This window comes from Mauremys mutica, chromosome 5, assembly GCF_020497125.1.
Source record: "Mauremys mutica isolate MM-2020 ecotype Southern chromosome 5, ASM2049712v1, whole genome shotgun sequence".
NCBI lineage: Eukaryota > Metazoa > Chordata > Testudines > Geoemydidae > Mauremys > Mauremys mutica.
The window spans coordinates 106,782,507-106,926,685 of record NC_059076.1 but is presented as its reverse complement, the minus strand read 5'-3'; the positions used below and the strand labels follow the sequence as shown (position 1 = coordinate 106,926,685).

The following is a 144,179-nucleotide window of genomic DNA, read 5'->3' as shown; positions in this document are numbered from 1 at the left end:
CCCAATCCCAGTTCCATCCCCTAAGTGTCTACTTAAGTAATAAAAATACTTTGCTGTTAATTACTGTTTCCGTCATGTTTTTTCAAAGAAGACTGTGTTTGAATGGGGGGCGTGGGGAAGGGGGTTGTTAATTGCGTAGGACAGTCACCTTTCCCAGGGTATAGACACGGGGGCAGGATCAGCAGCGGGTCACACACACAGTGCAGTCAGTAGGCACCATGGTCGGTATGGGAGGTGGTTTCCAGGTTCTGTGTGGGCGGGGGGGATGTGACTTTGTAGCGGGGGAGGGCGGTTACAGATCTTATACAGCGGTCCTTGTCCTGGACCGCTGAGTCACGCAGCAGAGGAATCTGTATCCGTACTCCTCCGCCACAAGGTCACATATCCCCCCGCACACAGAATTCGAAAAAGAGGGACGGCAGGCTCCGTTGAAAGAAGCATTCCGGCACTGCGGACCGCTCTAGGAGCAGGAGCCTGTCATTCCTTGAGTTTAGAGGCGGTCTTTACATCACCGCACACCCTACCCAGCACAGTCTGCCTCCCAGTTTCAACCCTTTCACGAAAAGTCATGAATAAAGAAACCTTTGTTAAGTAATAATGGGACATGTATTTTATTTTTACACGTGTGCTGGAAGTGGGGGTAACGGGGTGAACGGGGTATGTAACCGAAGAGGAGAGTCAACAGTCAGTGGGTAAAGAAACAGGGGCAGGTTCAGCTTCTCTGTAAAGAAACTGAACAGTCACAGGTCACGCTGCTCGCTGCTCGCTGGTATTTGAAGAGTTCCTTGTCGCTGTCCCAGGCGCCTGTATAGGGCTTCATGAGCAAGTGCATTAGCGGGCAGGCTGGATCCCCGAGGATGACTTTAGGAATCTGCTCATCCACAACAGTTATTTCGTGGTCCGGGAAGAAACTACCTTCCTGCAGGCGTCTGAGCAGCCCACAGTTCCTGAAAACACACGCATCATGAACCTTGCCCGGCCACCCGACGTTGATGTTTGCAAAACGTCCCCTATGGTCCCCCAGTGCTTGCAGCACCATTGAAAAGTAGCCCAATTTCTCATCAGCTGACTGTGGAAGAGGTGGACAATAAAGTGCGAGGAGGAGAAAACGGCGATGATCGCAGCGGGCTCCATGCTTGCAGTGCTGTGGCGTCCGCGCTGTCACTGACCAGAAAAGTGCACGAACAGATTGCCCGCAGGCGCTTTCAAGGAGGGAGGGAGAGAGGTTGTGATTGACGGTTCAATGACGACACTTACCCAAAACCACCCTCGACACATTTCTCCCCCCAGCAGGCATTGGGGGCTCTACCCAGCATTCCAATGGGCAGCGGGGACTGCGGGAACTGTGGGATAGCTTCCCACAGTGCACCGCTTCCAAAGTCGACGCTGGCCCCGTGAATGTGGACTCAGAAATTCGAATTAGTGTATTTAGTATGGATACACAAATTCGACTTCATAAGGTCGAATCCACAAATTCAAACTAAGTTGATTCGAAATAGTCTTGTAGTGTAGACAAGGCCTCACTAAAGGCTTTTACCATGAACCTTATGCACTTCTCTTTTGTAATTTTGTGAGATACTTCAGGGAATCAAGAAAATTCGTACTTGACTTGTCTACCCAAAAGCCCAATCTCTTTATAAACTTCTTTGAAAAAAATTCTGGATGGATCTGGGATCAAGCACAAGAATCTGAAGGTGTAAAGGATTTATTGATTATATGCTTTCTGTATCACCATTTCATCAGATACCAGCAGCTATGGTATGTGTTGCTACAATTAAATAGGGAACCCTGAAGCATATTACTCCAGATGAATTGCATGATGTCAACATCAGCTACACCAAAATAGAAAAAAAAAATCCTGGTGAATGTACTGGCATGCAAGAAATTCACAAGATACTTTCAGGATCCCAATAATTTTAAGTAAGTGACAGCTTAAAAGCAGTAGGTTTGCTAAAGATGAAGAGAAGGTTCTCCTTATATACACTAAGTTGCCTATACACCTGGGATTTTTGTAAGATGAACTCAGTCTTGCTTTGATTTTCAGATTTGAATCCAAAAACCAAAAGTGAAACTGAACCAAAGGCACAGCATGTTTCCTAGGTTTAGTAGAAACCATTCCAACCATCTGACTTTCCTGTGGTTACTACTCAAAATCATTAAGTACCTGAGTTTCATTCTGTGGCAAAATTGCTTGAAAACTCAGCTTCATTGAAACCTGAGCCCAGGCCTGCTGAAAGGATTGTAAAGCTCATTAAACTTTCAGCAAACTTGTTTGACTTATCTCCCTCACTGTACTTGCACAGTATCAGAGGGGTAGCCGTGTTAGTCTGGTTCTGTAGAAGCAGCAAAGAATCCTGTGGCACCTTATAGACTAACAGACATTTTGCAGCATAAGCTTTCGTGGGTGAATACCCACTTCTTCGGATGCAAGTGGTGGAAATTTCCTGGGGCAGGTATATATAAGCAAGCAAGAAGCAAGCTAGAGATAACGAGGTTAGATCAATCAGGGTGGATGAGGCCCTGTTCTAGCAGTTGAGGTGTGAAAACCAAGGGAGGAGAAACTGGTTCTGTAATTGGCAAGCCATTCACAGTCTTTGTTTAGTCCTGAGCTGATGGTGTCTAATTTGCAGATGAACTGGAGCTCAGCAGTTTCTCTTTGAAGTCTGGTCCTAAAGTTTTTTTGCTGCAGGATGGCCACCTTAAGATCTGCTATTTTCTGGCCAGGGAGGTTGAAGTGTTCTCCTACAGGTTTTTGTATATTGCCATTCCTAATGTCTGATTTGTGTCCATTTATCCTTTTCCTTAGAGACTGTCCAGTTTGGCCGATGTACATAGCAGAGGGGCATTGCTGGCATATGATGGCATATATTACATTGGTGGAAGTGCAGGTGAATGAACCGGTGATGTTGTGGCTGATCTGGTTTGGTCCTGTGATGGTGTTGCTGGTGTAGATATGTGGGCAGAGTTGGCATCGAGGTTTGTTGCATGGATTGGTTCCTGAGCTAGAGTTACTATGGTGCGGTGTGCAGTTGCTGGTGAGAATATGCTTCAGGTTGGCAGGTTGTCTGTGGGCGAGAACTGGTCTGCCACCCAAGGCCTGTGAAAGTGTGGGATCATTGTCCAGGATGGGTTGTAGATCCCTGATGATGCGTTGTAGGGGTTTTAGCTGGGGACTGTATGTGATGGCCAGTGGAGTCCTGTTGGTTTCTTTCTTGGGTTTGTCTTCCAGTAGGCTTGCCAATTACAGAACCAGTTTCTCCTCCCTTGGTTTTCACACCTCAACTGCTAGAACAGGGCCTCATCCACCCTGATTGATCTAACCTCGTTATCTCTAGCTTGCTTCTTGCTTGCTTATATATACCTGCCCCAGGAAATTTCCACCACTTGCATCCGAAGAAGTGGGTATTCACCCACGAAAGCTCATGCTGCAAAACGTCTGTTAGTCTATAAGGTGCCACAGGATTCTTTGCTGCTTGTACTTGCACAGTTACCTCATGTCTTGTCCATCTACATAAGGAGGTAAGGTGGCAAGCTTATAAGGTAGTTAACTTACTCTACAATTTGTCACCTCTCTCGTCATTCAATTCCATGACCATTTATCAGATAGCTCATGCTGAATGAAATCACTGACCAAACTGCCCCCTGTCCCTGCTTCTCTATCATTATGGACAGTTCCATTGTTCACCCACAGATCAGAAATTTGGCATCATGTCTTTTTCCTGCCACAGTCAGGTTGTTGCTAAATCTGGCCATTCCTTCCATTGTAATATCTCCATGTTGTCCCTCCCTCTCTACTGCCCTGTCTTATTCAGCTCTAACTTTGACAACTGCAACCTCCTTCTCTCTGTCCTTCCCTACATCCCGATTCTCATGTTACACACGTCAAGTCTATCTGATGTGCTGCAGCTGAAATAATTTTCCTAGCTCGTCACTCTGCCCTCACAATCCTTGACTTCAAGAAATGGTTACCAACCCCTTGAATCAACTTTAAACATTGTGTGCATCCCATCAACACTTCACATACCACTCTCTATGCCTCCACTTTAATCTTCTCCCACTCCACACTTAGCACCCCTTGATTCGTGTGCCTTTCAACTCCCTAGATCCCTACTACCACTAACAACTCTGTCACTTTTCTGTCCCTTGTGTCTAGAATAATCTTCTTTTTGCTCTATGGTTGTTATTGAAATATGTTGTAAGTTTGGGAGTTACCCACTGCTAGTTCCCTAATGACAATAAAGAGGTGACCCACACCCAGGCGGGTGCTAAATGACCAATAATCAGCAGGGGAGTTGTAAACAAGGGATTTACAATTCTGTAAGGGACAGTGGCATCATGTGATTTCCTCTCTCCTCCCCCACCTATGCTGAAAGCAACAAGAATGCTGGGAAGACAAAGATGAACTGAGGAGACTGGTCCCAAGCTGTCTGTGTATTAAGGTTTCAGAGTAGCAGCCGTGTTAGTCTGTATCCGCAAAAAAACCAGGAGTACTTGTGGCACCTTAAAGACTAACAAATTTATTTTAGCATGAGCTTTCGTGAGCTAAAGCTCACTTCTTCGGATGCATAGAATGGAACACACAGACAGGAGATATTTATACATACAGAGAACATGAAAAGGTGGAAGTATGCATACCAACAGGCAGAGTCTAATCAATTGAGATGAGCTATCATTAGCAGGAGGAAAAAAAACTTTTTGAAGTGATAATTAAGATGGCCCATAGAAGGTGTGAGGAGAACTTAACATAGGGAAATAGATTCAATTAGTGTAATGACCCAACCATTCCCAGTCTTTGTTTAGACCACAGTTAATAGTATCTAGTTTGCATATTAATTCAAGTTCAGCAGTTTCTCTTTGGAGTCTGTTTTTGAAGTTTTTTTGTTGCAAAATTGCCACCTTCAAGTCTGTCACTGAGTGGTTAGAGAGGTTGAAGTGTTCTCCCACTGGTTTTTGAATGTTATGATTCCTGATGTCAGATTTGTGTCCATTTATTCTTTTGGGTAGAGACTGTCCGGTTTGGCCAATGTACATGGCAGAGGGGCATTGCTGGCACATGATGGCATATATCACGTTGGTAGATGTGCAGGTGTACGAGCCCCTGATGGTGTGTCTGATGTGATTAGGTCCTGTGATAGTGTCACTTGAATGGATATGTGGACAGAGCTGGCATCGGGCTTTATTGCAAGGATAGGTTCCTGGGTTAGTGTTTATGTTGTATGGTGTGCGGTTGCTGGTGAGTATTTGCTTCAGGTTGGGAGGCTGTCTATAAGCGAGGACTGGCCTGTCTCCCAAGATCTGTGAGAGTGAGGACTCCAAAGAGAAACTGCTGAACTTGAATTAATATGCAAACTAGATACTATTAACTGTGGTCTAAACAAAGACTGGGAATGGTTGGGTCATTACACCAATTGAATCTATTTCCCTATGTTAAGTTCTCCTCACACCTTCTATGGGCCATCTTAATTATCACTTCAAAAAGTTTTTTTTCCTCCTGCTAACGATAGCTCATCTCAATTGATTAGACTCTGCCTGTTGGTATGCATACTTCCACCTTTTCATGTTCTCTGTATGTATAAATATCTCCTGTCTGTGTGTTCCATTCTATGCATCCGAAGAAGTGAGCTTTAGCTCACGAAAGCTCATGCTAAAATAAATTTGTTAGTCTTTAAGGTGCCACTCCTGGTTTTTTTGTGTATTAAGGATGTAACCTGCCTGCAACATCCAGTGGGGTGAGAAAAACTCCTTGAACTAAATACTGCTTAGTCTAATAAGATTTAGGATTTAGACTACATGCTTACCTTTTATTTTCTTTGGTAACTATCTCTGACCTTTATGCCTACCACTTATAGTAATCACTTAAAATTGATTTTTCTGTAGTTAAAAATAAAATAAATATAAGGAGATACATCTATCTCATAGAACTGGAAGGGACCTTGAAAGGTCAATTGAGTCCAGTTCCCTGATTTCAGAGCAGGACCAAGTATGGTCCCTGACAGATTTTTGCCCCAGACCCCTAAATTGCCTCCTCAAGGATTGAGCTCATAACTCTGGGTTTAGCAAGCCAACACTCAGACCACTGAGCTATTCCTCCTCCATTGAGCTAGTCCTTATTTTAAAATTTTATCCTTATCAGTGAGCAGGGGCGGCTCTAGGCATTTTGCCACCCCAAGCATGGGAGGCAGGCTGCCTTTGGCGGCTTGCCTGCAGAGGGTCCGCTGGTCCCGTGGGACCAGCGGACCCTCCGCTGGCAAGCCGGCGGGAGGTCCGCTGAAGCCGCAGGACCAGCGGACCCTCTGCAGGCAAGCCGCTGAAGGCAGCCTGCCTGCTGCCCTTGTGGCAACCGGTAGAGTGCCCCCAGTGGCTTGCCGCTCCAAGCACGCGCTTGGCATGCTGATGCCTGGAGCTGCCCCTGCCAGTGAGTTTTTCTTGGGAAATCTGTTCACGTTACAAAGGCTAGTGTATGTCCACTTTCCTTTAAAGAAGTGGTGAACTAATTAATATGTTTGCACTGTTCAAGAGAAGGTCTTGATTAGTATATTTCTGGGGTGCAAGGCTGGTGGTTTGGAAGATTTGCTGGTGTTTCTCTATGTATGGTTCATGAGTGGCTTGGGGTGCCTTCATGCTACTTAGGTGGGTGTGACTCTGCCTGCTGGAGACTGAGTGGTTTGCTGCTTGTCACTAGCAAAGAGCCAGCCCAGGCTGGAGAGTTAACCAGACACAGTGATCCCACGGTTCCACATTGTACCTGAAGGGTCCCGTCACACTTACCCACTGGAAATCTACAGTAGAGCTAGGAACTGAAGCCAAGTCTCCTGAGCCCCACTGTAGTGACTAGACAAAAAGACCATGCTTCCCCTCCCTTCTAACTTCTTCTGTGGGGTGTATTGCAGGGTGTATAGCTCTGGTTACTTCTATGCTCCTCGACCCAAAGACTGGTAACCTGGATACAAGGGGGTTCTTATTTCCTTGTGTGGTCATGTAGTCAGGGTTGCAATCTAGCCTCTTGCATTTACTGTTATCCCCTCTTGTGTTATGAAATAGACTGAAATATCTCCTTGGGTGGGACTCTAACTTTTTATTAGTTCTCGAAGGCACAAGGGAAATCTGGTTCATCATCATGAAGTGCTGTGTACTTTTACAGTGAACTTTATACTATGCATATCGTATTTTGGAGTTCCTTACTAAAGGTTTCTGAGCTCTAATTACCATTCCAGTCACAAAATAGGAGAAAATAAATGAGATAGTTTCATTTGGGAATATAAAACAGACACAGAAATACAATATAGATTATGTGCTGGAAATATAAAACACATACTCTTTCTGTGTGTAGATCTGTTCTGTAAGTGGATTACTATTTGACTAACTAATCATTTTTTAAAAGATCAGATCACTTTTCTAATAGAATAAATCACAGTTTAAGGCACCATGTTTCACACTGTGCTGTAAAGTGTTGCCAACGAAGCATGATTCACCACATTCCTTGAATAATCCCATTACTTCATGCTATGTGATTGACAGGATTTAGATTCTTTTTGCATCCTCCTAATTTCAAATGCATGGATGTACTACAGTCATTAAACTCCTTTCAGATATTTTTGTATGCTTCCCACTGTGCCACATGAGCTTCAAACACCATTACTCAAGTAAAGGCTTCCATAAAAATCTTATTATATGTTGTCCTCAGTTACTGAGGTGGAACGCTGGAACCCCTGCATAACTATTTGGACCTTTAGGAAACACAATTGCATTCACAGCTGTGTTTTTTTAGTAGATGATTATTTATGAAAGTACATGGAGAACAAATGATCCCCAGTGTCAAAATTTATTGTGAATCTACAGCACATATATTAAATAGCAGGAGTACTATAGTCTCAATAAGATGTTTGTTATCTAGAATGAAATATATCCTAAGAAGAATGTGATGGAAGAGAATTAGCCAAAGAAAGGAATGTGGCCCAGAGTCTAAACCATAGGCATAAGGCAGCCCTAAAGCTGGCAAAGCCTGCCACAGAGGGACGGTCATACTGCAGGAAGATTTTCTGGTAGTGTAAAGTCAATGTTGCAGGCACATCTCCACACAGATGCTGTCACAGAAGGCAATGATGGAAGAAAGAGAGCATGGCCAGGACTAACTGCCATATGGAGTGCTTGGATCTGATAGCAGCTGTTGTAACAAAGAGGAAGACCAGACTAGAATGCAACTAGTAAACACAAAGGCAATCTTTTCACCTTAACTGTCCTGACTTTCTCTCAGCCATAGCTGAGAATCTGGGCCTATACAAATCAAGAATTCCCAGCTTAAAAAAAGCATTATCCAAACAGCATAAATGTTTCAGAGGAATAACTTAGCTTTCCACTACCCCAATTCAAGTATAATGATCAATTAATCTGCAAGACCATAATTATGTTTTTATAAAGCAAGTACTATATAATTGAAGGAAACTGATGGCATGGGACAAATGTGGCGCCTTCAAAATTAAGCAATGCAAAAAGGGATTTGCATTAATCTCTTAAAGTACAAATTTATTCTTTCTAGCATCTTCAATAAAAATTATACATTGCATACAGCATGCTTTCCTTAGCTAAATTATGGAACTGCAAAGCAAACGATAGCAGCAGGAGAGAGGAATGCAGAGACATGGGCCTGGGAAGACATACACATTTACAGCTGAGACTTAAAATGAATTGAGAATGGTGAGATAGAGGTAGATTATTCAGATTCTAATAGCTGCAAAGGAGAAGGCTTTTGCACCAGATTGTGTATAGCAGGGGTCGGCAACCTCTGGCACGTGGCTCGCCAGGGTAAGTGCTCTGTTGGGCCGGGCCAGTTTGTTTACCTGCTGTGTCGGCAGGTTTGGCAGACCGCGGCTCCCACTGGCCACAGTTCACTGTCCCAGGCCAATGGGGGCAGCAGGAAGTGGCACAGGCGAGGGATGTGCTGGCCGTGGCTTCCCACCGCCCCCATTGGCCTGGGACGGTGAACCACGGCCAGTGGGAGCTGCGATAGGCCGAACCTGCCGATGTGGCAGGTAAACAAACTGGACTGGCCCGACAGAGTGCTTACCCTGGTGAGCCGCGTGCCAGAGGTTGCCGACTCCTGGTGTAGAGGGACAGAGGAGGCCAAATTTGGATGGGGGGAGGGAGAAAGAGGAAAGCTGATAGAAATTAAATATTAGAGAATATGTAGCTGTCAATAAGTGATTTGGCACAGTTTTCTCAAACTTTACTGCCCTAAAAAATATTTCAAAGACTTTATCAAATAGAAACTGTTTTAAAACATTGGTGAACATTAAAAACAAACAAAAAGAGGTTATGTTTAAAAAACATACAGTGGCATGACATTTTTGGAGTTTTTCTTTCACATTAAAAAGGCTCAATGATCCTCTTTGGAGTTTAAAAAAAACAAAATGTGGAAGGAGAAAGAAGTTTCAAAAAGTACTCCTGGACAGAAAGTCAGAAAGCATACTCTTATCCACTCAAACCATAGCATATTCTGATATTAGCAGCAATCAATGGGTGAAAGGGGATATTCCATGTAAGCAGCACAATGTGTATTCCACAGCTTTGTAATTTGTAGCAAAATTCACCTCTTGCCCACTCCTTTGTGCAGAATTGTGATCCAGAATCTAAAATTGACTTAAAATTGTTTCTAGCCCACAGTTTTAAAGATAACCTTGAAAACATAAACCAAATGTAATTTGATGAAGTGCCATCTTCTGAGTCTGCAGACTATATGTGAGGTGTGAAATGCTTCTTTCATCTTCTCCTACTTCATCTCTTCATGTTAACTCCAAAACTTAGAAGTTGACAACCAAAGGCCCTAATTTTGCAAAGACATATGCACCTGATAACTTGAACAACTTTATTTTTTTTTAAACCACACACTGCTCTTGGAGGGAAGCATATTGAGTAAGGGATTTGGTTCTGTCTAGACCTCTTTTTTGGAAGGTTATGCCCATTTTTTCTAAGTTACGGCCAAAAGTGAATGAATCACTATGCCCTCCCTTGCTTCCTGGGATCAAAATAAAGTAAAACTTCATTTACTAAAGCTTTTGATACTGTCTCACATGACCTTCTCATAAACTAACTAAGGAATGTAACCTAGATGGAGCTACTACAATGTGGATGCATAACTGGTTGTAAAACTGTTCCCAGAGAGTAGTTATCAGTGGTTCACAGTCATGCTGGAAGGGCATAAAGAGTGGGATCCTGCTGGGATCAGTTCTGAGTCCAGTTCTGTTCAATGTCTTAATCAGTTATTTAGATAATGGCATAGAGAGTACACTTATAAAGTTTGTGGGTGATACCATGTTGCAAGTGCTTTGGAGGATAGGATTATAATTAAAAATGATCTGAAAAAAATGGAGAAAATAGTCTGAAGTAAATAGATGAAATTCAATAAGGACAAATGCAAAGTACTCCACTGAGGAAGGAACAATCAGTTGCAAACATCCAAAATGGGAAATGACTGCCTAGGAAGGAGTACTGTGGAAAGGGATCTGGGGGTCATAATGGATCACAAGCTAAATATGAGTCAACAGTGTAACAATATTGCAAAAATAGCAAGCATTATTCTGGGATGTATCAGCAGGAATGTTGTAAGCAAGACATAAGAAGTAATTCTTCTGCACTATTCTGCACTGATTAGGCCTCAACTGGAGTATTGTGTCCAGTTCTGGGCATCACATTTCAGGAAGGATGTGGACAAATTGGAGAGAATCCAGAGAAGAGCGACAAAAATGAATAAAGGTCTAGAAAACATGATCTATGAGGAAAGATTGAAAAAATTGGGTTTGTTTAGTCTGGAGAAGAGACAACCGAGAGGGGACATGATAACAGTTTTCAAGTACATAAAAGGTTGTTACAAGGAGGAGGGAGAAAAATTGTTGTTCTTATTATCTGAGGATAGGACAAGAAGCAATGGGCTTAAATTGCAGCAAGGGAGGTTTAGGTTGGACATTAGAAAAAACTCCCTAACTGTCAGGATGATTAAGCACTGGAATAAATTGCCTATGGAAGTTGTGGAATCTCCATTGTTGGAGATTTTTAAGAGTAGGTTGGACAAACACCTGTCAGGTCTAGATAATACTTACTCCTGCCATGAGTCCAGGGGACTTCCAATTCTATGATTCTATCTTTCTTGGTACAGATAATATTCTTTTGAGATGGTTAAGTGTAACTCTCAATTGCACACATAGGAACAGACTGGCTTTAGGAATTCCTGCATTCCAGGCCTTTGCACAAACCTTTCATTTGCAGCAATCTAGAGTCAACACTACTAAATACTGAACTTTGGTTCAGGGATCTTTACTTCCATGTTATTTTTGTCTTTTTTCCTTCTGCTCTTGTCTTGTTCAGCCACTGAATCTTTTTTACATCCCTCTTCTCTCTTTTCCCATTAAGCCTCACTAGTAAGATTAGCTGGATTCTGTTTGTGGTTCTGCACTATTTCACCATACATTTCAGTTGGCCTGATCTTTGTGCTCTGAGCCAAGAGAAAGGGGATACCAGGGGTGTGCACAGGGATGTAAATTTAACTGCCTCTGCCCTGGGGCCAGAGGAGTTCTGTGCCCCCGCCAATGTTGCAGCTATCATTATACCAATGAGCTAGAAGTGGTATAACATTGTAAAGAGGCAAGCAGGAGCTACTAATAATTTATTATTTTATGTGCAGTGCTCATCCCCATTCCAATGCCAATTCAACAGGAAAGAAGAGACTTCATGGAACTGTACTGTGCCAACCCCTTTCATCTAAACAACTGCCTGTCATGACTTCTCACCAGGTTCCACATCTGTGCCTTCTACCTACTACTTTAAATCTGATTGCCAAAGGGCAGTGTCTATCATTTGCCTATAGAGTACCATGCATATTTATAAGTATAATAAGTACTATTTATAATAGTAATAATATCGATTCAAATCCCTATCACTGGCTGAGCTGTCCTTTACTTTAGAATGGGGTGGGAAGTGTAGGGGACTTTATGCTACCTTCATATCCTCCGATTCTGGAGCCAACTGGGGTCTCCAGCTTATACCCAGTGACTCTAATTTTTCACCTAGCAGCTTATGCCCTACCCTTTGGGCCAGGGACTGGAAAGAAAGTGGCATAGAATGGCATAAAGATTTCCCAGTGCACAGGAAATTGGGCTGTGGGGGGGACTACAGGGTTCAGGGCATCTTTGGACAAAGACGTGTATGAACTAAAATATTTTGCAATATCCTAATACATGCACAGGATCTATATAGTAAAAAGTACCGGTAATCGTGCATCAGTTTGTAGTGTGTAAAAATGAATTCTGACATCTAGGCCACGATCTTTCATTGGATATTCACTTTCAGATTTGTTTTGAATTTCCCTAGCTACTGTGCAACTGAGATCTCCATGTTAGCTTTTATTTGTAGTGTTTTTCATTATGGGCCAGATTCAGATACTGTTACCTTAGAGGACCACTGGTGGAATATGGTTCTATTCAACATGAATAAGAGAATTAGGGTCTAGCACCATATAAAAGAGTTGTCCATTGCCTTTATAAATACTTATCAAAATTTCTCACTGATGCAAAGACTACAAACTTCACCCTGAATCACTCCAAATTGAATCAATATAACTAAGGGTATGTCTACACTACAAAATTAGGTTGAATTTATAGAAGTTGATTTTTAGGAAGCAATTTTATACAGTCGATTGTGTGTGTCCCTACTAAATGCATTAAGTTGGCAGAGTGCGTCCACAGTACTGTGGCTAGCATTGACTTTCAGAGCATTGCACTGTGGGTAGCTATCCCACAGTTCCCGCAGTCTCCATTGCCCTTTGGAATTCTGGGTTGAGCTCCCAGTGCCTGATGGGGCAAAAACATTGTCACGGGTGGTTTTGGGTACATGTCATTAGTCACCCCTCCCTCAGTGAAAGCAACGGCAGACAATCGTTTCATGTCTTTTTTCCATGTAGATGCCATACCATGGCAAGCATGCAGCCCGCTCAGCTCAGCTCAGCTCACCGACACCACAACTTTTGAGTCCTGGATGCTGCTGTCAGCAGATGGTGCAGTAGGATTGCTAACCATCGTCATACACTGCTTCCGCTGCAACTCTGCTCTGCTGCTCTTGTCTCAATAGCGAATTTCTCCGTGTTGTCTGTCACGGGATCTCGGGTACGTGTGCTAACTGTCATCCTCCACTGCTTCTGCTGCAACTCTGCTTTGCTGCTCTCCTTGTGCCATTAATCCACCTCGCAGGTCTTCTCATTATTCTGTATAAATATCTATTCTTGTGGCATCCGTCGTCATCCACCGCTTCTGCTGCAACTCTGCTCTTCTGCTCTCCTGCAGATGCCATACCACAGGAAATGTGGAGCCTGTTCAGCTCACCATTGCTTTTGTGAGCATTGTAAACACTTAGCGCATTATCCTGCAGTATGTGCAGAACCTGCACAAGCAGGCAAGGAGGCGATGGCAGCGCAATCATGATAGTGATGAGGACATGGACACAGACTTCTCTCAAAGCACGGGCCCTGGCAATTTGGACATCATGGTGGTAATGGAGCAGGTTCCTGCCATGGAATGCCGATTCTGGGCCCGGGAAACAAGCACAGACTGGAGGGACCGCATAGTGTTGCAGGTCTGGAATGATTCCCAGTGGCTGCGAAACTTTTGCATGCGTAAGTGCACTTTCATGGAACTTTGTGATTTGCTTTCCCCTGCCCTGAAGTGCAAGACTACCAAGATGAGAGCAGCCCTCACAGTTGAGAAGTGAGTGGCGATAGCCCTCTGGAAGCTTGCAACGAGAGACAGCTACCGGTCAGTTGGGAATCAATTTGGAATGGGCAAATCTACTGTGGGAACTGCTGTGATCCAAGTAGCCAACACAATCACTGAGCTGCTGCTATCAAGGGTAGAGACTCTGGGAAATGTGCAGGTCATAGTGGATGGCTTTGCTGCAATGGGGTTCCCTAACTGTGGTGGGGTGATAGACGGAACACAGGTCCCTATCTTGGGAAAGGACCACCTTGGCAGCCAGTATGTAAACCACAAGGGGTACTTTTCAATGGTGCTGCAAGCACTGGTGGATCACAAGGGACGTTTCACCAACATCAACGTGGGATGGCCGGGAAAGGTGCATGACACTTGCATCTTCAGGATGTTTGAACAGCTGTAGGAAGGAACTTACTTCCCAGACCAGAAAATTACTGTTGGGGATGTTGAAATGCCTATAGTTATCCTCGGGGACCCAGCTTACCCCTTAATGCCATGGCTCATGAAGCCGTACACAGGCACCCTGGACAGTAGAAAGGAACAGTTCAACTATAGGCTGAGCAAGAGCAGAATGGTGGTAGAATGTCCATTTGGACATTTAAAAGCTTGCTGGCGCAGTTTACTGACTAGGTTAGACCTCAGCGAAACCAATATTCCCACTGTTATTGCTGCTTGCTCTGTGCTCCACAATATCTGTGAGAGTAAGGGGGAGACATTTATGGCGGGGTGGGAGGTTGAGGCAAATCTCCTGGAGGCCAATTACGCACAGCCAGATACCAGGAGAGCACAGCTGGGCACCCTGTGCATCAGAGAAGCTTTGAAAACCAGTTTCATGACTGGCCAGGCTACGGTGTGACAGTTCTCTTTTTTCTCCTTGATGAAAACCCACCCCCTTGGTTGAATCTACTTCCCTGTAAGCCACCCGACCTCCCCGCTTTGATCACAACTTTCAGAGGCAGTAAAGTCATTTTTGTTTCAAAATCATGCATTCTTTATTAATTCATCACACAAATACAGGGAAACTCACAAGGTAGCCCGGGAGGGGTGGATGAGTTGGGAAGCACCAGATGAGGGGATGAAGGAAGAACAAGGCCACACTACAGTTCAAAACTTATTGAAAGCCAGCCTTCTGTTGCTTGGACAATCCTCTGAGGTGGAGTGGCTGGGTACCTGTAACCTCCCCTCCACTTGCGTTTTGGGTGTCTGGGTGAGGAGGATATGTAACGTGGGGAGGAGGGCAGGCGGTTATACAGGGACTGTAGCAGCAGTCTGTGCTTCTGCTGCCTTTCCTGCAGCTCCACCAGATGCCTGAGCATGTCAGTTTGCTCCTCCATTAGCCTCAGCATTGCATCCTGCCTCCTCTCAGTGTGCTCCTCCCTCCTCTCATCGTGTTCATTTAACACTTTCCTGGACTCTGCCATTGTTTGCCACCACACATTCTGCTGAGTTCTTTCAGTATGGGAGGACTGCATGAGCTCTGAGAACATCTCATTGCGAATGCGTTTTTTTCGCCTTCTAATCTGTGCAAGCCTCTGGAACAGAGATGATAGGGAGAGCATAGAAACATTTGCAGCTGCGGGAGGAAAAAGAGGGAGAGTAGTATTTAAAAAAATACATTTTAGAGAACAAGGGAAGATGATTTCACACTGAATCAAGCAATTCACATTACATAGCACATGTGCTTTTGGTACAAGGTTGCATTTTGCCTCTTATATTGAGTGCCTGCCGGTTTGGTGTGAGACATCATACATGCTTGGCTGAGCAACAGAATTCTGCTTGCAGGCAGCCATGGTAAGGCAAAGAGTTTTGGCTTCTTCAACCTTCATAACATATGGAACGGTTTCAAGCAGCAGCGCCGTCTTTTCCCATACCATGCAAAGCCCGTTGGCTTGGCCATTTAAAAGGAGGGGCTGCCGTTTTAGGGTAAATTTACAGCACAATCCAACCCTCCCCAATTCTCTGGGATGATCATTTCACCCCTCCCCCACCACCACCGCATGGCTAGTATCAGGGAAGATCCCTGTCAGCCAAAAGCAAACAACTCAGCATGAATGGGCACCTCTGAAAGTCCCCTTAAACAAATTTCCCGTATTTCAACCAGGTGACCATGAATGATATCACTCTCCTGAGGCTAACACAGAGAGCTAAAGAAAGAATGTTGCTTGAATTCAAATCCTGGACCCATTCACTGCAATGTTTTGTTCTGCAATACGACAGGTTTCAGAGTAGCAGCCGTGTTAATCTGTATCTGCAAAAAGAACAGGAGTACTTGTGGCACCTTAGAGTCTAACAAATTAGTTTATTTGAGCATAAACTTTTGTGGGATACAGCCACTTCATCGGATGCATGTAGTGGAAAATACAGTAGGAAGATATATATATATATACACAGAGAACATGAAACAATGGGTTAAAAAAACCAGTTGGAAAACACTTCAATCTCCCTGGCCACTCGATTACAGACCTAAAAGTTGCAATATTACAACAAAAGAACTTCAAAAACAGACTCCAACGAGAGACTGCTGAATTAGATTTAATTTGCAAATTGGACACCATCAAACTAGGCTTGAATAAAGACTGGGAGTGGATGGGCCATTACACAAAGTAAAACTATTTCCCCATGCTTATTGCTTTAGTGCAATTGACAAGGAGATGTAAGGAATTGTGTGTGTTGTGGGGGGAGGGGATAAGCAACACCGGCTACAACAGTGCCATGTGAATGCCTGTTCTCACTTTCAGGTGACATTGTAATTAAGAAGTGGGCAGAATTATCTCCTGTAAATGTAAACAAACTTATTTCTCTTAGCGATTGGCTGAACAAGAAGTAGGACTGAGTGGACTTGTAGGCTCTAAAGTTTTACATTATTTTTGTTTTTGAATGCAGTTATGTAACAAAAAACCCTACATTTTTAAATTGCACTTTCATGAGAAAAAGATTGCACTGCAGTACCTGGTGAATTGAAAAATATTATTTCTTTTGTTTATCATTTTTATAGGGCAAATATTTGTAATAAAAATCATATAAAGTGAGTGCTGTACACTTTGTATTCTGTGTCATAATTGAAATAGATATATGTGAAAATATAGAAAAAACATTCAAAATATTTAATACATTTCAGTTGGTATTCTATTGTTTAACAGTGCGATTAATCGCGATCAATATTTTTTATTTAATCACGTGAGTTAACTGTGATTAATTAACAGCCCTAATTTTATTCATATTAATTGTTTTTTTCTAGTCCTGAAACTTGTTCAGCAACAGAAATATTTTTTCCTCTAATTGATTCTGAAGAAGAACTCTTTTACATTCAGGGTTGTTTTTTAAGCGGATAAATTGAAAGACGTGATGTTAGGATTTTGGACTAAAGAACAGCTTGCACTTGTGAGTGAATATTAGCCAGGCTTTGTTGTTTGTGTGAGAAAAACAAAACAGGCACTCGAGGCTTTTGTGAGACTTTCTTTGATAATACCAACTTAATCCTTTTCCCACTTATAACATTGATAATAATACATCCTTTTGCCATTTTGACCTTGAATTATTGGGCCAAATCCTCTTCCTAGTTACAGTGGGTAAATCCAGAGTGCAGATAGATGAACAAGTCATAATGAACAATTCAGTAGGCAACTTAATCCTTTTTATTGTGTTTTCAGAGTATCCAAGAAAAGCATCATATTTGTCTATGAATGAGGACTCCAGATTTAAAATAATCAGTGTGCTATCCTGACTGACCAAGAGTGAGGAATATATAGGCCATAATTGTTTGTTGTCTAACAGAATATGCATTTAATTTTCTCTTTTTTTGAGATTTACAGCAAATAAGGTGTGTGGGTGCACACACGCGTACACATGCATGCATGGTCAGAATTGCTAAAGTTGCAACAAAATCCTTACTTAATTGATTGAACTGTCTCTCTGTGCCAGGGTCTTGCGCCAGAGTAATTGTGGAAAGTATTGTGCATTACCTCATCTAATACACAACACACTAATCTGCCAAACATGAGCATGGATTATTAAATCCTTTTAGGTAAGATTGTGGTTGCACTGAAGTCAACAGGAGTTTTGCCATTGACTTCAGTGGAGTCAGGATTTCATCTCTGGTCTCCATTTTATTTCACAATCTCACTGTCAAAATACTTACAGTATATGTATTCAGTGCTATTTGTGAAGAGTGTAGATGACTTCCTTGTGTTTCATATACATGCGTCTGACGAAGTGGGTATTCACCCACAAAAGCTCATGCTCCAATACATCTGTTAGTCTATAAGGTGCCACAGGACTCTTTGTTATTTTTACAGATCCAGACTCACACGGCTACCCCTCCGATACTTAGTACTAGGGCTCTGGTATTGGTGAACTGCTTCATATTCCCTCATCCCACGTCCAGCACACTGTAAACTGTTGGGCTTGCTCCCCAGCCTGGAGGATTAACCAGCCCCACTCAAATCAAATGTTAGCTCTTGCCTCAGGGCTCCAACACAAATGGGCTCAAACACAAATGAAGAAAACATGGAGTCACAACATAAAGCAATCACCTGCTTCCCACTGTAGGCTGTGGGCCACATGGCCTCTGGCAGTCTAATAGTAAGAGTGCTCATCCAACCTACAGATGGCTGCAGTGCCTTCTGCCCCTTGCAGTCTTCCACTACACTGCCTGCAACTTGAGGTATGTCTAACATTGGAGCTGGAGGTGTAATTTTCAGCTTGAGTAGGCATACCTATGCTAGCTCTGATTGAGCTAGCACAGTACAAATAGAAGTGTAGCTATGGTGGCATGAGCAGTGGGAGGGGCCCGCTGAGTAAGTACCTAGGGTTTCTGATGGGCTCATGCGGCATAGCTAGCAGCTCACAACGCTGTGCTTATGTTTCTATTTTTGGTATGCTAGCTCAATCAAAGCTAGTGCGGGTATGTCTATTCAAGCGGAAAATTACACCTTTCAGTAGGCATACCCTTGGACAGGTAGTCACAGGAGAGCATTCTCCTAGCCCTCTCCCTGTTCCACTCTCTTCTATATCCTCTAGCTGGTAATCAATCATCTGATGCTCCCGAGCTCAGTCTGAAGATTCCCAACACCCCTCTGCTCTGTCTCTTGTTGAAGCCATTTCACTTTGTATTAAATATCAATTGGGCCAAAGAGAGAATGAGACTGACTCCATAGTCTACTGGTTAGGGCAATCACCTAAATCTCTCTTATTGTCAGGCACATAGGCAAATTGAACCAGGGTCTCTCACTTCCCAGGTGAGTACCCTATCACTGGGCTAATGGTTACAAGGGAGGCGCTCCTCTATCTCTAAGCCATTTCTCCAAGAAACAGCTTGACACCTAAAGTGCCTGACTCAGATACGGAGTACCCAGTTGTGGATCCCAAACAGTGATTGACACTTCCCTACAGCACAGACTTGGGGGCTGAACTCCTTGAGAGAGGTGGGGCTTAGGATGCACCTCCCATTATCTCATAGTGGCTGGCTTAGGCTAGAGTTCTGACTTTTGTGGATTCCATTCTCAGATTCCTATCGCTCCCCATTCATTATATAAGAAATGTAGGCTGCTAACTCAGGCTTTGTGGAATCCAGTGATTTTCAAGGTACTAAAAGTTGCAAGACTCAGTGTCACAATGCCTAAGTCCCTTTGTGGATCTGGGCCTTAGCACCTCTCAGTACTGGCCTATTGCAAAACAACACAGTCAGTCCATGTTTCATGATTACAGGACCCAATCCAGCAACTCTTGTTTATGTGAACAATCTTTCACTGGAACTTCTCCCAAGAGTAATGATTGCTAAAATGAGTAAGGGATGCCTCCATAGAGAATTTCAATTAAATCCAAACTATTGACTATAGAAACTCCAATAATATGGAAATGAAACCTGATCACTGATCATTCATAAGAATTGAGCTATCATAATTACTGAGAGAGATTTTCATTATCTGTTGTGACTTTTGGAAAAAGAAATCCCAATACATGACAGTAAGTTTTCCATATAAGATTTCTGAATTTAGCATACTTTTGACAGACGTAACGTTCATGGTTTCAAAAGTAACCATAAACTTAATCCAAGCGCACGATTTAGGGGGGGTGGGGAAACTGCACCATTCTAATTAAGTGGTGTCCCCCACCCCAATTTCTGTTCAAGAGAATTTCTACCTTGGAATTTGAATAATTTCTATCTATAGATAATAGGATCTCAGTATATAAATTATGCGTTCTGGCAGCAGGCTTCTTTTCTTTCCAGATTATGTTTATTATTTTACATCTTTGGGACACTCTTAGGTACTATAAAAATATTAGGCTTGAGAGAAATATTTTTGCAGTAATAATGCAATATTAAGAATTGAGACCAAGACTGGAATTACAGTGTTCCCTCCTCCATTCATTAGGGTCTGTCTGGGAAGGAAGTGGGGGTTAATTATTATTAAACGTAAACATTACTTTTTCAGTCTTTAGTAGCTGGTGATTGGAATCTGTCATTTCTGAGCCTGATGAAGTTCTAAACAAGAGCCAGAAAAAAACAAAAACAACAAAAAAACCCCAATAATTCAAGAAGCTTATAAAATAATGAGGTCCATTTGTTCAGTTTAGGCTGAGAAAATATTTTTCTAAATGGGAGTCTTCAGACTCAAATTCTGGCATCTGAAAGCGAAGCTAGATTCTTTCTAGTTTGTACATTATCACCACTAATAAAGTTTCTGTTGTCTAGATTCTTTTGCCACTTACATCTGTGCAATACCATTCTTGTGGGGGTTCACAAATGTAGCTAACAACAGAATTTGGACACACATACAGATTCCCATACCCTGAATTATTTCCATGTAGTAGAGTTGAAAATGTGCAAGTTTCTACTCATGGAGTTTAGCTGGAAATCTGTTTGGAAAGACATTTCCCTCCCTTCTTCAGGGGAAGACAGGTATTGGCTCCTTTCAGATGTCAGTCCCTGAGATTCACACATATTACAGTAGATCTACCAAGCTGCTAGCCAGCTAATAGCTCCGGATTCCATGACTGTCTGCTGTCCCAGAAACCTTCTTAGAGAAAGTTCCAAAGCATGGAGGGGAAGCCAGGACTGTAATAACTTGCATTGCTTTTCCTTGTTTCATTTTTTAAGAAATTTGGTATAAGATGGCTATGCATCTCGCCTGCCTGCCATTTCCACCCCATCCTTCCCAACCAATGGAACCGGAACACAGCAGGAGCAAAAGGGAAGAGCAAGCTGGCTGTGAAAACAGCACTCAGTGGTTTCATATTTCCCCTGCAGGTTTAGCAAGCAGAGGGAAGCCTTCAAAGGAGGGAAAGATTTTGTTCCACATTAACTATTTTCTAGATAATGCACAAAGCAGAATAGAAACCAGCTCACTCACCCATAGCTGTGTCAGGGTGCAAGAGTAAATGTTTACCTTTGGCAATATGGTAAGCAGATGGAACTCTAAATTCACATAAGGATCAGACCTCCTGAGTAAGATGGGGTAATTTTTGCAGTCATCTTTTGCCATACTCATTAAATAAGGTAATGGTCACAGATAAAGATGAGCCAGTTTCTTTACTGAAGGACATTTTTATGGCTCTAATTGATTTTCGACGTATGTATCCAAGGCCAGTTGCATTCTCCATTCAAGGACAGATAAGAATACCTTAAATCATGGGGGTGAGGGATATTATAGACAAATATATTTTTAGCTTTGTGTCCAAAGGGTGTTTTGTAGCAATATACTGAATCATAAGTACAGTCTTAGGAAATCAATTCTATTAGCACAGATTCCTTTCAGACTTTGTCCCTAACGTGGATAATAATAACTATGAAACAAGAGAATCACTGTTAAAAATTGAGGAAATTCATAAGTGTAGATATTAAAGTTTCTGTTCTACTAAGTAGAATGAGAAAGTTACATAATAAACTTGTATCTCATTTAAATGCAATCATCAAATTGGAAGGACACAAGCTGAAAGTCTGTGCTAGTTGGAAAGTGAGTAAAAAACCTGCATTTGCTTTTATGAATAAAGGTTGAAAGTGGGTGTTGTCTGTGTAATTCCAGAAAGAACATTTACCTACATAATTATTTGGTAGTTCTCTTGTTTTATATTAGTTATAACTTATATAATATTACATCAGATCTAAGTTTCCCACAGCCTGCATTTAAAAAAATTCTATATTTTACCCATCTGATACTGTTACAAGAGGGGGTCCCTTACTATAAAACTTTACATAAATCTAATGCTTTTTCTATAAGGAGAAATGGTTACTAATTTATCAAGTGAATAATAATAACTCATATCATGTGGATACTAGTTAATGCAAAATGTGAAAGGGTTTGTAAGGGACTTCATGACAGGTAGTACAAAAATACATTTTAACCATTGCTGTCAGTGAAGGAGAGCTGTAACTGAATTTTATCTTAAAGGGAAAGTAAATGCTCAAGAACTAAACAGAGTTTCTCAGGAGGCTACAAAAATGTATAATCAGAGTTTCCAAAACTATTTAGCACTTCATGTCATTGAGTTATACTAGCTGCAGCAGATGTACATCAGTGTCCTTTGTAAAACGGCTATTTTTTTCTGTAAAGTGAAATTTTACTCTTAGACTAAGGTGCTGACAGCTTGATTGGTAGGGTAATTTTCTCATACTTAGAGTCAATTTTTCTAAACGTTGGCTACTAAGATATAATTCTTTCTGGATAAGATTGACTGTCTCATATCTTAGAGGTCTACATAACTCACTGTTGATAATTATGAGCTTAAGCCTGTGAGCCTTTATAAACTAGTAACTTTGAAATACATTGGACTTTTTACTAGAGTAAAAATTATTCACATAAGCTTCTCACAGAAAGCCATCTTCTAGTCACATCAAGAGAAACAAACATTCCCACAACAACAAAAAATCACTTTCACTCTCCTACACTCAAAGCCCTGATCCTGAAATGAGTTGTATGCATTTTGCCTATCAAACTGCAAGAATATTTTAATTGACTTCACAGTGCATAGAGTTAAGCACTTGTATAAGTCTTTGAATGATAGGTGCCTAAATACACATACGCAAGAAAGAAGGGGAGCTCTCACTAAATCCTCTAATTTACTTAAGTAACCTCTTCAAAGGATTTTTTTCCTTTTTTTCTCCTCTCCCTTTACTCCTCCCTCCCATAATGGCATGCTTGAGGAAATTGGGACTGGAAACTGGGGACGAAAAAAGAGGCTGGGGCTGGTAGGGTGGAGAGGGAAACAGGGTGGGAGGGACAGGAGCCAGTTGGCTCAGGAAGGGAAAAACAAAACTGGACAAGGGGCTGGGAATATTGGGACTGGCTAGATAAGAAGACTGAGACTAAAAACCAGTGGGGAGGGAATGGGGGCAGAGACATTTGAGATGGAACTGGGGTGGGGTGAGAACTGGGACAGATTGAGCAAAGACACTGGGACTGTGAGCCAGTTTAGATGAGGAGAGACAATGGAGCAAATCTTGTTGTTAAAGACTCATAAAGCATATGTACTAGGGGTGGGGAGAATTAAGATTGCACCCACATTTGACAATGCTCTAAAACAACACACTTTTATCACAATCCCTGAGAGAGTGACATATGCCACGTAGCATTTAGCGATGACAGGAAGGGAGTTGGTCATTTACATGAGCATGCCTTCTCTCCTTCTTCCCCCATGACTTGTTTCTTTCACAGTGCAAATTGTAAGAGATAGGGGAGCAAAGAAAAGAAGGTGATACTGATGTGACCTTGGTTGGAGTTGTCAGCAGAAGCTGAGAACATCTGGAATTAGATATTAATGCCTCTTTTCTAAAGATCTCTGAGCTCCATACAGTATGTGTGAGGACCACCCTTAGAGTGGAGTATGCACACAACTGGTCTGATCATAATCTTAGACCCTAAATAAATGACTATGTGCTAAATCAGGGACCTGAAGCAAAGCCATTTGAACTCATTTGAAGACTTTTCATTGACTTAATTGAGTTTAGGAGTAGATCTTTATTATAAAACAAAAATTTGTGAGTGTTTTTAAAGCATCTTGTATTGTGCTAATCTCTAAAGGCAACGTTTCCTACCTGAGTATCAAAACTAGGCTTCCAAATCCACGAAGAAATTCTCCAAAGAGCATGCCATGCAATTGTTGCTAAACAGCATTTTGATAATCAGATTGTGCATGTGTCATGAGACTGATGTTTATTTGCATATTATGTTTACGGCTTCAGCAAGAGAATAAAGATGGAAATTCCAGATGCACACTATAGCTTATTAAAGCAAACAAACCAACCAACCACTTTACTCTGTCACTGAAAATCCCAGCCTTTTCAAAATATTATGCTGTGAAAGTGTTTGAAGCAAAAATTAGCTTGTTTTTTTGTTATATTTTGCATATCTTAAGCCAATCTGGGTGGAAGTGACCTGTCCCATTTGTATATTATTTGTTATGTTAATTTAGCTCTCTTCCTGGGTGGCAATCTTGTTCATATTGAACCCAATGATAGTTTTGCCAAGAGCTGCAGGTCTGAATCCAAAATTTATTGTGATATTGTTTTTAAAAGCAAATAAACATTTCTTCTAAACACTATAAAAAGTTGGAATTATGAGGCAAACATAAATAAATAAACCACCTTCACAATTAACTATCAATAACATCTCTGATTTCTACAATCTTAAATAAACGGTTTCTCATTGGGCCTAACAGAATGCAGTCTCATTAGAGAAAAAGCACAGGTTTTTAAATGGCTATAATAATGCTAAATGATGAGCTCCATTATTGACAATAGGCTCCCAATTATCAAAAGATCAATTTGCAGCATCTTTATTAGCAAAACCTGATTTTGATTTTTTATGAGACAAATAACAGACCTGATTACAGACATTGTTCTTTGTAAGCTATTTGACTCTTCCCTCTTGAGCAGCATTAGAAGAGGTATTTCACAGGCTTTCAGCATTAGCACCTGTCGATGCAAAGTCACACCAATTTATTTAATCATCTTCTGAGTGCAAGCAGTAGTTTAGCGCATGAAGGGTGTCTAACATACAGTACTTAAACAGAGTGTCCTAAATCGATCAGAGTGGTTGTAACTCTCTCTATTCAGTTTCTTTAACTCCCCTCAGGAAACAGTTTCAGTGTGCAGTGTGATTGAAGCATGCTGTGTGAGGCAAAATGCTCTGGCATTTTTTCTCCTCTTCTTATTGCTCTATCTGATCACCTTAGATGGAAGACTATAATTGTTAAAATCATAGGCAGCAAATGGGAAGTGAAATATCCCATTGAACACTATTGCTCAGAAAGATGACTGACACAGTTCACACTTTATCTAATTTCCAAAGACAATTTAAAAAAAAAAAATCTAGCCCGATAGTCACACTGGGATCAGATTGCTGGTTGTTCTGAACGGATGTCAATTGAATTGGTTGTTTCCTTTAAATATTTAAGAAAAAGTGCTACATCTTAGTTCTGATACAAAAGACCAAGTTTGATTACTGTCAGTTTTGAAGATGTGCTACTCCAGAGAATTTTGGATTAAGGGACAAGTGAATAATTATTCTTCCATTAAGCAGTTGGGGATATGCTATACAGTGAAAGTATCACTAAAACTGAACAAAAAATACTGCTTGAGTACATCATTGTTGTAGCAGTGCCATGTAACATTGCTATATTTGAGGCTGTCAGTATTTTGAGAAAATTGCCTTTTTTAAATGACAAAAATATATTGATATTTTTTGCCTTTTTTGTGACTAGAGAAGAGTTAAAATTCTTTGATTTCTGTTTGGTGTCAGGGCAGCAACAAATGTATGTGGCATTGGGTGCAGGCTTCTGAAAGGTTCATACAACTATCAATGCAGGCATATTTGCACATTACGTTTTGGGGCACATTCAGGTGTTCATGCCACAGCGGTATAAAAAGGACCCCTTTGGGGAACCAGCATAGGGATCAAATCAAGTGTCACCTACAGGTTGGCAAGAGCACTATTTCCAGTTCAGATGGAGATGTTAAGGTTCTATATTTGGCAGTGCCTTTATAATGCAGATGGGGGAACATTTCTGTGGGTTTCAGAGTGTGTTGATGGGGACTATAAATAATACACAGTCACACAAAACCACAACGAGTCATGGGGGTGCATGGGATATGTAGTGTGTGATTAAGTACAACATGTTAAAAGACACGGGTCTGGTTGGGGCTATGTGGTTGGGGTTGTGTTTAAAAAAAAAAACAAGACAAAAAAAACTAAACAAAAAACACCCCCCCAAAACCAAAAACCCATGGGATTCCACAGGAATCAGTTGAAGATGGGGTAGCAGGGCCATCACACAAAAGACTGCAGAAAACTTGCAGGTTTATCTTCTGGGGCTTGGCCATCAAATAGGCTCCAGGATAATATCCATTACTTTATTACCTTTCCTGGGTTTATACTAGCATAGCAGTTGCTTTGCCTCACTTTTGCATAACAGGTTTTGAAGCTGGCACCAGGAGCCAGCCAACAACCTGAGTAAATTCCAGTAGCTACATGGAACTTGGAGGTAGGATGGTTGCCCTTATACCATGGAGATCCACTGCTGCCTTTCCAATGGCAGTGCTATGGGAAAAGTCTTAACAAATTCATGTAATTACAGGAGTGGAAAGGCTGGTCACTGAATGGCCCATTACACAGCAACAGGTGCTGCAGAACATGGGGTCATGGGCAACTGTCAACTGGCGTCCTCAACAATCTTGAGATTGCCTCCCGGCTGTTACATTGGTCAGTGGGACTAATGGGTTATCTATATCCACACAGCAGTCTTCATTTAAGGGTTGCTCGGTCATTCGTAATCAGGGGCCACAACAACTGTGGTACAGCGGGGTACAGGGGCACAGGCAATTCTGACAATTGGGCATTAGCATTTGGAAGCATACAATATGGTGTGCAACCTCGGGTGGTCAGTCACCATTAATGTGTTGTCATTCCATTCCAGATGTGGGCAAACCTAGTTGTGTGAAATATATGTCTTATCTCTAATGCTCCTTAACTCTACTGTTTTTTAAAGAGAGTTATTTTTTCTATGTGTCTCTTGTTGGTATGTTATCAGAGGGTACTATTGATTAAGTTTGGACCTCATTAGATGGGATAAGGAAGGTGTATGGCTATCAACCCCCAGTGTCCAGGGTATATCATTTAAGTAGAAGGAAATGAATTTGAATTCCAGCAAAACATCTTGGGTATATAATACATTTTTTATTGTATTTTAAGGGCATGTGTTGAATGGACACAGAATGGATGCATTTGGGAGAGAGGCTTATGACAGGATGTATTGTCTCATAACAGGCACTAGTCAGATTTCCTTTGAGTTATTTTCTCATCACAAATATATTAAAAATTTATAGCCAAATATGGAGATCTTAGAATTGAAAGAAATTGCCGGAGCCCTTTCAATGTGTGACAGTTAATGCTTGTCCCCACTCTATATATTACCTTTCACACATCACATACTGTGCAGTCCTGTCTCTACTGTGTTGAAACTATGGTTTGGTCCCCACCAGGTTGCTAATGCAAAAAAAACATGCTTAGGTGAGAATGCTATGAATTATTTTCTATTTCTAGAGGGAAGAGGAGCGATGGACAATTGTAATAAAAAGTAGTTTTATTATTTCTTCTGAATTTGATCGGCACTTCCATTAATCAAAGTGTTTCCAGCCTCTGCCACTTCTCTTTGTGCTGTATGATAGCCACACTTGTGCCTCTGTCCGTGATGTTAAACACACAAACAGCAGAGTAGATCAGCAGCATTTTGAAGTTGTTCAGGGAAAAATATTGATAACATGGTCTCAGTAATTTTATTTGAAATGGTAGAAAAGACTGTGACATTCCCAAATAGATATATAAATCCTGGCTACACAGGCAGACAGAACTCCTGGCAACTGTAAATGGGGAAATGCTTCATTTGCCCATACTGCTGCTCCTCTATGCTTTGTCATATATACATCTAGTGAAGAGAACTATATAGATTAATAGATTCTAGGCCCAGAAGGGACCACTGCGATCATCTAGTCTGACTATGCCCAAGTATCATTATGATGGTAAGACCAGGGCCGGCTCCAGGCACCAACTAAGGAAGCAGGTGTTTGAGGCAGCCAATACAAAGGGGCGGCACTCCATCCGCTACTGGGGCGGCACATCCAGGTCTTCGGTGGGAATTCGGCGGCGGGCCCTTCAGTCCCTTTCTTCCTCTTTGAGCTGCCGCTGATCGGCCTTTTTTTTTTTTTTTGGCCACTTGGGCCGCAGAAACCCTAGAGCCAGCCCTGGGTAAGGCTCCAGATGAGGCCTGCTAAGCTAATGAAAGCTATTTGTGTCAGTAATGCTCCCAGTATTTATGTGGGGAGATTGGTACCCATCATGAGCCAATCCCATCAATTCAAGGTAGCTGGGATGATCCATTTCTTAACCACTGAAGGGTTGAAAGACTGCACCTATCAGTAGAAGATATGTGGATCTATTCTTCCTCGATTACATGAGTACTCTAAGTAGCCTAAACAATGGGATCCTGTTACAGAAATAATCTATGCTACTCGATAGGTGGAACTTACTTTGGAAAACGGAAACTGACAATGCAAATGCCTAGGAATCACCTCAAATATACAATTTGCCACACCTGTGCTTATGTTAGGGAGGGTGGGAATATTATTTCTGGTCACATAAGGGAAGGAGAGGCATTGTCTTTCACATGGCTGGTTCAGTCTGATCATCTGGCAGACCTCTGGAGACATACGGCCTTATACAGTATTGTCTTTCTGTACTAAAGGATGAGAATCATTTGTCGGCCAGATTGTAGGAGGGGCAAGCCATTTTTGGTGGCCTCCGTGGGATGCTCTGAACAGAGGAGTGAGGCAAACTCTAAAAGTAAGGGGATGGTGTTTTTTGCTTATTTAGCTGTAATCAGAATATTGTAATTCTTTTTATGTGACAGAATGAGAGCATGCAGTACAAGGTGGGCTCCCCTTCTGAGAGCAGAAATATTCACAATGGTATAAGTGATTGGAATTTTATGGTAATAGGAGTAGGTGTGGGTTCCTTTACTGTGATCATAAAACAAAGAAGAATAAATTCCAATTTTTGTTTTATCTTTCTGCACCTCTCAGGAGTGGGAAAAGGTACAGGGAAATGGCTTTCCACTTTTTCCTTCATATCTTTCCTTCTGATACAGAGAGACTGATATTTAATGTGACTCAAGTTGAAGATGACCTACTTATGGGCTTGATTCTGCAGTCCCTACATGAGCAAAGAGCCGACTGATGTCACTGGGAGATTTGCATGAGAGAGGATAATAATACTGGACTCATTGTCCAAGCCACACAAGAAACATATAAATGCAGACTAAAATACTGAAGGAGGATCACAATAGCGAGTGAGGGAGGAGACAGTTCCAATTCCCACCACTAACATCTTCCTTTCCCTTCTCTCAACTGTAGGATGGAAAGGTGACCCAAGAGGATGCATGCCCATATCAGTGATGTCACCATCCTATGGTGATATGCATCTAATACCTTGAACCCAAAAATATTTACACACATGCTTAATTTTAACCATGGTCTCAAGGGGACCACCTGAGTGGTTGCAGGATCAGGGTCTTAAAGACTCATTTGTTTTATTTAAGTTATTGCTTATTTAGAAGATAAATAATTAGTTGGATAACTTGAGCAAAATTGTGGGGTTTTTGTTTGTTTGTTTTTGTGAAGATCAAGACTCTAACAGGATTCAAAAAAGAAATAGATACATTTGTGGAGGATAGGTCCATCAATGCCTATTAGCTAAGATGGACAGGGATGGTGTCCCTAGCCTCCGTTTGCCAGAAGCTGGGAATGGGCAACAGGGAATGGAGCACTTGATGATTACCTGTTCTGTTCAATTCCCTCAATCCCACTTGGCACTGGCCACAGTCAGAAGACAGGATACTGTGTTAGATGGGCCTTTGGTCTGACTCAGCATAGCCATTCTTATGTTTTCTTAGTTAAATGATTACTTCGTTTATGGCAACCTGATGCACAAGTCAGATAAACAAAACAAATCAAGGATTTAAAAAAGAACAGACTTTTAAATTTCTTAATTATAAACATTTAATCTACAATTGTAATGGTGAAATTTTACCTGTACTGGCATTGTATAATATAGACTGAATGAGTAGGGTTGTGTTTACATCATGTATGTGGTGGTGATCTTCACAGGAAATACTGGGGAATCTTATGATAGATTATATGTCTTGCACCTTTGACTACCTCACTCACTGTCTACCCGCTTTTCTGAATATCTCAAACCACTGACCAGCTTCAGACATCCACTTTTCATATTAAAACCAACCTATCGGGGGAAATATTTCACCCTTCTTCTCTCTTCCCCCTCTATCCCTCCCCACTCCCCCACCCCCAGATAACCCTTTTGGGCCACAAACAAGGTAAGATTCAAGCCTGGACCAGTGACATGTTTTCTCTATATAAAAATGGAAAGCTCATTACTATGGTACCTTGCACAGCTAGATACAGGAGCTTTATACGTGGCTGTCAGAAGGTATCTCTACACTGCAGTTGGAAACCCTTTGTCTGGCCCAAGCCTCCTGACTTGGGTTAAGGGACTCAGGCTAAGGGGATGTTTAATTGCAGTGTAGATATTCGGGCTCAGGCTGGAACCTGGGCTCTTGTACCTGGCAAGTGGGAAGGTCCCAGAGTTCAGGCTGCAGCCCAAGCCAAACTTCTACGCTACAGTTAAAAAGCCCCTTGCCCTGAGCCTCCTGAGCCTGAGTCAGTTGGCACGGGTCAGCTGCGGGTGTCTAATTACAGTGTAGATGTATGCAGCGTGCGTGTCATAGAAAGCTAAGCCAGGAGGAGAGCTTCAATATTTTGAAGGCAAAGATAAACTTTGGGACATAAGGAACTGCTAAAAGACTTTGGGGATATTCATCTCCTGAGAGAACAAAGAAACCAGCACTTTGACTCTGTGAGGGTGGATCCTGCCTGGGAAAGCCAATCATGCTAGAGAATGCTAACAATTATGTGTGAGTAAGAAACTATTAGCAAGCTATAACTTTGCCTACAATTGAGTTTTAGATACTAGAAAGGATATTATGAAAGGATTAAAACAAAAATATTTCACTCACTCTCCTTGAAATCACTTAAATCTATGTTTTGTTAATAAACTTATTCTAAGTTTTACTACCAGCCATCACAGTGCTATTATAGTGGAGTAAGTGTGTCTTCAGCAGACCTAACAGGCTGGTGTGTACATGGTCTCTTTGGAGGCAGCAAACAACTTCTGAGAGTGTCCATGAGAGAGACTGCAGGAGAGATGGTTTGGGGGAGACTTTTTGTGGAGGTCAACCTCCCAGGAGTAACTGGGCTAGTGGAAGCCAGGGTGAGACCATTATGTTGTGAGCACACTGCTGGTGTCAGCACTCTGAGCCAAAGCTGCACAGAACAGAGGCACCCAAGATTACAGGGCAGGTGGTGAGAAAACCTGGGTGAACTTCCTCAGTGTCAGAACCACATCATGAAGTCTCTCTCTCTGTCTCCATACATATGAACAAGTTATATATCTTATGTATCAAATCATGGCCTTTTTCAAACTTCATGAAAGATATTCTGTAGGCGCATAACTATCAAATTTCATTTCTATCTTTAAAAAGGTGGGCGACTTGGGTACATGTGAAAGCAAGAGTTATGAGCATTTCCTAAGAACAGCTCTCATTAAACATATGGCCCAAATTTTCAAACCTGGGCTGGCATGCAGCAATTTGGATACTGAGGCAACCAAGTTTGACAACTCTGGCCTACGTGTGGCCGACAACAAGCTGCCCAATGCTTCTCTGCCAATGCTCTTCAGGCATGACTTGCAACGCCTCTGCTCTTCTGGTCCTGGCTTTCTGGTGAAAAGAGGCTGCTAATTATGCCAGATTGTAACAAATTATGTAATATAGACAAATGCCCAACAATGAGTAGAATCAGAACACTCATTTACTTGTGTCTCAAAGTGAATTTGAATACTTGTCTCCAAAGGAAGCGAGCTACTACATTAACCCATTGTGTCATCGAGTCCTTTTGAGACTAGCATTTCAGGCTATTCAGTAAAACATGCCAAGTATGTATCAAGCTTTTTTTTTAATTTTATTTTTTATCCCATAGAATATAACATCATAGCCTTCTATCAATTAATCCATTGTTTGACTGACTTATCTGATATCTAAGGTCTAAAACAGGTCAATTTATGATAATCTTCTAAGCCAATGTTCTCTCCCTAAGTGCTTGAGCTAGTTTATAATTTTTAAAGTTGATTCAACAGACATTTCAAAAATCATTCACCAGCCAAAAGCCTAATTCCTCTGCTCTCAACAGCTTGTTTGATCAATAAACTGATGCGAATTACTCCTAACAAATGATTCTTATGAGCTCTATTCTGCCTTATATCAAAGAGTTTGTTTCTTGTTTTTCATTTATGCTGCTGTGATCCATTTCCTCAAACTCAAAAGTGAGATTGTAAGTGAGACTGACTTTTACTAATTCACTATTTTTTGTCAATTGATTCCTGTATACTACATAAAACAATCTGCTTCTAGTAACCTATAACCTTTCCAGTCTTACAACAAGGCTGGATTTTTAAAATATTGATTTTATACAGATTTGTTCCTTCCAAAAAGTCTAATGCAGCTAGAATCTGTACTTTCTCACATTTTAAGCTCTTTGGGGGCAATGTCTTCATCTGGACTTATTTGCAAAGTACCCTACCCTGTGGGATTCTGCCTAACTGGGCCTCTGGATACTACTGTAATATAATATTGATTAAAAATAAAGTGATAATTTTAAATCAGCTAGGTCATCACACTTTAAGGATGCTGACATTTTGTAAATTGATACCTTTTGTTAAACTCACTTACCGTTTTAATAAGAACTCATTTTTTTTTCAGCTTTAAGAAGCAATTTGTGAAAAAGGGAACTAGTAGTTACAGAAAAGAGATATGATTATTATAATCTGCTGAACATTTTGGCAAATTGGACCTTTAAATGGGGATTTTCTCAAGAGCAGCATTGCTTAAAATGAGATTTTCTAGGTACCCAATCAAATTGTTATAATGGTGTAGTTTTATGAAAAACAGGCATGTTTTATTTTCATCCTATTTTTTATTATTGCCGTGTTCTTTTAATTACTCCTTGAATTCTTGCCTTCAGGCAGAGGTGTTTTTTTCCAAAAGATGGTGTGAAAGGCAGGTATCTGACACCTTTTAAAATAACTAGACAGCTTGGGACAGCTGGGGGTCTCCAATCCAGGAAAGCACCCTATCTAGGAGAAGGAAAACACTAACTTAAAACCCCTACCCCTAGGTTAAATGAAGTCTTGTGGTAGGCAGAAGCAACACCAATACCAGCTATTGGTAGTCCACCAGCACTACATCAACAATGTGAAAAGAGGGTGGACATTTATACAGTTCATCTGGTAAAAGGCCCTCCCATTGTGGTGTACGTCAGAGACACTGACCAATACACTGCAGTCTGTAGCAGAAGATGTCTATGTTGTAATAGATGCTTGCATGACAACCTAATCCCTGATGTTGTGATGAAGTGAAGAAGAATATCCTTAAACAGCACATAAAATATCGATGTCAACAGAAGAATATATCCTCAGGCTACTGCTTCTGCCTCTTATCTTCACTGAATTAAAAAACCCACTTGCAATAGCTTGGACAAAAGGCTACATTTGCAGTTCACAGTTATTGATGCCACCATGCTAAGCACAGAAAGTCACTTCACCAAGCAAACTGTATTGTGAATTTTCTTTGTTCTCCCCAACTGTGTGTTTTGTCATTGGCAGGATACATTACACGTATTGAATATATAACATTGTTATATTTTGGGGTTTCCCCTCTAGAACTGTTTTTCAAAGATGTTTGTCATTGTTTTGGGTTAAATTATTTAAAAAAAACAATAAACTCTCTAATAGTCTATTAGGTAAATATAAATTCCTTAAATGAGATATCAAAGAGACTTTTAAAGTCTTTCCCCTTGATTTATGTAGAGCTGACTTTCTCTGCAGTATGATGATGTTCAGTAACTGCTTTGGTTGGCTCCAGTTAACTAAATTGTCTGCAGTCTAGAGTAGAGCTGAATCCTGGAAGAGGCTATTTTATTTGACTTGAGCCTAATGAAGGTTTACCTGCCTTTCTCTCCACCACCAATTCTGAATGTTTTAAAGCTTGACCAGTGGTATTAACACCCCCCCAGCCTTTGTTCATTTCTCAATTATTCTAGACTGTGATTTTCTCCCATCCTCTGAACAAATTGTCTCCTTTTCATTAACTGTAAACGGACAGAGTAAATGTTCTATATCCCTTGTAAATCTAGCTATTTACTGATAGATTCAAATAGTATGTCAAGGACTCATTTATACAGATGAAATAAGACTTGTCAAACAGTGCCATGATTCCAGTTATACAAAACAACTTTTAAAACTAAATGTAATACTGATGACCTGGTATCAACAGGAAGGCTTGACTGAGAAATGGCCTTTGATAGAGTTACCTGGGAACATTACTTTATCCTCAGTGCCCCATATCCAGGGCCGCCCAGAGGATTCAGGGAGCCTGGGGTCTTCGGCGGCGGGGGACCCCGCTTTGGCGGTAATTTGGCGGCGGGAGGTCCTTCCGCTCCGGGACCCGCCGCCAAAGTGCCCCGAAAACCCGAGGCGGCCTCCCCGCTCTGCTGAATTACCACCGAAGACCCGGAGCGGAAGAAGCTCCGGGGGCCCCGGCCCCGCGAGAGTTTTCCGGGGCCCCCAGTGCGAGTGAAGGACCCCGCTCCAGGGGGCCCGAAAAACTCTCGTGGGGGGCCCCTGTGGAGCCCGGGGCCTGGGGCAAATTGCCCCATTTGCCCCCCCCTCCTCTCTGAGCGGCCCTGCCCATATCTGATAGGACTCAAATCAGTAAGGCACTTAAGCATGTGCTTAACTTTTGTGAGTTCTTAAGTACATGCTAAATACTTTGCTGAACAGAGGTGGAATTAAACACATTCATAAATGTACTTTGAAATTGGGGCCATAGTGAATTCAGGAAGTTGCTTAATTTAAAATTAATTAGAAGTCCTCGGTGATGTTTATGGCTTCTTCGCATCAGACAGTGGTTTTAAGCAGATATCTACAGTGACTAACAAATAACAAATTTATCCACATTTTAAAATTGGCTTCCCAACCAAAATACATATTTCAAAGATTCAATCACTAATTGGTGTGCCTCCCTCATGGCTGGGCATAGCACAGCAGACCCTTTGTCAGCCACAGCTCGAGCCACTTGCTTATCTGTTCCTTAGTGCAACTCAGCACCTTGGTCAGGTTGCTTGAAGCCTCACCTCTTCCAAATAACAGGAAAGTCCAAACAAAACCCTGAAGTCCAGTGACTCTATACCAGTCTCAGTCTGAGTAGAATAATCTTTGCCCCTTTACTCCCAAGCTTGCATCTTGTCTCCTTCAGGGGATGGTGGTGAACCCAGGCCCATTCTCACCTTTGGCCCTTCCAGCCTCACGATAAGCAGCTAGGGGTGTTTCTTAAAATCCTTAGCTGGTTCTGTAGGGCTGCTTTCTTCCTACCTTTACCTGTTTGCAGGCATCTGCCATACAGCTGCATTCTCCAGTCATCTCTCTGGAGTTTCACCTCCCTCTGCTACTTTCTCAGGATGGCCCTCGCCCCTGGTGGGTACATCTACACTGCAGTTAGACATCCACTGCTGGTCCGTGCTAGCTGACTCAGGCTCATGGGCCTTGGGCTGAGGGACTTTTTAACTGTTGAGTAGAAGTTTGGGTTTGGGCTGTAGCGAGAATTCTAGGACCCACCTCATAGGGTACTAGAGCCCAGGATCCAGCCCAAGCACAAACATCTACACCTCAATTAAACAGCCCCACAGCCAGAGTATCTTAGCTCAGGTCAGAAGGCATGGGTCAGCTGTGGGTTTTGCAGTATAGACATACCTTTTCAGACCACCACTGTCTTCGGCATGAGTTGTTGCCTTTTATCCCAGTTGTGGTTAATCAGTCAGTTATGTTGCACCCAGAGAGGTAGCTGACCCTTCTGTTAATCCCTTCCTGGCTGCCACATCATGGGGTCTATATACCTCATCACAACATGTTAGTGTGGCACATTCTAATTTAGATGTATGATTAGTAACAATGAATGCATACTTAGGCTTTCAGTTTCTGTGTCAGAGCATTTGTATTACTGTACAACATATCTGTTGGCTGTTATTGAATTAAAGTCATCCTAGTTTTGCAGTTTTCTTAAGACTATTAATACAGTCAATGTGTTCACAGTTGCCTTGATTGGGATGTACAGACCCATTTAAAGTGCAAGTGTAATGCCAACAGACCCTGGTCGTCAGCGGGCAGGATCGAACTGGGGACCTCTGGAGCTTAGTGCATGAGTGCCTCTACAGCAGGGATTGGCAATCTTTGGCACGCAGCCTGCCAGGGTGCTTACCCTGGCGGGCCGGGCAGGTTTGTTTATCTGCTGCATCCGCAGGTTTGGCCAATCGCAGCTCCCACTGGTGGCAGTTCGCCGCTCTAGGCCAATGGGGGCAGCGGGAAGCAGTGGCCAGCACATCCCTCATCCCACGCCGCTTCCTGCAGCCCTTATTGGCCTGGAGCGGCGAACCGTTGCCAGTGGGACCCATGATCGGCCGAACCTGCGGACGCAGCAGGTAAACAAACTGGCCCGACCCGCCAGTGTGCCAGAGGTTGCCGATCCCTGCTCTACAGCATGAGCTAAAAGCCAACTGGCTCTTAGCTAAGCCTGTAGAGCAGACTCATTTTCTCTCTCTCTCTCTAAGTGGTTTCAGTGCCACAAAAAGATACATAATACTGGACCTAACTATTCCTTGGGAGTGGGGGGTTGTGTTCACTCTTTCTTTCAAATCTAAACTCTCCTGAACTTTGAGTACGATCTACATCTGGATTTTGTGGTTCATTGCATGAGCTTAACTGCATACCTCAAACTTTGAAAGGGGCTGTGAAATCTGCATCCAAATTTGTTTTTCAGGCACATTTCTAGGCCCCGTCTCTCAGGTTTGTCTGAGCTTCAGTAGGCACGGGACCAAATAGGCAAGGCAGGGCAAAGGTGGCATAAAGCCACCTCTGTGACTTGCTGATTCTAAGGCCAGTTCTTCCCTGACATAAGTCCGATACAACTTCAAGGCTCCTGTAATGTACATCAGCTGCCCATGATGCCAATGGACTCCTCTGGCAGCCAGAAATAGCAGGAGCACAGAGGCAATCTGGTTACAGTTCCTATACTGGTGGAGAGCAGTTCTGTACAGTCATGTGCTTGATTCCGACTATGCAAGGGGAATTTCCTGCTGGCTGCATCTTCTGGGTTTACTTCCCATTTGTGCCACTAAAGCAGTACACAGGAGCTTTACTGTTACAGATAACTGGCCTTCAAACATTTCTGATGTAAAAAGAGAAAACATTCTGAAAGCCCATAAAAAGAACCTGCAAAGAGGTATGGGGGGAAGGTGGGATCTAGCCAATTCAAGACTGCTGAAGTTTCATTACAACAATGCTGAATCTGAAGTAATAGCTGCAGAATGCCTAACGCCCAGATCTACAAAGGAACTTAATCTTTGTGAAGCTGAGTGTTGTAATGCCTAATTATTAGGTGTCGAGGAAATAATAACAATACTGTGATCCACAAGGCCTGAGTTAGATGTCTAGGCTCCTATACAGTGAATGGAGAAAGATAGGTACCTAAAAATGCCATCCACAAAAACCAGCATGTTAGGCAGGAGCTACCTAAGCTAGCCAACCGGAGATGCTGATGTGTTTTATAAACGCTACCCTTTGCATACTGTTAGATACCTAAGTCTGGTCTTGAGGGAGGACCCTATCGCTGTGGTCCACAACTGAGAAGCCCTCTCCTGGAGTCAGGTGGCTTAGGTGTCAAAGTCTTTTCTTCAGAAATTAGGTTAGGTGCCTGCCTCACTCCACACAAAATTATCAAAGGAAGAGGTGATGCCCATGGTATAACTTTTAGTGCAGTAGGTTAGAGCACTCACCCGAGCTGTGGGATACCCAGGTTTGTTTTCCCCTTCTGCTTAATGGAGAGAAAGGATCTAAACACAAGTCTCTCACCTCTCAAGACAGTGCTCTAGTCACTGACTTATGGGATATTCTGACGTAGGGAGACTCCTTCAATCTCTTTTGTTGAAGCTGTTCCATTTTGGATTAAATCAAGAGTCATTGGGCCAGAGAGAGACAGAGCAAGAGAAAGGCACCTTGTTTCCTGGAGGCTAGGGCACTCACCTGGCAGGTGGTAGACCCACAGTCCAGTCCCTCTGCTCCAAAAGCTCTTTAATTATTTGTCCACACTGGAACAGCTACAACAGGAGAGGTTGAGGAAGACTGTCTTGGGAGAAACAGTGGCAATAAAGCAAAATTTAACATCAGGAGATCAAAGGACTGTCCATACCCACAGCTGGGACTGAGTACTTTTTCATTGTCGCTGTATTTAACATTCTTATTGACGCCAATTCATCAGAATACTTAAGCATGTGCCTAACTTTGACCATGTGGACAGTCCTCTTGACTTATGTTGTATAGAAGACATAAACACTAATTATTTAAGAAAAGAACTGCTGACAGCAGCTTTAAAAAACAAACCAAAAACCCTCACTAAGGCATCCCATTGCCTTATAGCATTACTATGGATTGATACTTAAACTTCATTAAAACAGGAAGTTATTTGATAGAGAACTCATGTAATTTCTATAGCATTCCACCTGTTGATGATGTAAATTCCAAGAAGAATTTGATACAGAACTATTCAGCATTGAAAAGTCAGCTACCTGAAGCATTAAGCAAATTGAAGTTCTGCCCAGTGTAAATTACGATTTATATTTATATAGGAATGATTTCACATGGCTATTTTCTGCTGATATTTTAACTTTGGAATATTTTAATGTTGGCATGACATTATTGATATTATTGACATGTTGGCATGACATTATTGATCCATACGTTGTTTTTGAAAGGTGGCATTGTTGTAGTTTATGTAACTAGTGGCTATATTTTCCTGAAGCTTTCAAAGAATGTTTGCCACACTAAATTAACAATGATCTTCCACAATTAAAAAGCAAAATGGAAGAGAATCCATAGCCTTTCATTTGATCAATAAGCTCTTTTAATTATATGGACAATACAAGCTTTGTGCAAAGAGTCTGACCCGGGGTTGCGGTGGGGAAGCAGGAATTCTACCTCCAGACCATGGGGTGGCAGTGCAGAGCTCATCCTGATAATCCATGACTCTGGATCCCAACTGCAGGGGCTTGGGAAACAGTCAGTGGATCTGTATATTTATAGATCTGCTGGTATTCTTATTTCTCACATGGACTGTCTATCACAACTCTGGAATTCCATGCTTTTTGGAGCTGCAGGTTCAGACCCATTTGCAAACAGGTAGAAACATCACCCTGTCCACTAGTTATGCTGCAGTCAAAGGTTTATGTTGCATGAGTGTGGGGGAGGGAGTCAGATTTGCCGCTAAATAAATAAAGTGCCATCTGTCTTATGTATTTATGTAATCCATACATTAAACTATATGAGAGGAACAGGGGATGTTCTACTGAAATCAATGCCAGAAACTCCATTGACTCTACTAGGTCAAGGATTTCACCCATTATATTTGCAAAGTAAATCACTCAGAAGTAAGGAATTGCCAAAGTTAAAATTGTCTGTGAAACTTTAGCTTTCCCCTCTTGTGTTTATGCTTTATGATGCAGTCTTTAATAACAGGATCACATATTATTTTCCCTACAAGTTGATATTGTTGCAGTAAATGAGGCAGGGTTTTTTCTTATCCACATTGTTCAGGGTATTCCATATATAGGTCCCTGCCTCTTTCTCTACACGCTTTCCTACTTGCACACCAAATCAGATAAGAGTCCTCTGAACCACTGCCTGAGTCACTACTCACCCTGCTACTTTCATTGTCTAACCTATACACTGAATAAGGCAAAAGTTCTGAGGAAAAAGTAGTATGTGATCATGGATCAAAGACTGTTGTAATGGCTTCCTGCGCCCAGTGGACCAAGCAGAGTCCTATCCTGTAAGAGGCATGTGCCACCCCCACACATCCTCTTGTAGCCAGGTGTAGCACTGCAGGTGCACCCTGACTTAATTTCTCCAATTGGGTCATCAATAATTTCATGTAATGGCTCTGGACCGGGGAAGCCAAATCAAGCTAACAAAGTAAGTATGTCCAGTTTAATAAGATTTCAGGGGCAGAAAAAGGTCATGAATACAGCTGACACAGATGAAGAAAACAGGTATTCCCACAGCTGTGTATTTTATATGGTCTAGGGCACTGCTTAGAATATGTGCTGAAGAATAAAGCTTCACAGGCATTCATTTGGGTGTGAGGGGAAGGTTGCACTATGAAAGTTATGCAGTCCTTCCCAAATGAGTGCTGATAAATGCACATCATTGTGTATTCTAGATATGCCACATTTTACAGAAAAAAACGCCACATTTTATAAATGTTTTAGTGTCAAACTGTATTGGGATTAATTCAAATATCTTTTTTTCTCGAAAGCCATGTAAATGCCTTTAGTTTCCATGAATCCAACTGCCAAGAGCTCACAAGGGGAAAATGTTAAAACACTACATTTTAAAAATCTGTCTGTTTCTATACATAAAAATGACACAATTTTAAAGTCTGATATCTTGGGACTTTTCAGAGCTAGGAGTAAGTGCTGTGCATTCCAAAACCTAGGAACAATTCCTTTCCAATGGCATACGCTTCCCATTTCCAGTTCTGCAAGGCAGTCAGACATTAAGCCTGTAGGACAGAATAACGCCTGTTACAGGCCTCAGGCTAGTCTGATTTTGTTAGGAATATGCAATATTATGTGAAAGAGCAGATCATTTTTGTAGCAGGCTGGATTTTTTTGTTTTGTTTTGTTTTTATTAAAATGGTGGCTGGTTAAAGCTTCTCAGAGGTTTGGAATGTTAGAAGCAGTCCCAATAGAGATAGATTCAGGGGACAGAGGTCAGGTGAGGAGTTCAAAGGTATATAACAAATGCAATTTATCATATGGCTCCACAGTTTATCACAGGGAAATTGCCAGCACATGGAAGATGAGTATGTGAATTTTATGGTGACAAAACTCAAATGTGAACTTACATAAAATGAAAAGCAGTTTGAGATTTTAATTAATATACCTAATCTCACATGCAAAAGGAAAGTGTTTGCTGCTTTGAAAATGTCACAACAATAAGGGAAAAAAGAAGAAAATCTGAGCTGTGAGGTACAACAAAATGAACAAGCAAACAAACTTTTGAAAAAGTAGACTTTCAAGTGTTATTGGTTTCTTCCTTTGAATTATAATGGACAGAAATAAATGTAGCCCAATATTAGAAGACGTTTGAAAAGTTTTTAAAAAGTAACTTTTTTTTTAAAAAAAAGAAGGCTTACATGTGAAAAAGGCTTCATTACTGGTAAAGTTTTAAAATAAAATACTGTCCTTCCTGCTTTGGCTGCATCTGTTCCTACAGGCTGGAGTGTCCTGCAGGCTGCTCTCTGTAGTTTTTCCTCCAAAGCTGCATGGCAGGAGGAAAGGAATGCACCACCTGGATTTCAGGGCCCCCCAAACGGATCTCCCCTACACAGTTGTGGGTCCTGACGGATGCTGGGAGGACAGGACGAAGAGGCCCCAACTGAGCCACATTTTAACCCCTGTCCCCAGTGCAGCAGTCCCTGAGTCCAAGATCCAATGGCTGGAAGATGAAGCTAAACAAGTTCAGCGTGGAAATATGGTTGCCATCTTTGACATGCAGAGAAACCAGCTAGTGGCCATCCCCAGTCCCACTAACAAAAACTGGCCACTGGCCTTGCCCCACCCCCACGAAAAGGGATCCTACTACTGACTAGATCTAATTAGTACTAAACTGTTTTAGTAATGTTTACAAACAACTAATCGATCAAACAACAATGCAACAAGCCAAACACCACCACAATGTGTATTTTTAGGTTTTTTTTGTTTTGTTTTGTTTTTTCATTTTTCTTATCTGAATCTAACATGGCACCACAGTCTGTACTATGGGGTGTGAATTCTAGAGCCTTCTAGCATGTCCCAAAGGAAAAAAAAATAACTCCACACATTAAATCTTTTAACTGCCAAGGCAGTACAAAAATTGGCCAGCCTCGTTAAAAACCAGCTAAGTGACACCCTAACTGGAAATAAGGTGCACATTTTTAACAGTGAGGGTAATTAACTATTGGCACAACTTCCCATGGGTTGTGGTGGACACACAGTCTATCTGTATATGGAAGTGAGGCTGCCCTTAATAAAGTTGACTGCCACATCCTGTTGTTTTCAATGAGATTCATGCCCATGGACAAAATGGATGCCATTCTATGGTTCAGGGAGCTAGACAGGAATCAGGGATGGTGAGGACCAGCAGAGACAATGTGGACAGTTGATGAGGAGATTGACGGGCATGAGGAGGCAGATTTAGGTATTGTGTGAGAATGGAGGGCAGGATGGGAGGGTGTGGAGCAGTGGGAGGCAGGGCAGGGATGGAAAGGGGTCCAAAGCAGCAGGAGGTAGGGGAGAAATGTGGAGGGAATGCGGCCCAGTCTTGGGTATGGAGGGAATGGGGACATCAGGGAAGTGTTGCTTCTTGCAAAACATAATCCCATATTGTTTTGACTGTGAATTAACACTTACATGAATGATTGATATACATCTAAAGTTCATTAATATTTATATCTGTAAGTCTTCACTCATAAAAAGTAATATGTGAAAGTGTGAATCATGATATATTAGTTCTCAAACTATGTGCTATCTACTCCTTTTATTAAAGGAAATAATCTAGGAGGGGGAAAGAGTCAAACAGTGAAGAAAACAGATGGCAGTTCTCCTGTTTTAGGGGTGAGGTGAGGGCAAGTGAAGTCTCCATCTGAGCAGCCAGGAAGAGGCATGCATTGTGTGTGCATTAAAAATTAACTTTTCAAGATGTAATTATCACACACTGGCAGAGGAGTCGAGGGGAGTTCAAAAAATCAAAAGACAAGTTAAAAACATGATTTGAAGTATTTTTAAATCTCATGTAATTATGGAGGCCTGACATGATTTTTGATCTCTTGATTTTTGCAATACTGCAAACTGAATGGCTGGTTTTCCTTTGAATCATGTCTGTCATGGCCATAATTATTTATATTAATTTATTTCTTCAATGTATACCATTCAGAGAGAATCTTACAATACAATAAACACATAAGCAAAAAGTATGTACATTGTCATAAAGTCAACAATGCTGAAATATATCCCCTGAACCTGTACCTCTCAAAAAATAAAGGAGCTGATCCCACCAGGCAAAGCTAGCTAAGTTATCCAAATACTGCTTTAGTATTTGTGGAATGATATCTTCCATTATCAGTATACTCCAAAGAATAAAGAGTTTGTAACAAAAGAAAGACTTTACGTAAAGGCCCATAATAAGTAGATTTATCAGTTTCCTTTTTTCAACCCCAAGGACTTTACTACAAGACTATTTCTCATTCATTCTCATTTGTGGAGCCCTGGTTTCTTTCTACATTCTCAGGATGCAATGTTATTTTGTCATTTCATGCTGAGATGAAATGACTGTATCAGTAAGGATACTGTAGAGAAAGAATCACAAGAATTAAATACACATCTAATTGTCCAACACCTTCACCGAGGATTTGCTGAGTTTGTGACTTTACATCATCTGCCCCTAATAAATTATATCATGCAGTATTGGTTCCTGCAAAGTGTGGGATGTGGAAAGATACGATGTCTGTGTAAAATGTTTCACCTAGAAAGTGAACTTGGGAATTTTATTTTTATTGACAAAAATAAAGAATCCCAAACTTGTTATCAGTGAAGTTGTGCATGTATTTGCAAAGAATTTCTGCATGCATTTGAAAGGCATTATTGACAGTAAGAGGAGAACTCTTCATACAATTTACCTTAATTAAAATTATTGTGAAGCTAAAGCAAGGCTTGCAAAATTTATTGATCTTGTGTGAAATCTATAATATTTTGCAATATATTTCAGTGTTTCCTGGACAAGGTCAGACCCTTTCTTCTACTCAATTTTCAAAACTTCTTACCACTGCTATTAGAGTATCCCTACAAATCTTCTTACAGTGCGTCTAGCCCCACACAATAACTGTTGAAAGTGGTCCATCTGTCTCTCTAGGCTTTTATAGTGCCCACCACTAAAGTATCTGAGCACCTCTCAACGGATAAAGCAGAAATATGATAGACCAATGGACAAAGACTAGTTTTCCTCCCCATTTACCCCAAGGCTGTTAGGTTTTTCTTTCTGTAAAATGATGTCAGTTTAATGCTATTCTTTCCTCTATGCTGTAGAACATAGGTAAAATGTAAGTGCACACTGATTTCATCATCTCTTATCTCAATACATTTTCATTATTTCTATAGTACCTGACTTGTCTATTTGGACTTAAATAAAATTGTTTATCAGCCTATTTACATATTGGCTTGTTAATAGTCTGGCTATAGTATTAATAGAGTCATTCTGGATATACACTGGTGTAACAGAGATCAGATTCTCCTCATACACTAGAGATCAGAAACAGCCCTTACCCATTCTGAATGACTCCAAGAAATAGTTCATAACTTTGATGGACAATGTTATAAAAGAAACTGAAAATAAAATCGGACACGTATAAACATTAAAATAACTGTTCTTTTGATGGTTAGGACTTAAAAGATTGCTAGGTTTGAGATAGACATTAATTCACAAGACTTTTCTAGATAGTATTTTATGTCAAACTACTTATAAAAACTGCATATGATGTCATATTATCTCCAGACTGTATGGTGTCCTGCAATATCCTCATTTGTTCATTCAGCACATTTTTGGGCTAGGTAGTGACTTTGATCCCACTTTGAGCAAGGAGTGGTATATCAGTTGCACCAACCAAAGCAGCACTGAGATTCAAAGACTCAATTGCCTCTTACTTGTTTCAGGAGATAATAATTTACTGCTGACATTCAAGTAATAGCTTGGATTCTCAGGCCAATAAATTCAGTTCACCCCTCATCAGTCCCTCTATTCTAATGGGGACAGGGGAGTATACAGGCATCTAACACCTTATTTAATCATATGAGTCTGAATGGGTAGCCTGCTAAGGAGTTCCTATTCACCTTTGCTCTAGTTCAGATACAATTCAATTGAGTTAAAAATTGTCATTCAACTAAAATAAATTTCTAATGGTTTTGTTTGAATTTGATTAACTCCTTTTATCCACTGTGATAGACCCAGGCCAGTTGGGTACAACAAAGTAGTCCTGTTGGTATCCAGGAAGTGCAAAAGGCCCTCCCCCCAGCCTAAGGGGAGGATCCACAGGTCTGTGATACCAAATAAATACGGGGGACAACTAATGAAAAAAACAGGATCGGGAGTGAGGTCATAGGGCTAAACGAAGGGAACCTGATGGGGACACCGAGCAGAGAACCCCGGACAACGACCACTGCTCCTCAAAGGCTTCAAGGGAGCCAGCGGACGCCGTCGCCCAGAGGAACTCTGCCCGGATGTGTGAACGGACGGAGGAACGGAAATAGGCCCCACAGTCACAGGAAATCCCGTCAGCCAACCTCCTCTCCCTGGTTTTGTAGATGGCTAGTTTGGCCAGGGCTAAGAGGAGGTTGATAAGGAGATCCCGCGACTTTGTGGAGCCACGGATGGGGAGTGCATTACAACAAAGTAGTAGAAGGCAGATATACTGGCCACTGGATTAGCAGTTTTCTGTTCCCTGACTGACCAGAGCAGGGGCTGCTCCAGGCTAATGAGAACACCTGACTCCAATTAACCCGCAAAGAGTCAGGTGAGGCCATTAATGTAATGTGAACACCTGACTCTAATTAAGGCCTTTGTTGATACTATAAAAGGGCTCACTCCAGTCAGGCTGAGGAGAGCCAGGGGAGAGGAAGTGCAGCTGAAGGGCTGGTTAATGAAGACACCCTCAAGCTATTAGTAAGGGAGCCCTAAGGTAAGGGAGAAGCAGGAGAGCTGTGGGGAAGTGGCCCAGGGAAATGTAGCAACTCTGGCAGTGAAAGGTCAGCTGCCAACAGCTGCTACCATTGGGGTCCCTGGGCCGGAACCTGGAGTATAGGGTGGGCCCGGGTTCCCCCCAATCTGTCACTACAGAAACACCTCCAGGGAGGGGAAGATAGGCCCCTGTCAGGACAGGAGGCTAAACTGTCCTGAAATAAGCCCCTAGGGACAACAGAGACTGTGGGAGTTCTCTCACCAACCTTGTCATAAACAGATAGTTAAGGGTTAATGCCTCTTTTACCTGTAAAGGGTTAAGAAGTTCACCTGACCAGAGGAACCAATGGGAGAACAAGATGTTTCAAAACGAAGGAGGGAAGTTTCCTTTGTTTAGAGTCAATTTCAGTTTCAACCAGAGTGGAAAAGATCAAGGAACCAGCCTCTTATCAGAGTAGTAAGTTTTAGAAAAGAATAAATAGGTTTATGTTTATTTTCTTTTTGTAACTTGTCTTGGCATTACGGGAATAATCAAAATTGGGTATTCTTGTGTTTACTAAGGTTTTTGCCCAGGGAACATCCTGTGTTTTAAATCTGTTGTCTGTGAGATCAGCTTGTATGCTGTCTCCCAGAGGTTTTTTCTTTTACTTTTCTTTTCTTTAATTAAAAGCCTTCTTTTTAAGAACCTGATTAATTTTTCCCTGTTTTTAAGATCCAAGGGGATTGGATCTGGACTCACCAGGAATTGGTGGGGGAAAGGAGGGGGGATGGTTAAATTCTCCTTGTAATAAGATCCAAGGGGTTGGATTGGTGTTCACCAGGAAATTGGTGAAAGAGTCTCTCAAGACCACCCAGGGAAGGGAGTTAGTTCTTGAGAGTGGTGGCAGCCTATTGATCTAAGCTGGTAATTAAGCTTAGGAGGTTCACATGCAGGTCCCCACATCTATATTCTAAGGTTCAGAGTGGGGGTAAACCCTATGACAAACCTCCTTGCTGGCTTACGATGAAAAGGGCTCAGTAGACTGTATCCCTGGCCCTAGAGAGAGAAGGGCTACGTGGAGGCTTGCAGTGAGCCTCTGAAGCTAGCATAAACCACCTGGAAGCACGGGACCCACGGGAACAAGGTTGGAGCTCTGCCACACCACCTTTTATCTTGAAGGGGGTTGAGATGGATGGAGTCAGTAACATCACTTGGAAGTCCATTGGCTTTCACAAACCACATTTTATTTCTGGAAATTTCCCTGCCTAGAGAAGAGATACCTGATTGTAACCCTGTAAGCAACATTCATATACCTGTTGGCAAAATACTAACATAGTAATTAAACTAGATTTTTCTGAATAAAATTTGATCTCAAAGTTGTTTTAAATTACTTGTGTTCTGTAACTGTCAACTTAATTCAGTGTATTGTCCGATTTACTTCCTATAGAATTTTGATATTTGGTTCAGAAATAACTAGTGGTTTGCCCAATATTCAATATTTTAAAACTCCATAACAGCCATTCTTCTCAAGTTATATGTCAAAGTTCTTTTTTTAAAAAGTCAGCTTTAAGTATTTTCTTGTGACCTGTACATTTATAATAATAGGGCAGACTCCTTAAATTAAGTTGGGGAAGAGGGCTATCTAATTTAATATTTGTATTATTGTAAAGCCTGGGAGTGCTAGTCATCGACCAGAACAACATTCTACTAAGGGCTGAACAAAAAATTATCCCTGTTCCATATAGTTTACAATCTAAGTATTTAATGTAATTGGGTTTAATACATCTACGGTAAAATGTAGGTCACCATTTCCAGTTTATTTTGTTTTAATTGATGTACACTTTACCAATACTTAATGTATTTTTTCTTATCAAAGCCATAGTATTTATATGCAGGGTAATATAAATAAACACCATCTACCTGTATTTTTGGTAAATATTTTATCGATATGCATGCACATATATAAAATTTCAGTTGAATGTTATATACACTCTTAGAAAATTAAGAGAATGTTAGACTTCTAGAATCAGGAAAACCAACTATTTGCTTTTCAGTAAAAGTTAAAATTAAAGTGGCTTCACATACTATACCTGCTCCTGAATTTTGAAGTAAGATTGTGTTTGCACATATTTTCATCTTTTTAAAGTGTGTTTTTTCTCCCCTCCTTCTGTGTAAACAGCCACACATAACTGGGGAAAGACAAACTACAGAAAAGGATGTAGACAAATTTTAAAAAGAAATAATTGATCTTCAGATCTCTTTTCTAGTAATCGTGTTACTTGTAATAATATTAAGTAAGAGAAATTAAAAGTGGTGTTATTAAGTTGATTTCCTCTTTAAAATATTCTGCTAAACCTCAACTCTGTTTCCTTGTATGAATGCATTAGCCTATGGTCTTTAGTTAAAGATTACACACAATTTTGTGTAAAACCCCTTTCTCATCCATTGCTCAGGCTCAGGGGTGGCTCTAGCCATTTCGCCGCCCCAAGTACGGCGGCACGCTGCGGGGGGTGCTCTGCCAGTCGGCGGTCCCACGGCTCCAGTGGACCTCCTGCAGGCGTGCCTGCGGATGCTCCACCGAAGCCGGGGGACCAGCGGACCCTCTGCAGGGACGCCTGCGGATGCTCCACCGAAGCCGCGGGACCAGTGGACCCTCCGCAGGGATGCCTGCGGATGCTCCACCGAAGCCGCGGGACCAGTGGACCCTCCACAGGGACGCCTGCGGGAGGTCCACCGGAGCCGCCTGCTGCCCTCCCGGCGACCGGCAGAGTGCCCCCCGCAGCATGCTGCCCCAAGCACGCGCTTGGCGTGCTGGGGCCTGGAGCCGCCCCTGCTCAGGCTGGATGGTGCACAGCAAATGAGGCAGCTCTTCAGAAAAAAATTTTTTTTACCTCTCACTGTTTAATGAGTGAACCTCTACTTCACCCATTGCAAATGGTTCAAACAGCATCAATATGGTTCAGGTCAATAGTGTGCATGGTTGTTATGGAGATAAGAACTTGGAAGAACATACCTTATCCTTTTAGAAACTCATTTGCCTTTTTTACACTGAGAAAATAGCATTAGTATCAGAAACTCAGGCCATTTGTAAGAAGAGATTTAAAGGGGGAAAAAAAGTGGGAACACATTTCCTGAAGATTTTCAGGGCTTCCACCCATAAGGGCCTCCCCCAAAGCATTTCTTTTAGCCTGAAGATCTCCCATTACTCCTCATGACCCAGAGAGGCACCACCCAGGCAACATATAACCTGCATGGTGCTGCTAGATCCAGCATCCCAGAAGCAGATTACTGAACCATTTTATAAAAAGAGAAATATTTTTCAATCTATCATCTGATTACTTAAGTGACTGAGTGCAATTAGACCTGCACTCTATCAAATAGTTCCTAGGAGAAATTCAGGGATATCTGAAAAAGTCATGGGAGGTATCATCACGCTATTTGAGCTGAAGTGAAACTGACAGCAACTTTATCTTTGTAATACCATTGGAACTTTTCAGTTTCTGGTCACAGACATTTTTGGAATCTGTCAATCATTTGTGTCCTCCAGAATGCTACATCAGATAACTCCATCCATTGTCAGGAGAACATAATACATTCACTTACATTCCATACTTCCACAGCTGCAAAAGAGAATTTTTATATTCTTTGTTGCTGGAATCCCTAATGTTAGTTTAAGTGGATTGAATGTGTATAGTTATTGAAAACCCTGAGTTTCCATAACCAATCCTTTACAAATGGCACGAGATTTAGAATCCTCCAACAGTCACATGGTTGTGTTACTAGTCTCTGGGATAATTATCTTCATGCTTATCACAATGCATATATACAGCAGCAAGACAAAGCAATTCAGAACTAAACATGTAAAATATTTTGTTCAGAAACATTTAGGGATGAGATTGCCTTTTCTGTCTGCACTTTTAGAAATATATATCGTTGGTAATTATTAAATGCCTTACATACAGTGTATAAGAGTATATCGTCCACCTTTGGCAGAGGAAAAATTCTTCTTGGTACATACATCACATATGAAGAAAAATATGTAAGTTAGTGAACATGCATTTTACTTCCATTGACAAATATGAAGCCTATTTGCAAAATTGAACCAGTGCAATGGGATTAACAGTTGTTTGACATAAAGGAGCATGACTTTTAAATGCTGGTGCTTTTCTAGGACAAGCCACATTCTCATTTGGATAAGTAACTGAGTGCTTGAATCTTAATTAGCCTTATATGATGCTTTGACTCACTTCTCAAAAGTCCTTTACAAAGCAAGCAAGCATGGTTATCCCTATTCTACAGAAGATAAACTGACACAAACATGTGAAACAAGTTGCCTAATGTCACACAGTGAGTCAGTAATAGAACCCCAGTCACCTGTCTCCTATTCCCATGTTCAATCTACAAAACCTACCTCACAAATACTCATTTTGCACTTGACGATGTGCATGTCCATTAACGTGGCCACATGTGAAAACTAGATTTGATGGGCCTGATTCACTGTACTGAATAGTGGTGCCAACTCTCATTATTTTATCACAAGCCTTGTGATATTTGGTGTTATTCTCAAAGCTCCAGCCTATTCAAGTGAGGTTATTACCTGACAATTTTAGCTTTTATTTACCAAAAGAGTAGGTTTCCAGTCCTCGTGATTGTGAAGAAAAGTTTGAAAATGTACCACTCCTCCAGCAAGAGTCAAATAAAATGAACCTTTTCCCCCATCTTGTGATTTTGCACTTGACGATGTGCATGTCCATTAACGTGGCCACATGTGAAAACTAGATTTGATGGGCCTGATTCACTGTACTGAATAGTGGTGCCAACTCTCATTATTTTATCACAAGCCTTGTGATATTTGGTGTCAAGAATCCTGTGGCACCTTATAGACTAACAGAAGTTTTGCAGCATGAGCTTTCGTGGGTGAATACCCACTTCTTCGGATGCAAGCAGTGGAAATTTCCAGGGACAGGTGTGTATATATAAGCAAGCAAGAAGCAAGCTAGAGATAACGAGGTTAGATCAATCAGGGAGGATGGGGCCCTGTTCCAGCAGCTGAGGTGTGAAAACCAAGGGAGGAGAAACTGGTTCTGTAATTGGCAAGCCATTCACAGTCTTTGTTTAGTCCTAAGCTGATGGTGTTAAATTTGCAGATGAACTGGAGCTCAGCAGTTTCTCTTTGAAGTCTGGTCCTAAAGTTTTTTTGTTGTAGGATGGCCACCTTAAAATCTGCTATTGTGTGGCCAGGGAGGTTGAAGTGTTCTCCTACAGGTTTTTGTATATTGCCATTCCTAATGTCTGATTTGTGTCCATTTATCCTTTTCCTTAGAGACTGTCCAGTTTGGCCGATGTACATAGCAGAGGGGCATTGCTGGCATATGATGGCATATATTACATTGGTGGACGTGCAGGTGAATGAACCGGTGATGGTGTGGCTGATCTGGTTAGGTCCTGTGATGGTGTTGCTGGTGTAGATATGTGGGCAGTTATTCTCAAAGCTCCAGCCTATTCAAGTGAGGTTATTACCTGACAATTTTAGCTTTTATTTACCAAAAGAGTAGGTTTCCAGTCCTCGTGATTGTGAAGAAAAGCTTGGAAATGTACCACTCCTCCAGCAAGAGTCAAATAAAATGAACCTTTTCCCCCATCTTGTGATTTTTAAGTCCGTCTCATATTTAGGGGGCCTTCCTCATAATTTTGAATTATTCAGGTTTACATATTGTCAACACCCACAATTCACATTCACTTCACATGGAGTCATAAGTGCTCAGCAGCTCCTCTGAAAATTGGGCCCCGTTTTCTTGTACAGCATAGCGTTTAGAAAAGAACTGACAGAAGATGACTTTAAAAAATACATTTATAGTCACGCTGTACAGCAGGGAGAGTGAGCTTTGGGGAAGCACCTCCACATCAGGAGCAGCACAGTGAAGAAAGGACAAACCTCCAGGACTGTAAGGGGAGTGATTTCTCTGCTGCACTTTTTCAATATAGCATGTGCCTACTTGCTTACCCAACTCCATTGACTTGTGCAGAACAGGCCAGAGCTACAGCCTACTCTGAGGAGCGTAGTCACTGCCAACTCTGTACTCATTAAATCATTACACTTCTTGAGTGCAATTAGTGGAATTGTGCCCTGGTCTGGAGTGCCAGGGAGGGGATAGCTTCCTTGTGCACTCTCCATCTCCCCTACCTTCTGCACCCATACAGAGCTGTAAACAAGTGAGCATTAATAGTTGACTATGATGATAATAGAACACATTGATAAATATGTCACTATTATTTATTTTCGGTAACCTGGTGGGGTGAACTGGGGCTATGTCTGTACAATTTATGACTTCTGATTGATATTGTGAAATTATATTATGAAGAATTGCTGTATTATGAGTGCCTATATGCATGTGGATCCACCATTGCTTACAGGGCCTGTAGCATACACTCTCCAGACAGATACAAAGGGAAATACTTAAGGTTAGCAATGGTAGTTAGATTTCACAAACGTTATGAAAAGAAATAAAAAAGGAGAAGCTGCATCCTTGGAGGGGGGACATTGAGCTGATTCCTCTGGAGGGAAAGAGACAAATAGAATCAGCAGAAACTTAGTAGGAGTAGAACAAAAGAGAGCCAGGGGCCAGGAGGAGTTTAAATGAAGAAATGTACGGGAACCGTGGTAGACAGGAAGAGGAAGCTTGGGACAGAAGACAGCAATGTCACAGAAACTGAGTGAGGGGCTCCAGGAGGAAGAAGTCACCCAGCATGTGGGTAGCCTCATGGATCAGGGGGTGTTGTCCACTTTCCTGAGCTCAGACAACCCCAAGCACTCTGTACAACCCAAGGATTTGGATCCCAGTCCAAAGAATGCCCTCGAGTAGTAAGGAAACCACATTTAGCATGATCTGTACTCTCCTGTGCTTGACACTATTACATATAAAAGAGCATAAAAGTGTTAAACCCTGTAAAAAGTGTGTGTGTGTGTGTTGACTGCTTCAAAACTGCTGTGTGCTCCTGAGAGAGTTGGACTGTAAACCAGAAGCTTCATACCTGTTGTTTGGAGTATTGGGAGAAAGGAGTATTTAAGTAACTGGGGTATCTAGGAGGTCAGCACCAGTTGTGGAGGCCTAGGGCAGGCAGGTTGATGAGGTCCATTTCTGTGAAGGGTGAGCAGATGGAGAGTCAGTGCCCAGGAACTGTGCCCTTGAGGCCAAGGGAAGAAACAGTGCTGCAGCTTGCTGAGGCCCTAGGAGCTTACCACACCCCAGGGGATCCAAAGTAGCCTTGGATTCCCTTCACAACAGTCCTTGGGAATGGCCAGTGGAGCGCTCGCTAGCATCTGTGATTCCTGGATCCCATTTTTGGCTGAACATCTAAGTATGCTGCATGTATGGTAATATGTACAATCTGCTCTTATTTTAGCTGCTTTAGGTGCATTGTGCAAGTATACTGGAAAAATTATTCTTTACATGACACTTAAATACTAGTGTAGGCTAAAATTGCATAAGGCAAGGTTTCTGATTTTTTTTCACATGCTGAATATAATAAAGGTATTTCACGAGTCTATTGAACAGAAAAAAACCCACATGCTAGTTTTAAATAGAAACTTTCCCACTTTTACTTTAAATCTGCAAATGCAAGTCATTTTAAAAGCTGAAGCTGTCTAAATAATACTTCATATAAAGTAACATTAAAAGCAAATTGATTTCATGTACAGTTAGAATCAGATAGGGCTTATACTGTGTGTGAGGCAAGATTTTTTTTTCTTTTCTTTTCATTTTATCATATCTTGCAGCGCTCTTTAACAACAACCCTTTGGGATAATATGTAGCACAGTATTTAAATAGCGTTAACAGCATGCCTGGTTGTCAAAAAGAAAGAAATGAAAGCCTCTTCTCTAGAAGAGCCAGCAGAATTACTCATGTTAGTACTACTAATAAGTAGGTAGGTACTGCATGTGTAAGATACGGCTTTAGATACCTCTTTTGGCTAAAGGTTATGTGTAACTAATATGCACCAGAAGGAGCCATTATGGACTAGCGCATATTTTGTGATGAGTTATACATTTGGAAATGTTTATTAATTTTTCAGTGAGTCATGTGAGTAAATACATATTTATGGCCCTTTCCAAAATGGTATTTTTGACTGAGCAGACACTATTGTCTTCTGTGGATTTAACCATGTAAATCTTTCCTAGTTAAAGGATCAGTGAATAGATGAGAGAGTTTTAAGGCCTGAAATTACCTAAAAATTACACTGCAACTGTCTTGGAAATCTGCAGTCCATGAGAGATTGCTTGCTCACAAAACTGATTCCTATCATCCATCTATCATTGGTTTCAGTCTTCCAATGGAGTGGGCTAATTTATCACTGCTATCTATCTTTACCTACTGATTCTTCTGGGGCTGTTATCCTAGCTGCAGGACATTCCAATTCTCAAAAGGCCTAGAAACTCTCTCTCTCTCAGATGGGGTTCATACTAATTAGTGCTGCTTTGGTGACATAAGAAGTTAACCTTGCAAGTGTTAGTATGTACTTGGTAACAGTGACATATTGATGTTTGTCTTCCATGGCCTGCTCCAGGGCCGAGTGAAAGGATCCCCTTAACATCACTAACCTTTGGCTCTTGGAAGATGAATTGGACTGTCATGTTCCGTGTTTATACAGGACCTAGCCAGTGAAGTAGTGCTAAATTTTATAGTGCTGGAGCTTTTCAGAAGTGCACCATGCATGCACTTTTTCTGCCGCTCTCTTTACTTCCACCTTTTGCAATATTGCCTCGTTCATCCTGTAGGGCAAAGCGACTGCCATGTATTCTGTCTCGACACCCATTTGGAGTGTCATGCACCTGAATGCTCTATCCTTCCACTCAGAAGTACCACTCTGGGGTAATGAGATGGGACAAAGCTGCCATAACGTTATTACTGGAAGTGGCCATTGCAAAGTCCTCCATGAGCTGTGGGGAGTGGCCAGGATTTCTCATCAGTCCCATCTCCTCACTTAACTTTGAATCTATTCCAGTGCCAGCCCAGTTCTCTGGCTACTGCTCCCCACTAGAGGCCAGAGCTACCCTGGAGAGGTGAGAGTCAGTCATGGGGTGGGGGGGAGGGGACAGAAGAACAGAGGTGGTGGGGAAACTGCAGGGGGAGCAGCAGGGTATGGACTGGGGGAGCAATGGAGGGGTAATGATACGGGGATGTGACTGATGGAACAGAGGGCTGAATCTTAAATCCTAAATCTTTAATGCTGACTTTGAAGAACAGTTGGGTAAAACTAATCCTGCTCTTAGGAACTGTAGCATCTGGATCCACCATTGGCCCTTTGAGTCCCAGCGAGGGAAGAGAGACTCTTACTAGCTCAGCTCAACTAGCATATTAAAAATAGTAATGTGGCTGTTGCAGCAGGTACAGCCACTTTGACTAGCCACCCATTTTGAAGCTTGCTAAGCCTCCTGTGTTTGAGCTTAAGTGACTAGCCCAAGCCCCCACCCATGCTGTAACATCCACACTACTATTGTTTGCAGGTTGGCTCAAGCTGAAATAACACAAGCCTTTCTACCTGCACTGGGAATCACACCAGCAACAGACATATCCTGATGGTCAGAAAATGACTAAGGAGAGATACCGGTGCTTAGCTTTCTGAAGTGCCTGGATTTCAGAGGCCTGAGTGATGCTCCAGGCCATTCCAGCAGTGCTACACCCTTGTACTAAGCACAATAGCGTCCTAACGTGGTTGGCCTCCAGGTACTATCACAATACTAATGTTAAAGTTTAGATCAAGCCCTTAAAGAATTATCAGGCCTCATAGTAGCAACTGCATAGTTTTTGTTTGTTTGTTTGTTTTTAATAATGGGCTTAAAGTGGTACATCGATTCTTGTTTTACTCTACCAGTAGATGACCAATTAGTGTCAGATTAGGGTTTGTTTTAATGCCCGTGGAATTTTCAAAGTTTCTGTTGGGTTTCTCTTCATATTTTTTTTTAGTACAAATTTGAAATCCAGTTTTTTTCCTTCACAGTTCTGCTTTTCATTGTTCATCTTTTATCTCTGAAAAGAACATTGTCTATCTCCACAGAACTTGGTGGAGGGGCAGGTTCTCACTAGATAACTGGAGATTTATGCACTGTACACAAAATCTCATTGATGGGGCTGGATGCTCACAGACCTGATTGATGGGCACTGGGCATCTATAAGCATGACAGATTAATTGGGGTGTGGAAAAAAATATATGATTGATGGGAGGGGTGAATATACGTAAACATTTCTCTGTCAGGAGCTACACTTTTCTGATAGATTTTATTCTACAACCAAAAAATGTTCATGCACAGCTGGCAATATCAAGGTTCATGTACAGCTGCTCACAAATAAAATTCTGTTAACAGCTTCACTTCACCCTCTCATAGGTTCATGTCCCCCACCCCCGCCATTTCAATCCACTGCAGTTTCACACTAAATACATTTCATAAGCAATTAGGGTTCACACACATGCACGTTGTAATGTTGTACTCCATGTGATTTTATGAAAATATGCTAATTGTGAATATAATGCAACTGGAATATGCTTCATGCAAAAGTTCTCTTGTAAGGTATCATTACAAACCTTATAATCTACTGAGCACGGTCATGCAATTTGTATAAATTTATCATTCTTGTATCTGAAACTAGAAATATGAAATCTAACTGAGGTCCTATTGTAGTTATGCAAAGTGTGGGCCATTAATGGTGGTTTGGAATCTCAATGGCTCCCATCAACTAGGACAATTGGTTGTAAATGGCTCTGTTTACTTGCAAGCCTTCCTGTGAGTCAGGCCAGAAAAAATGAAGGCTTGGAGTCTCCCAAGATATGTGACCATATCACCTGGTACTGGAATCAGTCTTAAATCTGATGCTTTTCCATTTAGAAGGAGGGGTGGGGACCCAGAGAGACAAACAATTCCCACCTTGTGCCAAATCTATGTAAGAGGGTGGAAGAGAACAAAGGTGCTGCAGTCATGAGAAATCCCCCAGCTGCCACCTGAGCTGGAACAAGGAATGTACCAGGGGAAAGGATTTGGCCCAGACTAGAAAGAAGTCTAGTCTGTGAAAGAAGTTTATTGGAACATCTGAGGGTGAGATTTATCTGTAATCAGTTTCTTAATAGGCTTAGACTTGTGTGTTTGTGTTTTACTTTGCTTGGTAACTTACTTTGTTCTGTCTGTTATTACCTGGAACCATTTATATTTTTATATTTAATAAAATCACTTTTGCTTATTAACCAACCCAGGTGACAATATTAATAGCTGGGGGGAGCAAACAGCTGTGATTATCCCACTATCAGTGTTACATAGGGCAGACAATTCATGAGTTTACCCTGTATAAACTTTATACAGAGTAAAATGGATTTGGTATTTGGACCCCTTTGGGAAGTGGGTATCTGGGTGCTGGAGGCAGGAGCACTTCTTAAGCTGTTTTCAGTTAAGTCTGCAGCTTTGGGGGATGTGGTTCAGACCTGGGTCTGTGTTTTCAATGGGCTAGCATGTCTGGAACAACAAGACAGGATACTGAAGTCCAAATCTAGCAGTGAAAACGTGCTCAGAGGTAGTCTCAGCACATCAGGTGGCTGTTCCAAGGGGGTCTCTGTGACCTATCCTGTCACACACATGCCCTGAAAAGACACTTTGTAGCAAATACCCTCTCCTTCACCCAAGAGCACACACCTTACTATTACCACAACTACAGTACCCCATATACTGCAGCCTTAACTCTGCCCCCACAAGGGTGCCAGCCTTCCATTACCACCATTAACTGCCCTTTTCCAAACTACCCTTTCCCAACACACCATCTGCTACATCAAGCTTCCACAGGCACTAACCTGAGAAGTTGTAAAGGGTGTGCAGAGAAGATTGAAAGGGGCAGATTAAGATAGTGCCCCTATCAGTTGTAATGCTAAAGGTGTATGGGTAGCTCTATGTATGTAGCAACCCTAACTGTCACAATAATGTATTTTGTTATCATATACATGATTAGTGGTCAGAACATCCTCCTACTGTATTTCAATAATATTTTAGTATGTGGTCCCTATTTTGGTTTGAAAATGAATTACTGATTCACATTTTGCTTACTTTCTGAATTGTATTATTCACAGTGTACAATGCTGGCACAAATTCAGCTTTTAAATCTAGGTTTAAGTTCAATCCAATATGTGAATCTTAGTTTTATATAGCATCATTCATTATTGCGTTAATTTTATTTTTAGGTAAAGTCTCCTAGGATACATTACACTAAAACAAGGGTAATAGGAAGTGAATTGATTTAATGGTATCTCTTTAAACTTTATAGTTTTAACAGGAATGTGACAGCTAGTGTTCACCAGAATTATAAGATGCCTGGATATGGGAATCAGCCAGGCAATCAAATATTTAGGTGTTTTAAATATTTGTTTAATAGTGGATACCAGTTCTTCACAAAACAATACAGTTAGGAATGGCCCAAGAGAACTAGCTCTCCCATCTACATAAGGAGGTTGAATGTTACCTGCTAACCAATTCAGATTATCACTGCCACTAGCTTAGATTTCTTTTGCCAGGACATAAAATGGAAAAATAATGAATCCATACATGTACTTGAAAAGTGGTACACTAAAATGGAGTCTAATATATACTGCTGAGTTTACTTACTTGCAAACACAAGGAAGCCAATGTTTTCATGCAGACATCTAAAAGGATGCCGCATATCAATAGTCAGATAACCCAAACCCATGGAGAAATCCACAGGAAAGAGGTCTTAAAACTTCTGCAAAGTTCCCTTTTTCTACACAGTATTAATGATTGTTCCTAGAACTAGGCTAAATATTAATGAAAACACATCAGAACATACCCATGTAGCAGACAAATCCTCCTTGCCTTGGAAGGAAAACTGCCTGCTGACAAACCAAAACCAAAGGAAAAAACAGTGATAGTGTTTTCCAGTAAAATTTATAATTGTTCCAAAACTTTTATGATTTTCCGTGGAATCCTTAATATCAGCCTTCAGTATTCTCCCGTGGATTATTTAATTGTATAATACATACACACACTTTCTCAAGTTACATCTTGAGTTCTCTTTTTTCTTATTATTGTATCTTACAATATCCTGGTCCTTTAAAATGTCTCCTGTCTGGCCAGAAAGGATTTTCTTTTTCATAGGAACTCACTGTTATTCAATGGACTTTTCTGAAGGGCAGGAATCTTCCTGCAAAATAGGAGGAATTTTAAAGGACAATAATTTATATAATGCTATACTGAATGGTATCTTCTAGCACTAAGCTAGATAACATTTTTTCAACACCCCTTCTCCCCCCCAAAAAAGCAATATTGGAAGGAAATAAAAGTAATATTCTCCCTGAAAATGTGATCCAAAATACATATGTTCGATGGGAGAGAGATCTGTGGAAATTTATAAATCTGGAACTGTGCTAGAACTGGAAAGGGAATTGGATATCAGTCTGCAATATGATGTGGTGGCAACCCCAATATGATATCAGTGCAAAGGCCTCATCATGCAGAAGGGAGGAGGTCCCTTTGTGGGCACAAGTGAGCCTGCACCTAGAAGACTGCGCTCAATTCTGGGCACCTCTGGATCAAGAGAGGGAAAACTCAAAGAAGATTTGGAAAAAAAATGATTAAGTGGCTGGAAGTGAAGAGATGGAAATGTGAAATAAGAATGGAACAACAAAAGTGTGAATAAGTATCCTGATTGTGAATATTTTATTTTAGATTAACATTCTTCATTAGCTTGAAATGGAAAATGTATAGCAGTTAAATATTCAGATTTTTAATGCTATGAAGTTGGGAATAGTGTTTAATATTTAATTCTGTTTGTATTCACTCAGTTTCACTTATGAATTACTAGAGGACTCATGGATAAAATAAGTAATTTTTGCAATGCTTACTCTGGGTACAGCTGCCGTCAAAATGATACTTTGACATTACCAGTTTTATATTTTAAGGTGAACTTGTGCTTATGAAAAGAGAATGATTGATAGAGCAGAAAACTGATGTATTCTGTTTATTCCAGGGTCAGCTCTCGTGCAGGCAGTTACTAACCAGACTCACATGACTTTGCCATTGGCAGCAATCCTGGAAGAAATCTGTCTTCCCTTCCTTCCCTCCCCCTGACTTCCATGAGATAAATGATTAGATCTTCATGCTTGCTGGTCCAAATTCTACTCCAAGTTATACCTGTGTATGGCTACAGAAACTCCCTTTAAGTCACCAGTGTAAATGACAGTTCCTGTCTGGGACACAGGCAATGCCATACCTGTTATACACAGCAGTTATCTGATGTGGAATTCTGTCCACAACCCATTGGTTTCAAGCAGAAACCTCCACCTTTATTTTATTGCTAATCAAAGACTAAACTTTCTTGCCTCTGTAGCAATTTTAACTACTACTTTATTGAGAACATTATGGACTGAATGAAAGAGGATTTCAGGGACAGAAGGGTGACTATGTACTGTTCTGCACTTGTATTGTCTAATCTCATCTTTTCCCATGAAGTCATAGATTTGTTTCCGCGTATGTAAACGGAAAATACTTTGTGGTAATTATGGTATTATCCTTATTCTGTTAGTTGTTTGCTTTTGACAGAAAAAGACAGAATAAGGAGGATTACAGCACAGAATTTGCTTTTGAAGTAGTTCCTTGAAAAATATTTCAATAATATTGATCTTTTCTCAAGTCAGTTGCTGAGACACTGGAGGAGGCTTATGCACTCATAAATCCATGTTAAAAGGATGTATTAGGCTGAAAATACAAACTTTGTGAACTTGATTACTCTTTAGAACATGGAACGTAATCCAAAAGTTGGAAATTCTACATCACTTTCAGAGTTTTATGTATTAATTACCTTTGAATTTTTTAATTCTTTAGGGGGGTTATATTAGTTGCATGAACCCTACATAGTAGCTGCAATATATCTGCCATGCAGAGTAAGTGATTTGTATTTTTGTTTATAATGTTTTTATGCCAGAGATCTGTAATAGTATCTGCCTTAATTGCCCTAAATTACTGATTGAAATAAGTTCTTAATTTTCTTAATGATATTAGAACTCATTTGTGTAATTACCTGCACCTTGGATAGTTACCTGCATCAGTAATTGTCTCTTTGAAAATACAGGATTAGACTAGATTCGATTCATTCAGCAGAAGCCATCTCTGTCAGTCAATCTGAATACATAATATAAACAACTGTATGCCCAAAAGACTAAGCTGTAAGTAACATTCCCATCAAACTTCCACATTTGCAATAAAGGGGTCCATATTCAGACAAGTTAATATCTAAATGTATCCAAACATTTATACTTACCTTGTGTTCTTAACCTCCTTGCCAGCTAATAGAAGGGGAAAGGGAACAAACACATTCAGTCCATGCATAGCATTGGTCCACTAGCCTCATATCCCCCACCATTAGAAGCAATGATCTATCTGCTATTCTTCCACATCTTATAGAAGCAGCTGCAACTGAAATTTTGTCTTGAGTTGAAGATTTAGGCTCAGATCCAAAGATATTTATGCACCTAACCCTCATATTTAGATCCTAAATCCCAGTTTAAGGCATCATAAAGATCCACAAAACCTATGCTTGGCTTCTGCCTAGCCCTGTAAGCACCTAAAATTACTCAACATATACATTGTTATTGTTAAAGTTCTCTGGGAGCCTATATTTCTGCCTCTGGGTATGTGCATTGCTGCCTCACTCTGTCTCTGGACACCCATCTCCTGCTTAAGCCCAAGTGTGATCCACAAACCAAGGAAGATAGGCATTTGTCCACGTACCTTGCCTTTGGGGCCAGATCCTTGGAAGTGCTCAGATGTCACCTACTGGATCAGACACCATTCACAATCTGTCCAGAGGAGAAGGATTAGTGGGATTGCTAACCTTATATTTAGCACAGTGGTTACAGCACTCACAGGGGATGTGGCAGATCTAGCTTTGATTTCCCTCTTTGCCTGATGGGTATTGAGAATATTATTTGGGGTCTCACTTTTAGGAGAGTTCCTGAATGAGAGGGATAGGGGAATATTCTAATGAAGGGCTCCCTCAGAATCTCCTGTTGAAGCTGTTCCACTTTGGAATAAATATTAAAAAGAGAGTCACTGGGTCACAGACAGAGAGAGAGAGAGAGAGAATGACTTGACAGCCTGGCAGTTAGGGCACCCACATAGGAAGTAGGAGACCCAGGGTCTTGTCTGATCCCTCTGTTCTAATGACTCCTTAATTATTAAGAGTCACTGGAGCAGGGGACAAGACACTGGGTCTCTGGTCTCCCAGATGAGTGCGCTAATCACTAGGGTCATGCAGTCTCCCTCTCTGGCTCCATGACTACTTAATCTAAAGTGGAACAACTTCAATACAAAAGATGGAGGGAGTCCTCCCTCAGAAAAATCTCATAGCTCAGTGATTGAATAATTCTCCTTTAAGACATGGGAGATGCCCTCTTCAAATCTTTTCTTACCATCAGGCAGAGTCTCTGACATCCTGGGTTAGTGCTCTAACCACAGGGCTAAGAGTTTTAAGATGGGCACCTCTTCTATCAGCTGTTTTGTATGGAGTGAGACTGGTACTTCATCCACTCACACAAGAAGTGACTTAGCTGCCTAAGCTATCTGCCTCCAGGAAAGGGTTCCTGGTTATGCATCATAAGTAGAGATAGACATCCCACTGTACCCCAGAGTTAGGTGCCCAACAAAAGGGGGTGGATCTTGGAACACACTCTTCATTGGAATCTCCCATGGGTTGGCTTAGGCAGCTCCTCGTCTAGCATGCTGCTTTTTGTGGATGCCATTTTTAGGCACCTATCCCTCCCTATGCATTAAAAAGGGAGCCTAGGCAACTAATTCAGGCCTTGTGGATCCCAGTGTTGTTCCAGTGATTTTCTAGGTGCCCAAAAGTATTTTTGTATCCAGTCCTTAGTTCTCAAGCTCAGATGCTTTTAAGCACATTTTTGTTTGCACACAACTCATTTGGGATCTAATCCTGCACCCATTGAAATGAATAGCACAGGAACAAGCCTTTACTCAGATTATATGCTCTTTTACAGGAATTTATCTTAAGGGCTGAATCCTGCAAACATGTTAACAGTCCCACTGACTTTAATTGGATGAGTCAAGGTCCTGAACGAAGCCCATGGAAATACTTTCATTATCTTCAGTGTACTTCAACAGGCAAGGGATCAGACCCCAAGGATATAAAAATACTCACATGTTTAACTATTGCAGCACTGAGGTATAAGCATGTAAAATGCATAGACTGAAAAGTCAGTAAAAGTACAGTAGGTGTACATGTCCTACATTCGTCTACTAGATACATATATTTTGTCTAATTTGGAGTACTCATTTTTTCTTACATCCTTCCATGTGACACAGCAACAGTGGCTGACTTAAGGAAATGAGTTGACATTTTCAAACATTTAAACAGTTTAATACAAAATACCATAATAGTCAGGAACTCTATTTCCCTCAGTATTGTTAAGCTGCTTGTAAAGAGACTAGATTCTTGTTTCTTTGATTTAGTCTCATTTAGACATTTTAAATCAATTGTTTTAATACATGCTACATAGTTCTTGAATCCAAATCTTTAATTAGTTTTAATTCTACAAGCTTTACAGACACTTACATTTTTCATTATGCCATTATTGCCCTCTAATACAAGGGAATCTCATTTTATGTCACATTATAATTTAAAATTAATTCTTCTTTTAACCAAGGACAATGTTCTTACAACTTTTAAAATAATTAAAGATTCAAAGTATGCACAGATTCTGGGATTTAGATGTGGGATTATGTGGAAATTCTGATGTCCTACTTGTATCATACATTTAAAGGAAAAGAATAAGTCAAACATAATAAAAATGTATTTTAACTAGCAGCACAAGTAACAAGTATGAATAGATCAAGACAATATGTTTATCTTCAGTTTGCGGCTGAGTATTGCCATGAAGCAATTTTCTAATGAATAAATCAAAAATTAATAAGGCATAGGAAAAAGCATACATCAAGACAAAAATGACCTTCTGTCCCCACACACTAAACTGCTCAACCTTAAGTTTTCATCTGAATATGGGGTTAATTGTTCAATTAAACTTGAATTACTTGAGTAGAAATAACACGTTTTTCCAAGGGTAATTCTGCTTCTAATTACCAGTGCAGATTACCAAAGCTAATACTCTGCTTGAATCATTTAGTGAATGCTATACTTTCCCTCTGCATTTCAACTACAGATATTCCCATGCTGGTTTTATTTCTTTGTTGTAGCTTTCAGTAACATGTAGGGTTATTTCATATTTTTTCAGTGACCTGTGTTAATACATCTCAGCAGATTGAGCGTCTTACTTCCTCAATTTATGTTATATGCTTTGACAGATAGTAATCTGTCATGATGCATCACCAAGAAAAAAAGTCATTTTTTTCTTCAATTGAGTACAATAGATACCTGCTTTATTTTCAGATCAACCAAAAAAGTGCAAGAGTTTTAAAAGAGCTGGCTGGGGATCTTGTTGACTATTAATATTGATTTTCAATAAGTTTGGAATACTTAAAGTTCCAGAAGACTAGGAACAAAAGCTAATATTATGCAATTATTTAAAAAAAAGTTACATGGGACGACTTGGGCAATTATAGAGCCGTTAGTCTGACATCGACCCCAGGCAAGATAATGAAGCCACTGATACAAGACTTGAGTAATAAAAATTAAAGGAGGGTGATATACTTTATGCCAATCATCATGGGTTTATGGAAAATAATTCCTGACAAACTAACTTGATACTTTTATTGATCAAATTACAAGTTGAGTTGATAAAGATAGTGTTGATTAATATAGTTCAGACTTTGTGTAAGGTGCTGCACAACATTTTGATTAAAAAACCTATAATACAAAATTAACAGGGCACACATTAAAGGGATCAAAAACTAGCTATCTGATGCATCTAAAAATGTAATTGTAAAAGAGGAATCAAGTGGGTTCCTGAAAAGATCAATGTTCTGGAAAAAGAACATAAAATTATCACTGATTAGGTTTGCAAAGGACAAAAATTGGGGAGTGATAAATAAGGACAGGTCACTAATGCAAAGCAATCTGGATCAGTTGGTAAACTGGACACAAATAAATTTTATTATGGCTGTATGTAAACTGCAGCTGAACTGCTGTGTCAAGTTCTGGTGTCCATAATCCAAGAAAGATGTTGATAATTGGAAACAATTCAGAGAAGACCATAAGAACAATTAAAGGTTAGAAATAAAAATTATACACTCAAGGAGCTCAATCTATTTACTTTAACAAAAAGGTGGCTTAGGAGTAACTTGATCAGAGTTTATAAGTACCTATCCAGACGCTCCCTGACTTATGCAAGCGTCACACTCTCAGCCTGTCCCCTCAGTAAAAGATGCAGTGTGTAGCTCTGTACCTAAAGTCCAAAAATCCATTGTCTTTACTTGTAAACAGGATTCCCTTCTGCTGGTTTATTTTATCCTGTAAATTCCCTTTCTGGAAGATTTCACAATTCCTTTATTAGCACTGTCACAGGGTCCACTCAGGGTCTACTGTGGTACCTCCTCCTGGTCACTCTGGGGATTAGCTCTTTCAGGTGTTGCACTATCCCCTGGTGGTCTCTCCAGCCATCTTCTCTCACCCTGCATCACCTCTCACTCTATCTTCCTCTTCATGGCTTCAGCCGGGTCACTATCCATGTTTCCCACTTCCGGGGCATCAAAATCTATCTTGACCAGCGGTTCTCAACCCACAGCCCATGGGCTGCTTGTAGCCTAATCAGCACACAGCTGCAGCCATGTGATATCCTCAGGGCCATATAGGTAGTATATATATTGCATGGATGCAGCTCACAATAGTAAATAGGTTGAGAAACATTGCTCTTGACAAATGGTCTCAGGCAGTCTTCCTACTCACTGCCCAGCCAGTGCCACTTCTTCAGCAGCTGGTAGGGGAACACAGGCTCACCTTCTACTCTGGGTTCCAGCTCAGGAGCCCTCTAATTAACAGCCAGAGTCTGTACTCCTGTTCCTTACTGCTTTCCCCTGAGCCTTTCCTACCTTTCTAGTTCTCCTGCCTCTCTGCATTTGCCTTCCCAAGCTCCCTCTTCTCAGGGAGTAACTGTAGGTTACTCTTGAAACACCTCCCTTCTCCCAAAGAGTGACTGTAGACTACTCCTCCTGCAGCCCCCAGCTGCTTTCATCTCCTGGGATTTATACAGGCCCTTCCTGTTTTCCAGCCATCTGAGCCTCATTTAATCAATCAGTTCTCCTTGGTTCCTCCACCAGGTGCAGCCTGGGGAGTTAATTAATTCAGCTAGCAACCTTAAGCCCTCCAGGCCATGTATGGGGTGGACACCCCATCACAAACATTCAGCTCAGACTGTGGGAGTCATACAACCATACAGTGCTAATTTACTAGACAGATAAGTGTCTCTTACCTGAAAGAAACCTGTTTTTCACCTTTTGGTGATCAGCTCCAAGTCAGACTTTAAGAACATAATTTTCAGACAGTATACATAACTCCTTACATATTATCTATTCAGACATTGTTCAGTGATTATGAGGACCACTGTGATATAGGCTTTCAGCAGAGACCTTACTCTCTGAACTAGAATGTAAATGACACACACACACGGGATTTCCAGCAACCCTAATGCACCCCTTGCCCTCAAGAAGACTGAGTTACATTACCTGAGGATTTTGAAGCAGGTTAGTGATTTTTTTTTAAACACACCAAACTTAACTTTACATAGAAAGTCAGTGTGTATTTTGTGTTGCCATTATTTTCCTTCTGCAGACATGAAGCCCAGTCACTTGTTCTGGTGTCTGTGCTTAATCAACATTTTATTTTTTATTTTTATAAGGGAGGATTGTCCATATAAACTAGAGGTTTGGAGAACACTAGGTCACCATCCACTGGCCATTTTGTGTAGATTCTAGAGAATTTTAGTATATGCATATAATTTTACAGCATTTGCTAATAAATAATCACAACCTTTTAAACCACCATTAGGTAGATATGTAGTATTATAGGTGGCTGCCCCTCACTGGTGTATAGTAGGGGTTAAAGCAACCCGTGGGAGGCAGCCAATAAGGAAAAGGCTTCTAGTGCCAGCCAATTAGGGGAAGGTTTGTGGGAGGAGCCAATCAGGGCCAGGATGGCCCATATAAGAAGGGGCTGCTGAGCAAAGCAGAGGGTAGTCACTTCCTGGAGTTTGAGGGAAGAGGACTATAGACAGAGCAGTGCTGGGTAGGGTCAGTGGAGTATGAGAAAGCTCTAGGCTGATGGCTGCTAAACTGAGGCCCTATACAAAGGCAGGTGCTGGGGCTGGGTGGAAGTGGCCTAGGGAAGGAGACAGCAGAGTAGAAGGAAGGGTAGTATGTGGCTGCCAGCTATAGTATCCCTGGGTCAGGGCCTGGAGTAGTGGACGGGTCTGGGCTCCACCACTGGCTACTGAAGGAAGTGGCTAGTACATGAAATGCAGTCTGCCAGTGAGATGAGTGGCTAGAACTTGGACTGCAGATTTCCAGTCAGTAGCAGGACTATAGTGCAGAAGCTCCTTGTTCTTAGCTCTCTACTAGATAAGGTTGCACTTACTCTACCGAATTGCTTCTCTTTTTGGTCTGATATGCAATTAATTACTCTGGATGGAGGTGCATCAGTTGTAGGCAGCTTGCAAACCAGAAGGAAGTTTGCTGTATTCTGGATGCAGAAGTTAACTGACTTATTACCCAGCACAACCATAACCTGATCGAGAAACCTTTCAAAATTGAGAGACCTGTGGCTGTAGTCTTCATAGATCCTAGGTTGCCAAAGTACAAACCCACCTGAAACTAATGGATATTTACTTTGCACAGCTAAGCTGTGCCACTATGGCTGCTACCCATGTTACCATGGCTACACTATCTATTCTTGCAGTAGCTCTCATTGAGATACCGTGAGCATGTTGTGTGCACTGGGGGAATCACACCCCTAGCTTGTAGTGTAGACATAGCATTAGAAAACATCAAATCTTTTTTTTTTAAAAGCTAGGGATGGAGAATGCACCACAAAACTTGATTAAATTATTCAAATGGTTAATTACCTTGTAAAAACTTGTCTTATTTCCACTTTGTATTTGTCTAGCTTCAAAATGCCAGCCATTGGATCATATTATACTTTTTTTGGCTAGGCTGAATAGTCCACTATGAAGTATCTGTTCCGTATACAGATGCTCCCTGGGCTATGCAAACCTGATTTACGCAAATCTGCACTTACGGAAAAAGTTCAGTAAGTTCCATAAGCTAGAAAGTTATTTATTTATTGTTTTGTTTTGTGTAATGGTTGGGTCTACGTTCCTGACTTAAGCAAAATTTGAGTTATGCAAGGCGTTCCAGAATGGAATGTGTGACTTGTTTCATGGAAAAAGGAATCCTAGCCTACCTGACTGAAACATACTGGTGAACAATACTAGGTTCTAGAATGCCTGTTGTGCTTTTATTTTATATGTAACTCTGTTTCCAATACTTCCATGTACTTACTATTAATTGAAACTGTTCTTTATTTTAAAAAGTATTGTTTTTACTATAAATATAGCTACGTTCTATGCATTGAACAGAGTGGTGATCCTGAGTTGAAACTGGTAAGCTGGGGTGTACTGGGGACTGTTCATAAGACTGGGAGGTTGGCGTGTACCTCTCATTAAAATGTAAAGAGAGACTGGAGCCTGTAGAGACCTGCAGGGCAGGATTTATGTTGCCAGAAGCTGGTGGAGTTGAGGAACTGACCCACAGCAAACACAGGCCAGGTTTCCTCATGCTCCAGGCGGGTGGTAGCAAGGTGCCTTGCAAGCTTGGGTCCCCCCAGGAAACGTCATAGGTGATCATATGTTTAACATTTTCCTGGTGTGAATACACAGGTTTATTAATTGAAAAATTGCTATTCAGTAATGTAGCTTATCAAAACACATGAGCTTTTCAAATATTTTGGAAAATATAATGGTGGATTTCTTTTCAGAAATGGAAAATGTTTTGGGTTTTGTTTTTGAGAAGACTGAAAAAAGTTCACTGAAAAGACAGAAAATGTTCACCTCAGAATAACTCTCAAAAGAGTCGTCATTAATATGTTATGCAACTCAATATTGAGAACAGATCAGGTAATTCAGCCATTACAGCACATTTCTGCTCTTCAGCTAATAGCCAGTTGCTCAAACAAGAACCCTTTGCCCTTACTCTCCTCTGAATTATCATCTTTGATAAATCTGTTGAACTCAGAAGGGTAGTAACTTTTGCTTTTCCTAAGTGAACAAATGAACCACAGCACTCAGAGCTGCTTCGAGTAACATCCATATGTTCTTTAGTTTGTTGTATTTCAGTGGCATGCATGCCCTGATCTTTTGCTTTGCTCTTTTATAAAGTAGAAATTCTGTGATCTCAGAGCAAAGGTTCTCTTCTTTGAGATAATGTTTGTTCAATCTGGGCATTTACTAGTTATATTGTCAGCTCTCTCTCTCTCCTTTGGAATTTTTTTTTAGGAAAGGGGCATTCATTGCAATGCAGAATACAGAAATTATTTTGCCCCAGTAGTGATTATACTGGTATTGTTCTTTCACAGTGCTAGTACACAGTTCTCAGTAGGCAATTTGGTTGCTGGGAAGTCAAAGGGATTTTCCCCTAATTTTCTTACTCTAGTTCCATATTTGTTCAGTATTTTTTTTATTGGTGAAAGCACCGTTGTTAAGTCATACTAAACTAAGCTAATTCAAATATAAGTTATAGCAGAGATTTTTTTCAAAAGTGGCTAAAAATTTTGAGTGCCTCTGTTTTCATGAAGCCAGATTAATACCTAAAAGGGTCCCTATTTTCAGTAGATGCATGCTTAGCGCTTTTCCTTCTAAGAAATTTCAACTACAACAGTAATATCAGGTAGAGAGAGAAGAATTTTGTATTTTTGTTCAGCTAAGATTTTGTTACTTGTTTGGTTAAACCCCGCTGAAACTCCAGAGTGTAAGAAATTAGTCCCCTTTATGGAACTAGATAGCCAAAACAATAGGAGCCTCCGCTGAATACACAAGCACCTGTCACCACCCAACACAAAAGCACATGCAAGGCCCATCAGAAACTGAGCTATGTGGGCAGTGGAGGTTTCACTGGGTATTGCTTGGTGTGGGTATGTGTGTATGTGAAAGAAGCAATGGACAGACCAGAGAAGCAGCAAGAAAGCCAAGGAAATGGACAGAAAAGCTACTGGGAGCCTGGCCCTGACAAAAAGCTAAGTGCTGACTAGAAAGGGGCTTAGAACTGTGGGCAAAGAAACTGGCACTCATTTGATTCATACTGTGTTCAGGAAAACAGAACTTTATACATTAACAGGATTGCATCTGACTACCACCTTTTTTATGGGAACAACCCACAGGACGCTTAATGCTGGCTAATCACTCAGGTCAAAAAGGGTAATATTATTTTAAAAAATTGTAAGACCTAAGGACACCTAAAATTAGCTTTATCCCCAGTAGAAAATGTAAGGAAGTTACAAGATAATCACATGTAGTAAGAACAAAACTGCATTGTATTTGCTTTTTCCATACAGATTGTCAGGGCACTATTCATAATGTAAGGCCTGATTGAGAAAAAGAAATGAAGCAACCAATTTTGTCCAGAAAATTGGAAAGATATAATGCTAGCTACTATCAGCTATACAAGTTTCTTTTCACGGAAAGAAAATCATGATTAGATATTCGCAAACGCCAGTCTTACAAAGTAGACAAAATTCACATAAAAATGCTGAAGGAAATAACAAGTTATAGGCAATCATTTTCATACTTTTTCTGGGTTTATCCCAAATTGAAAGCTTGTGGTGTGATATTTCAAAGTATATTTTCCTAATTAAAAGAGAAGATGGATACTTATTCTGAATTCTTATCACAACCCAAAACTGGATTTCACCACAATGAGAAAACAATACCAGCTAGAGAAGACAGACCAGAATAAAAATTAAAAATGGAATGAGTGGCTGATCTACATTTTATGTCTCCATTTGTCTGTTTTATTAATTGGCTACATTAGTTTATAAAGACTTGTTTTTGGTATGTTATCCTGACCCACATCATTTAGTTTGGACCAGGAAATAAAGATTAGTTTCCCACTAATCCTCTACTTTTTATTGTAGAGTTTGTATGGGAAAATTCTCTCCAGGGATTCCCTTCTCTCTACATGTGTTTCGCAGCAGGAGGGTCATGACTCATGGGGTGTGTGTATTATGAAAGGCAATCAGGAGACTGTGAGACTAAGATTTTTATTGCAACTACAAGCAGAGAAAATCTTACTCCCCCAAAGTAGTGATCAGTGTCACACACTCTGGAGTGACTCACAACTGTGAGTACCTATTTCAGGGCACACTGTCACAAAACAAGACAGACTGTGTCTTATAATTAGATTTCACCAAGCCAGTAACAAATGTGAACTCCTGGTTTGCTATACCAGTCCTACCATGGAGTCAGAGAGTCCTCTTGCACCTCCAGTCTATCTTGCCACTTTGTGATAAAAGGTGACAGACCAAAAATCCACACCATATCACGTTTCTCCCAGTCCCAAGAGACCTGTCACTTACTTCAGATCTTACACTAAAGCAGGGCAGGCTCCAGGTTTTTTGCTGTTCCAAGCAAAAAAACAACAACAAAAAAGCGGGGTTGCAGGAGTGCTGCCCCTTGTAAAGGGCCACCCCAAGCACATGCTTGGAACACTGGTGCCTAGAGCTGGCCCAGAACTAAAGACAATGCTGGTAGCCAATTCTATAGTAAACTAACTAAAGATTTATTAGCTAAGAAAAGGAAGTGAGTTACTAAGACTAAAACAGATAAAATATATGCATAAGTGAATCAGAATTTGTAATTCCAAATGGTGGCAATGATGTAATAAACTGCCAGTTTCCCAAAAGTGTTTCTGGGGATCCTGAAAGAATCTGGGTATCTCTGCTTTGCATCTGGTACACTTCCCTGGAAGAGTCCAAACAGGCCAGAGAGAAGGGATCTTTCTTTGAATCCATGATCTTCTGACAGAAAGCAACCTGATAGTGTCTTGGCCCAGGTGACCTTTTTCCTTTGAGGATGAGTGATTAATACGCTTTGAGTCTGATCTCTGGTCATCACACTCAATAGCCACATGCTTTGGAATTAGCACTTTTTCTGATAAAGTCCTCCATTAGCATTGCACAGGGCTTCTTAGATGACTCAGTTATTTAGTTACAATATTATTTACAATGCAAATGTCTGCTGCTGCATAACAGAAAACAATACACATAACATTCCATTAGTTTTATGACGTTTAAACACTCAATACACTTATACATTTAACAATCACTTTGATCTATCTACACTCATGCACAAGTAAATTGGCCTGAATACACTGACATAACCTGGTTTACAAGCATCACAATCAACATAGTAACAAACATGAAATCCTAGGTGACCATCAATTTGTTACAAGATCTGCCTAATGCAGGAGTCGGCAACCTCTGGCATGCAGCTTTCCAGGGTAAGCACCCTGGCGGGCTGGGCCAGTTTGTTTATCTACCGCATCGGCAGGTTTGGCAGACCGCAGCTCCCACTGGACGCGGTTTGCCGTTCTAGGCCAATGGGGGTGGGAGGAAGCGGTGCGGGCTGAGGGATGTGCTGGCCATGGCTTCCTGCTGCCCCCATTGGCCTGGGACAATGAACTGCGGCCAATGGGAGCCCCGATCAGCCGAACCTGCCGACGCGGCAGATAAACAAACTGGTCCAGCCCGCCAGGGTGCTTACCCTGGCAAGCCATGTGCCAGAGGTTGCTGACCCTTGGTCTAATGTCTTGGTAGAGGGTGACCCCTGAAAATGGATCCATAATCCCTGTCCTCTTTTACATTCAGGGAGCAGTATCCTTTGTTAAAATATGACCACATGGGGCTATTCTTTCATCATCATTCAACTCCTTAATTCCCCCATCATTATCAACTTGTCTCCTCCTACAGATGGGAGAAAAAATTGCTGCTTAAACCAGGGGAAGGAAAAGGTGGATCCCTGACATGGAATGATGAGGAGCAGTGAGGACCTGTAACAGGATGCTGGCCTAAGAGGCACTGAACCAGCCCCTGTTAGCTCAGAACCTGCTAGCGCAGCTCCCATCAAGGGGAACTGATTGGAGCTGGCAGGGTGTGGCTCATTAAAGGAGCCTAAGAGTAATCACCTCTGAGCCTGCTGGGGAGAAGGCCTATAAAGCTCGCAGGGAGGAAGTGGAAAGGGGAGGAACAGGAGGAGTAAGGAACTACTGCTCCTAGCTAGCATCAGTAACTAGCTCTTGAATTGTACAGGGTTGTATATAGATGGTGGTGGTGGGAAGGAACACAGGGAAATAAAAGAACACTGGGTTTTGCAAAGTAAGAGGTCTCTGGCTGATTTGTACCATGAGCGATGTAGCGCTCATCTACAGGAACCCTCTATAGAGAGGAGGGAAGGGTTGTTACTGTGGCTTTGTCAGGGATCCACCTTTTCCTTCCCCTGGTGTTCTCTAGGATGTCAAATGTAATGGTCCTGACGTAAGTCATGGACTTGTCTTTAGGCATTTTAACTTCAGACGGTCAAATAAAAAAGGAGGGACTGTCTGTCAGTGTTTGTGACTACTGTTCACTAATCAATATAAATCCTCTAGAAACTGCTTAATTAAGATGTCTTGGTTACACAAAATTTAACATTTGTTAACATTATAACCAGATGTCTCTAACTCATTCCATTCAACTTAAGCATTTGTGACTTTAAAGCATCATAGTAAGACCCTAACTGTAATAGACAAGGTAATTTCTTGGTTGCCCTTGTGAGAGACAGATGGAACACTAGCCATGAACCTTTAACTGCCATATTAACTCTTCTAAATGCTACTGGCAGTACAATTAGGTGGAAAAATCATCTCAGAAAAGCAATTTGTGCAATTATCATTGTCCCACTACTTCAAAGAAAAACTCATTCAGTTTAATAGGTAATACCTGATTCTTTCAAGTTTGTCAGTTAATATTGGCTTTCCTGATAATCCGTATCCCATTTATATGGCTTTGATTACAGTGCCATATTCCCAAAGTTTAATATCCATTCTGAACTGTGAAATCAACATGTTCACAGTAATCTCTTTGCAAAAGTGTGTGTGTGTGTGTGTGTGTGTGTGTGAGAGAGAGAGAGAGAGAGAGAGAGAGAGGTTTTTGGTTTCTCTCTCTCACACACAGCCATCTAAGGTTAACAAAGCTGAACTGACATCAGCATGTATGCTAATTACATGGTACCAGAGCATCCATTAATCAGAACTAAATAATGAAACTAGAAAAAATAGATATTTCTAGGGAAGAGACAGAATATTTTAAACTTCATTTAAGTTCAGATCCAGTAAATAAATCGAGACCCTAATTACATCCCCTGGTGCTCAGCCTGCGTAACTAGGTTGGGTACTGGAAGAAGCATAGAAAATCTACCCCACAGCAGAGCAAGCTGCTGCAGAGTGCCTCCTAAAGTGTTACAGTAATCCTAGGGCTGCAGTAGCTCCCAGGGTTTTGATATGTCCATACAACCTATGGCATTCTCCCTGCCTGTCTCCTGTCCTGGAGCTTCACTGTCCTCTGAACTAGCAATAAAAATCTCCTGCATATTCTTCCCAAATCTTCCTTGTGCAAAAGAATGACTCCGGAAGAGGACCCTCCACTTCCGGAAAGGACAGGGTATAATTTGTCTGTATGGGTCATATCCTGCAGTCCTTACTCAGGCAAACCACTATTGACTTGTAAGGACCTCAGGATCTGACCAAGTGTGAAAAACAAATGAAGTTTGTTTGGTGTTTTTTTAATCAAATGTTTACCTAGCCTCATTAAAAATTGATCCTACAGTATATGGTATGGCTTAGACTTTATGGTTCTCTCTCACCATAGACAATATTTGAACTTCTCTATCAAAAGACTTTTGAAGAAGGTAGCATTTTAATATAAATTCACTTCTTGATTGACAACTTGACAAGGAATATCAGTATTTTGAAAATTTCAGAAAACTGTCATATAGGCTAGCCAATTCTAGACAAACAATAGTGATATTATAAAGAAGGTCACTTACTGTGATTTTTGGAATTAAAACTTATCCAACAGTGTACCCATTTCACCATGTATGGTGAAAGCAATTTACTGCTGCTTTCCAGTATTGGAAAAGAAAAAGTTCATGCTGTCATTGATTGACCTTTAAAAAGAAAAATGTTGCTGGCTTATGGGTAATAAGAAAGCAATGATTTTTTTTTCTCTCTCCTCACTAGTAGACTTTCGCCATTAGGGTTCACTGCTTAGTTTCACAACACTTTTTTAAAGTGTGCCAACATAAATCAATCATGAAGTTGTCACACAAGCACAAAGATATGACTGTATAAACAGTTGATTAACAGTAATACTTCATGATTTCCATTAATTTTCTGATGAAGCAGTCATTAAAAGTATATGTGATACTACTGACTATTTGCATTTTGGCTCTATTCTAGATAAGTCTGTGGAAGATTAATATATCCACATTTAAAAAAGCAAAGTAAAACTCATCACTTTGTCCACACACAGTTGTCACTAAATTCCTGATCTTTCACTTTACTAGGAAGCATGAATATAAGATAAAGATTGATTATCAGGATTGATTATTTACCTGATAAATGATCACTGCCAATAATTGGTCTTTCAGCTCTACTAGTGCATGATTGCCTATTGAAATTTGACACAGGCTTTTACTATTTGATCTTCCCATCTGGAAATAGCACCTCCATTGTACTTCATACTGTCTTGAATCAACTATGGTACTTTATCTTTATTTTAAAATTCAACAAAACAATATACTGCAGTTCAGGCATAGCAGTCTCTCTTTCAGTCCTAGCGCAATATAAATCAATCTGTTCTGCAGGCAGGAAGTGTCTTTTTTTTTTTTTTTTTTTGGTTACTGGAATTTAGTGTTAGTCAGTAGAATCCACTCTTCAGGCAGAAAATCTTCTGCAGGACAGGTGGACATTTTAAAGTGCTTTGACGGTATGCATGACATTATATTCAGAGCTGGTGCCTGATCACAGTAAATCAATTAAAACAAAAATGATAAAGAAAATATAATCACCTCCCCACAGTGTTTTTGAGGGAAGAGAATCTTTGTCCTATAGCTGCATATATATTATTGCTTCGTACCAAACATACAGATCAATCCTATAAAAACAAGTTGCTGAACAGCCTTGTTACAGGAAGGAAATTGTTGAATGCACTCTTTTGTGCTCACACAAAATTTGTGCTCCATTTCAAAATGTGTACTTGCACCAATTTTGGGGCAAAATTGCCGAACTAGCTTGTGCAAATATAGTTTAAACAAACCCAACTTGAACACACATCTCCTCAATGATATGAAAATATTTTAATTGTGTGCATTAACTGGCACAAAATTGAATAGGCACATTTTGTACATACACCTCATGGACTCTATTTGTGCAAGGCCTCCCTTTGCCAAAAACACAATAAGGCAGAAAGGTATAAAGTAGGATTGTCAGGCAATTAAAAAAATATGTATCTCAATTAATTGTGCAATTAAAATTAATTGCTATTCATTGTGCTGTTAATAATAAAATCTCATTTATTTAAATATGTTTTAGTGTTTTCTACAATTTCAAATATATTTATTTCAATTACAAAACAGAATACATAGTGTACAGTGCTCACTTTGTTTATTTTTTATTACAAATATTTGAACTAAAAAAACAAAAGAAATTGTATTTTTCAATTCACCTAATACAAGTACTGTAGTGCAATCTCTTTATCGTGAAAGTTTAACATACAAATGTAGAATTATGTAAAAAAAGTATTAAAAATAAAACAATGTAAAACTTAAGAGTCTACAATTCCACTCAGTTCTACTTCAGCCAATCACTCAGCCAAACAAGTTTGGTTACAATTTACAGGAGATAATGCTTCTTGCTTCTTGTTTAAAATGTCACCTGAAAGTGAAAACAGGTATTCGCATGGCACTGTTGTAGCTGGCATCATAAGATATTTATGTGCCAAATGTGCTAAAGATTCATAAGAACAGCCATACTAGGTCAGACCAAAGGTCTATCTAGCCCAGGATCCTGTCTTCTGACAGTGGCCAATGCCAAGTGCCCCAGAGGGAATGAACAGAACAGGTAATCACCAAGTGATCCATTCTCTGTCACACATTCCCAGCTTCTGGCAAACAGAGGCTAGTGACACCAACCCTGTCTATCCTGGCTAATAGTCATTGATGGACTTATATAGTTATTTTTTTAAAACCCTGTTATAGACTTGGCCTTCACAACATCCTCTGGCAAGGAGTTCCAAAAGTTGACTGTGAGTTATGTGAAAAAAATACTTCCTTTTGTTTGTTTTAAACCTGCTGCCTATTAATTTTATTTGGTGATCCCTAATTCTTGGGTTATGACAAGGAGTAAATAACACTTCCTTATTTACTTTCTTGACACCAGGCATGATTTTATAGACCTCTATGATATCTTCCCTTAGTCGTCTCTTTTCCAAGCTGAAAAGTCCCAGTTTTATTAATCTCTCCTCATATGGCAGCTGTTCCATACCCTTAATCATTTTTGTTCCCTTTTCTGAACCTTTTCCAATTCCAATATATCTTTTTCTGAGATGGAGCGACCACATTTGCACACAGTACTCAAGGTGTGGGCATACCATGGATTTACATAGAATATATATGATATTTTCTGTCTTATTATCTATCCCTTTCTTAATGATTCCCAACTTTCTGTTTGCTTTTTGTGACTTTCTCTGCACATTGAGTGGATGTTTTCAGAGAACTATCCATAAGAAAGAGATCTGGGAGTCATTGAGTGGTAAAAGCCAATTTAGACCCCATCATTTTGTACATTTAGTTGGGATTATATTTTCCAATGTGCATAATTTTGCATACTTTGCATATGTCCCTTCATGCTTCAACCACCATTCCAAAGAACATGCGTCCATCCTGATTATGGGTTCTGCTAGATAGCAATCCAAAGTAGAGCGGACTGACGCATTTTCATTTTCATCATCTTAGTCATATGCCAGCAGCAGAAAGTTGATTTTCTGTTTTGATGGTTTGGGTTCTACAGTTTCCACATCTGAGTGTTGCTCTTTTAGGACTTCTGAAAGCATGCTCCACACCTCATCCCTCTCAGATTTTGAATGGCACTTCAGATTCTTAAACCTAGGTTCCAGTGCTGTAGCTATTTTTAGAAATCTCATATTGGTACCTTATTTGCATTTTGTCAAATCTGCTGTGAAAGTGTTCTTAAAATTAACATGTGCTGGGTCATCATCCGAGACTGCTATACCATGAAATATATGGTAGAATGTGGGTAAAACAAAACAGACATACAATTCTTCCCCAAGGAGTTCAGTCACAAATTTAATTAATGCATTTTTTTAAAGAGCATCATCAGCATGACGCATGTCCTCTGGAATGGTGGCTGAAGCATGAAGGGGCATACAAATGTTTAGCATATCTGGCACCTAAATACCTTGCAATGCTGGCTACAAAAGTGCCAAGGACATGCTTGTTCTCACTTTCAGGTGACTGTAAATAAGAAGCAGGCAGCAGTATCTCCCGTAAATGTAATCTTGTTTGTCTTAGCAATTGGCTGAACAAGAAATAGGACTGAGTGGACTTGTAGGACCTAAAGTTTTACGTTGTTATGTAAAAAGAAAAATCTACATTTGTAAGTTACACTTTCACAATAAAGAGCGTGCACTACAGTACTTGTATGAGGCAAACTGAAAAATACTATTTCTTTTTCTATCATTTTTTCAGTGTAAATATTCGTAATCAAAAGTAATATAAAGTAAGCACTGTGCGCTTTGTATTCTGTGTTGAAAAAGAAATCAATATATTTGAAAATGTGGGAAAACATCAAAAATATTTAATACATTTCAATTGGTGTTCTATTGTTTGACAATGTGATTAATCGTGATTAATTTTTTTAATTGGTTAATTTGAGTTAATTGCATGAGTTAACTGTGATTAATTGACAGCCCTAGTATAAATAATTTAGTTTAAACTATTATTAATGATAATGAACTGCATTTCTAGTGAGATAGGGAGTTACATTTACGATTGAGAGGTTTTCCAATGGGAAAAGTCCTCTCCCTATAATTTTATATTGATTTCTTTTGTGTATAGAAGAAGAACTGAAGGTATTAAAAGGATTGCACTTCTAGAAGGGAAACTGTTTTGATTTCTTCTAATGCTCTTGCTTTATGTCTATTAAGCAGTTTTGGGACAAAACCTGATTGCACTGAAGTCAACAGCAAAAGTCCCATTGACTACATTAGGACCGGACTTGATCTTTAAACCACTATTACAAAGCACCATATACAAGTTTAGGGGCAAGCATTAGACAGATAATTTGGAATAGGTACACAAGACCCCCAGTAGCACATCCATTGTCATGAAACAGATTTTCCCCTATTAGTTTCATTAAATGCATTGTATTTGTTTTGCTAGCCCAGCCAACTCAACCTAGGATCTAACATGAATTTGTAGAAGCAGCAAATAGACTAACCTGCTGTGGCACCTTATAGACTAACAGACGTTTTGCAGCATGAGCTTTCGTGGGTGAATACCCACTTCTTCGGATGCATGTGGTGGAAATTTCCTGGGGCAGGTATATATAAGCAAGCAAGAAGCAAGCTTGTGTTTTCCTTTTTGTGCATAGTTACCAGTAATAAAGTTTCTCTGCTTCAAATTCTGCCCTATTTTCTACCTGTGATACCACATATTGTATTTATCACATCTTCCTGGTACTTAATGAGAAATAGTTAGTTTTGAACATTGATGCTTCTATAGATGTCTATGGTATACTATTAAGATTCCAGTAATTCATGTAAATCGGTAAACTGATGTGTGAAATTGCCTTGGGAAAAGAAAAAAAATAGTGAATACATTGAGTTTTTTTTAAACAGGAAATTAAGTTCAAATGTGTGTGTAAATCTTCATATATGTCAACATAGTTGTCAACTGGCTTGTCATCTGGAATATCACATATGGGAAGAAAATAGACTAGCATTATTTAATTATGAAGACAATAGAGTTCAAAACTCATTTAACTGAAATGAAAAGGGAATTGAATACATACAGTGAAAGAGGCTTGGAGCCAAAATGCTGCTGGATGTCTGGCTCTCTTGTCTGTCTTGAGAGATGGTTAATTAAAACTTGAGTTCTTCTATTAGAATTTTGTTAGTTTGGTTTTTATTTTTTTAAACTGTGGTTTATTTTATCCTTTGCAACATGAATTTAGTCACTTGTTTATTTTTATTGATTGATTGAAGTGGTTGCCTCTTCACTTCAGAGTAATTACTTAGCACTTTTAATTACTTTTATTTTAGAATAGTCTGTTAGAAACCAAGATAAATCCAACTATCTAAGTGTTTTACACTGTTGCCCATCACTGAATATTTGAACCACCTTCCACTTGAAATTGATAGCAATCGCCATGTCTCTCATGGATTTAATGGAGACTGGTGTGTCTCCCTTTTTAGGGTTAAAACGTTTTGTTTCTTGATTGGTGGCAGTTTAGGGAAACAAGGGGGTGTCAGTGCTTTCAGTGCCATTCTTAATGTGGAAAGAATTATTAAAAAGGAAGGTTTTGCAGTGCTTCTTAAATTCTGTTTCAGTTATTGTGCTTATTGTGTAAAAAGCAAAAACAAAACAAAAACCACTTTTGTTGGTTGCCAGACCAGGTCTTCACTTGGACAAGCATTTGAACATGCAAGTGGTATCAAGCTGGCACAAAACTGCTCATGTTTCCATATTATACACGAGGATCAACATTTAAGTCAAATCCCAAGTAATCATGCAGTTTTCAAATACAGAGAACCCCCCAAAAGAGAGAGAAACCACAGATTATTATTTACAGGTTAGGATCTGAAAGAATTAATATACTGCTGTGTGCTAAAAATGCTTGACAGGTTACAGGCTGTGGAGTTATTTTCATGAAAGACATTGAGTTTGTAAATGTTCTTCACATTGTGATAAAAGTGCTTCTGCAGACAGTGTAGGATGTATATTTACAAAGACAACCAGACAGTCCTAATTCAATGAGACACTTCTGTTCATTTAAAAAAAGCAAAACAGACTACTATGGTCTATCCTCAGTTTCCCCTTGATAATAAATTTATGCTTTTTCCCCCCTTCTGTCAGGCTTTCACAATCTTTAGCATACTTTCATTTCTAGCTGAGAAATTTGAAACTTCTTATTCTGACATAAAATCCATTCTAGAAAGGAGAAATTAAATAAATTTTGTAATTGCAAGGACTTTTGAATTTAGAAAATATTATCCTACGAAAATTACAAAACTATATGAAGGAAATGCGGTTTCTTAAAACAAAAACATTACTCATACATTTTCTGCTATATCCTACTGCATTCTCATTGTCATATTGGTAACTTAGTCTTGCAAACCCTCACAAATGATCCTACTGACCTGCTTGTATGAAGACTATTTGCATGAGGGTTTGCACTGATTAACCAGTGGGGTTCTGTCATAGGTTTCCCCCCCACTTGGAACTGTTGGGCTCCAATGTGGGGACCCGCATGTATTCCCCCACCCTAAAATCCTAGGGTATGTCTCCTTTTTGCTGCCACCACCTCAGTCAATTTACGTGGGCCGGGACACCCCTGTTTTCCCCCTGCCTCTTTCCAAAGACGTTCCCTGGGGAAACACAGATCAACTCACAGAGGGAGGAACCTTCCCCCTCCCCTCTCTGCCCGGAGATAAGCTGTCTCACCACCGAGAGTGTCTTAGCCCCTCCCCCTGTATCCACAGTAGAAGGGATTTAATCAAATCTTTATAGAAAGAATTTATTAAAAGAAAAACAAGAAAATACAGAATCTCTATGAGTCCAAGCCGGACACTCATAGGGTATAACCTTGCTAAGTTCTGGAGAGAATCCTCTCTCCTTCTCAGTACAACCAATACAGGCAGAATTAAGAATAATCAATAACAAACACACAGAATTGCAAACATAGGATTATTAGATGAGGACACAAAGTACCTTTCTAATACTCACTATCTTGACTAGAAGAAATTAGCTCAGAAAGGTGGAAACTTGTAGAGACTTGATTAAATCGTCTGGACTCTTGTAACTCCAAACGGCTAAGAACAATACACACACACATACAGAGGGAAAAAGTTCCCTCCTAGGAATTTCAAATTCTCTTCCCTGATTGGTCCTCAGGTCAGGTGCCCACCAGGTACTATGTTTTAACCCTTTACTAACTATTCATGACACGCCCCCCAAATCGCCACAGTGGGATCCACTGGCGGCGATTTCCTCCTAGAACTGTAAAACAAACAGAGTAATAAAACACATGCACTATTACATCGACTACTAAGCATGAAAACATGTTAAGAACACTTTTTTAGACACTTGATTCTGGGAAACTTTCACGAGAGAGTGCATCAGCAACTTTGTTGGAAGCTCCTGAAATGTGTTGAATGTCAAAGTCAAAGTCTTGTAGAGCTAAGCTCCAGCGGAGAAGTTTCTTGTTTCCCTTGTTGGTGTGAAGCCACTTTAGCGCAGCATGGTCAGTTTGTAGCTGGAACTGCCGGCCCCAAACGTATGGGCGTAGCTTTTCCAGGGCATATACAATGGCGTAACATTCTTTTTCCCTGATGGACCAGTGGCTTTCCCTCTCAGACAGTTTCTTGCTGAGAAACATGACAGGATGGAAGTTGTGATCCGGTCCTTCCTGCATTAGTATCGCTCCTACCCCACGTTCAGATGCATCAGTGGTAACTAGGAAGGGTTTGTCAAAGTCTGGGGCCCTTAATACAGGGTCAGACATGAGCATCGCCTTAAGCTTGGTACAGGCTTTCTGACAGTCATCAGTCCACTTAACTGCATTTGGCTGGGTTTTCCTGGTCAGATCAGTTAGTGGGGCAGCGATTTGGCTGTAGTGTGGTACAAATCGCCTGTAATAGCCGGCCAAACCTAAGAAGGATTGGACCTGTTTCTTTGACCTTGGGACAGGCCACTGTTGGATAGCCTCCACCTTGGCCTGTAGGGGGTTGATGGTTCCTTGACCCACCTGGTGTCCTAGGTAAGTCACTCTGTTTTGGCCTATTTGACACTTTTTTGCCTTAACAGTTAGTCCTGCCTGCCTGATGCGCTCAAAAACCATTTTCAAATGTTCTAGGTGTTCGGGCCATGAATCAGAAAAAATGGCCACATCATCGAGGTATGCAACTGCACAGTCTCTCAATCCCGCTAATAGACCATCCACCAGCCTTTGGAAAGTGGCAGGTGCATTCCGCAGTCCGAACGGGAGCACATTAAATTCATTTACCCCTGCATGGGTGATGAAGGCAGATTTTTGCTTGGCGGGTTCATCTAGTGGTACTTGCCAGTACCCCTTGGTTAAGTCAATGGTAGAGATGAACTGGGCACGTCCGAACTTTTCCAATAGCTCATCAGTGCGTGGCATTGGATAGTTGTCTGGACGAGTTACAGCATTTAGCTTACGGTAGTCCACGCAAAAGCGTATTTCCCAATCTGGTTTGGGAACCAGAACCACTGGAGATGCCCATGCACTGGTAGAAGGGCGGATGATACCCATCTCCAACATGTTGTCAATCTCCAATAGCAACTTTGGCATGAGGTGACACCCGGTAGTGTGGGGTTCTAATCGGGTGAGCATTACCTGTGTCAATGGAGTGGCAGGTTTGCTCAGTCCGTCCTGGGTTGGCTGAGAACAAGGTGTCGAAGTGAGTGCACAGCTCCTTGATCTGTTGCCGCTGTAGACATTGCAGGGTTGTGGAGAGGGTCACCTCTTCCACACCACCATTTCGTTTACCTTCGTAGTAGACACCTTCAGGCCACTCGGTGTCATCTCCTTCCTGGACTGTAAACTGACAGACCTGTAATTCTCTGGGATAAAAGGGCTTTAGAGAGTTAACATGAAACACTTTAGGCTTTAAAGAGGAATCAGGGAATGCTATGAGGTAGTTAACAGCTCCTGGACCACGTATGGTCCTTCCCAGGACGCTTCCATCTTATGGGCCTGTTGCGCCTTCAAGACCATAACCTGGTCTCCAACCTTGAAGGAACGCTCTCTGGTGTGTCTATCATACCAGACCTTTTGCTCCGCTTGAGCATCCTTTAAGCTCTCTCGAGCAAGGGCCCAAGAGTCTCGGAGGGTGTTTTGAAGGTTGCTTACAAAGTCCAGAATGTTAGTTCCTGGAGGAGGCGTAAACCCCTCCCATTGCTGCTTCACCAGCTGTAATGGCCCCTTAACCTCATGGCCATACACCAGCTTGAATGGTGAGAAACCTAAACTGGGATATGGAACAGCCCTGTAGGCAAACAGCAACTGCTGTAACACTAGATCCCAATTATTGGAATGTTCATTTACGAATTTACGGATCATGGCCCCCAAATTTCCATTAAACCTTTCCACTAGGCCATTAGTTTGGTGATGGTACGGGGTGGCCACCAAGTGATGCACCCCATGAGTTTCCCACAGGTCTTTCATGGTCCCTGATAGGAAATTTGTTCCCGAATCTGTAAGAATGGCAGAGGGCCAACCCACCCTGGTAAAAATGTCAGTTAAGGCCTGGCACACAGTTTTAGCCCTGGTGTTGCCTAGAGCTACTGCTTCCGGCCATCTGGTAGCAAAGTCCACAAAAGTCAGTATGTACTGTTTTCCTCTGGGGGTCTTCTTTGGGAAAGGACCCATAATATCCACAGCTACTCGCTGAAGTGGGACCTCAATTATGGGAAGTGGTTGGAGAGGGGCCTTGACCTGGTCTTGGGGTTTTCCTACCGTTTGGCATACCTTACAAGACCGGACGTAAGTGGCTACCGCCTTGCCCATCCCCTCCCAGTCAAAGGACCTTCCCAACCTGTCTTTGCTTCGCTTCACCCCAGAATGGCCACTAGGGTGATCATGGGCTAAGCTTAAGAGCTTTTCCCGGTACTTGGTCGGAACTAGCAACCGTTTTTGAGGATGCCAGCCCTCCTGGTGTCCACCAGAAAGAAATTCCTTGTATAACAGTCCTTGGTCCACAACGAACCGGGATCAGTTAGTAGAGCAGAGAGGCGGTGGGTTGCTGCGTGCCGCCGCCCATGCTTTCTTGAGGCTGTCATCGGCTTCCTGCTCTGTCTGTAACTGTTCCCTTGAGGCGGGGGACACCAGTTCCTCTGGAAGCGATGTAGGTGATGAGGTTGTTTCCGTTGACTGTGAACTGCTCTCCGCTGGTGCACAAGGTGATATGTTAGGCTCTGGCTGAGCCTCTTGGGTAGGGTTGTTTGTTGCTTCTGCCAGTTCTGTCTCGCTGGCGCCCTCTGGCGATGGTGTTGTAAGCGCTGGCGTCGGTGCTGGTGCCGGTTGCTCTTCCAGTTCCAGTCCTGGGACTGGCTGTATTATGGCTGCTGTAATTTTTGGTATGGGAGCCAGCTCCACCCTCTCTGGAAACACAGACGGGGTCTCAGTGGATGGCTCAGGAACAGGGATAGGTCCGGCAGCTCGTCTGGCTTGGCTGCGTGTAACCACTCCCTCTGTTTTTTGCTGTTCAACGTGTCGGGCCAAGTCGTTCCCCAGTAGCATGGGAATCGAATGGTTGTCATAGACAGCAAAAGTCCACTTCCCTGACCAGCCCTTGTACTGGACAGGTAAACGCACTGTAGGTAATGTTACAGGTTTTGACATGAAGGGGCGAATTGTCACTTTGGTTTTCTGGTTGATGAATTTGGGGTCCATGAAGGTTCGGTGGATAGCTGACACATGTGCTGCAGTGTCTCTCCATGCGATGATCTCCTTTCCGTCCACTCTCAAAGTTTCCCTATGTTCTAAGGGTATTTGAGATACATCTAGGTCTGGATTTCCTTGGTGTGAAGGTGCAAGGAGTTGCACTCGGTTTAAGTTCTTTGGGCATTTGGCTTTGATATGCCCCAGTTCATTGCATTGAAAACATCGCCCACTTGATGGGTCACCGGTTTGTGTTGGTCTACTGGAGACTGCTGAGGTAGAAGAAGAGGTAGAGTGTGACTGTCCTTGGGTTGTAGGTGTGGGCTTGATTGGTCCTCGATGGTAGGGTTTAGTCTCGGTGGGTACCTTGTGGGATTCGCTCCCCTTGGCAGCAGTTTTCTTGTTCTGTGTAACTGCCATCCATTTGGCTCCAATCTCCCCTGCCTCAGTGAGATTTTTTGGTTTTCCATCTTGTATGTAGCGTGTAATGTCCTCAGGAACACCATCCAAGAACTGCTCCATCATTATCAGGAGGTTTAGCTCGTCCATGGTTTTAACATTGGCTCCTGATAACCAGGAAGAATAATGCTTTTCAATGTAGGAGGAGTGTTTTGGAAATGACTCCTCTGGTTTCCATTTCTGGTCTCTGAAACGCTGACGGGCGTGATCAGGGGTTATGCCCATTCTGTATCTGGCCTTGGTTAGAAACAGTTTATAATCATTCATTTTGTCCCTAGGCATTTCAGTTGCCACCAGTAATAAGTCTCCGCAGAGCTGTGACCTCAGCTCTACCATGTATTGGTCTTCAGGGATCTGGTACCCAATGCAGACCCTTTCAAAGTTTTCTAAGAAGACCTCAACATCTTCACCTGCCCTGTAGATGGGAAATTTTCTCCGAGAAGGTTGATCAGTAGGTTGAAGAGGGAGTGGATTGGTTGGAGTATTCTGCTTAGTCTTTTCTAATTCCAGTTCTTTGTGTTTTAACTCCAGTTGTCTTCTGTACTCAGCCTCTCTGGCTTGTAGTATCTCCATTTCTCTCTTGTGATCAGCCTCTTTGGCTGCCTGATCAGCCTTGTGTTCTGCCTCTTTGGCTTTTTGGTTAGCTTCTAGTTTTTCCATCTCTCTCTTGTGTTTAGCTTCCTCCCTCTTTTGGGCAGCTTCCTCCTTCTCTTTTTGTGCCTGTAGGATTTTTAAATTTACTTGAGCAATCTCCAGTTCGGTCTTTGGTTCAGTCATGTCTGTGCCTTCAGGTGCTGGCCACACCCCTCTGTAGTCAGTGAACTGTTTGTGGTGCTTGACAGTCCCTAACCCTGTCTATGATAACTTGAGTAAAAAAAGAGAAATCAATCCTTTGTATAGCAAATTGTGGTTTGTGTAAAGTTACTGGTTTGTACTGAGAAAGAGGGAAAGATAAAAAAAAATTCTCTGTCTCCCTCTCCCTCTGAACAGTCTAGTGAATCCTCTCAGGGATCTGTGTTCCCTGGCTCCAGAGGATTTCAAAAGACACAGGGAAAAAAAATCTGGCTGGAGGGTTTCTCTCTCCCCCCACAAACCTGTTTTTCCCACTGGATGGGAATGTACTCCGACGAGCACTTCCCCCCACCTTAGGAATCCTGAGTGATACCTGATATCACAAAGGAAGGACACACCTCTAGGGAACAGTTCTTTTCAGCGTAGCCCAGCAGAAAAAAACAACCCTGCCTCAGAGTGCCTTTGGTAGAAAAACCCATGCCTCTATCAATGGGTTCGAAACACCGCTGCTCACCATGTCATAGGTTTCCCCCCCACTTGGAACTGTTGGGCTCCAATGTGGGGACCCGCATGTATTCCCCCACCCTAAAATCCTAGGGTAGGTCTCCTTTTTGCTGCCACCACCTCGGTCAATTTACGTGGGCCGGGACACGCCTGTTTTCCCCCTGCCTCTTTCCAAAGACGTTCCCTGGGGAAACACAGATCAACTCACAGAGGGAGGAACCTTCCCCCTCCCCTCTCTGCCCGGAGATAAGCTATCTCACCACCGAGAGAGAGTGTCTTAGCCCCTCCCCCTGTATCCACAGTAGAGGGATTTAATCAAATCTTTATAGAAATAATTTATTAAAAGAAAAACAAGAAAATACAGAATCTCTATGAGTCCAAGCCGGACACTCATAGGGTATAACCTTGCTAAATTCTGGAGAGAATCCTCTCTCCTTCTCAGTACAACCAATACAGGCAGAATTAAGAATAATCAATAACAAACACACAGAATTGCAAACATAGGATTATTAGTTGAGGACACAAAGTACCTTTCTAATACTCACTATCTTGACTAGAAGAAATTAGCTCAGAAAGGTGGAAACTTGTAGAGACTTGATTAAATCGTCTGGACTCTTGTAACTCCAAACGGCTAAGAACAATACACACACACACAGAGGGAAAAAGTTCCCTCCTAGGAATTTCAAATTCTCTTCCCTGATTGGTCCTCAGGTCAGGTGCTCACCAGGTACTATGTTTTAACCCTTTACTAACTATTCATGACAGGTTCAATGGAATACAACAGAGGGCAGAATTTGACTCTAAGCCTCTCAGAACTTCTGTGAAAAATATTTATTATTTTTTAAAAAACCAACCACCACCACCACCAAAACAAAGCAAAACCCCTACTTTAAAAGAATGTTGCATAAACAAACTAGGGAAATACAACCTAGATGGAGCTGCTATAAAGTGGGTGCATAAGTGGTTGGAAAACCTTTCCTAGAGAGTAGTTATCAGCATTTCACAGTCAAGCTGGAAGGGCATATAGAGCAGGGTTCCACAGAGATTGGTTCTGGGTCCTGTTCTATTCAATATCTTCATCGATGATTTAGATCAGGAATCGGAAACCTTTGGCATGCAGCCCATCAGGGAAATCCACTGGCGGGCTGGGATGGTTTTTTAACCTCCAGCATCCGCAGGTTTGGCTGATCACAACTCCCAGTGGTTGCAGTTTGCCTTTCCAGGCCAATGGGGGCTGCAGGAAGCAGCATGGGTTGAGGGATATGCTGGCCATGGCTTCCCGCTGCCCCCATTGACCTGGGACAATGAACCGCGGCCAGTGGGAGCCGCGATTGGGCAAACATGCTGACACGGCAGATAAACAAACTGGCCCGGCCTCCCAGGGTGCTTACCCTGGCAAGCTGTGTGCCAGAGGTTGCTGACCCCTAGTCTAATGTCTTGATAGAGTGTGACCCCTGAAAATGGATCCATAATCCCTGTCCTCTTTTACATTCAGGGAGCAGTATCCTTTGTTAAAATATGACCACATGGGGCTATTCTTTCATCATCATCCAGCTCCTTAAATCCCCTTAAATCCCCCATCATTATCAAAATCCTACAGATGTGAGAAAATTGTGCTGCTTACTGAACTTCCCAAATGGAATGATGAGGAGCAGTGGGGAACTGTAACAGGGTGCTGACTTAAGAGCCACTGAACCAGCCCCTGTTAGCTCAGAATCTGCTAGTGCAGCTCCCATCAAGGGGAACTGATTGGAGCTGGCAGGGGAGCTGGCAGTGGGAGCTACAATTGGCCAAACCTGTGGATACTGCAGGTAAACAAACTGTCCTGGCCCACCAGCAGATTTCCCTGACAGGCCACATGCCAAAGGTTGCTGATCCCTGATTTAAATAATGGCATAGAGAGTACACTCAAGGTTTGCAGATGATACCAAGCTGGGAGGGGTTGCAAGTGCTTTTGGAGGATAGGATTAAAATTAAAAATGATCTGGACAAACTGGAGAAATGGTCTGAAGTAAATAGGATGAAATTCAAGAAGGACAAATGCAAAGTACTTCACTTGGAAAAGAACAATCAGTTGCACATATACAAAATGGGAAATGACTGCCTAGGAAGGACTACTGCAGAAAGGGATCTGGGGGTGATACTGGATCACAGATAAACACGAGTCAGGGTAACACTGTTGGGGGAAAAACAGCAAACATCATTCTGGTATGAATTAGCAGGAGTGTTGTAAGCAAGACACAAGAAGTAATTCTTCTGCTCTACTCTGTGGTGATTAGGCCTCAACTGGAGTATTGTGTCCAGTTCTGGGCACTACATTTCAGGAAAGATGTGGATGAATTGGAGAAACTCCAGAGAAGGACAATACAAATGATTAATAGTCTAGAAAACATGATTTATAAAGGAAGATTGAAAAAAATTGGGTTTGTTTAGTCTGGAGAAAAGACAGAGGGAACATAACAGTTTTCAGCCACATAAAACATGGTTCCAAGGAGGGGGCAGAAAAATTGTTCTCATCATCCTACGATGAAAAGACAAGAAGCAATGGACTTAAATTGCAGCAAAGGTGGTTTAGGTTGGACATTATGAAAAAAAACCTTCCTGTCAGGGTAGTTAAGCACCAGAGGAAGGTTGTGGAATCTCCCATCATTGAAAATTTTTAAGAGCAGGTTAGATAAACACATTTCAGGCATGGTCTAGATAATACTTAATACTGCTAAGAGTGCAGGGGACTAGACTAGATGACCCCTTGTGGTCCCTTGCAATCCTATGAGTCTATGGAAGTCAAGCACTCAAAGAAGTGCCAGAATTAAGATTGTACAGGCAATTTAATTTGCCTCCTTTGGTCATATGCATTATGATGCAGTCTTTAATTACAGGATCACCTACTCTCTTTTCCATAGGACTCCCACCTAATAATTTTAAAAAGCACATCCTTTACCCTTTGGTGATATTCCTGACAAAGTTTATATCCATACACAGAAGCATGGAGGTGCTAAAGTTTGTCAACACAATGGTTCTATTTATTTTTTTTTAACATGGGCAAAAACGTTTCTCTTATTTCATTTTCTGAAATGTTTGAACCATTTTGGCCTAAAGTTTCCAAAATTATTCAGTCTGAGGCAGACATCAGGAATAAGAAATTTTAGTCCAAACATTTAAAGCTTGGCAAGTTATAAGCATCTGAAAATGGGGCCTTCTAATGAGGGATGTTAAACAAGCTTAACCATAGTATAGCTACAAAAATTATAGGTGACAGTATAGGTGTCACTAGCTGTGCTGCCTACAATACCCATTTTACACTATTCCCCTTTTGAGAGATGGGTTTTCTGAAGTATGGGACAAATAATTTATTTCAGGTGACACAAGGCTTGATTCTGCCACCTTCACTCATATTGAATAGTGTCTTACAGCACAAGGTGTCCTGCTGGCTACTCATGTACCATTCTATATGAGTAAGGCTGGCTGAGTCAGGTCTACAGTGGGTATGTCTACATTGCATGTGGGAGTGAATATCTCAGGCTGGGTCCACAGACTTGTGCTAGTGGGCTCAGGTTGTGAAGCCTTGCTTTTGGGGAGGGGAGTGTGGGCTTACACAACTATTTTTAGAGCACTAGCACAAGAGTTTGCCATGATGAGGAAGACAATGATAGACAGTATTATCACTTCCTGTTGAATCCCTTCCAATATTTGCTAACTATTTTTTCAATTTTCATTCAACTTTTTATTTTCAAACTGACTTTGCAGATTGGTTTAATTTTATCTCTCACAGTTTTTTGCTTTGTTTTCATTCTTCTTCTAGTTCTATTAATTTCATTTTGAGAAAATGGTATATCAAACATGTGCCTTTGTGTTGGGGAAGATGTGAGCTGTGTAGTGCCTATGGACCGTCAGCCAGCATCAAGCAACAACAACAAATAAATAATGTATTGCTGAGTTGGTAAGGGGATAAGGGAACAAGTACTGCAACTTTTAAAGATTGTAATAGCTATTTTTGTTGCTAGTAGCAGCTACCTTTTGGTGCCCTGGAAAAAAATAAACATGACCATGTTGCTTAGCATTTCTCTTTCTGACTCTCATAGCCAGGGAAAGGGCAAATTGTACTGGGTTCAATAAATCATAGTATCCCTCTCAGTAAGCAAACAAATGTATAAACAACTCTGTGTGTGTGCATGTGCACGCGCATAATCACTTTGTTTCTCTGTATTGGAAGCGTTTGACTGGGATAGGTTTAGTCTCTTGGCTACCTGTGCTAGATGCAGTTCCTGTTGTTGTGATCTGAGATCAGTAGGGGCTGTTCCTCAGACAGGAGTTATTTACTGCATTTATAACATTTGGTTAGCCCCAAGACCTGCTTCCTGGCCCTTCCTAAAGCCTCTTTCTATTAAAACTTCTGCTTCCTGCACATATTTCCCACCAGGAGTCTGTTGAGCAGACTCCTTGCTGATTCTTCCCCTGAACGTATATCTCTTTCTGACCATGCAGTTCCCATCTTCTAAGAAACTCTGCCTCTGAGCTGTCACATGATTCCCAGTCACCTAACTCAACCCATCAGCCAGTGTCTTGAAACAGGGTACATGCACTCTAGCATCAGTGCCCTGTTAGTTATAGGATAACTTTCTCCAATCCTGTTGGAGCAGAATTCTGCTACCAGTATCTAATTTCTGCTTATCTAAAGCTGCAAAGAATAAAAATCCATCTGCTAATGTATTTACTCCATCAGCACGTGGATAAGGGAGCAAGGAGGGTTAAACATATGTAATTTATACCTGCATATATTTTTAATAAACTCCAAGTGATTATTTGAGAAACCCTTTGGGTCTGTCTGCACTTGAAGCCGGGGATGCAAATCGAGCTCAGGCAGACATACTTGCACTAGACCTCATTGAGCTAGTGTGCTAAAAAATAGTGTAGCCGTGTCAGCATGGACAGTGATGAGTGGTGAGATGGACTAGCCACCCCAAATACAAACCCAACCAGACCCCCTTGGTACGTACTCAAGTGTCTAGAGCTAATCTGCTGCCCATGCTACTGCAGTTACACTATATTTAGTGCACTAGCTGGGAAACACACACCCAGTTCCAAGTGTGGACATACCTTTTGGATGCATGTTGCCATAATTTCCTTTTAATTGGATATTGAGACAGGCAGCATCCCAAAGTAGCTCCAGAAGAAAAAGAAAGAAAATCCAATTGGCAAAAGCAAGGGGAAAATGGGCAAGGGAGGGGAGTGCCAGAGATACACTGGAGAATTGCTTCTAGAATTCTGCCAAGGCTATTTTTATTAAACATGAAATTTCACACATCTGTTTGTTGTTTCATTTCATGCAATTGCCCACCACCTTAAATAGGGCATCTATCTGCAATTTTAATAACATGACTAGTTTCGCTGGGAAAAATGGGCTCATTTACACTTGAAAATTGGATCACCAGTTTTGCCCCCATGATATTGCATTTTAGTGTTTCCTACGCTACTGAACATTACAATTAAAATCCCTTGTATTTTGAGTAGATTTAGATTTTGCTACAAATTTACAAAACTTCTTAAAAAACATATGAAATATAAGCCTAAACATGTCCAGAAAACAAGCTGCTCATACACCATCAACTGGCCATTCTGCTTCCTCATTGTTCTGAAATTTGATATTAAGAAGATCTACAGTTCTAGGTTTCCTCTAAGTCATTTCCCAAACTTTTAAATGCTGTGCTCCCTTCAGCTAAACAAAACTAATGCTGGTTGAAAAGTTTTTGACTGAACAGTTTTCCACCGGAAAATGCAGTTTCATCAAAATCAAAATACTTCATGGGAATGAGTCAATTTCAATGACATTTTCAACAGGAAAAAATCAAAATGATTCATTTTGATTGTTTGTTTTCAGTAATGTCAAGATATTTCATTTTGATAAGGTAAAAATATTTTGTTTAGATTATTATAATTGTTCAATATTAGACAAAACGAGTTGACATTCTCAAAATGATACATTTCAATGTTTGACTCCTTTATTATTTTTTCTGCTCTGAAGTAAATTTTGACTTTTGTTTCAATTTGCAATGATTTGTCACCTTGTGAATGTCAGAATTTCCCATGGAACAAAATTATGTTTTTCAACCAGCTTCAAATAATCAGCAACTCCCCTGCCACAATATAGTATTAAAGAACTTTCCAAAATAAATGGTCACTTCAAACAGTCTTCATATGTAATTTCATCTCCTTTCTGGATACACTCAGGTTATGTTTTTCAAGGTTTCCTTTGCAACCTTTGCAGCTAGAAACATACTTTTCTTAAAACATAAGACTGTCAGGAACAATTAAGAGACTTGTTTGCACCCCTCTCTCTTCCTGGAAGGTGAGCCTCATGCTTAAAGAGACACCATCTTAAGTAAGCATCTCTGCTAACTTTTAGGTTGCAAATACAATTAGTCTTTTCTAAGAAAAAAATGTATTGCAGCTTAGTCTGAAATGTAATTAGATACTGTCCTTGAGTTACCCAATCACTTCAGCTATAATGCACTGAACTACACTGAGCTGGGTTCTTTAGCTACTAGTAACAACTAGTTAGGCTCAGGTTAAAATATCCTTGATTCTGTGAGATTTTCCTGGTTCACGTAAACAAGCAAATATTATGGAGATGAGTCACAAAGAAGTTAAGAGACTAAGAGAAAAAGCAGCTTACAAGATGTGCTAAACTCTGGAAATAATTGAATAGCCATCAAACATCTGTTTTAGCTTTATTGTTTCTATCTAGCTTAAAATATAGTTTAGTTTTGAAACTAAACTGACAAAAGAAATCACTATAATAAGGAGGACTTTGAGATGCTTGACAAGATATGTGTCAAGGAAGCCTCACTCTTTGTAGAATAATATGATGAGACAGTAGTAAACTAGACATGAACTAGTGTTAGACTCCTGGTGAGATCTGCAGTGTTACACCAGCATGAATTTAGGTCTATACATTTTCTTTATTATTTTATTTAAGTATCTTTGGTCATTCATAGTAAAAGAGCAATTAGTGCAACAATCTGATTCTCTGATTCTGATTGTCATTATCTTGCACAAGTGATCACCCAAAGGCTGCTCACAAGCCAGGGATAATTTATGACCCATTGGGTACAGCCTTGATAGTGAAATATATACCAGGAATGTAAACAAACTGAAGAGCTAGATTAAAGTAGTCTCTTCAGCTAATAGTGGCTGTAGCCACCCAGTCCAAACATGAGCCACCCTTTTTCCTGACTGCCCAATCCCAAGGTCAAAATGGCTACCTACCCACATAAACCATCTAACCTATGTAGTCTTGGATGTGAGGCTTGTACCACAAGCCATTATTTACCCCTATAAAGAAGGTAGAGCCACCACTGAGCCAGACCTCAGATGGACTCTGCCAGCGGGAATTTTAGTCCCAGTGACATGCTGAATACTACAATTCTGAAAGGTGAATAGCTTTTCTTATTGTCCTGTCCCCAACAGATGAACACATTTACACCCCAGCAAAGAATCATGCCTGCCCATCAAGGTGGCCGGGCTGGAATTCATATGCTAGAACACATGGAAACCTGAATACAATTTTTACTTGACCTAAAGTAAAAAGTCAATGGTTAGTCAAGTATAAAGGATATCATCATCCCAGGGAAAAGGATTAACCAATTGTCCTAAGCCCTGTCCCCTAGAAGATCAGGTGAAAGACAAAACCTTGCAGAAGATGAAGAGAGCATGAATGTAACTTTGCTCCTCCCCAGCTCAGCCTAAAGGGGGAAGGAGCAACTCCTTTCCTCCAAGCCAGAAAAAGGGCTTCTTACATCCAGAGGCATGACAAATGAAGCTGGGACACAGCTGGTCTGGAATTTTTGTCATCTTTCCAGGAAATCCCCCAGAAATGCAGCTGGCTACCACCCCACCAGCCTGTGCTTCTGTGGAGAGCAGTGGGGCAGAGGGAGCAGCAGAGCTGAATCATTATTCCAGTGAGCCTGTAATATATTTCTGATTGACAGCACTTGAAGATGAATTTCTCCACATGATCATGTACATATGCATCACACAGGCATCAGTATAAGTATCCCCACACTCCCTGACTAATGTGCTTCAATCTGGGCTTAGCAGGACCATGTCTAGCAATGAAAAGGACTTCACAGCCCAGTCTTCGTAGCCCACTCTGTACTCTGTGAGACTGTCAGTTTTTGCCACTTGTAAAAGTTTGTATGTGGCCACTTGTTTGTTTCTGAAAGTGAACTAAGGCCAAACTAATTTCACATAGGCGAGCAAAATATTTCACCAGATAACAAATCTGCATTCTGGCAGACTAAGGGTAACTTTCTGGATATCTGCAAAACCCATCTTTTCCCCCTCTTTAAGGAGGGTGTGGGCTGAGGTTGGTTGGTTCATTTAAGGGCAGTTTTATACTTGTTTACATTGTAATTTTTAATTTATGGATTGATTTAAGCTCTGGATGTCACTACAGTTGTAGTTCAGTGGGTTTTTTTTAATATAAGTTAGTGTATATTGAAGTTGGACTCAGACCAAAGAGGTATCATCCAGTTCATCACAGGAGCTACTATTTAATTAGTTATTTAGATATGAAAGCAGAGAGTCTTCTAAGCCATGAAGTGCCCCATTCCTGCCCACCATACAAAATCCTAAATGTTCTTTCAGTTAGTAAAGCTACTGTATTTAATATTCATTTTAGGGGAACTCTACTTGAAGTTACTATGTAGGCACCATGGTCTCCAAAGGCCCGATCCTATGACCATTATAAATCAATAGCAAACCTCCCAATGACTTCAGTGATCAGGCCCCACTACAACTGGCAGACAATGATCCATATTAAAACATGTTAAAGTAGTTTTTAATAAATGACTAGTGACACCAACATATTTAAGATTATTATGGGAGTATAAAGTATATATAAATTGAGCCAATGAATTTGGCTAGTGCTGCTGCATCAAGAAACCAAACTATGTTAACTTCTGCCTTAGAGAAAAAACAAAACAACAAAAAGATATAATATAAATGAATAACTGCCAAATTCTATCCTTAGGAATGCCAGTGAATTCAGTGAAATTATCTGAGATGTACAGAAGGGTAACACAGCAGAATTTAGCCCTGCTAAACAGAACTACAGATTCTAAGGATCTAATTTTGATCTCACTTTAGTGGTTTTATGCCTACTGTATGACCTCACTGAGATTCCTGGATTTACCATGGGATTACACTGAATAGGCATGATTTACCCTTCAGTGAGGAATGTGGGCCTGATTCTACACTGGTGTGAATCAGGAGTAACTTCATTGACGTAAATAGAGAGAGTCCCAGAAAGTTAGTGTAACTGATAGAATCAGATCCTGTATATTTTGCACATTTCCTGCTGAATGTGATGTTCTAGTTTTGCAAATCAAAACAGATAGGTCACCTTCTCTGTATTTTACTATCAATCCAGCAGCATTACCTCATATGCAAAAATACAGTCAGGAAGTCAAATATTAGAGAGACAGGTTCTAAATGTGGATTTTATGTCTGAAGAACAATAGAAGGATTTGCAGGAAGCTTTACTAATCTACTGTTTCTATAAATATTCAACTCCTTGCTGTTAGTAATGCATTGATGGTGTTAAAACTTAACATTCGTTCAATTGTTCCCCCATTTCTCATTAAATAGTATTTGAATACCTCTTTTAGAATTTTCTTTTACAAATAGCATGGCACAATGTGGAACTTTCTTGGCATTCTAATCAAGGAGATGCAGAGTATTTTACTAGCATAAAGAAAATCTACTTTAAACCTGAGAATTATTGTTAGTTTCTTCATCCTTACTATTGAACTATGAAGACCCTTATCACATTAGTACTGCACAGCCTAGACTCTAGAGGAAGGGTAATTGTATCATCAGTCTCTGTTGCTCTGTGTCTCAACCCTTTTAACACAATCCTTTCCATTATTTCATGACTACATTTACTATTCTCCAGGTTAGAATAAAATCAGCAACAGGAGAGGGCTGAATTAACAGTTTCAGTATGCTCTTTTCTTGAATCCTTTTCTGGTGGACTGGAGGGCATTGATATATTTTTATAAATAGGAATATACATTAAAATGGACTAACTAAATGGATATTAAATGTGCAGTTTAGACTGTATTTGAAATGTAAACAGGTAACACAATCCAGCCTGTAATATGATTGCAGGAGCAAAATTGCATGTGTAGTATCAAATCTTTTGAATCCTAGTGCAATCACATTCTTTTTAGAAAGGCTATGGAAATTTGAAACTTGTCTCTGGAGTGTGGTAAAACCAGAGTGTATTTTTTTTTCCAGTGGACAGATGATTTTTTTTTTTTGGCACTCTGTTGCTGAAAACTAGAAATCCTGACTTTTCCCCTTCCAAATTTACATTCTCTAATGTAACAGATGGGATTTCTGCTTTGTATAATCCAAGGGACACTACATGTGGAAATTGAGTTTTTTTTTATTAATTGATGCAAATCTTGATTTTGTTTAAGAATGTCAAATCTATTTTAGGTGTCTAGGTTTGGACTCCTTTTGAAAATTATAATGAAATGTAAAGTTATACAAACAAATTTATTTTAACTCTTAGAAGGATATTCTTATGTAGATAGGAAACAGCACATCAGTGGCAGAAAGGGACAGTGGGTGATCTGACAGAGCAATACAAAAGACCTAACTGTTCACACAGTGTGCCCGTAGCATCTACACAGAAGCAAAATGAAAATTTCAACCTTATTGATGAAAATAGCTTCAACTGAAGTTCTCTAAGTGCCAGATTCTGCTGTTATTAATGCAAAGTAGCAGTTGACTCTGAAAATAGTTCCATTTAATCATGGAGTAATGTACTATTCAGTATGAATAAGAAAGGGAGAATCTCACCCTGAATGAGATTTGTTAAGTATGGGTTGATTTAGCCCAAAACATTATAGCTTTTGTCTAAGCTGGATGCTGTCCTGTGGGGCTTGGTGGAGAGAGGAGAAATAAGAAATTGGCTGCCAAAAGGCGCAAATAGTGTCTGTGGATGGGAACCAGAGCTGTACCCTAAGCTACTCCCTCCCCTTTTACCATAAAAGCCCATCTGCATTGTAATACCTATGGTTGCAGCTTTAATTTTTCTGGGAGGGGGCATGTTTCACCCAGGAGATAGAGGTAAGGAGCAGACTACACGAGTTCTTCAGAGGCACACATAATTCCCATGCCAAAATCCCCACAGATTAAAGCTGCACCAAGCAGCATCAACATATTCCTGCTTCACAGTTTCTCTTTCTGAGAGAGAAGTAGTGAATATTTTGATGCTGGAACTAATGGCAGTACATTATCCAAGAGTTATTCTGCCAGCCAGGGGGAAAGGATGATGGAGCAGAATGGAGGTCCAAGCTGTCTGTGTGGATTAATCAAAATCCAGACTGTTGATACCTGATGTCTATCTGAAACTCTGAATTCTTGCAAAACTAATCCCCTTACTGCCTTTGCATGGCCATAAATACCTCCTAATATGGAGAATGTAGTAGGAAACCTTCAAATTCATAATCACAAATGGCCAAATTCTGTTCTGAGTTAAATCAATGTCAATCTGAAACAATTCCATTAATAACAATGGAGTTCCCTTGGATTTACACCAGCATGAGAGTAGAATTGAGCCAGAGCTTTTAAAAGTACCTTTTCCCTCAATGAGAGTGAGTTGGGATGGGGAGGAGGGGACTAACCTTGTTCTTTATTATCTGCATAATTTGTAACAGGCAAAGATTATGATGGAAGCTGTCTCAAGACCTAAACTTGCCTGGTATCTTCAAAAATACCAGACTTTTTAAACTAAAATGTTCACATTCAGTTAAAAGTTCCCCAAAGTATCTCCAACTTATCTTCAAATGTTACTGAAGAAGTCAACTTTGTATCTGATTGTTAACTACAGAAGAAACTAGCAGATATAAATAATGCAAGGAGCTTGTGAATCTCAGTGATTATAGGTACTCATGGGAATTTCAGATTTTATGGTCATTTAAAATCAGATGAGTTTCTGAAGCATACATCTTCAGATTTCACTTTCAAGTTGATAAAACAAAATCCAGTTTTGCAGACATTTCATTGCATTGTATTTGTATCATATATGATTAGCAATAGCTGCAGTAGCATTCCAAATCTGAAATGAAGATAGTGTATATCAGTGGTGGGCAACCCATCAGGTGGGTGTCCATCAGGATAGTCCACTGGCGGGAAGAAGCACAGGCCACAGGGATGTGCTGGCTGCCGCTTCCCGCAGACCCATTGGCTGGGAATGTCAAACCATGGCCTCTGGGAGCTGCAGAAGGCTGTGCAAATATAAACAAACCATCTGGCAGCAGGTAGATAAAAGGCCTGGCTATCAGCAATGTTCTGGTAACTAGTGATTTAGAGCCTCAGCCTTGCCCTCCTTGGGAACTCCTAATGAAGCCAATGGGAGTTTGTTCACAGGACAAGATGGAAGAGAACGTGTACAAAGTAAATTTAGGAGGAGTATCACTGGACCAACCAAAATTATTAAATAGTGATAGTGTCCCCAAAGCTCCAGTCAGGATTGGAAGCTCAGTGGGATAAAGGCACAGGCAAACATGGGACACAAGATGCATTTTAAAAAATGTGAACTATATGACAATGAGTATGACTATGGTTGGGAAATAGTTAACTCTAGGAATCACCATAGTTGTGCATGCCACAATTTTCTATTCAACTGTTTCTCCGTATTCTGACCATTGTACAGAAGCATATTGTAAATTACTATCAAGTCATCTCATGTGCTAGGAATGGTAAGAATCTCATTTTCTTCATATAAAAAATAAATCAAATAAACCACCTAACATGCAGAAGTTAGTTTTCTTTTTATTGTCCCCTTCCGAAAGAAATATTTCACTGAATAAATCATGGATGCACTGGAGGTAGGAAATCTATTGGTTTCAGCCTATTTTTGTTTATACATTCTCTAATTCCCCTAAGTTATTATTAATAATTTGTAAACAAAATCAAATTTGAGGATCTAGGAAATTCAGAAATGTAATTTCATTTTATTCTTTCCCCCTTGAATAAATAGTCATTTACACTATGTTAGGAACCACTGATTGTATCTGAGATTGTCAGAGGAATATTATATATAACAAAGAAATACAAACAAAAAGACCAAGAAAAGTCTGAAATAAAATCTTTGGTAATGCTGTGAAAATAACTAAACAGGGCAGTGGTAGGCCAATGGTGGCATAAAGGCTGACTAGTGCAAACTTTAAATTTGCTAGTGAAGTACTAGTCAGTGAGATTAATCCAAGTAACCCTTATTTTGAGAAGCAGTGTTTCTGAACGGCTGTAATAAATACTGGCCCCAACTGAACACATCAAATGGCCCTGTTCATAATTCCTTACACAGGAAAATCTCCCCTTGACATTAGGGGAAATTTTGACTAAGAAGAGAGTGATTATTTACTATGTGGCTCACCTAGTTGACCACCAGCCTGTTGGTTTGTCCCAGACACAGAACTGCTCACATAAGCCTGTACCCTGCTAAACGTCACTTCTGAATTGATAAGAACATGAGTATGGCTATTCTGGGTCAGACCAAGGGTCCATCCAGCCCAGAATCCTGTCTGCCACCAGTGACCAATGCCTGGTGTCCCAGAGGGAGTGAACCTAACAGGTAATGATCAAAAGATCTCTCTCCTGCCATCCATCTCCACCCTGTGACAAACAGAAGCCAGGGACACCCATTCCTTACCCATCCTGGCTAATAGCCATTAATGGACTTAACCTCCATGAATTCATCTAGTTCTCTTTTAAACCCTGTTATAGTCCAAGCCTTCACAATCTCCTCAGGCAAGGAGTTCCACAGCTTGACTGTGTGCTGTGTGAAGAAGAACTTCCTTTTATTTGTTTTAAACCTGCTGCCCATTAATTTCATTCCCTAGTTCTTATGGTATGGAACAAGTAAATAACTTTTCCTTATTCACTTTCTCCACACATGATTCTCATGATTTTATATGCCTCTATCATATCCCCCCCCTTATTTTCCTCTTTTCCAAGCTGAAAAGTCCTAGCCTCTTTAATCTCTCCTCATACGGGAGTCGTTCCAAACCCCATATCATTTTAGTTGCCATTCTCTGAATCTTTTCTAATGCCAGTATATCTTTTTTGAGATGAGGAGACCACATCTGTATACAGTATTCAAATACGGGCATACCAGCAATTTATATAAGGGCAATAAGATATTCTCAGTCTTATTCTTTATCCCTTTTTTAATAATTCCTAACAAACTGTTTGCTTTTTTGACTGCAGCTGAACACTGTGTGGCTGTCTTCAGAGAACTATCCATGATGACTCCAAGATCTCTTTCCTGATTAGTTGTAGCTAAATTAGTTCCCATCATATTGTATATATAGTTGGGGTTATTTTTTCCAACGGGCATTACTTTACATTTATCCCATTAAATTTTGTTTGCCATTTTGTTGCCCAATCACTTAGTTTTGTGAGATCTTTTTAAAGTTCTTCACCGTCTGCTTTGGTCTTAACTAGAGCAGTTTAGCATCATCTGCAAACTTTGCCACTTCACTCTTTACCCCTTTCTCCAGATCATTTATGAATAAATTGAATAGGATTGGTCCTAGGATTGACCCTTAGGGAACACCACTAGTTACTCCTCTCCATTCTGAAAATTTACCATTTATTCCTACCCTTTGTTCTCTGTCTTTTAACCAGTTCTCAATCCATGAAAGGCTCTTCCCTCTTATCCCATGACAACTTAATTTACATAAGAGCCTTTGGTGAGGGGCTTCGTCAAAGGCTTTCTAGAAATCTAAGTACACTGTGTTCACTGGATCCCCCTTGTCCACGTTTGTTGACCCCTTCAACGAATTATAATAGATTAGGAAGACACGATTTCCCTTTACAGAAACCATGTTGACTTTTGCCCAACAATTTATGTTCTTCTATGTGTCTGACAATTTTATTCTTTACTATTGTTTCAACTAATTTGCCTGGTACTGATGTTAGACTTACTGGTCTGTAATCGCTGGGATCACCTCTAGAGCCCTTTTTAAATATTGGCGTTACATTAGCTATCTTCCAGTCATGGGGTACAGAAGCCGATTTAAAGGACAGGTTACAAACCATAGTTAATAGCGCTGCAATGTCACATTTGAATTCTTTCAGAACTCTTGGGTGAATGCCATCTGGTCCCAGTGACTTGTTACTGTTAAGTTTATCAATTAATTCCAAAACCTCTCTAATGACACTTCAATCCGTGACAATTCCTCAGATTTGTCACCTACACCTCACACTGCCCACCGGTCTGGGGGGCTCTGCATTTTAATTTAATTTTAAATTAAACTTCTTGAACATTTTGAAACCTTATTTACTTTACATACAATAATAGTTTAGTTATATATTATAGACTTATAGAAAGAGACCTTCTAAAAAGGTTAAAATGTATTAATGGCACGCAAAACCTTAAATTAAAGTGAATAAATGAAGACTCAGCACACCACTTCTGAAAGGTTGCCAACTTCTGACCTAGTCAATATGGGGATAATTGAAATCCGTCACTATTATTTAGTTCTTTATTTTGATAGCCTCTCTAATCTCCCTTAGCATTTCATAGTCACTATCTCTGTCCTGGTTAGGTGGTCGATAATAGATCCCTACTGTTACATTCTTATTAGAGCATGGAATTGCTATCCATAGAGATTCTATGGAACATGTGGTTTCATTTAAGATTTTTACTTCATTTGAGTCTACATTTTCTTTCACATATAGTATCACTCTCCCTCTCTTTCCCCCACATGACCTGTTCTGTCCTTCTGATATATTTTGTACCCCGGAACGATTGTGTCCCATTGATTGTCCTCACTCCACCAGGTTTCTATGGTGCCAATTATATTAATATCTTCCTTTAACACGAGGCACTCTAGTTCACTCATCTTATTATTTAGACTTGTAGCATTTGTGTATAAGCACTTTAAAAACTTGTCACTGTTTGTCTGCCCTTTTCTGATGTGTCATTCTTTTTTATGTGAATGTTTCTCATCTAATCTTGCCCATGTTTTAATCTCTACGTTTTAGTCTGGAGGAGAGGATATCCATCAATAGATTCTCCCATAGGAGAAGTCTTTGTCTGATCCACGTGCTCCTCTGCAGCAATCGGCTTTCCCCCAACTCTTAGTTTAAAAACTGCTCTGCAACCTTTTTAATGTTAAGTGCCAGCAGTCTGGATCCACTTTGGTTTAGGTCGAACCCATCCTTCCTGTATAGGCTCCCCCTCTCCCAAAAGTTTCCCCAATTCCTAATAAATCTAAACCCCTCCTTCCTACACCATTGTCTCATCCATGCATTCAGACTCTGAAGCATTGCCTACCTACCAGCCCTGTGTGTGGATCTGGAAGCATTTCTGAGAATGCCACCATAGAAGTCCTGGATTTCAGTCTCTTTCCTAGCAGCCTAAATTTGGCCTCCAGGACATTTCTCCTACCCCTTCCTTTGCCAGCAGATCGAGGGATGTGATCATTCCCCTCTATTCGACATTGGTGAGGCCTCATCTGGAGTACTGTGTCCAGTTTTAGGCCCCACACTACAAGGAGGATGTGGAAAAATTGGAAAGAATTCAGCAGAGGGCAACACAAATAATTAGGGGGCTGGAGCACATGACTTATGAGGAAAGTCTGAGGGAACTGGGATTGTTTAGTCTGCAGAAGAGAAGAATGGGGGGGGGGGATTTCAACTACCTGAAAGGGGGTTCCAAAGAGGACGGATCTAGACTGTTCTCAGCGGTAGCAGATGATAGAACAAGGAGTAATGGTCTCAAGTTGCAGTCGGGGAGGTTTAGTTTGGATATTAGGAAAAACTTTTTCACTAGGAGGGTGGTGAAGCACTGGAATGGGTTACTTAGGGAGGTGGTGGAATCTCCTTCCTTAGAGATTTTTAAGGTGAGGCTTGACAAAGCCCTGACTGGGATGATTTAGTTCGGGATTGGTCCTGCTTTGAGCAGGGGGTTGGACTAGATGACCTCCTGAGATCCCTTCCAACCCTGATATTCTATGATTCTATAGGAAGGTTTCCCTCTGCTCCTGTTGACAGCTCTCCTTCCCTGAGCTTTTCATCCTCCTTCACAGCACAGGGGCTATCTACAGTGTCCTGGAAAGCCTCATCAACATACCTCTCTGCCTTCCTTAGCTCCTCCAGTTCCGCCACCCTGGCCTCCAAAGCCTGTACGTGGTCACTGAGGGCCAGGAGCTCCTTGTACTGAAACCACACATAGGCCACCCACCCACAGGACAGGTAATCATACATGCTATACTGAGGGTAATAAACAGGACAGCCCCCACTCTGCTACTGGGCTTCTGCCTGCATTCTCTCCTACAACTACCTAGGTTAATGATAGGGTTTTTGTTTAAATCAAGAAGTTTTGATTATAATTTAGTTTAAAGGTTTTAAAGCATGGCAAGTGTCCCTTGCCCCCTTCCCACTCCCCTTCCAAACTCCTTCTCCAAAGTCTGTTAGCTGCCCCTGTTCGCAAAGCTCTGAGATACTGAACAGCAGCCTTAAAATCTTAGGACCAAATCATGCTACTGCAGTCATAGATGTGAGGCAGAATTGGTTGGGAACAAGTTTAATTGGAATCATTCTGAGTCAGGTTGAAAAAATAATAATATATAGATCACCAAGAAGCAAGTCCAAGAAAAACAGATAACTCCCAGCCACCTAATCCTAGGCAACATGGAAGGAACCTGCAGTAAAACTCAGTTTGCTCTTAATGAGATCAGTGGGACTTGCAAATCATATATTTTGTGAAATATATTAAATGTATATCATACACAAGCTTGTGTTAGTGGATATTCTGAAGTGGCATAAGAGACAATAGCACTCTTATTAAGTTGTGCCAAAATGTAGCATCTGGGCTCTCAGCTGCAGTATGGATAGTATGTTGTACCAATCTCTTCCTAAAGACCTGTGTGTGAGTGCGTGTAGATTCAACATTTTTAGGGTCTTTAGGATAGTGCAGACTGGTGTTTTCAGGGCTGCTGACATGCTCCATGCATTGGTGCAAAACAGGAGTGGGAGAAAGGGATAGCCAATCCTCATTTCCAACACTGAGTGATGTGTGTTCCAGCAGATGCAGGAGCAGAGCAGCTCCTGTGCACCTCCAATCACAGGAACTGCCATTGTGACATACTAGGGTACATGAGTGGAGGAGGGGAACAGACTCATTGTGCCTTTTGCCCCCTGTTCCCATAGAATATTCAGAAGAGAAATAGTTGTCTTCTGGCTCTAAATATAGTATATACTCAAATTCCATGAATGGACAGAAATAACTAGTTCCCTTTTACAGTACTCTGATGTTTTAAAGCCTTCCTTTGCCTTTTTCTGGATTCAGTAATTCCAGTCCAACATCAGTCCTTTGACTCCTGCGAAGCAAACAATGCACAGCACCTATAGTCTAATACAGCATATCTAGTCTGTGTACTTTTGCTATGGTCTTCCTTCGATAGTCCTCCAAGCAAAAAATGAATTTTCCAGTTAAATGATTTTAATCTATACATAGGGCTGAATTTTGCATTGCAGTCCACACACGCAAGCTTATTTACCTAGCATAGAAAAGATTAGCCCTAGCTACCTATAGTTTATCTAATGAATGATAAAGGTGGGACATGGTTCTGGACAATATTATTCAGGTAATTCAAAGGTATACAAATATGAGTAATAATATTTTGTTCTTTTACAACACTATCTTTAAAGTACTCTGCAAAGATTAAATAATGGAATAGAATTAAGGAAAAAATAGGCTGAATATCATGAAAAAACATCCTAAATGTGAAATTGATTAGACTTAGGTTATCTGAGAGTTCCTTAAAGAAGGCTGAGACATTTAAATTTGCCTAAGACATTTAAAAACTAAACAAAGCAGTAGCAAAAGTGCTATCAGAAACAAACATTATGGGGGCAGTAACAGCTAAAATAACTCTTCTCTTCCCCTTGGTCTTTAAAGAGGACTAGAACTAGATTGGATATCATTGTTCAGTGTTCAAGGTCAGCATTGGCAATAAGAATGGAGACATATGTTGGTTTTATGCCTTGTAGCTGGTTTAAACACATGCCCATAATTCACTAAAGCCTGATCTGGTTCCCACTGATGTCAATGGCAATATTTCTATTGATTGTAATGGTGAAGGATTAGGCTCTTATTTCAGTACAATTTAATCAGCCAGGATTAGATTAGTGCATAGCAGTACTCTAGACTTATAGTATAAACTATAAGACAGTCCTGACTTATTTTGTTTGTTACGAATCCAACTGGTAGAGTAAGTAACATAGAAGTGGTTTTGAGTCGCACACTGATATGCAGGTTTGTTATTTTGGCAGAAGAATTCTGAGATCCCTCTGAAGTGTGCTAACTTTACTTTTATTTAAATTAGCTTTGTTCTATATAAATCAAATTCCTTCCAAACAGATCAAATCTGTTCAGATCAGACAATTGGTGTTCCAAACTGGATAGATGGCAATGTTACCAATATACAGATAGCCTAGTTCCTAACTTTGAACCTAAACTTCTCCAACATTTACAGACATATCAGATATAGAGGTTTGGACCTGTCTGTTAACAGATACGAATGTTTTCCTCTTGCTTTATGCAGATCCTTCCTTTATATAGTGATATTTGTGTGTGTTTCAGTTTTAGAAGTGAAAAGAGCGGAGAAAAGGAAAAAAAAATCTTTCAAATTTGGGGTTTTCCCCCCCCTTGAGTTTACCTTTCTTTTTTCCAAAATATATGCTGGATCAGATCACATGCCATGAAGGATTGTATCTGTTTGATAGATAGTGCATAGTCAAACAAATATTTTACCTGTCCCCAAAATGATGGGGATGTCAGTCAAGCCTTATTAACTTAAACATTAGTTATACCAAGTTGACTAAAACTGCAAAGCAAAGAATAGCTCTTCCAATTGCCAATTTCCCCTTCCTTCCCCCCTCAGCTACTGCAACACATGCAAACATTTCTGAAAGCTTGAAGCTCTTTGCTGGTTTTTTGGAGAGAAAGAGAGTCTGATTATGAGAGAGTGTGCATCCAAAAATTCCCATTAAACCTAATTCCAATTTGTATTGACTTCAGAGAGAGAAAGGAAAATGAAACAGACAAAATGACTGAAGAATAATGTGAAAGTAAAAAGGAGTGGGAGACAGAGGAAAGGAGAAACTAGGAAATGAAGGAATAGCTGCAGTGAGGGAAAGGGATATTGTATTGAAAGAAAGTAGGTTAAGTAATTTTTAATTATTCCCTGGGTTTTCATTGACAATAATCACATCTGCCAATATCAAAATAACTGCTATTTTGTTTTCATGCCACTATTAACATTGTGCCACATGCTAGTGATTTTTCCTAGTACCGTGCCAGACAGAAACTGTTCTCTGCCAAATTTTCAAAAGCTAGCAACCTATTTACACCAGCAAAAAATGAAAGTGGATGTATCCACCTAAGTCTGCATATGCAAAATGTGGTAATTATGTATTCAAAGGCCAATTTGCACACACAAAATGAGGGCATGTTACTTTCTTGGTTTCAAATTAGCTTCCACTTTTTGAAAATTTGCTATCCATTGGCAAAATGGAGAGAAACTTAGCAAACTTCTAACTTCTCCTGAAATTAACTGGCTAGATATCTGACATTTTCAGAGACAAAGCCATTTCTCTATGAGCTTTTGACAGATACCTTGTATTCTCAATGGGCTCATTCTAATCACTTAAGTTTCTTCATTTCATACTCACTTTAGCTTCAAGTTTTTCCATAGATGCTTGATACATAAGGACAAATCTATAATATGAAGAGCACCAAAGTTTTTCACATGTACGAAAGTATATTTTAGTGGTAAATTTAGTAAAATTTTTAATTGCCTAGGTAGTTTTGGTTTCATTCATCATTAACTTGCAGCTAGAAGTAATGCAAGGGGCCAGATTCTCTGCTACTTTACATCTTATGTAGACATTTTCATCTATGCAAAGCAAGTGCAAAACTGGTCTACAAAATTATAATGGTAGCATTTTACACCCACTTTGCACTCTTTTATGACTATACCAGACACAAGGCAGTGAAAAATTAGCCCCAATCTATCAAACAAGCTACAGCCTGAATCTAATAGTATGTCTACATTGGCTTGTGTCAGTTGATGCAGGTTCAAGGACATGAGCTACAGTGCTGCTTCATTGCAGTATAGATGTTTGGGCCTGAGGTCTGGGTCTTATGGCAGCATTCTTTGAAATGCTGTCAGTTCCATTCACAGGGCTAGACAGACAGGCAGGACTGCAGGGTCTCAGTGCGTGGTTGAGACGATAGTGTAGGGAGGACGGGTTTAGATTTATTAGGAACTGGGGAACCTTTTGGGAAAAGGGGAGCCTATATAGGAAGGATGGGCTCCACCTAACCCAAAATGGAACCAGATTGCTGGCATATAAAATTAAAAAGGTCAGAGCAGTTTTTAAATTAAGGGCTGGGGGAAAGCTGACAGGGATGGAGGAGCATGTGGTTCAGACTGAAACATCCCTTAGAGGAGGCTGTATTAATGGAGATTCTCTATATCCTAATAAGGAGGGGAGGATGGAAGATGATAAAATATGGGTAGGATCTGATGAGAAACGGTCAAATGAAAAAGAGTCCCATTCAATTACATCGCATAATGGCAGACAGTTTAAAAAAAGTCACTTTTTAAGTGCTTATATACAAATGCTAGAAGTCTAAATATTAAGATGGGTGAACTTGAGTGCCTCATATTAAAATCAGGATATCGACATAGGTATCACAGACATTTGATGAAATGAGAATACTCAATGGGACATAGTAATATCAAGGTATAAAATATATCGGAAGGACAGAATAGGTCATGCTGGTGGGGGAGTGGCACTATATGTGAAAGAAAGCGGAATCAAATGAAGTAAACATCTTAAATGAATCATAGACTCTCTATGGACAGTAATTCCATGCTTGAAAAATAAGAAAATAGCAGTAGGGATGTACTACCAACTACCTGACCAGGATGGTGATAGTGACTTTGAAATGCTCAGGGAGATTAGAGAGACTGCCAAAAAAAAAAAACCCTAAAAAACAAACAATGCCCTCATCAATAATACTGGAGGATATTAACTATTCTCATATTGATTGTGTCCCATCCTGAGGTGACAGGTACCCAGAGATAAAGTCTGATACCTCAAATGACTGCTTCTTGGAAAAGCTAGGCTTGGAACCCACATAAGGACTAAATCAAGAATTGACTACGTGGAACACAGAATCTGATCCAAGAGGTGAATATACCTGAACTGCTTGGCAATAGTGATCCTAGCTTAATCAAATTTAACATTCCTGTGTGTGGAGAACATCAAAGCAGCCCTCTACAGTAGCATTTAATTTCAGAAAGGGGGACTACACAAAAATGAGGAAGTTAGTGAAACAGAAATTAAAAGGTACGGTGCCAAAAGTGAAATCCCTGTAAGCTGCATAGAAGCTTTTTAAAGACACTATTATAAAGTCTTAATTTAAATGCATACCCCAAATTTAAAAAAATCGTAGTAAGAGATCCAAAAAAAGTGTCACCATTGCTAAACAAAGTAAAAGAAGCTGTTAGAGGCAAAAAAAAAAAAAGCATCCTTTAATAAGTGGAAGTTAAATCCTATTGAGGAAAATAGAAAGGAGCAAGTGAAGTGTAAAAATATAATTAGCAGGCAAAAGAAGAATTTGAAGAGCAACCAGCTATTCAAACAAACCATTTAAGTACATTAGAAGCAGGAAACCTGCTAACGAACTAGTGGGGACACTAGACGATTGAGATGCTAAAGGAGCACTCAAGGAAAATAAATCTGTTGGGGAGAAGCTAAATGAATCCTTTGCATCAGTCTTCATGAGATATGAGGAGATGAGGATATGAAGGAGATTCCCAAATCTGAGCCATTCTTTTTAGGTGACAAGCCTCTGAAACTGTCCCAGATTGAGGTGTCATTAGAGTTGGCTTGGAACAAATTGATAAATTCAACAGTAATAAGTCACTAGGACTGGATGGCATTTACCCAAGAGTCCTGAAGGAACTCAGATATGAAATTGTAGAACTAGTAACTGTGGTATGTAACCTATAATTTAAATCAGCTTCTGTACCAGATTACTGGAGGATAGTTAATGTGACACCAGTATTTAAAAAAAAACCCTCCAGAGGTGATCCTAGCAATTACAGGCCAGTAAACCTAACTTCAGTACCAGGAAATATGGTTGAAACTATAGTAAAGAAGAAAATTGTCAGACACATAGTAAACATGATTTGTTGAGGAAGAGTCAACATGTTTTTTGTAAAGGGAAACCATACCTCACCAATCTATTAGAATTCTTTAAGGGGGTCAACAAGCATGTAGACAAGGGGGATCCAGTGGATATAATGTACTTAGATTTTCAGACAGCCTTTGACAAGGTTGCTCACCAAAGTCTCTTAAGCAAAGTAAGCTGTTACTGAATAAGAGGGAAGGTCCTCTCATGGATCAATAACTGGTTAAAAGAACGGAACTCAGGGTAGGAATAAATGTTCAGTTTTCAGAATGGGGAGAGGTAAGTATTGGTGTCCCGCAGGAGTCCATACTGGGACCAGTGCTGTTCAACTTATTCAGAAATGATCTGGAAAAGGGGTATGAAGTGAGTTGGCAAAATTTGAAGCTGATACTGTAGTAGAAAGAGAGCTTGAGACATAAAGCCTTGAAGCCCTGGGTGAAGCCTAAGGTCTGAACTAAAGTAATCGTTAAGCTTTGCTAATATAAATCAAAGAAGCCAAGTTAGCAGAAGTCAGGCTCTGCCTGCTTACAAGCTCACAGAACCTGGCAAGAACAGGGCTGGTATTGCAAAATACACACATTCTTAAGAAGGGCTAAGCAAAAGACACTCATACAAACACACTCCAGAAGGATGGTACCAGAACACTGATTCCAAGTATGGTACAGACATCCCCCTACTGCAAAAGGTAACAAGAACACACTGACCCTTCCTAAAGATGAGGTCAAGATGACAGTGTGATGGATAGAGATGTTTTGATCAAACCAACATCGACAAGGTAATGGTTGGTAACAACTCATGTCAGGTGGCAGTAACTATTTCAGAGGAGCAATATGTAACTTGTTTGTATTGGTGTATAAAAGGGAGCGTCTTTGGCCAGCCTAAGGGGGAATGGAAAGTCCCATCATACAGAGCTGTTTCCATTATCAGGGGCATACATATCCTAGCATCCCCATAAAGTCCGCCAGATGCTATTATTGTGCTTTGTCAACAACAAACCCTGGCTGGATACTTTGTATCTTAATGGATCTTGTAGAAATTGGGCAGCTCGATTGAGGTCTGCTGTGCCAGGTGTCTGCGCAGAGCTGGTACGGTACAAAGAAAGAACACATGCATGCAGCCAAACATCTGATGACAGATACAAAACTTCTCAAGATAGTTAAGTCCAAAGCAGACTGAAGAGTTAAAGAGATCTCACAAAACTGGGTGACTGGGCAACAAAATGCAGGCGAAATACAATGTTGATAAATGCAAAGTAATGCATATTGAAAAACAATCTCAACAATACATATAAAATGATGGGTGTCTCAATTAGCTGATATCACTCAAGAAAGATCTTGGAGTCACTGTGGATAGTTCTCTGAAAACATCCACTCGGTGTGCAGTGGCAGTCAAAAAAAGCTAACAATGTTGGGATTCATTAGGAAAGGGATAGATAGCAAGATGGAAAATGTCATATTGACTCTATATAAATCCATGGTACACCCACATCTTGATTACTGTGCACCAATCTGGTCACCCCATGTCAAAAAATCATATTTGAATTGGAAAAGGTACAGAAAAGGGCAACAAATGAAGCAACAACTTCCATATGAGGATATATGAGGACATAAACGCAGCTATGAAGACAGGGCTGGCTCCAGGCACCAGCTGAGCAAGCTGGTGCTTGGGGCGGCAGATTCTAGGGGGCGACATTCCGCCCAATCCTAGGGCGGCACGGCCGCTTTTTTTTGGTTTTGTTTGCTGCTCTGGCCGCCCTGTAGGGCGCGGAGGAGGGGAGCGCCCTGCAGCAAACTCGGCAGGGCAGCCTGCGTCCTTCCCTCCCTGCCGACCGGAGCAGCGCGGAGCCCTCCCGGCAGACAGCGCGGCAATCGGGACCACGGGGTGAGCTCCCCGCTGAAGCGCTGGCCGCCCCCTTCTCTCTCTCTCTCCCTCCCCCCGCTCCCTCTCCCTCCCCCCCACTAGACCGGGCGCACACTTTGTAGCACAGGGAGTCCCCCTGCACCCTGGGTCCGGCCACCCTGTAGATTTTTTGTTTTGTTTTTTCCCCTGCTTTGCCAGCCGCGCCGTTGTTCCCCCCGTCCCCCCCTTTGCCGCTCCAGCCGTGTTTTTTTGGTTTGTTTTTTCTCCCCCCTGCTTTACCGCTCTGGCTGTGCCACAGGTTTTTTCCCCCCCCTGCTTTGCAGTTTCAGCCGCGCCGTTTTTTTGTCCCCCCCTCCAGCCGCACTGTGTTTTTTTTCCCCCTGCTTTGCCGCTTCGGTGCCCCCCCCCTTTTTTTTTGCTTGGGGCGGCAAAAAAGCGAGAGCCGGCCCTGTAGGAAGATGCTTAGCTAGTGGTCATCTGATTTCATTTCTTCCATACTGCAAAAAGACTCAAACTGACTAATGAACATATACAAACTACAATACCTGTAAAAAACAACTCTTAACAGAAATGTTAGCAATACCAGGAACTGTTCCTGTAATGTGGATAGAAGATAGAGAATGCTTCCAGCGCTAAAGCGTTCAGCAATATATTGGATCTCTTAATTTAAAGCAATTCTGTTCTTGTTTTACCTTTTTAATTTTCTCAGAGATTCGTTAAGATGTTTCCCCCTCTGATCTTTTTCAGAACAGTCCAGGACTTATGAGAATATATTACGCTGATAAAGAATGTAAGACTATTGCTCTATGTACATCTATATCTGCAGGCAACAAGGTGACAAATGGACAGGAATTTAGCCTCCAAGAGTTCAATAAGCTGGTATTGTCCTGACATCGCAAAGTGTTTACCACAAAAATCCTCTTCATCTATCACCCATGCCCAGCCTCTCTGCCGATTCTAATTCCAGCGACATTGAAACCTCAAGCCCTTTGTGAGTCATTTATCACAGTTATTAAAATGTTCAATTGTGGATTAGAATAGCAATTCACTATTATTTGAGAATGCTGCCCAAGGGCTATTCCATGCAGCAAATTCTAATGCTTTAATGAAACAGTAGTTTGGTTTTAATAAATGATTCTTTGCTAAGGTACTATGCTTTCAATTATGAGAGATGATGTCGGCATTTCAAATATGGCATCAGTGTCCAATATTATGCAAATCCCTTCACTAAATACTGCATTTAAATCTGCCCTAAATACTTCACACTTAATATTTTAACAAGTATGTGTCAATTGGATTATATAGGAAGCAATATCTGTTCAGTTCTCAGTGTTTTGGACCATAAACATGAGTTCTTCCCTTTGGAATGTGGAGTAAAGATCACTGCAAAGAATGCTTTCAAAAGATTTATCCCTTCCTTACTAATGGAAAAAATGGATTTGCTAAAAATACATTTTTATTGAAGGCCCAATCTTGCTCCTCCTAAAGTCAATAATTCAACAAAAGCAGGCCCAAAATAACATTCTAAATGGTAATTAATACAAGTTACAAGTGTGCAGGTTAGTGAAAATATATGTCCGTGTTTCCTCCTGCAAAACTAGACATTTCAGGGTGAAGCTTGAAATGTTTGCATATAAGCACAGTTTAAGTATAATGAGCATGCAAGATAAGTTCTTACTTTCAAAAGTACAAAAATATGGCCTTCAATGTGAAGGTATCATAATAACATAAGAATGGCTGTACCGGGTCAGACCAAAGGTCCATCTAGCCCAGTATCTGTCTACTGACAGTGGCCAATGCCAGGTGCCCCAGAGGGAGTGAATCTAACAGGCAATGATCAAGTGATCTCTCTCCTGCCATCCATCTCCATCCTCTGACGAACAGAGGCTAGGGACACCATTCTTACCCATTCTGGCTAATAGCCATTTATGGACTTAGCCACCATGAATTTATCCAGTCCCCTTTTAAACATTGTTATAGTCCTAGCCTTCACAACCTCCTCAGGTAAGGAGTTCCACAAGTTGACTGTGCGCTGCGTGAAGAAGAACTTCCTTTTATTTGTTTTAAACCTGCTGCCTATTAATTTCATTGGGTGACCCCTAGTTCTTGTATTATGGGAATAAGTAAATAACTTTTCCTTATCCACTTTCTCAACATCACTCATGATTTTATACACCTCTATCATGTCCCCCCTTAGTCTTCTCTTTTCCAAACTGAAGAGTCCTAGCCTCTTTAATCTTTTCTCGTATGGGACCCCCTCTAAACCCCTAATCATTTTAGTTGCCCTTTTCTGAACCTTTTCTAGTGCTAGAATATCTTTTTTGAGGTGAGGAGACCACATCTGTACACAGTATTCGAGATGTGGGCGTACCATGGATTTATATAAGGGCAATAATGTATTCTCAGCCTTATTCTCTATCCCCTTTTTAATGATTCCTAATATCCTATTTGCTTTTTTGACCGCCTCTGCACACTGCGTGGACATCTTCAGAGAACTATCCACGATGACGCCAAGATCTTTTTCCTGACTCGTTGTAGCTAAGTTAGCCCCCATCATGTTGTATGTATAGTTGGGGTTATTTTTTCCAATGTGCATTACTTTACATTTATCCACATTAAATTTCATTTGCCATTTTGTTGCCCAATCACTTAGTTTTGTGAGATCTTTTTGAAGTTCTTCACAATCTGCTTTGTTCTTAACTATCTTGAGAAGTTTAGTATCATCTGCAAACTTGGCCACCTCACTGTTTACCCCTTTCTCCAGATCATTTATGAATAAATTGAATAGGATTGGTCCAAGGACTGACCCTTGGGGAACACCACTAGTTACCCCTCTCCATTCTGAGAATTTACCATTAATTCCTACCCTTTGTTCCCTGTCCTTTAACCAGTTCTCAATCCATGAAAGGAACTTCCCTTTTATCCCATGACAGCTTAATTTATGTAAGAGCCTTTGGTGAGGGACCTTGTCAAAGGCTTTCTGGAAATCCAAGTACACTATGTCCACCGGATCTCCCTTGTCCACATGTTTGTTGACCCCTTCAAAGAATTCTAATAGATTAGTAAGACACGATTTCCCTTTACAGAAACCATGTTGACTATTGCTCAAGAGTTTATGTTTATCATATGCAAGGAGTGCTTCTGAAGGGTTTTGAGAGTAGATATCCCCCTTAAAAATAAAGATACTGTACTTAAATATACTTTGATTTGGAAGGATGGAACAGTGGTTGGGCTGCTAGCCAGGGCCTTATGAGACCTGGGCTCAATTCCCTGCTCTACCGCAGACTGTGAGACACTTTGGCCATGTAACTGAGTCTCTCTAGTCACCTCCATCACCTCAAAACCGTGTTGTAAGGATAAATACTCAAGCCTGTGAGGTATTCAGATGCTATGGTAATGGAGGCAATATAAATACTTAAGATATAAAATCTTTCTATCAGCCTCAGAGGTGTCTTGCTAGTTCTTCTAGACAGGGAAAAAAGAAAAGAAAGCTTTGAGAGACCGTGAAATATTTTGCATCATTAGGACTGACTCCAGACCAGTCCTAATTAGACATATTGAAACTGCAAAGTACAAACAAAACAAAACCCTCTAAAAGTAAAAAGCACTTGAAAACAAGGATTTTGCAATAGGAAGTATGTAATATGGATAATACTATGTGCTCAGCTAGAGAAATTCCAAACTACTTATTTTAAAAGAAATTGTATGGAAAAGTGGCAACAATTCAACCACTTTAAACAAAAATGGCATATCCTCAAATAAACACAAAACACACTATTTCATATATATATATATATATACATACATACATACACACACACACACCCCAAATATTTACCCCTTTTACATTGTGTAAAGGGAATTCACCATGAATCAGTTAATCTGAAAAAAGGTAATTTTGTGCAGTGTAAATGTTCCAATTTCTGTAATGTAAAACTTGTCAATACAACACAATGTTATCTTTCTAGCTGCACATGTTTCTGGACCCAGGGTTGGAACAGGGTGAAATTGAAAGCTGAGTATGCAAACTTACAGATGATTAAATACCACAAAACTATATTTAAACACCACAAACAAGGAAAAGTCTAGGACATTCAAAGTGGAGGCTGAACTTCCACCTTGAACTCTTGCTGCTGTTGTCAGCTTTGCTGTATATCTTTAAAGCATCTCTTAATAAATCCATTGAAATTGTTTATGGATCAAGACCTTGATCCAAGTTATTTTGAAGTCAATGGGAAGACTTCCATGGACTTAAGGATCAGACCCAAATCCTGACATCATATTCATGAGCATTGTCCCATTGAAGTGAGTGAAGCAGAGCACGGCAGGGCCCTCTCATCTCCTGCCACTGTGAGGTCCACAAAGTCACTCTGAGACCCTCGGGGTAGTAACCCCTGATGCAGTTTATTCATATGCTTGTTCCCACCACCATTGCAACATGTACAGTTGGCCCGTCACTGTCTGCAGGAGGCAGGAAAGGGTTGCTTCCCTCCTACCACTCCCTACCTTTTCCCTTTCTTTCTTCTGCTCCCCTGAGGCTTTTATACAGCCCCAGGCTAATTAGGCAGCAGCTGTCCCTGCTTCCCCAATTAGGGCCAGGTTATCGCCAGCCAGCTCTAATTTATTTCCCTAAATGGGTACTGGCATGACAGAGGGCTGAATCAGCAACCCTTTGCCCAGCACCCTGTAACATTGAGGCAGGAGTAAATCAAGCAATATTTGCCTCAAAGATTACTAATCATTAAGGGCAAAATGCACTCAAGCCACATACAGCTTGGATAGCTGGGCTCTATGAAAGTGGATTGCAGAGGATTTGTAGCAGGGAGATCTACCACCTCCAGCCCAAGAAGAATATAGGACAATACATTTATATCAGTACTAAATACTATTTCACATTCAATTCAAATGGAAGGTTAAATATTGTATTTTGTTATTTTTGTTTAGTAAAATTATACTGGATTCAATCACCTTGCAGAGTTATTCAATTCTGCCCCCAGTCATGGAGGCTCGGTGTGAAAGCAGTCCCTGGTAGCTAAGAGATTCTACTCCCTAAGCAGGGAGTGGGAGCCTAGATAGCAAGCAGCATTAGCAGCAGCACTTTGGAACTATTGACTTTTTTTTTTAAATGGTTTGATATTTTGTTTTCATTGCTGATTGGTTATTTCCTCCAACTCCAGCCCACCCCTCTCTCAGTCTCTCATGCTGCAATTTTGCTCATTGCTCCCCCCCCCCCTTCCTTCTCTCTATTATTTCCTCTCCTCTGCCCCCATTCCATACTTCCTCTTTCCAGGGCCGGTGCAAGGATGTTTTGCGCCCTGAGGCACCCTCCCTCTCCGCAGCAGCTCCCCACCTCTGCCCTGAGGCGCCCCCTCCACAGCAGCTCTCCACCCTCCACCCTGAGGCACCCCCCCTGCCCCAGCTCACCCCTGCTCCGCCTCCACCCTGAGCACACCGTTACTGCTTCACTTCTCCTGCCTCCCAGGCTTGTGGTGCCTAAGCTGATTGGCGCTGCAAGCCTGGGAGGCGGGAGAAGTGAAGCAGCTCACCCCTGCCCCGCCTGCTCCCCGAGCATGCCCTGGCTGCTTCACTTCTCCCGCCTCCCAGGCTTGTGGCGCCAATCAGAATAGGCGCCGCAAGGCTGGGAGGCGGGAGAAGTGAAGCGGCCATGGCATGCTCGGGGAGGAGGCGGGGCAGGGGTGAGCTGGGGAGGGAGTTCCCCTGCGTACCCCCTCTTACTTGCTGCAGGCGGCCCTCCCCGCGCTCCCCTGCCCCAGCTCCCTCCGCCTAAATGCCGGTGGCAACCGGGGCAGCCGAAGATCTGGCCACCGCGGTCACTGCCAAAGAAAATGGTGCCCCCCAAATCCTAGCGTCCTAGGCGACCGCCTAGGTCACCTAAATGGTTGCACCGGCCCTGCCTCTTTCTCTTACTTCCATGTATTTTGCTTGTATTAGCATGCAGAGAAATTGGACAAACATATACAGTATTCCTGCTGGAAGGTTACAATATAACATAACTATTTCTAGAATTCAGAATACACAAGAACTCAAAATCAGAGAGAGACAAAAATAGACTGCTCCCAAAAACAGAGGAGCACACCTCACCCATCTTACTCTAGCGATCTATCTGTAAACTCACTTGGCAAGGCCCAGATTGCACAGTTCTCTACAGATCTCCCTAGCCTACAAGCAGGGCCTCAGTTTAAAGTCTCAGCTGGCAATTTTTACAATTTAATACACCACACCATGCTCCTATTAACCCATCTCCTTCCCCTCCCCCCACCCCAATTTCCCACCATCTCCCACTATCTGTACTTAAAATAGAAAGGAAAAAAAAACATGTTTTGGAAGACCCCTCCCCCCCAGACAACTAACATGACATTTGCCACCCACCATCCCAATCACTCTGGTAATGTGTTATATCATTAGCCCTACCTGTAGTCTTCTATTTAAAGTTACAAGTCCTTTGGGGCAGGCTTTGTTTGTTATATGTTTTTACAGTGCTTGGCACAATGGGGTCCCAATCTTGTTCTGTGACACTGAGACACTATTGGAATACAAATAGCAGTTTGTACTCCTTTCTCCTGCCTGACATGATTTTTCCCCTATAAGGCATTTTAAAGAACTGGTCTGTAACTAGTAGGCTGATCCCTGCAGCAACACAATATCGTAATTAGTAGATTTCTTCTGGTGATAACGCCAACAAATCTGAGTGTTTCAATTTATAGTTAGTGGCTAAAATCACACCTTCTGGATCTGTGCATGAAGAGACATTTCTAATCCCAGATCTCACCCCTCACATGCAGAAGAGTGGGTTCAGTTGACTCTGTAGCACTGTTTCCCTGCTCTCCCACTCCTTTCCTATGTTTCCCAGGAGGATTGTTAGGTGCGGAGAATTTGCACAAGTCTTAGGAGTGCATACACCACAGGCAGGAGTGTATGAACCGGGCAGCAGCTCTTTGTTTCCCCAATCATCCCCAGGGAAATTAATTTCTGTGCAGATTGCTTTACATTGGGAAACTCCTTTTTAAAGCAGCCCTCCCAGCAGGTGTTCTGGTGAAGCTCTGACAACATGAATCTACTTGAGCTGGAGGGGAGAGGCCAAGTTGTTTTGTTCTTTCCTTCCTTCTCCTCACTTCCCACCAACCTAACTCTCATTTGTTCCATCTACCTCTTATGTCTGATCAGTTAGATTGGAAGGTCCTTGGATCAGGGTCAGGGACTGTCATTTACTATATGTTTGTACCTAGCAAAATGGAATCTTGACATGGCTGAAGGTGCTTCTGCATTTATAAATGTTAAAACAATAATAAGTCAGGGCTGTGCTCCATTGTACTTTAACCTCTGACGGCAAGTCTGACCCTAAATGTTGGTGATCGATATCATCCATGCAGGTGTCTTATATTTTTATCTTTTGGGTAGACTGCCTTCAGTTTAGCATACTTCCACAAGTAAACTAAAATAATGACCAATTTGACTGTGACTCATCTATAGTAGGTCAAGTTTTCCAAAGAAGGTGGCACTCATGCTCCCATAGGAAAGGTGGTGTGTCAAGCTATTTATGCAGAGCCCCATTTAGAAAAATCCAGCTACGAAACATGTGCTAATGGCTAGGCAGCTGGCATATTGAAACTTCTGCTCATTATACCAGTCTAGAACTGATCGAAGAAACTTTGCTGGAACCATTTTCTGTCAGACAGTGCAGTTCCATTGAAATCAAAGTGCTTTGAGAAGTTGTGCCAATTATGACAAAATTTTGTTTTGAAGAAAAAACAGAAAAAAAGTTCCAACAATATTGAAACATCCCATTTTGATGCTTTCAGAACAAAAAGTTTTAAAATGAATTTTTTTCAAGTTTGTTAAATGTGTATATTAGATTATAAATGTCAAACCCAGACAAATTTTTATTGATTCAAAACTCTTTTTTTCCTGGAATTTTCTTTTAAATGAGATTTGAAATTTTGTCCCCTACCCTCCAAATAAGAATGAAAATGGATTTTGAGATTTAAAAATCCTTCATGAACACAGAATTTCCCTCTTCCACACCAGACACTACCATTTCACTTCTACCTTGTCCTCCCTGGCTCCTTGCATTTATCTTGTCTCCCCCATCTGCTGTCTCTCTCTAAGCTGGTTGGGAGAGGAATTGTTTTTTTTTTTCCCTATAGCACTCGGTATTAACAGGATCAGGTGCATGATTAGGGCCTCTAGGCACTATTGCAGAGAATAATAATAATGGGAATGGAAACACCTTTATCATCATAACTATTGTATAGCAGCTTGAGCAGTGCCACAAACCTACAACATACATTGGGGGAAAAAATAAAAAAGTTAGCAAGCTGAACGCCTCTCTTGTTCCTTATACTTTCACCTTTTATTTGGCTCATTTTGAGACAATGAATCTGACTTTCCTTTGCTACCTCTCATTGGCTAGATGCACTATTTAATGGCTCATTTCAAAATATAGGTCTCTTTCCCTCTCCTGATGTAGTATAAGGGCTCATTAAAATTGAATCTGTCTATGGCTTTTTTTATATAAGGAAGTATTACAATACAGAATCTCATTTAAATTGAAATACACTCTATTCTTTTTGCAGTCTCTCTTCCAAGACTGATACCATATAATGACTTTTTTAAGGGAACTCTTGCCATTTTTAGCATCTAATAGGGCTATACTGTGAAACAAGAAAGAAACTGAATAATTTCCTTTACAGAACATAAAGATGGCATATTGCAATACAAATCTCTCTCTCTAACTTCTCCTCCACTCCAATGACTGTGCTTTTTATATTAAAAATTGTCTGAAACCGTCTCTCTCTGGGTATGTCTACACTCCAATTAGACACCCATGGCGGGCCTATGGCAGCTGACATGGGCTGGTGGAACTCAGGCTAAGGGGATGTTGAACTGAAGTGTAAACATTTAGGCTCAGGCTGCAGCCAGACCTCTGGGACCCTCCCACTTCTCAGACTCCTAGAACCAGGGCTGCAGCCCAACCCCGAACGTCTACACCACAATTAAACGGTCCCTTAGCCTGAGCCCCGTGAACCCAAGACAGTTGGCATAGGTCAGCCCTAGGTTTTTAACTGCAGAGTAGGCATACTCTCAGTGATGCTGCAAGGGAGGTGAGAAAGAAGGTCTGGGGAACAGTTTGAAATCTAATGATTTGTGCGGAGTGTGGCGTGTTTAACTTTCTTGGTCTTGGTCTTTACTTTTTATTGCTCACTTTCCTCCTCCACTCTTACCTCAAATTTAATCCTTTCAAGTGTCTGGAATTTCACAATTCCAGATATTGCCAGGTTTAGCCATAGATCCCTTGTCTCCAAAATCTATACACTATGGGCTAATATTGACCCTAACACTCACACACTAAACCCCAAAACAGAAATGAGACTAAATGAGACCCATAGGAGATTAATATGTGTCACAGGCAGAGAACAGGAGGGTCCAAGGAGCATCAGTGCTCAAGACCTCTGCATTGGCAGAGAAATGATTACATGAGATATTCCAGATAACCGTGGCAAGTGACGAGCACCTACACACAGCAGAAAAAATGCAAAAAAACCCAAAGTCACTGCCAATCTGACCTTGGGGAAAATTCCTTCCTGATGCCCTGTATGGCAATCAGTTAGAGCCTGAGCATCTGCACAAGAACCAGCCAGCCAAGCACCTGAGAGAGAGAATACTTGGTGCCACCTCAGAGCTTTGGCCCACCCTATGTAGTGTCCCATCTCCAGTTGCGGCGACCCCTGATGCTCAAATGGCAGGAGTTGAAAAAAAAACTCCCAGAATTCATTGGAATGATCTTCAGCATGTGGCATCCCCTGACTCAATATGTATGGCATCTTGGCCAATCCAAAGGCTGCAGCTGATATGATTTTTTTTTCCTTCTGTCATGTCACATTCCTAATTTTGCTTGATGGTTTGGTAAGCATAATGAAAATTCACCTTCTGAAATTAAATTTGCTATTAATAAGTTCCCACTTAGGAAGTGGGAAACTAGTCTTCACATTATTGTGTGAAGCAGACCTGGCATGAGTTCAGTGGGCAGCTCCCTTGTTTGAATCACTAAGCTGGCCCTGTTCCTAGCACACATATATTCTGTCTAAGTGCCTTAGCAACTACCTCAGGCCACTCACACCCCAGAGTGAGATAGTATCCTCTACTGGCTGGAGCTCAGCAGCATTGACTGAAATGTTTAACATTTTCATTTCAGTTTTTGGCTATTGCTAGAGTTCAGTTCATTTCAAGGACCTCTTGCTCTACTCCATTACCATCCCAGACTCCTGCTGTTTTACACTCATGAGGCAAAATAGCTCTGCGGCCTCCCTCCTCTGTAGCCCCATAAGGGCGGGGGGGTCAGCAATAATCTTACTGGAGGTGGGTTAAAGATCAGATGAGGAGACAAACATAGGGAGGTGCTTGAACAAAGAGACTGGTGGGAAGAGAGAGAGAGAGAGAGATCTAATAGCGAATAGATTCGTGCCTGCAGTGGGGGAAAAACAGGAGCTAATAGTTCTGGGCTGGGGACAGAAGCTGGAGACAATTAGATTTGTGATTAGGCAGAAAATTTGGAGAAGCTGATTTTTTGTGGCATGTGTTAGAGCAAACAGATATGTTGGAGGAAACCAATGTATTTCAGTGAGAGGAAGAGAAGTAAAAACATAAGAATGTCTATACTGGGTCAGACCAAAAGTCCATCTAGCCCAATATCCTGTCTCCTGACAGTGGCTAATGCCAGGTACCCAGAGGGAATAAACAGAACAGGTAATCCTCAAGTGTTCCATTCCCTGTCGCTCACTTCCGATCCATGTAATATCTTTTAAAATGTTCATTCAAATAGTATCACATCCTAACTTTCTGTGACACGAAAATGCTTTGTATCTGCATTAGAGATAGGTTCACAACAAAATCTTTGGGCAAGTTCAGATCTGGATCCATACTTCAAGGTTGGCTTCTCTCTAGGATGGATCAGATGTCTGGATATCCCCTCCCACTCTTGGAATGACCCCTGCACTAGGATAGGCTGGAATAGTTGATTTAGGAGTTGGCTTTGTTAGGTTGACATCAATGAAGGGCTTCCCCACATTAAGGGAATTCTCAGCTGGTAGTTAGGGATAGATTCCAGCTGCATTTGTACCAGCTGAGTGGAGAAAATCTGGCCTGTTGTCAAACACATTCACTCCCTATTCCTCATTTCTTTTTACTTCTCCTAACCCAAACGCATGTATTTTCTACTCCTTTTTTAGGCCTAGGTTTATTAAAGAATGTCATTCCCTCATGGCATCCCAATTTCATGCAGTACCTGTGGTAGGAGTGACTTTATACTGTTCTGTTAATTGTAGGACTCTTTTTATAGTAATAAGTTAATTGCTAAGATCTGTCTGCAACACCTTCCCTCAAGATGTTTTACATTACAAATTAACATCAGATTTTGGATAGTTGCTATTAACTTTCACTTTACTGAAGATTGAGGAAAAATGAAATAAGAAAGTGGCACAGTTTAGTGGTCTGAGAACAGAAGTGAGAGGGTGCCCAGAAATCCTCATGAGATCTAAATGTTCCTCTCATACTGCACTCCTTCCACAGCTTTGAGCAAGTCATGCAGGTGTATCTGTACTGCAGCTGAGAGTGAACATATGAATCTTTTCCCCTTTATATAAGTGCCCAGCTCAGTAGACAGACATGTGCTAGCTCTGCTTGAGCAAGCCTGCTAAACATAGCAACATGGCCATTGCTCCGTGGACACAGGCCAGCTGCCTGAGTCTAAGCCTTACTAGCCCCCTAGCTCTGTAGTCAGGTGATTTGCCTGTGTTGCAACATGTGCTGCAATAGCTACACTGCTATTTATGGTGTGCTAGCTGGAGCAGAACTAGCACTTGTCTATCTGCCTGGGCTGGGAGGCTCACTCTTCATTGCACTGTAGACATTCTTCAGGAACTATTTTGAAAAACACTTAACTGGTCTAGGAGCCTAAGTCCCACTTTCAAAAGTGAATAAGGCACTTCAGCACCTAAATAATTTTGGTGCTTTTGAAAATTTTACCTTTAACTTTTCCCCTTCAATTTCCTCATCTGTAAATTTGTGTTAATGATAAATATCTACTTTTTAAGGAGTGTGCAGGGTTTGTTTGAAATGTGCTTTACAAATTAAATGTTAGAGTATATTACAACTAAGCATTATTAAAATGGAAAAAAAAAGCCTCTGCTGAATTTTTTTCTTGAAAAACATTGGCACTTATGCTTTGTCAGAGAAGACAGATTGAATACAGAACTGGTAAGTATGAAATTCAGTAAACCTTCCCTCAATGCGGTTTTAAAGATGAGGTTACTAAATTGTAGTGATCTGCTTGTCTTGCTATTTGGGTTATATGTCACTGAGCATATGAGTCATCCATGGATTTGACACATAAACGAAAGCTGCCTGGAGTTAGATTTAGCTTAAATACTCTTTTTCAAACTTTCTCAAAAGTGTGGAGTTGACAAGAATTTATATAATAATCCATTCTTCTATGTGCTTTTCACGTCACATACCTGACAAGTACCTAGACTTGTGTCCCAAATTTCAAAAAGCAAGATGCCAACTTCAGTTCTTAATAGCATGTGAAACACTGAAATAATTAATTCTGGTCAGAATAGAAGTTCTGTGCTAATAATAATTTGTATGACATATTTTAGTTCAGTGAGTGCTACAGTTCTTCCATAAATGTTAAGGTTTTCTAAAGAGTATTCAACATTTTTTAAATATTTGATAAGGTGTGTGCATCATTTTAAAATAGTCAGGTTGACATTTTAAACCAGTAAAAATGCTTCAACAATAGCAATATTTGTGCAACAAAATGAAGGCCAAAGGATACATGCAGCTCCATGCAGCAAAATCCACTGACTGGTAGAGCTGCTTGCTACCTGAAACACAGTAGTTTTAATTTGTTTCACTTTGGAGATGAAGAAGAGAAAAAAAAAAAGGCAGCAAATTTGGTTTGGCCAAGTTCACCACTCACAAGTTTTCCCTGGAGTTTCAAATTTGCACAGTATCATGAAGAAAACCAACTTATACGAGATTCTTATAAAAATCATACTGAAACTGGTGAACATTATACAAACTCTTTCTTCCCCCGCGCCTCCTATTCAGCCAATCAAGAATCTTTTCCCCTTTATATAAGTGCCCAGCTCAGTACCCTTTTTATCATAGAACTCTCCTCCCTGGCCATACACCTCAGTACCATCTCCCTCAGCTAACATTGAGGTTGCTGCTAGTGGAGCTTTAGAATGTGTCTGTCACAGGGTCTGCCCACCTCTCATGGGCATCCCCTTGATTTATGGTTTCTTCAGGGAGTCTTCAGTGACTCAGTCCTTCAGCCAAGTCACACACACTGTCTGTATGTGGAACAGAACAAACCCCTTCCTGGGTCTACAGCCCTGGTATTAGGCTGAAATCCCCAGAGCTTCCTCCCTGGAGACTGTATCTTCCTGCAGCCCTGCCTGGGCTGAGTCCTTGCTCAGTCCCCACACCCAGACAGGAATTCCTTCTTAGCTCTGCTCCTCCCTGCCTGCCCTGAGCTGTCCATGGTCCTGCTGCTCTTTCAGCCCATCAGGAACACAGTTCTCTCTCCTCCAGCTCCAGGCAACAACTGACTGCCTCTGTCTCTGCAGCTTCTTTTTATATGGCCTTCCTGGCCCCTGATTGGCTGTTTCCCCTGCAGCCACTTTGGGGCTGCTTAGAGGAGTTTTCTGCTCCTATCTGGGATGGGTGTGGCAGGATCCTAAGGCCTCCAGTAGGGTGCCTAGTTCATCCCATCACTGTATGTGAGATTTACTTTAGCATGTAGTGGTAGGGGTGCTTGCCTCAGATATTTTTCACATATGAGGCCAAATCAAATCTCTAGCTGCCGGAACTTTGGAGAAATTAGGATCTAGATCCAAATTTTATAGGTGGTTTCAGTTTTTATAACTGAAGGTTATACTGGAATTAAAGACCCATGGCATGGCCGCAGCTGGCCCAGGTCAGCTGACTTTGGCTCACAGTGCTCAGGACAAAAAAATTCAGTGTAGACTTTTGGGCTCAGGCTGGAGCCTGAGCTCTGGGAAACTCTCACCCCCAGTTTTCCACAGCTTGGGCTCCAGCTCCAGCCCAAACGTCTATACAGAAATTTTACAGCCCCACAAATGGAGGCCCACGAGCCTAAGTAAGCTTACCCAGGCCAGACACAGTGTTTAGCTGCTGTGTAGACATACCCTAAACATACTAGATCTGAACAAATATAAAAACGGGTTTGGATTGAGGTCTGAATTTTATGGCACAATCCTGTCTGTAGATCTCTTGTTTTAGATCAGTCTGATGTAAGTGTTTTGGCTATTTTACTCAAAGAAAGTAACAGCATCATATAATACCAGTGTTATATATAGTTTTATATATAGTTTTATAAAGCATTAAAGGTGAATCATTTATTAGGCCTGTAGGGCAGGAAATGTTTCTTCAGAAGCAATAATTTGGAATTTGTCTAACAAATTAATGAGCTGAAAATGTTAAATATCAGACAGCAGCAATGTTACACTAGAGTAAGAGATTTAATTGTTTTGATTTGTTGTACAGCTGTTGTAATGATTTAACCATGCAATTCGGCATTGTCTTTTTCTGCTTCAGGACACTTTTCAGAACACATTATCCCACTGTGACATGTTGGAGTTCAAACCACACCAGTAAGGGGCTGTGTTACTGCCTACCCTGCAACTCTGGGTGCCTTAAATGCCATGCTGCTGTGGCTTACAGCCCTGACACCAACAGCCGGCCTACAAACATGCAAGTCATACCCTGGCTTCCTCCATCCAATTATTGTTTTCAGAGTGACTCCAACCCCATCCCACCACTCTCAAATGCACCCCAAACTGTCTCCCTGCAGGGTCCAGCCCTCTCCTGGAACATCCACAGAACTTATTAAGTTTGCTGCTCTTTTAAGGAGACAGAAACAGCAATTTCTTATCTTGACTGGAGTCAGCAATCAATTCAATTCAACCAAAGCACTGGGTTGGTTTAGATAAAAGGTAATACAAGTTTATACAATCAGAACAAGGTAGGTTTTAAGTGAGTTCAGCGATAAGGGATAAAGATAGAAATGGCTACAAATAAACAAAAGTAAACATATACTGTCAAATAGCTAAGACCGGATTTAACAAGCTACAGTCTTTAGTTTTCTCACCGATCTTCCCTTTCCTGTCTAGCACTTAGTCAGGATTCTCACAGAGTCCAAGGCACAAGGTTTTCCTTGCTTCATCAGGTGAAGAATAACTTAGGGATTCTCTGCCCCTCTCTTTATAGTCAAGTAAACCTTTGAAAAATATTTCTCTCAAAGTCCATTTACCTTGCTTCAAGAGGCAGGGAAGCTTTCTGGGGTTGCCATCTCCATCCCCCCACACTTGCTCTCCTTTTTTGCCAAGTATGTGCTTTTCTTTGTCTTTGGTCATAACTTGCTCAATTTACATAGGAAACATATTCAGGCAGACATAATCATATTCGTTTGCCTAGAAAAAATAAACTTTAAACTTGGCATGTCAGGGGAAGTTGATAAATACATTTTAATCAGTTTCAGCACAGTTTTATAACCCTTTGTGAGTTGACCTACATATATCGTGCAAGCATATTAGTGACCAGTGATTTATTGGTTGGCCAATTACATATTACCTGTCACCTTTTAGGTTCAGATTATAACAATGAGCTAGTCAGGCCAGCTGTAATTTACTGGTAGATCCCAGAGACCCCCTTGCCTTCTGGCATAGGGATGCTCTTAGGGTCACACCCCCCTAGACATTTCACATAGACACCCCATGTTAAAAAATGCAATGTTAATTTATTGATTGAATTATTAATTAATGTAGATTACCTCTTTTGTACATTGTAACACAACATGGTATTGTTAACTTTAACCTTCAAATCCTCTATTATTAATCTTTCATTATATAAATTTGCTCTTATCTTGCTTTTTAAAGAATGATTTAACAACAAAACAATGGGCAGATTGTGATCTCCATTACATGAAGTAAATAGGAATAACTCTACTGATGTCAATGGATGTACACTGATTTAACTCAGAACAGAATCTGAATGTCTGTCTCTATTCTTTTTCCTTGTAGGTTAATAATACATTTTGATTTGACAGTCTCCCTGTAGGAGTAAAGTCAAATGATGATGGATTTTAAATACAATTCAAACTAAGAGGAATATGTCAGATCATCTCTTTCCTTTCTGGTAACGGGTAGAATATATGTATGATGTGTAGGAGTTCATGAACTAGGCTCTCTTCTTGGGTTTTTATGTGTAGGTGTGTACACATAGTTTCTGAATCTGGTAACTATTGTATTATCATTCAATTGAAATGACAGTAGTTTATTTAGATGCTTGTTTGTAACAAAAAAAACCCTAACATTTGATGCATGAACATAGCTCCTATTTTCGCCAATGGTAATTTGATACCCACACATGAGGCGAACAGATCACTAAGGAAAAGATTGTATATGATTATAAAGCTACTCTTGTCAAAATCATCACTAACTTTCTGAATAACTTATGTTCTCTTAGTTTCAATCTATGAAAGTACATTACACCCACACAATATTAAACACAATCCATAGATTTAAGTTGATCCCAGTGCTTAAGAGTGCCGCCACTGTTTAAAGATTTTAGTTTTATCAAAAGAATCTAACAGAAAAGTCTATTGCTTACGTTCCCCCCCCCGACCATAAAGTACTAACAGAGATGGGAGGAAACCTATCATGAATACATGAAAAAAGTATAATGTTTATTACTTCAGAACTACAGAACCAGTTTCCTTCAAACATAACATATTCCTTAGAACTCAGTGCAGTCTACAAAGCATGCCAAGTTTGAACAAACCTTGTTAAGATGATATTGAACTCTTCATGAGCAATATTTCTGATTAGAAATAAATACTTCTTTCCCTTATGTCCCAGGGCTGGTTAAAATATGGTGCGAGCAGAGGGGAATCATGAAAGACCTGTATTTGAGACTCATTACACTGGTCTACAATTTTTGAGAAGTCGTCTGCTTCAGAGATAAAATGTGCTATTTATTATGTATTTTGATGTGCTGAATTCAAATATGACAATTAAAACAACTGATTGGCTACTGTTTCTAAGTTATTTAAGTTTTTACATTTGATGTCTATGTATATTGTGTAGATAGTAGAGTTTTAATCATAAATTGTAAACCTAGGTCTTTTCATGTGTTCATGGTTGCTTTACATGATAATATTTCACCTGTCCTGTTTATGTAACACTTTAAAAATCAGCAAAAGGGTTATATAACTAAAATTTATTATGAAACAAAAGGCAAAAAACTATTATGTACATAGTTTAGTCCTATTCAGTGTCTACTTGGCGCTTCTTGGCTTGTCTCTTGTATTCATTAAATGGAGCATCTCTTGTCACTGTCCAGCAATAGTCTGCAAGCATTGATGGGCTCCATTTGCCCTGATAGCGTTTCTCCATTGTTGCAATGTCCTGGTGAAATCGCTCGCCGTGCTCGTCACTCACTGCTCCGCAGTTCGGTGGAAAAAAATCTAGATGAGAGTGCAAAAAATGTATCTTTAGTGACATGTTGCAACCAAGGCTTTTGTATGCCTTGAAGAGGTTTTCCACCAACAATCTGTAGTTGTCTGCCTTGTTGTTTCCGAGAAAATTTATTGCCACTAACTGGAAGGCTTTCCATGCCGTCTTTTCCTTGCCACGCAGTGCATGGTCAATGCATCATCTCGAAGAAGTTCACGAATCTGAGGACCAACAAAGACACCTTCCTTTATCTTAGCTTCACTTAACCTTGGAAATTTTCCACGGAGGTACTTGAAAGCTGCCTGTGTTTTGTCAATGGCCTTAACAAAGTTCTTCATCAGACCCAGCTTGATGTGTAAGGGTGGTAACAAAATCTTCCTTGATTCAACAAGTGGTGGATGCTGAACACTTTTCCTCCCAGGCTCCAATGACTGTCGGAGTGGCCACTCTTTCTTGATGTAGTGGGAATCTCTTGCACGACTATCCCATTCGCAGAGAAAACAGCAGTACTTTGTGTATCCAGTCTGCAGACCAAGCAAGAGAGCAACAACCTTCAAATCGCCACAAAGCTGCCACTGATGTTGGTCATAGTTTATGCACCTCAAAAGTTGTTTCATGTTGTCATAGGTTTCCTTCATATGGACTGCATGACCAACTGGAATTGATGGCAAAACATTGCCATTATGCAGGAAAACAGCTTTAAGACTCATCTTCGATGAATCAATGAACAGTCTCCACTCATCTGGATCGTGAATGATGTTGAGGGCTGCCATCACACCATCGATGTTGTTGCAGGCTCCAAGATCACCTTCCATGAAGAAGAATGGGACAAGATCCTTTTGACGGTCACAGAACATGGAAACCCTAACATCACCTGCCAGGAGATTCCACTGCTGTAGTCTGGAGCCCAACAGCTCTGCCTTACTCTTGGGTAGTTCCAAATCCCTGACAAGGTCATTCAGTTCACCTTGTGTTATGAGGTGTGGTTCAGAGGAGGAGGATGGGAGAAAATGTGGGTCCTGTGACATTGATGGTTCAGGACCAGAAGTTTCATCCTCTTCCTCATCTGACTCAAGTGAGAATGATTCTGGTGCATCAGGAACCGGCAGTCCTTCTCCATTGGGTACTGGGCGTATAGCTGATGGTCCACTTTTTCTTCTTTGACACACCTTTCCCAACTGGAGGCACCATGCAGAAGTAACAATTGCTGGTATGATCTGTTGGCTCTCTCCAAATCATTGGCACTGCAAAAGGCATAGATTTCCTTTTCCTGTTCAACCACTGGTGAAGATTTGTTGCACAAGTGTTGCAACATATGTGTGGGGCCCACCTCTGTCCTGATCTCCAATTTTGCAGCCAAAATAAAGGTGATAGGCTTTCTTAACCATAGTGGTTATACTGCGCTTTTGTGATGCAAAAGTCACTTCACCACAAACATAGCAGAAGTTATCTGCACTGTTCACACAAGTACGAGGCATCTCTGCTCACTTTGGCTAAACAGAAATGTGTCCCTTTGCAAAATCAAACACTGACAAATAAGAGAGCACGACACTGTATGATTTCTAGAGCTGATATAGGGCAATTTGTTCAGCAGAGTGATGTAAGTTTCGTTATGATTGAATCATCCATGACTTCTAGGAATAACATGATGCAATTTATATCATGTATGATGCAATATCAGCTTCAGATTGCATCATTCATTGTTTTGCCTAAAAAGCAAGTACTGTCCAAACCCAGTCATAGATTTATTCATAGATCCAGTCAAAGATGTATTTTAGTCATTTCTGGTTTAAATTGAGATCCCTTCCCTTTATAACTCACTAATCCTCTGCTATTCCCAAGTCAAGGGTCGTATATACTGACCCAATAGTATATCTTGAAAACTAGAGCCAATCAACAATTTTAAGCATCATTTTTGTTCTCAGTGACCCAGAATTAGTAAAGTTTGACTACATTTATTTCAGAAACATTTTGGCTGTAGAGCAGTGAATTATCTGGTTTTCACAACAAAGAATTAGACCGGATATTATAAATATCCTTATTTATTTATATACAGGAATAAAAAATGATTGAATAGATTTTCCTGTGACTTAAAAAAAAAGTCATATACCTGTGAGATGAAACCAACATCCTTATAGTCCAGACTAAATGGAATTTGCATTAGAAAGTTGTGACAACTGTCTTAATTATAGCAGTTATCCTGACAATAATAATCTAGGGGGAGTTCATGGACGGCCCTCCATTAGGGCACAAGTAGGAATAGGGCACAAGGAACCATCTTCCCCACTTACAACCTTGCCTTAGGTGCAGTCTCTAAAAAGCATGTGGAATGGAGGAACACTCCAAGCTCTCCAAGCTATTTCTACTAACAGTGCTAGCTTCCAAGGGAGGTGATGAAACTGGGATGTGGTCACCTATTCCTGTCCCTTCTTGTACCAGCCAGTAGATGTACCTATTTCAAAAGGTGAAGTACCTTCTTTCTAAGTTCCTTCTAAGCTGTGCAGCCGCGCAGCAGCCTATTAAGCACCACACAGGTGCTCAGGGTTATGGCGGGGAGAAATTCCTCTCCCCAAGCCCTGGCCTGGACCTGCCACAGCCAGGGGAGAGGCACCCCTCCTCGGGCCCCAATCCAGCCCAGCACTGCTGCATCCCTCCTTCAGCCTCAACCCAGCCTGGCCTGGACCTGCCATGGCCAGGAGAGACGTTCCCCTCCCCCGGGCCCAACTCAGCACCGACCTCTGCAGCCATAGAAGAGGCACCTTTCACATGGCACGAACCCATTCCAGCCCCGGAGCTGCTGAGGCAGGGGGAGGCACACACCCGCAGCCCAGGAGCTGCTGCTGCAGCGAGAGAGACCTGAGGGGAGTCCTCTCTCCCCATCACACCCCAAACCCCTCATCCCCAGCCACATCCCCCAGTGGGAGCCCTCACCCCCTCATGCTCCAACCCTCTGCCCCAGCCCTGAGTCCCTCATCCCCAGCCCCACTCTAGAGGCCACACCCCCAGCCAGAGACATTACCCCCTGCCCCCCCATCCCAACCCTGAGCTTCCTCCCACACTCAGAACTCCTCGTCTCCCCTCCTGCCACCACATTAATTTTGTTATGTGCACCAATATGGAGGTGATGTGTCACATATCACCTCCATATTGGTGCACATAAAGTTAATTCCACACATGTATAGGAAAAATTAGAAGGAACACTGCCTTCTTTCCTACATAGGTATTTATTTTAGGCTTATCACCTTAATATCTGATTACCTGTCGATGCTGCCCTGAGACCTAGGAATAATTGTGGCTAAAACAGACAGATTTCTTCCGGATTAACATTAAAGGGAGGCTCTCTCCAACACACTCCATCAGCAGTGTTTAAAGACAGTAAGCTAGACAGTGGCAGGAGCATGGTTGGAACCTGCTACATTCCATATTCATATCTTTGTTGCTGTTATTTCTCAGTGTAGTATGGTTAATTGTGTTTTCTATTCACACCACTCTTTTTTAGTTGCTCAGAATTTCCTGTGACTTTTTAGTTCACATTTCTTCATCCTCATCTGGAATGAAGTTTACTGGGAAAGTTTTAGCAAAATTTGTTCAGTCATTTTAGTTTTCCCAGTCATGAAAAAATATATAATAGACAACACTAAAATCTCTACATTTTAATCTGTAGCCCAATTAATAATTATACTACATTCATACACTATCCTTTACTTTCTTAGGGCAGGAAATACCATGACTGCTGAAGTACTGGTAATTAGTTGCAAATGTCCATTATAAACATTTTACTGGAAATGATTATTCCATAAGAATCTTTGCTGTCTTTAGTCTATTAGAACCTGAGTAGGTTCCCAAATGGCAATGAATCCATTTACTTAAACTATACATTGTAGCTGCTCTTTATTCTTCCCTCTACCAGCTGCATAATTCTGGCCAGTTTTGTTTTCTTACTTCTCTTCCCTGGCTGGCTGAATGAAGGAAACAGTGCTTTATGGCAGGTGAAGGGGGTGTGGGGGGGGGCCGGGAAGAGATGAAAACTGCTGCAAGAGGTTCAACATGCTCACTGACTCCTCTCCTGGGATTGCAGGGTTTAAAAGGCACAGCTCTGTGCTTCAAGCCTCCCTTTTACACGGACAGGTTAAAGCAGGACCCATCCTCCTTCCCCTTTAGGTGGTAAAATACCAGATTTGGTCAAGACCTGCTGTGGGCATTATGCTAGCTGCTCTTTTTTGGAGGGGGAGGAGGGGATTTTTCACCATATTGTCTTGGGTGCAGTTGGGGTTTCTTTGTCTTCCACACAGCGGGTTCAGGAAGGCCTTTGTTCATGCATGGCATGAAGAGCAGTAGTATATATGTCACAACTTATTATTTAAGTGTAGGGCGGATGTCCAGTGCAGGTACTCCACAGGAAACATGTATAGTGACCAGATAAATGGCTTGGAAAAGGACTTAAAAAGAGGTGTTTGTGAAAGGAAAAAATGTGGATGGGGGGCTGTAGGAGATTCCTATGATTGGTACGGCAGGGAGCCAACCCTCCATTCTTATAGCCCATCTTAACCCTCCTATGGGTGGGGGCAGGGAGGTTGATGGTAAGTTTCCAGCAATAGATTTGCTGGAAGGACCTGAATGGAAAAAGAGGGGGAGCTGGTAAAAGCCCCCTGGTTAATTACAGAATAAACATGAGGTTCTCTGCACTGTACAGTTTTATCTGCTGGGTAGTCCCAGACATCTAATAATAAAGTTGTGCCTGATTAAACCCATATCAAATGTCTCCTGTCCTTCTTTCAGTATAGCTAGACAATATTTACATGTAATAATGTAAATGGTCATCCTCTTCTGGTGCTTGGCCAATGTTATAATTTCCCTGACTGCTTCATCAGTGACAGGCCTAGGTGCTCAGTGCAGCAACAAAAATCTCCCTGCCAGCCACAAGTATAAGATGTGAACAGCAATAATCCTGTCCCCATGAAGAAGATTATTCACTAAAGTTCAAAGCCTACTACAAATCTTTTTGAAATTCATTTGGGTATAAGTAAGAATGACCATTTAAATCGGGAATTGGCCTCAAATTACATGTTGTTGTTTTTTTTACTTAGGCCTTGTCTACACTACAAGACTATTTCGAATCAACTTAGTTCGAATTTGTGGATTCGACCTTATGAAGTCGAATTTGTGTATCCATACTAAATACACTAATTCGAATTTCTGAGTCCACATTCACGGGGCCAGCGTCGACTTTGGAAGCGGTGCACTGTGGGAAGCTATCCCACAGTTCCCGCAGTCCCCGCTGCCCATTGGAATGCTGGGTAGAGCCCCCAATGCCTGCTGGGGGGAGAAATGTGTCGAGGGTGGTTTTGGGTAAGTGTCGTCATTGAACCGTCAATCACAACCTCCCTCCCTCCCTCCTTGAAAGCGCCTGCGGGCAATCTGTTCGTGCACTTTTCTGGTCAGTGACAGCGCGGACGCCACAGCACTGCAAGCACGGAGCCCGCTGCGATCATCACCGTTTTCTCCTCCTCGCACTTTATCGTCCACCTCTTCCACAGTCAGCTGATGAGAAATTGGGCTACTTTTCAATGGTGCTGCAAGCACTGGGGGACCATAGGGGACGTTTTACAAACATCAACGTCGGGTGGCCGGGCAAGGTTCATGATGCGTGTGTTTTCAGGAACTGTGGGCTGCTCAGACGCCTGCAGGAAGGTAGTTTCTTCCCGGACCACGAAATAACTGTTGTGGATGTGCAGATGCCTATAGTCATCCTCGGGGACCCAGCCTGCCCGCTAATGCACTTGCTCATGAAGCCCTATACAGGCGCCTGGGACAGCGACAAGGAACTCTTCAAATACCAGCGAGCAGCGAGCAGCGTGACCTGTGACTGTTCAGTTTCTTTACAGAGAAGCTGAACCTGCCCCTGTTTCTTTACCCACTGACTGTTGACTCTCCTCTTCGGTTACATACCCCGTTCACCCCGTTACCCCCACTTCCAGCACACGTGTAAAAATAAAATACATGTCCCATTATTACTTAACAAAGGTTTCTTTATTCATGACTTTTCGTGAAAGGGTTGAAACCGGGACGCAGGCTGTGCTGGGTAGGGTGTGTGGTGATGTAAAGACCGCCTCTAAACTCAAGGAATGACAGGCTCCTGCTCCTAGAGCGGTCCGCAGTGCCGGAATGCTTCTTTCAATGGAGCCTGCCATCCCTCTTTATGGAATTCTGTGTGCGGGCGGATATGTGACCTTGTGGTGGAGAAGGACGGATACAGATTCCTCAGCTGCGTGACTCTGCGGTCCAGGACAAGGACCGCTGTATAAGATCTGTAACCGCCCTCCCCCGCCGCAAAGTCACATCTCCCCCGCCCACACAGATCCTGGAAACCACCTCCAAAAACCGACCAGGGTGCCTACTGACTGCATCGTGTGTGTGACCCGCTGCTGATCCTGCCCCCGTGTCTGTACCCTGGGAAAGGTGACTGTCCTATGCAATTAACCACCCCCTTCCCCACGCCCCCCATTCAAACACAGTCTTCTTTGAAAAAACATAGCGGAAACAGTAATTAACAGTAAAGCATTTTTATTAATTAAGTAGACAGTTAGGGGATGGGACTGGGATTGGGACTACTGTGAGTCTGGAAGTGAAGGACTTCGGCAAATGTAGGGTATGAGAGCTTTTAGGTACTTGAGCACTGTGCTGTGGTGCAGTGACAGTATTCATGTCCCCGGCCGCCCCTCCTCCTGATTATTTTCGGTGAGGGGGGTATGGGACTGTGTGGCAGGGGAGTGCGGTTGCAGATACACTGCAGGGTGTCTCTGTCCTCCTGCGGTCCTGCAGAACATCCACAAGGCGCCTGAGCGTGTCCGTTTGCTCCCTCACTAGTCCAAGCAGCGTTTCAGTCGCCTGCTTGTCTTCCTCATGCCACCTCTCCTCCCGTTCGCTGTGTGAGCGCTGGCACAGAGAGACGGTCTCCCTCCACTGGCTCTGCTGGTCCGCCTCTGCTAGGTAGCAGCCCATATGTTCCTCGAACATCTTGTCCCTTGTCTTTTTCTGTCGCCGCCTAATCTTTGCCAGCCTCTGCGAGGGGGATGCTGTGGCAGGTCTGGAGACAGAAGAAGCTGTGAGATGGGAAACAGGGAGTGAGTTCCTTGCAAAGATACATTTTTGCGAACAATTAACTGAGTCTAGGCTGTCTCTGTGAATTCTGGGTTGAGACCCCTGTGCCTGCTGGGGCAGAAATCATTTTCGCGGTGGATTCTGGGTAAATGTCGCCAGTCATTCCTTCCTCCGGGAAAGCAACGGCAGACAATCATTTCAAGCCCGTTTTCCCAGAATTGCCCTGGCATACGCCATAGCGTGGCAACCATGGACACTGTTTTGCCCTTTGTGTATGTCACCGTATGTGTACTAGATGCCGCTGACAGAGGCGGGCCAGCAGCGCTGCACAGCAGCATGCTTTTGCTTTTGCATGACAGCAGAGATGGTTACCAGCCATATTGTACCATCTACCATACCATAAATTGGTAATAAGATGGTAATAATATGGGCATGGTTACCTGTCCTTTTGCACTGCCCCATTTGGTGCTGTCATAAGTGCCCCTGGCCGAGCAGCCAGGGGCGCAAAAGCAAAAATTGGGAATGACTCCCTGAGTCAATCCCTCCTTTTTGGTATCTAAAAATAGAATCAGTCCTGCCTAGATTATGGGCAAGTGTACTAGAGAACCACTGTATCATAGAACCAGAGAGCACAGCTGCTCTGTGTCCGATCCTGCATAAATTATGAGCTGTATGCTATTCACAGGGGGTGCTCCTGCAACAACACCACCTGTTCATTCCATTCTTACCCCAGCCTTCCTGGGCTACCATACCATTGTCCCCCCACTTGTGTGATGAAGTAATAAAGAATGCAGGAATAAGACACAGTGACTTGTTTGTGAGAAATGACTGGAAGGAAGCCTCCAGCTGCAATGATAGTCCAGGCAGGACATTAAGGAGTGTGGATGAAGGAGCCCATCATCCCTCTGCTAGTCCAGGGGCAATTGAATCTTTTATTTACAATGAAGGGTGGGGGCTGATGGAGCTCAGCCCCCTGTTGCAATGATGAGGACGGTTACCAGCCATATTGCACCATCTGCCATCAAAAATTAGGGACAGGCGCCCTTGATCGACCTTACTGATGCTAGTCGGCATGGTTACCAGCCCTTTTGCACTGCCCCATGTGCCAATAGGCTGATGATGAGGACGGATTTCCATCTTTTTGTACCATCAGCCATCCATAGCGTGGGGGGAGCAAGGATGTTGGTGTTGAGTGCTGCATCATCGCGTCTATCTGCAGCATTCAGTAAAGATAGGGTGACATGTAAAAGAGTCAACAGAGGATTGTTTTCACTTCTGGTGGTGGGTGGGGTGTGTGCGCAAATTGCCGAACTATGCCCTGACCCACCGCAGACACTGTGTTTGACCCTAGAAGCATTTGGAGCTCATCCAAGAATGCAAATACTTTTCGGAGACAGCAGGAACTGTGGGATACCTTGCGTCCTCATTCCCCCCTCCCTCCATGAGCGTCCATTATATTCTTTGGCTTTCCATTACGCTCGTCACGCAGCTGCGTGCTGAGTCTGTGCTATGCCGTCTGTCCGTAGATTTTTTAAAAATACTTTGGACCAGGCGTAAAATTACAGTAATTACCCTAATTAGATGCAGGAGTCTCCGAGCGAGATCACCCTGAGGAGGGTCACTGAAGGAGAAAGAGAGCGCATGCTGCGTGAAAGCTAGCACGAACCAGGGCCCGATGCAGCCGTGCTCGGGGAGGCAGTGCTCCCTGAGTACCTCATGAAAGCCTTGCGCGGAAAACTGTGCTACCACAGAGCACCCAATAAGGCAGCTCTCCCCAGGAACCTCCTGCTGATGCTTTTCGATTAACGCAAGGAGAGCTTCGTGGAGATCGCCAAGGATGATTTCTGTTCTATCCCCATATCTAGAGAGACCTCCTTTTCACACAGTTAAGATTCCTGTTATATTAAGAATAAAAGTTAACATGGTTAAAGCACTTACCGACTGCTCCTTCCCCTGATTCAGGGTCCGGGTTAATGGCCGGGGAGGGTTGTTGGGGGATCTCCGTGACGGTGATGAATAGATCCTGGCTGTCGGGGAAACCAGCGTTGTAAGCGCTCTCGCCTGCCTCGTCCTCCACAAACCCTTCCTCATCTTCCCCGTCCGCGAACATCACCGAGGAACTGGCCGTCGACACTGTCCCATCGTCAGAGTCCACGGTCACTGGTGGGGCAGTGGTGGCAGGCTCCGTAGCGTCCGTTTGCCGCTTTGATTTTTTGGTAGCCTTGTCTGGGGTCCTTGATTTTCACGCGGCGCTGCGTTGCATCCCGCCTGTATCCTCTGTCTCTCATGGCTTTGGAGACCTTCTCGTAGGTCTTCGCATTCCCTGTTTTGGAGCGCAGCTCCGAAAGCACAGACTCCTCGCCCCACACACCGATCAGATCGAAGAGTTCCCAGTCAGTCTATGCTGGGTCCCTCTTTCTATTCACAGATAACATGAACTCCTCTGCTGGAGAGCTCTGCATCGTTGCAGGTGCTGCGGAGCTCGCCCCGATGTCCAGCCAGGACGTCAGATTCAAAGTGCCCAGACAGGAAAATGAATTCAAATTTTCCCGGGTCATTTCCTGTGTGGCTGCTCAGAGCATCGAAGCTCGGACTGCTGTCCAGAGCGTCAACAGAGTGGTGCACTGTGGGATAGCTCCCGGAGCTACTAAGTTCGATTTGCATCCACACCTAGCCTAATTCGAGCTAGCCATGTCGAATTTAGCGTTACTCCACCTGTCGGGGTGGAGTACCAAATTCGAACTAAAGAGCCCTCTAGTTCGAATTAAATGGCTTCCTGGTGTGGACGGTTGAGCAGTTAGTTCGAATTAACGCTGCTAAATTCGAATTAAAGTCCTAGCGTAGACCAGGCCTTAGTCTTAATATTACTGCTATCACACAAATAATAAACACCTTTCATAGATAATATTTATTAGTACTGAATAATCAGAAAAAAAAGAAAAAAACTTTTGAGTTATTTTCCAAATACAAATATATGATATATGATATGATATATCAGTAGATATAGAAACAAGAAATATTTGCCATCTGGTCCTGGGTTCAGTGGTGAATTCCCCCGCTCCCCCCCCCCCGCCATTTTGTTAATGTAAAAGGATAACCAAAAGATAAAACTTCTCTTAATCAGCCTGAGATCTGTTTTAGAAACAACATTGTAAAGGAAGATAACGAGCAAAGGTTATGGGAGGAGATATGTTACAGCAAGAGTTACACTAATGAGATATGGATGTTACATATATATCTTGTATCTCTCTCTCTCACTCCTAAATTATGCATTGATTTATTTATTCATTATATTGTGGCTTCCTTGGCCAAGCAGTAGCTGAAAATCAGAATGTTGCAGGTCAATTGTCAGAATGGCACAGAATGGAGTCAGGTATTAGTGTAATTTGTTTATATACAAGTTATACAGCAGTTCTGAATTCCTGAACACTGATAGGAAAATACTGCTCAGAGGCAGATCCCTTTTATAGGAATCCCAGGTAAATAACCACTGTTCTGTCAAATATATTTGAGAATACACTCTGTACTAAAAAAGAAAGAAAAAGGTTAGGAGGTAAATGCAATAGATAATTTATTATCAATAAATAATTTGCCCATTGTCAAGAGGAGCCAATGCAAGATCTCAGGGAGTAGTAACTCCATTCCAGGGAATACAATTTTATTTAGCAATAATATACTATGCTGCATGATTTATCTGAGCCACATTGTGCCAGTAATTCTTGAGCAGAACACCATACTGGATCAATGAAGAGTTCTGCTTAAAAAGCAAACACCAAAAAACAAAATAAAACAAAACAAAATAGCCCCCAAAGAAACACTCCACAGTGGTTCTCTCCCATTAGAATAATTATTGTTTAGGTATTCCTACTTATTTTTAGAGAGAATATTGATGAAAACAAACTGAGGCAATATCATTACTCCACTTGACCTTAAGTGCTATAATTAGTGTCTTTTGTGATGTTGAACTCATGACCTGTAATAATGCACATAGGGCACTTTTACATCGACAGAGTAATTATAAAGCGGGTTTAATAAATACAGACTGCAAACTCTTTACCAGACTGCAAACTCTTTCAAGAGCTTGGAAGCCCCCAAACTAAATTAATTTCCCAAGACATTAGTATCTTTATAGAGGGGCAAGTCATCCTGAATGACGGTAGCTTTAAATTCTAGCCAGGGCTATCCTCCTGGGAAAGTTTACTTGGGAAATACACAGAGTAAGAGCACCACTTAGCCTGTACCACCCCTCTCCCATACCAACTCCTGTCATTTTGGAACATCATTGGCCAATTCTGCCTCTTCACTCCTCAAGGGACTGGAAAGTTCCGTGAGGTTTCCCTCAGAGATTCCTCCAAATTCTTCTCAGTGGGGAAAGAGAGAGAGCAAAGTTGACTCCCAAGGAGAAGAAGCTTGAGGCCCACTAGATGGGGTAAAAGTGTGACATTGGCACAAAAATGAAGCAGACACAATGTTATGCAATACTCACATCTTTCCAGGAAGAACTAACACACCAAATATAACACCACATCTCATGGGGGTTTCAAAACACGTGAGCTCTCTAATGTGGCTGAAACATATTTTCTAGAGCAAGCTTGAAAACAGAATTTATATACGGTGGGAAATTCTAAGATTTTGTTTCCATCTGAAATGAAACATTGAACCTTGGAATTTCTTATGAAAGGGAAAATTCCAATTTGGGAACACCCTAGTTCCTCTGCTACCCTCTCTCCCAGCACTGATCATTGCTCCCTGAAGGGAGAGAGAGGAAGAAAAAAACCCGGTGCTGATGTTAGGTGGAGAGGAAATCCCCACAATGATGAAAATATGGTTGGGGGAAACTCCTGGGCTAAGGATGGGAAGGTAAGCAATCCCCAGGCTAAGGACAGAAAGAGGGAAGAGAAACCCACAGGTTGACAAGCAGAGGGAATTATGCACTAATAATGACAGGAGGGAAAACACCATCACCCCGGCACAAACGCTACTCCTTTCTTCTAATCTTTAATCAACATGTTCCCACAATTATTATTTCAATTTGCAAATAGCAACATGTTTCATTAGAAATTTTTCTAATAGCTCTGCCATTTTCCTGGCCCTTCTTAATAAACAATTCATTAATGTACTGATGAGACAATTTAAACCAAGGTTACTGTACTCATTTCTGAAATATGGCATGCATGTTGTATGTTAGAAGGTGGTCAGGCTCATGAGTCACTTTCAAGGATGAGTAAAGGCTATTTGGTATTAAAAATGACACTAGTTTTCTCAGTCTTGGTTCCAGAACCCTGTACCCAGGGATTCCTTAACTCAAATCAAAGTTCAGGGAAAAGGTTACATTCAAACAATAAAACCAGTGGGAAAAAAATCTGAAAAAAACACTGCAGAATGCTTTCTTTACAAACAAATAAACAAAACAAAATAACTGTAATAGCTAATATGGCCAAGTAGTTATATTTCCTAGTAATTTAGAGGCTGAAGATTAAAGATGTGCAAAAATATTTCTAGTAAAAGTAAACCCACCAGAGATTTTCCCAACTGGAGTTTGCAGGGAGTCTATGAAATTGCTGTTTTGTGTGGAATTTTCTGCACAAAGAGAACTTCAGTATAGAAATTCTGATCCTGAGCTGTGGCTGAGGAGTGGCCAGTGCAGCATGGGGGTGAGGAGTAGGTAGAAATATGGCACTGCACTTCTCCAGTTCTAGGCCAGCTGTATACCTAGGTCAGTCTCACAGGATTTAGAGTATGTTACCAGTGGGCCTGGCAATCTCTCCTTTTTCCTAGCCATGCCCTCAACCCTGGCCCCAGTTAAGGGTTAGTAGAGAAGCCATTATATGAGAGGAATGACAGTCCAGTCCTTTGTGCACCAGTTTTGGATTGTGGAAATCTGGATTCTGTCCCAGACGACTACCTGTATAACTAGTCACTTAGTACCACTTAGATTGTTAAAGGTATTTAGACACCTAAAGATGCAGACAGGGTTGAATCCTCTCAATACCACAATTTGATGATGTAAGAGAGATGTAGTTTATTGCTACATCTCCAGTTTATTGCTAACACTTCAGTCCATGTTGTCTTGCCAAACAGCTTCACACTGAATGGTACAGGGGAGACAATTGAGCCTTATGAAACTCTGCAGATGAGGGGTCTGATGGTGGAGGAAAAGTTGTCCCAAAAACCTCTCTAGATTTGGTTTGAGAGAAAGATTTGGTCTATTTCAAGGTGTTTCCATTTACCTCTGAGCAAAGCAAATAAGAAAACAAGGTCCAGCCTCCCCTCCCCCCCCCCCTCCAACTACTTTGATGAAAACGAAAAATGTATTTTTGTCAAAAGTTTCAACAGAAACAATTGTGTTTTTTCTCCATATTTTGATTTGGAAATGTTGCCCCAGTGTCTTGTGGTTGTTGTAGTTCAGATGCCTCAAACCTCCATTGTTCTCTGTGGGCCTGGCCCCCTAGGTAGGCTACATTTCCCAAGAGGCAACACAGCCTACCCTTTTGCTGTGCTACAACGATGCATTATGGGAGTCCCTGGCTTCAGTGTCTCATGGTAGATGAAGACCAGCCAGGGACACTGGCCCATAGAAGAAAATGGAAGCATGAGATACCCAAATTACTGCTTCCATGAGGCATTACTGTGAGGGCATTTCCAAACTGAACATTTTCCATTTGGTCAGAAAACCAAAATCATTTATGTTTTGAGGATGTTTGTTTCTTTTCTGTGGGTTTTTTTGGACAAAATATATACAATTTTCTGTGGAAAGCAGACACTTTTTGCAACAAAAAATTATTTAGTTGAAAATTTTCAACCAATCCTCCCTTAAATCTTGGAGATGGGAAAGGAGTATTTTGAGGTTAATGATATCAAATGTCATAGTGAGGTCAATCAGGATGCACATAGATATCCTTCTCCTGTTTATGGACAAGAAGAATTAATCTATCAGAATTACAAGTGCTGCCTCTGTAATGTTAAGGGTTGCCAGTTTTGGTTGGACGTATTCCTGGAGGTTTCATCCCATGACATAATCTTTAATTAAAGATTAATCTTTAATTCCTGGAGTCTCCATTACAATCCTGGAGGGCTGGCAAACGTAGTAGCATGTTGTGGCTTGAAGTCTGGTTGAGAGGAGTCCAAAACCTTTCTACTAGCTTCTTTAT

General features: G+C 41.3%; 1 long non-coding RNA gene across 1 annotated transcript; it reads left to right on the top strand.

The window, feature by feature from the left end:
• The first annotated feature begins 68,213 nt into the window (after positions 1–68,213).
• Positions 68,214–127,287, top strand: LOC123370640. The gene is made up of 3 exons (XR_006579489.1): positions 68,214–68,333; positions 113,117–113,360; positions 127,010–127,287. It is a non-coding gene; the product is annotated as an uncharacterized LOC123370640 (long non-coding RNA).
• Positions 127,288–144,179: the final 16,892 nt, after the last annotated feature.